Here is a 140365-nt window from a genome sequence, read left to right as displayed (position 1 = left end):
ATGTTGGGAATAGGTATAGGAGTTCTTTACTAGGGATATAAAAAAGTACAAATGTTGTAGTACAAAAGAATAAGCAAACAACAAACAAGAAATCCTAGAAAACCCTGAAAGAGTCAGAAATACAACCCGACACCCTGTTGGTCAGGGTGTTGGAAGCAGTCCATGGTCAGCCCTCCTGGAGTGGCAGATGTGGTCCTGTTGGAAGCAGAGATGGTCCTGTGGAAAAAAGGGTCCAGAGATGGGTCCAATCTTCCTTTGGGAGTCCTGTGGGAACACTGGATGTCTGGTGACACTTGTGGCTCCTTTTTATCTAGGTGGAAATGGTTTGGCTCCTCCTCCCTGGGTAGAGCATCTCACAGTGGGATGATGTGATGTGTCATGTCATTGGTGAGCTTTAATGGCCCATTAACAGAAGATATCCCCACGGGGTTGTGGAACAATGAACAGAGATAAGAAACAATGCCCCACCCGGTTTCAACAGCTGGCTTGTTATCAGAAAGGCAGTTACCCCCTCCCTCCTGGAGGTATAACAGATAAAGAAAAAAACCCCTCCCCAACTGGGTTTCAACAGATGGAATAGAATGAACTTTTTTTTTTTTTTGATTATATAACGCAAGACAGTGATCTACTCAGGGAGTTTCTGAGACCTTAGCTCTGCTTTTCCAACTTCCTGGGTGGTCCCACCTGGACAGATGTGGGTGGGAAGTTACCTGATCCTCCTTAGACGTGCCAGGTGTGTGCTCTGTCAGCAGGGAGCAGGACACACTATGTGACAGCTGTGCTGAGGACGGCACCTTCCGTCAGTACGTGCACGAGGCCTCCTCCCCTCGGGTCTGTGATTCCTCCGGCTACTGGACCCCAGAAGAAGCAGAAGGTAAATGTCTCCTCTCTTTTCCTCTCTGTGAGTCCCCGGACAGAATCTTTCTGATACAAGAAAAAGAAAAATTTTTTTTTTCTTTTAGAGGATCACTTGTCTTTTCTTTGCAAGGGTTCTGTAGTGCAGGGAGGACTTTTTGGTGCCCAGGAAAAACCTGGTAGTGGCCAGATGGCTTTGGACAAACTGGCTGGCACCCCAGTATGAACCCAAATTGTTGTTCAGACAAGTGTTGAGAGATACTGACCAAAAGGAGAAGCATTTAACTGAAATCAGCCTTAAAATATAGATCTTGCGACCTCATTCAAAACCTCAGGGACATGCACAGACTTTAATGTAGTCTTGTCAAAGAGAGCAAGAGGAGCTCTGTGCGGAGTCCCACTGGGTCTATGCCAAGCCCTGGGCAGTCCATTCCTCCCTAGCCTGGGAGTTACAATTTCTCATGTGCAGAGACCCAGATGTTGGTTTGGAGACCCACCTTGTGGGCACAGTGGTGACTTTCAGGGTCACGCAGTTGCCATAGGAGCTGTTAGGATTTTCTTGCTGCCTCAGCTCCTCCAGGAGCAGGGTAGAGGAGGCAGGAGACCAGGGGAGCTGGTCCTGGGAGCTGTGTGAGGTTCATGTGCTGCTGCTGAATCATGCAGAGTCAGAGGATGTGGTTCTGTGTGTCTGTAGTTGTCACAACTGCCTGTTTGCTCTGAATAAAAGAGAGAGTTTGTAGGTTTCAGAAACTTTTAGACTTGTCTTAAATGGGTGAAGGCTTTGAATTGCTGCTGGACCCTAAGAAATGCTTCCAGTGGCTAATGAAGACAAGGGTATTTTTACTACAGAATGATAAATTCCAGTGATCCTTTCTGGGTCTGAAGGGCCAGCACTCCATTTCTCTTGCTGAGTGCTAATCCACCATCAGGGGAAGCAGACTGGGGCACTGAGGTTAGCCTGGGCACTCTCCTGGATGTTCTTCTGGAAAAACAGCCTTCCAGCCCTGCTTCCCTGCTTTGGACCTGGTCCCTCCTGGGCTATGACCTGTCCCAGCATGTGCTTGTGCAAAGCTTCAGGCTCTGCTCTGCTTGGAGCATTCAGGTGCCTTTGGCAAAGTTTCTGCACCTGTGAGGCTACAGAGGAAGCTTCACCTTCCTCAGCTGTGTCTAGGCTGTCCCTCGATCTTTGCAGCTGCAGTGTGGATACCAGTGTTCCCATTTGAGAGGACTGTGAGACACCAGGTCTGCTGAGCCTTGTGTATATATCCAAGTACCCAGGAGCTGGGAGACCAGTGGGGTTTATTGCTTTCCAGGATGTCAGGGCATGTGCCACCAGGTCTAGGACATGCCTAGTAGTGGATGCAAACCCACACAGGTGTGCAGTTATACCCCGGAGATGTGTAAGCACCTACAGGGAAGATCACCCCGTGGGTCTCCTGTGAAGCCAGCTGTCCCCTGGTTCTCACCAGCTTCCTCCTTGTCCCAGGTCCTCCAGATGTGGATCAGCCCTGTGAGCCCAGCCTGCAGGCCTGGAGCCCAGAGCTCCACCTGTATGACATGAACATGACTGTGCCGTGCCCCCAGCCAGACGGCTGCATCCTGGAGCTGCGCTTCCTGCACCCCGTCTACCCTGATTCCCTCACCCTCTGGACCACGTACCTCTCCACAGGCTCTCCCAAGGCACTGTCTGACATTGAAATCCTGACAGAGCAGGGGGAGTCCATTCACCTTGGCCCCTTGGACACCTTCTGTGATGTCCCCTTTACTGTGAAGCTGAATATCCCTAAAAAGATGTCTGGAGTTAAAATCCACACCTTTGACGAGAGGATGGAGATAGACACAGCCCTGCTGACCTCCAGGCCCCACAGCTCCCTGTGCTCAGCCTGCAGACTGATCCAGTACCGGGTGCTCCGTGAGCCCCCGTTTGCAGACGGGTCCCCTGCCACCCCCCTGCAGGCGCATCGCCAGTTCACCGACACGTGAGTCACAGAGCTGCTCTGTCTTGGGCTGAAGGGGTGGCTGAGCCAGGTTTGATGACCTCCCTGTGTCTTCTGTCTTTGAACCCCTGGATGGTTTTGCTTCTGTTTTGTTTTTCCTCCTGTCCCCACCGCTCTGGGAATTACTGCATCCAGTGCCATTAAGCAAGTGTGTGGCAGACCCACCATGCCAGCACGACCCTTGTCCACGAGCCCAGGTTAACTAGAAGGAGCTTACTAATCCCAGAAACGTTTTCCCCATCAGTACAACCCACAGAATTACATTTCCCCATCAATGCAACAAGTTAAATGATTACTCAAGCTAATGCCACTTCTCCCCAACTCAGACCTTTGGGAAATAAGCACTGTGACCTAAAAGAGATTCTCTTCCCACGGGCTCTGCCTCTGATGTGTCTGTGTCTTAGGAAAACACATCAGATTGTGGTACTACATGGATATATACACGATGTCTATAGTTGTGGTGAGCAAACCTCAATGCAGATGTTGCTGCTCCCTCAAGCTCTCTCTGTTCCTGCAGGGAAGTCACACCTGGGCAGGTGTACCACTACCAGGTGCAGGTAGTCTCTGGGACAACCTCAGGAGAAGCCTCCCCACCACTCGTCCATGTGCATGGAACACCCTACTGTGGGGATGGGAAGGTGACCACGTAAGTTGAAAAACTCAAGCTCTCAGACGAGGTTCTTTAATCTGTCAGGTCATCCTGCCCCAAAGGGAAGCAGCAGGTGGGTCCTCCATGCACGGGTACATGGCTGAAGATGCTGCACAAAGTCCCTCCAGCAGACTGAGCTGCAGAGCTTGTGTTTTGTAAACTGACATGTGCACAGGAGATGGACATGGGCTTTTTGAGAGGCATGGTCCGCATGAGGGGTCCATCCTGAACAACCTCTCTTCTTGACTTCAGTGCTTGGATTCTGGCCCATCTCAGTGGGCTGTTGCAGGGTCCAACCCAAAGGATCTGCCTTTGGAAGTGGGCTGTGTAACTTTTTGCACAAGGCCCTGCAGGAGTAGGTTCTGCAACAAACACAGTCCCACACGGTGCAGTGTCTTTAGAGAGCTGTCCAGTCTCTGCTCAGAGACTCCAAATAATGAGGGTTGCACCAGCTCTACACTGAGAGATCCCAATGCTTCATCTGCTCTGCCTGGGAGATAACTATTTCAGATCTCCATATTTGAGCTTTTTCAGACTTCAAATTCCAGGATACTCAGGATCACTTTCATTTCAAACCAGTTTTCTTAGCAGGGTGGGGAAAGGGAGAGGAACCTTCTGTCTCTCCCTTCTCCTTCCTCCTCTCCAGCTCCCACTGAAACCCCAGCCCCATCTCAGAATCTCCTGCCTTCTCCAATACTTTCTTCAGAGACAGGTCTTCGCCATACTTAGTTCTCTACTTCTTCCATTCTCCCATAGTTCTTGCCTCAGGTCTTATAGCAAAGTCACAGTACAATAATGTCTGCTCCCAAATGCTGTGACTTTAACCTCTTTTATTGCCTGGCAAGGTGTTTTCTCTTCTCTATCTATTTCCATGGGCAGCTCTTCCTTTTGAACTGCTTCTGTGGAAATAGAACCAAGATAAAGGGTCCTCACTGGGACTGGGCAGGAGCACAGGGGTGTTGAGTCAAAGGTGGTAATACTACATCTGGCTGTTGCCCTTTTAGGAGCCTGGAGGAGGAATGTGATGATGGGGACTTGCTGGATGGAGATGGTTGTTCCAGGAAGTGTAAAAAGGAAAAAGGCTTCAACTGTTTTGGTGAGTCCAGCTGGATTGAGAAGGGCTCAAATGGATTGACTCCTTTTGAGGCAGGAGTCAAAACTGTACACTGCTCCTTAGAGTAGAGGGTCAGGCACCTCATCACAATAGCTGGAGTGATCCATGGATCTTGTCAGGCCCATGTGGTGGGGAAAACCCCAGGCTAATGAGACATCAAACCTCTTATAATGGGAGGAGGTGTGTGTGTGCCTGGAGCCTGGTTTGTAAGCAGCTCATCCCTGTTCTCCCTGCAGGGGAGCCAAGCCTGTGCTATGTGCATGATGGGGATGGTGTGTGTGAGCCCTTTGAGAAGACAAGCAGCATGCTGGACTGTGGTCCACACACTCCTGAGGGATACGTGGATCTGTGGGCAGTGAAAGCCTACGCCTCCCAACAGGATGCAAAGTCCTGCCCTGCTTCCTTAGTCACTGGAGAGCCTGTTGTGAAGGTGAGTGAAGGCATGGGCAAAAAAAAAAAAAAACCAACCAAAAAACCAATCAAACAAACCAAAAAAACAACAAACCCAACCCCCCCCCCCAAAACCCCAACAAAGCAAAACAAAAACAAACAAACAAAACAACAGCAACAAAAAAAAAACACCAAAAAAACCTTTTCTAGCAAAGTCTGTTCTGGGGAAGGCACAAAGAAAATCAGCTCTGGAGGCATTCATCAATTACTACCTTTCCAACCAGGGGCTGAGTGGAAGACCTGGGCATTTCTCACACTCCTCTTGTATCAGTCCCTGAGTTCAGGAACTGCAGTTCATGGAGAGGTGCCTCATCCTGGCAGGGAGCACCTCCCCCAGCCATGCATTTCACTGAACAGAGACCACCCCATCCCACCAGCCAAATGTTCAACTTGGATGGAGCATGTGACTTGTCCCACTGTTGGCTTAAAAAAATCCTGTCAGTCTAATACCTTATAAGGTCAGGGCCTGAAAGGATGAAATCACGCACACACCAGCATCTGTACTGCTCCCAAGCCCTCTGATCTGAAGCCAAGGAAAAATCAATGGGAGAATTCCCATCTTTCGTATGGGCTTTGGAGCAGAGCCTGGAGGGGATTTTGCCTGATTGGTGTTAACGTGGTGTGTATGTTCTTTCCTAGCAAGCTGAAGAAAGGCAAGAAATATGGAAAGAGATCGTATTTAGCCCTTTTACACGTGTGTTTCTACTGACTTGATACGAGGAACAATTTTCCTGAGACCTGCAGCATGGTTAAACTGCCCAGATATACGTGTCTAATGAGGTGCCTTGGGCTCAGGTGTCTGTTCCTTTACAATGACATCTGTACCTCCCAGGTTTTGTCTGCCAGGCCTGTGGAGATGCCACAGGGCATGGAATGGAACAGAAGAGTGTTTTTCAGGCAAATGAATCACACCTTTGTATCTCATGAGCCCAGCCAAAATCAGGATGCTGTGGTCTCACCTACCAGCTCACAGCTTGGCTCATTTGTTACTCAGCCCCACAGACACCACGAGATGCTTAAACAACACATTTACAGCATTCCAAAATAGCAAAAGTCTTCTGTACACATGTGCGGGCAGTGAGATGTCACTTAGGAAGCCACATCCAAACTGTCTTCATGCTAGAAGCCACCTTGGGGTCCTTCTCAACATTTGTTGAATCTTCTTTGAAGTTTTGTAGGTGCTGTTTTTCTCTCCTTTCCTTGCAACCTTCTGGGTTGAAATAAATCTCTCTTTTCAGGTATGTAAATCCCACCTTCCTGAGGTGCCAAAGGACCTTCTGCAGGCTGCTTGGTTTCCCTGTGCTCCCAGCCAAGAGAATGCTCAGGACCCAAATGAGAAGATGCTCTTGGGTGATGAGGGAGTTTGGCTCAAGGTAAGTGAGGGCGTGTGGTCGGGCACAAAGGATTTTGTTTGTCTTTATCCAGCTCTGGTGACAAAACCCTTCCTTTTCTGTCATGTAGGAGCTTACAGCAACCTTTAAAACTACTCATGTAGTACTCCGTATGGTGCTGCACTCTTTGTAAATCCCCAAATACCTGTGTCTGGATCTTAAATAGTTGCCCCATTCCCACTGTGGACAGCAAACCCATCTGGGGCAGATTGCTGGGAGGAGGACTTGTGCATGAAACCAAAATACCACAGAAATGCCTCGAGGCTGAGAAACAACTCGCTCCTGACTCTCCCCTGCAGGCAAGCTGTGCTTTAACACCCCCAAAGGCTAGGTACAGGCTGTGTTTAAAGTCCTAGTTTCCTTTGTTCCCCATGGCTGGGAAGAGCAGCAGAGGGCAGCTGGATATCTTCTGCCAAACTGAGGGGTCCTGAGCACCCCAGGGAGCTGCTGAGCACCACAAGCCCATGGCGACCAGCTGTGGCTGGTCCTTCTGATGACTGCAGAGGTGACACTTCTGTGCCCCAGGATGCTGGTCCTGCAGCCCAACAGGGGCTCAGGGGCTGCCCCTGGAGGATCAAACGCCTCGGTCCCAGCAGGGAGAGGAGAGGGACAGAGGAGGGCTGAGGGTCAGGCCACTGGGATTTTTACAGCGTTGGGTTCCTGACCACAGGCACAGTTTAGAGGTTTTGTGGCTGCTGCCTGGTGTTGCTGGAAAGCCGGGCTCTGGCATGCTGCTCCCTCTGCACTCTGAGGGGCAGCTTGCCCTGTTTTGTTCAAGGTTCTCCAGAGAGGGCCTCTTTCCTCAGATGCTCAGAGAACTGGGTGAATCATCAAACCTCAGTCAATAAACATGGGTGTACTGCTCTGAGGTCCTCTGTCTCTCCAAAACAACTTCCTTCAACCCCCTTCTAATTTTCCCTCTCTTCCTTGTCTATGTGCTCACAACCCACTTTGTGGCCTCAGTCTCTGGCCATGGCAAACCTTTCCTCCTGTGCTGAAGGGAAAGCAGTAATCCTCCCCCTCGGCCTTACCTAGATGAAAGCTTGCTTTCCACTTCTCCGCAGGGGTTAAAACATGTTTCAGTTTTATTGGAGCTTGTGGTCACCTCTCTTCCTCCATGGATGTTTATACTGAAGAGACTTTCATTACTGGTTCTCCATGCTCTCTCTAGGAGTGCTATTATTTTCCGCCCATAAAATTATTTATGGACTAGTAATAAATATGCTTTTTTTTTTTTTAAACAGTTGGCCTGATTGGTAACATATTGGGTTAGGAAAGATGGCTTTTTGTTGACAATTTGCCTAGCACAGCTGCCTGCCCAGACAGGAATGGTGCTGTTGATGCACATATGTACCCATGTGCACGAGGTGTTTGGTGTCCACCAGCTCCCAGGGCCATTTTAAAGCTGTTACACATGCGTCTCCCAGGTTAGAGCTGCACCACAAAGCTCATCAGATGGGTAGGAATCACTTCCTACAGCATTTCTGAAGAGGTTGCACCAATGAACAAGGGGAATGGCTGGGTCAAAGAATCATGGAATGGTTAGGGTCGGAAAGGAGCTTAAATGCCCTCTAGTTCAAACCCCACTGCCATGAGTAGAGACGCCTTCCACTAGACCAAGTTGTTCAGAGCCTCAGCAGATCTTAAATGTCTCCAGGGAGCCACAACTGCTCTGGAAAAGCAGTGCCAGTGTTTTGCCATGCTCACTGTCGTGCCATAATTAGGCTGGGGGCAAGAGGTATGTGTGTGCGCCACTGAATGGAGCACCCGCCAGGCTCCTTGGGTCTGTCTGTACATGAGAATTGTTACAATTTGCAGATCTCCAGCCATGCTTTGTTCTCAGTTTTTAATACACCTGATGAGGAAAGACATCAAAATCACTCGTAAGTGAGTCAGGATGTGTAATGCAGGAAATTAAATAAGAAAGGGGGAGAGGGAGGGAGAAAAATTAAGAAGATAGCCTGCTGTGGGCGAGCACATAATATGTATTGAAAAATGATTGGGAGGTTAATCAAGGCAGCTGCTTGGGGCCCGTGCCTTTCATCCTCACAAAGATGCACTGTAGGAAGGGAAAGACAGCTCTCCACCTCAAGATGTGTAGTTGAGGGAAAGCCTCACCTGACTTTTCCAACTACCTCTGCTCCCCTGAGGAACCACACTTGGAGGCTGGGTAACAATCATCCAGGTCCTTGGGACTTCACAGCTGTGGCTCTTTCTTGGGAGGCTCCTTGTCTGTGAGCACTGCTGATTCTTCTCTCATTCTTTTCCTCCCTTCTTGCTTTCCTGTTTCTTTTCCTTCTTCCTCCACTTATCTCACCAAGGGACAGAGTGGGGATATACCAAATGAAAGCATCTGAGCCCTCTGGTCCACTCCTTGCAGCTAGGCAGCCCTGTAAGCGAGCAAGCCCTGGCTAAGGGAGCAGGGAGACAGCAGTGGGGCCTTGCTCATGGGGCTTTTGCTGATGAGCACCTCCCTGCAGGGTGGGACCCCTGGGCTGAAGCCCAAGGTTTTCTCCTGTTCCCGTGTGTGAACAATGCCTGACGCGGCAAAAACCACCCTGAGGCTAGGCTGCCATCACAGATTGCATGGTTGTCCCCTCCATTCCCACAGCCTGCTCCTTGGGCTGTGCCTGGCCAGCCAGGACTTGTCTTCTTTCCAAATACACCTTTGCCTCGAATTTTTGAGCTTCCACCACACCAGCATTCCACAAAAACACCGTATCGGGCGGATCTTGATCAAAACACATCTCGGCACTGGGGGGAAGGGGGGGTACCAGGGTGGGGGAGAAAAACATTTCTGTCTTCTTACTTCCAAAGAACATCTGCTCTGCCATGACTGATGCCATGAGTTTCCCAGCTACTTCCAGCTGCCTTCAGGGTTGTAGACAAGTAGCAAGTTGCTGACTCTCCTAACAGGCAGGGGTTCTTCCCACAAATCTTTCCATGTGTTGCCTGGTGGACAGCGTGCTGTTGCAGTGGGTACTGGGGACATTCTTTGGGCTTGTTTTCTTTTTCTGTCTTTTTTGAGGGTTTTTTTTAATTGGAAATATTGGGTGGCAAGGCTGGTTGCTGCTTTCTCTGGGTGCCTTGCTTGCCCGGATGGCTCTGTGTGGGATGGGAATCCAAGCCCGGTGAAGGGGGAGCAGGAAAGAGGTTATCCAGGTCTTGCCCAATTTAAAGAGTAGCAAATCTGAGCGCTGTGACGATGCCCCAAATTTATGTCAAAGTGGGATTGAATATGTGAGAAGAAGGCTTGTAAAAGGAAGAAGGGAAATCCAGAGGGAAAGGACTGTTTTGGCTGCCTTCTTTCCTCCTCCCCACCTCTGCAACCCTTTGCAACCCTACAAGGTCTCTGACCCCTTATGCCTGCTCCTGCTGTCCTGCTGCTCCCTCTTTCTTGCCTACATGGGCTCTGAGAAGCTGTATTTGGTGTACCTGCTTCCGAGTGTCTTCTTCCCTCTTTCCTAGGTTTGCTTTGAGAGACCAGCGGTGCCCACCTCTCTCCTGCTCTTCCTGGCCTCCTCTGGCACTGTCCCAAGCCGGCGGCACAAGTCGGTGGTCACCATCCAGCTGACTGACACGGATGGACAGAACCACTCTTTGGGTGAGCAACCTGTGGGCTGTGACACCAAAGGGGACACCCAGAGCCACAGCTCTGATCCCTCACTGCTGTCCCTTGCCCCACCTTGCAGGATCTTCTGCATTCCAGGCTGGTCTGTTGGCATGTGGGGGGAGCAGATGTGAACCAAAAGCAAATCCGTGGAGCTGGGCTGGTCACTTCTTTCTTTGCCTTGTCTCACAGGGATGCACGAGCTGTTGTGTCAGCACAACCCCCTCGTCATCAATGTGACCCACAGCCAGGAGGACCCGTCCCCCCAGGTTGCTTCGGTGCTTCTCAACTTCTCCTCTCCCCTTGTGGGCATTGCAGCCGTGGCCCTGCGCACCCTGGCTCAGCCTGGCTCCTCTGGCCCCCTCGCCACCTGCCTCCTGCAGCACCAGGAGGGATGTGGCCATCAGTGCTATAGGTATGGATGGTCTCCTTAGGGCATGTGGCCACCCAGGGTTACTGCTGTCCTCTGGGAATTTGTGTTTGAATTCTGGGGTTTTTATCTTCTTGTTGAGTGCCTTGTGACTATCCTCAGGTGACTTTTGAGGTGTTGTTGGAAGATCTGATGTAATGAGTCTTGGTTTGCTTATCTTGCTGGAGGGAGTGGGAAGGCAGAAACCAGATTTTGTGCATGGCCTCTGCATCTATACAGAACTGCGCTAAAGGACTGATTCCTGGTGGGAAAACCAAGAGAAGTTTGAAAGTGTCTGAGAAGTTATCACTGGGAGTTTTTGCTAAAGATGAAGTGCTTCTTCAGCACTTTACAAGCTCCATCTCCATCCATTCTGGTCATTCCCATGCTGAGGAAGGTGGGGATGAAGCTCTCCTCTTCCTCTCTGTTCTCACTCCTGGTCTATCCAGGCCCATCACCGAGTCTCACACTGCCCTGTTGAACGTGGTGATAATGCCAACAGCAGGCTCAGAACTTTAAATCTGCCAGGTCTGGCTTTGCTTTTGGATCCCAGGCTCCCTGATGTAACATGCATGTGCTGATCCAGGGCTCCAGTTCAGCCAGCTACTCAAATCACACCACTGGGAATTCTGATTTTTGAGTTGAGTTTTGGGGTTCTTAAGCACAGAAGGGTTTTGTCTAGGGTCATCTCATCGCAGTTCTTGTCATGTTCCTTCTGTTGATGGCCTGGATGGGTGAACCTCCCTGATAACAAATGAGTGTGCGTGTGTGTTTGTCTTAAAGCCTGTGGGATTGTAGTACAATTGATTTATGTAGAGTTCTGGAAGCCATGAATATCCTGAAGTTGCTTTTTACTTTTTTTTTTTTTTTTAAGTGCATGTGTGATTTATAAAGAAACATAAATCTTAGTGAGTCAGTATATAAATATTATTCTCAACCTTACATTAAAAGATCAGTGTTCACCTGAAATGCAGCGTGTTTCCTCCTGGTAAGCTGTTACAGCAATGTACTCACATGCTTCTGAGACCCCGGCCAACTGATGTGGTTTTTCAATTACATTTTCTCATCCCTTAAAATAATCTTGCATTCTCATTGCTTGAGAGCTTCCCCCTTCCCCTGAGAAGTGACTGCAAGGAGGAAAAGACTCACTGGACACAGCTGAGCATTGACTGGGGTTGAGGAGATGCCCATATAGGGGCAAATAGAGAGGAAAATAGATGTTTTCCTCATAAAAGTCTCATTATAGCTGAAGTACAAGCCAGTTCCCTTCTTGCCAGGGCACATCAAGCTGTGTGCCTTTTCCAGGGGCACAGCAGGGTCCTTGTGTCTCCTCTTCCTCTTGTTGCCCTCCCATGGTCTCCCCATGGCCTTGACTTCACAGCAATATGCTGAATTGCAGGATATGTGTGTGCCCTTAGCAAATACTCAAAGTGAATCGGATTCCCAGAGCTTTCAGAGTAGAAAATTCTATTTAGAGTACTGATCTTTGGAACTGGAGTCTTGAATATTTGGGGCGGGGGAGGTTAGGCTTACAGCCTCGAGTAGCCACGCTAATAATAAAGGATCCTACTCTGTTAAGTCATGCAACATTCAAGTATGCCCCCTTAATTATATTTTAAAAACCTGTTCTATCTCCAGAAGTAATGCGTGGCAGGATTTTTAAAGATTAACAATTCATTTCATATAAGGTAGGTGGACTCTGGTGGTGGGCAGGGGGGGAAATCCCCTATTAAAATCCAGGAATAGAAAATCTTCAGAGGCTGAGAGGCATTTGACTGTAAAAGATCACAGAACATCCATGTTCTTCCTGTAGAGAGTTGAACCGACCGTTTGCACGCACCCAGCCTCATGTACACAGTACGTGCGTGCGAGGGCATTCCTAAAATAACCTGAGAAAGGACAGTAACAAAAGCAACAAAGAAATGAGGTTTCCTGCCTTCAGCCTAGAAATGCTCATTGCCAAAATAATAAATATATGACAGGTTGGTATTTCTGTAGCATCTTTCATCTTGAAGGGTCTCGCAGTGCTTTGCAGGCTGGGGAAAACACAGAGATCATGTTTATGAAACATGATGAGCTGCTGATGAAGTGCAGCTTTCTCCAGGTCAGGATGCAACAGGTGTTTGACTCTAGAAAAGTATGGACTTGTTTTGAAGAAAGTGTCGCCTTTTGCTTTTCGACCCACTCAAGGTGCTGAAGGTTGGCAGAGCACTTGCAGACCAAAGCAGTGCAGTGTCCTCACTGCCATCACCAGGAACCCCTCTCTGCTGTCTCTGCCAGTAGATCAGGGGTTTCAGGTGTTGTCTGTGCGTTCTGGTCCCAATCACAACCTTATGAGGCCATGCAGAAATCAGACTTTTAACACATTTCCACCCAGGAGACCCAAAAGTGTCCCGGCTTTCATCCTTTTCTTTGCATTTTTAAACTGGGCTACAGTCCCTCCTGTTTAACTTGGTACAGGCTATACACTGAACCAGGGGAACATTTTTCATTTCCTCTGTTATGTTTATTTTTAGCTTGCTTTTATTTTTAGTGTGTTTTATTTTATGTTCACATATGCTAGGAAATGCCTGGGTGGGTTCACAGGAAAGGTGCTACAAAAGGCGATCTGCTTTATGTTTGTATTCCCTCCTCTGCTTCCCCAAGAGCGGGTGTAAGGCATCAAGGGGAGTCTGGTTTAGATTCCTTTAGTGTGGAAAATGGATGTGAGGGAGAGAAAATGAGATGGGGGGAGGGAGTTATTTACATATTTTCAATTGATAAACTTATTCAGCAAAAAGGGCTGTTTCCCAAACAGGTTTTGTTTGGTTTGTTTTCTTTCTTCCAGGCACCAAATTTGTGCAGGGTCAATTTATGAGCTGCATGTGTGATGGCATAAAGATTTATGGGCACCCTGGGTAGACATTCTGGTGTCTTATTTCACAGAGATGTAGAATAGTTTGGGTTGGAAGGGACTGTAAAATTCTCATTCTTTGCCTCTGGCGTAGGGTGCCCCATGGACGAAGTCCCCATCTCTGCAGGGATTTAAAACAGATGTAAACATGGCACTTGGGGACATGGGTTAGTGGTGGCTTTGGCACTGCTCAGTTAATGGCTAGACTTAATTTTACAGGGCTTCTCCGGCCTAAATGATTCTGTGTTTCCAGGTTCCTGTTGACCACCTTTCCTGGGGAATAGGCTCACCTCTGCCTTTGAGACCTCTAGAGGTGCTTCTCCTCCAGCATCAAAGCCTGCAGACCTCTGGCACTTCTCTCATGGGTCCCTGACTGGCTGATGGGACGCGGTGGCCAAAAATGTGTTATTAATGTTAATGGAAATTAAAATTTAAATTAATGTCTAGCTGGAAGGTGTCACAGGTAACCCTAGGAAGGCCAGACACCATTTCATGGACTGCCCCATCCCATTTGCTCTCTGCAGCCTAATAAGCTTCCTGAGAGTAATGCTCTATATATGGGCTTTTTTTGGGGGATGCTCAAGATGTCTCCTGTCTTTCCCTGAGACCAACCAGCCTTGCCTAGGGAAAAAAAATATCTCCCAGCACAAGTTTTTCACCAGTTTGGTGAAAATTGACTCAAACACAGTAACAGAACAGCTTTCAAACAGGGTGCTTGGTGTTACCTCCTGGTCTGATGCACTTGTTCCAAGCAGAGCTGACCCCTGATGCATCAAGGGAATGTGGGCTACAACACAGATCAGTTTTGTGAGTTCCTGTGTCCAGTGAAAAAGGGAGCAAGCGCTGGGAGACCACAGGTTTGGCAGCAGAGCCCTCAGTTTTCTGCTACAGCCAGTCTCCCCCATTCTGCCCTGCCCTTCCTGCTGTCATACACAGGCACAGGGATATTTTACAGGGACTGGATTTAATGCATCCTTCAGAAGGTTCTCTTATCTCCTGTCACAAGCTGCAGGAGGTGATGAGTCCACCATCTCCCCTGCTGTGCTATTCTAATATCCAGTAACCCTCTCTGCTGAGAAGGTGCCTCTGATTTCAAGATGAAAGTTGTTGCTTTTGCTCCATCCTTGTCAGAAAGGTCTGAATGCCTCCTGCCAGCAGACAACTTTTCTATGTCTATGTGTCTGTACAGAGCTGTCAGATCATCTCACTATCTTCTCTCTGTCATGATAAATATTTTTTCCTCTTTAAATCTGTCTTACAGCATAAGTCTTGCAGCCCAGCTATGGCTTCTGCTTGCAGCTCTCTTTTGAAATCCCTCTGCTATCTTTATGTCTTTCATGGTGATGGATGTGGCTCAGAAATTAATTCCTCTGGACAAGATGAGAAAATGAGGTAGAGCATGTTCCTGTGGAGATCGGATATGGATAAAGATGTTCTTTGGGTACGGTCTGTCCTGGCTTAGGCTGGGAAGGTGACTAGACCAAACCTGACATCCCATTCAACCTCATTTTCTGTACCTCTACACAACTATTTTGGTGTAGTGAACAACAACAAGAAAAAAAAAAATCCAAAAATGGAACAACAAAAAAATGGAAAGGAACTGTCTGGAAATACATTATCTACTCTTGCTTCTTTTTTCCCCTTTGCCACTACAGCCATGGAGGGGTCAACAGGTCACTTGATGTCTTACTGCTGCTTTTTCTCTGTCTCTGAGGCAGATGACAACAGATGACTCACAGGGATGTTATTTTTTGCCAAGTTTCTTTTGGAGTCACGTACAGAAGCAAACACCTTTTCTGGAGATGGCAACCTCAGTGCAGATCGTAATCAAGAAGCATCACCACCGTTGGGTCTGTACACGCAGCCTGCTCCCACAAGGATGGTTGCCATCAGATTTACTGGAAAAGTGAGACCTTTCACCTTCACGGGAAACATGCCTGAAGGGAGACATTCCCAAGTATTTCCAAAACACCTTTTCTCATTTCCTAGCTATTCTCTTTTGCTAGACCGCATTGGGGTAAACACCTTTTATCTCAGTGATGTTGAGTGTTAGAACCCAGACTCCACCAGAGTATGTGCAGTGATGACTTTTAACTTCAGATTTGGCCAAAGCCTTTACTTTCCTGTCAACATCTATAACCCCCTCTCCCAAAAAATTTGCACCATGAGAAGAACTCGTAAGTTTCCACTGTTAAGAGCTGGAGCTTGATGATAAGGGATGTCTCAGCAGCAATCTTGGGGTTGAAAGCTCGAGTAGACACTACAGCAGTATATAGGTGATTTATTATACTTTAGGCAGCTGCACTGCATTTCACTTGGCTTAGTCTGATGTGGGTAAATCCATCAGTATTTTCTGTGTTGCATTAAGTAATTGCTGTAAAACATGAAAATTCGGCTTTTCAGAATTTGGGATTTGTCACAACAAAGTAGTGTTACCATATTAGCTCTGTTGCTGGTTGTGACTGCCTGCTTTTATTATAGAAGGATGAAGGATCCCAAGGGGAAATTTTCCTCTAGTTTATAGAATTGTTTCCATTTCAGAACAAAGCTCTTACCGTTCTGGAGCAGTTAGGGCCATCACTAGGCAGAATTTCACAGATTTCCAGACCTGAAACTTTCTTTGATGTATAAGTTATGGGACTCGGTGAGCCCAGAGCATCGTGCAGGCTTGTGCTGACACGAAATAAGTTAGGAGAAAAACCTCGGTATTTTGTAAAAATGTTGTTGACAAATCATTAGTTTGAGCTTCAAAAGATGCTGGGATTGAAGTGGAAATTTTTTTTTTTGATGTCTCGGGCAGAAAAAAAAAGTAAAAAAATATTGGCTTGTCCCACATCTTATATGGCCTGAATCAGAAATGGGCAGAAGTCAGGAGTTTGCAGCTGTGATACAGGAATTTCATTTATCATCAAAAGCAGAAAGAGCTCCTTCATGCTGAGATCAGAACTGGGCTAACTGCACCATTTCCTTGTCCAGCCTTTGTTAGGGTGTTCCAGGGTCTGGGAGCTGTGATTTATTCCATCACTTTACCCGAGCCCTGGCATAGCATGTGGATCATGATGGGGCCAGGTCACAGGGTTTTTTCTCTTCTGACCTGCACTTGTTCACCGTCAGGCTCAAAAGTATCCTGGCCCCAAGTACAGCAGTGATGATGCTGATAAAGGAAGCAACCAAGGCAGCGTTTATTGGTAGATTTGATGTATATTTTTTAAGATTCTTTATATTTTTGAGAAAATCAGACAACTTTCAGTGATGTGAGCTCGTCTTCAGGTCTGGAATAGCAACACCAGACTTCAAAGCACGATGTAGGATGAGCACAGCTTCTCAGAACTTGAGCTGATCGGTCTCAGATCATTTCCAAAATAAAATCTAGTTGGTATTTGTGGGATTAGGGGTGTTGTTAGTCACAGAGAAAACAGTGCTAAGTTAGTCATCTTTGGGGACTAAGAGGAAGGTAATTATTCTAACCCAAACTTTTCTATTATTTTTAAAATATATCTCCATGCACATACAGAACATGTGCATGAGTATTTATATGTGATGTACATAAAAATATTTTGTTCTTACAACCTGTAATTATCAATCTCTTATGCATAACTACCCTGTATAACATTTTGTATTTATAATGCATAAGAATCTTGCTGATATCTTCATCTACTTTCTACCACATTGCTGGTTACGTTTCTGAGCTGGTGGAAAACCAAAATGGTAGCGCTCAAAAGGATTAGCGCCTCATTTAATTGTTATTTAATAACAGCATTGTCCCAACTGCCAAGGCTGCCCCAGACAAGGTAGCCATGACTGGTGAGGAAGGGGATGAATGGAGAAGCAAGGCTGGAAAAAGGACATGAGTGTCCAGAGGCAAACACACCAGGAAGTTTAGGACAGCAGCTCCATCACCGGGCGGTGGAACTAGGGACGGGAGCAAGAATGAGCCAGGGGCACAGGCAGGGAGCAGAGCGACTGCCCAGAGAAGGTGACTGCGGGAGGGGAGGGGAGAGGGCTACAATTGGGAACAGATGCCCTCAGAAGCTAATGACCTGACAAATGCTGCACTCGTAAAACAAATTCTTTAAAAAGGAAGCAAATGGAAATATAAGCTAGTGAAAGAATTTGCAGCAGCTGCCCTGAAACCATTTCTCACTTCATAAACAGGTCTGCATTGAAAAAACAGCCCCTTTCTTCTCGTTCTCCTTTGTGGTCCCCTCCTGTGCCCACCGGCTCTTTCAGGGCTGTGGCCTGCAGGTTTCCACCATGCCTTTGGCTCCGTGGACTTGTCCAGAGTCAACAGCACATTGCGTTCCCTCAACATCTGCGCCGGCACCAATTTGGGTTTTTTTGGGGTTTGTTGTTTTTTTGTTTTTTTGTTGGGTTTTTTGTGTGTGTGTGTCTTTTGTGGTATTTCTAGCTCTGTGCATCCTTGGCTGGAAACATTGAGTAAAGGCAAAAGGCAGAGGCCTCTGCCTTGCTGGGAGAAAAGCAGTGCCTGAAAACGGCCGGCAGCCCTGTGCCAGGCAGGGAGCAGAGAAGAGCAAGGCCTTCGGGTACAGCTCTTGCCCTTCTCCTTTTGCCCTGGGTCGCCAAAAACTGATGCCTTGGGAAGGCTGACCTGAAACAGAGACTGGACAGAGCTAGAGAATAAAGTAGGGATTTATTGAAAGGCCTCTAGGATCCACCTTGGGCAGGACAAGAGCCTGACCAGGGCTTACACCCAAGGTGGACTAAGAATGGTCACAGAATGGATGACAGGTTATGAGGTCTTACACCTTTATAAATTTTGGTCCATTTGCATGCTCGGGTTTAATTGTCCAGTTACAGCTCCGGGTTGTGTAGTCCCATCCTTCTTGTTCTTCCCTTCAGTCCACCCTTGTTTGTTCTTTTGGGCCTGAAAGTTGTCCTTGGTGTTCAGCAGGAGAAGGATTTGTTTTGTCTCCCTGCTCTGTGAAGAGAGCTGAGTGACACTTAATATGAGGCTCAGAACTGCACCCCTAGGCAGCACAGAATCCGAAAAACTTAACTGAAAGCTAAAACTTAAGGCACCATCCCCACTTATTGCCTGAAGCTGCAGCACCTCTGTCCCTGACTGAGGAGGACTGAGATCAGGTGCTGCACCTATTTCACTTGGTAACAGATAAAGCCAGGCTGATGGCTAACCAGTGTGGGAGCTGTTGTATTGCCCTTTGTATGTTTTGTCCCAATTCCGTCCCAGGTAATTAATTGACTGACTGCATTTCACTGATGGAGACCATAACCCTTTGACCAACACTGGTTCTAATTATGGAGTTGTGATGCCTAAATACTCAGTACCTAATGACTGCTCCTCAGTGGGAAGCTGCTGCAGTGAGGGGGAGGAGGAGGAGATATGGGTGATGCATTGCAAACTTCCCTGGGACCTCTCGTAACTTGCAGTGGTACTGAGGGGAAGGTTATTCCTCCCTTTATCTACATCTCACCTTGGTGGCCACAGTTGAGGCTGTAGAGCTGGACAGGTGTGTGTTGAGATGGTCTTGGTCCTAAAGAGATCAACATGAGCAGGCTTGGAGTGCTGTGTTGGGCTGGGGGAAGAGCAGAGGTGCTGAAGACCATCAGGGCAGAGGGGGAAGGTGACGGGAGTGGGGTTGAGGAGCCAGCTTGTCCCTTCCACCACAGTCTGTGGTGTAGCTGTATGGATATGAAGGGGGACTACACAGGGTCTGAAGAACATCTCAGGGATGATTCCCTAATATTTGCAGAGGTTTTCTCTTAGCTGAACCTTTCCTTGCAGTCAGAGAATCATCTGCGGATTCGCCAGTGTTCTATACAGAGTTTGACATTTCTGATTCAAAAGTTGTACAAAGATAAACCTTCCTCCTCCCCTCTCCTTGTCACCTCCCTCCTTTTATTCTCTTGGTCTACCTGCAATGAGCCCCTTTGGTGCTGGGCTGTGTGTATACTCTGGGCCTGTGTGCAAGCAGCACAAATTTTGGAATATTGTTGAGCTGTGCCTCCTTTCATCAGCTTGAAAGCGCATGGTGGTGGTTGGTGGGAAGATGTGGGGTTGGTATGAAGTCCAGCTAATACAGAGCTAGGATAATGTACTCTCCTGGCATCATTGTCAGGAGGCATCAAGCCTGGAAGAAACTGGAAGGTGTGATCTCCAGGCATCTGTGACCTGCCGAGCATTCATTCCACACAAGTGCCATCCAGAGAGAGCCTTTCCTTGCTGAAGTAGTCCTGGGACCCACTGGTTGATCCCTTCTCTGTTCTCCTCCACAGCTGTGTCCACGGTGCCTGCGTGGGATCAGGAGCCTGCACGCAGCCACTGCTTGCTCATGCTGCCACCCTCAACTGCAGCTCCAATGGCCCAGGGCACATGGCCTGTGCTGTCTCCTGTGAAAAGGGCTTTGTCCTCCACTCCAGTGGTGGGAAGAGGCTGGGCTCCACAGAGGTGAGTGGGCCTCAGGATGGCCAGTGGGACCAAGATGTAGATAAAAAACATTTAACCACCCTCAGGTGGTTGGAAAGAGCACGGACTACTTTGTTCCTCCAGCCCCAGCCTTCTTGCTGCTTTCCCATCACATCCCAGCTCAATGAAGCCCCCATGCTGGACCCCTGTGCTCATGGCTGGTGTTTCTGCTCTGGAGATCCCTCTCTTTCCCTTGCTGCAGTCCTAGTTCTACCAGTCCAGTGCTGTCTGCAGAGCACAGCTCTGTCAGGCTGAAAGCTGCTGCAGGTCATGTCCCAAGTCAAGGTGATACACTCCAGCAGAGGGAGAGGTAGATATTTCTGCTCTCCAGATGGGCTTTGCTTGGAGGGTTAAACATCCCTGGGATGTTTTCTCTCTTAAAGCTGAAGTTAGTGGCTCAGGAAAAAGTGAAGTCATTGCAGAGCAGCTATATTTAGAGGGAGCTGAGAGCATGGAGAGCTTTTCTTCCTTTGTGTTGCGTTGCAATAATGGCACAGAGGTCACCGTGAAAGAGTTTGTCCCACTTTCCAGAGGGTTGGGGGTTACCTCATAAAAGCCAGGAGCCAGCACAGCTCGCAGCTATTGACTGAGGAGACCTGGGATGATGTGTCCTTGGGAACTGAGCTGCCTTGGTCCAGGCAGTCACCTTGGCAGGGGTGTAGGCACACAGTGTCCTGTCCCTAGGCTGTTTCTAGAGGGCAGAACAGGAGTCCCTGGAGCTGAGCTGGTCTACATGGCAGACTGAGTGAGGGTCTGAGCTTGCTTGGGGCAGACAGAGGAAAGTGACTTGGGCCATGTCAGCAGGATGACATTTCCTCTCTTTGGAGGTCTGCTTGTGGCACCTGGCAGGCAGGTTTCCTGTGCTGCAGTGTTGGCCAGAAGAGAGGCGGGCACTGGGAAGTGCAGTAGGGCAGCTGGAGATGCGCTGCTCATCACTGGGAGGTTGTTAGTTACATGACCATGGGTCTGCAGGCCAAGGCCTACCCAGGGAAAACAAAATGTTCCAATTCTCTGAAATGAAACCACACAAAATAAGTCTGTCTCGGGTGACAGTTTTCCTGTGTTTGGCAGTGAGATGGGAAACTTCTGAGCAGAGCTTTACCAAGGGGCTGTCACAGCAGAGGGCAGCCTGCAAGTGCCCTGCCCTGAGCCCTCGCAGTGATATTACAGTGATGTCTGGCTTGTAACCCTATTCAGGAGAATGCACACAGCTCTTCTTCTGAGCATCCTTTCCACCTACTTCAGCTACACTAAGAGCCTGCTGCACACTTGGGAGTGCCAGACTCCGATTTAGCAATGTCCTTCAGAGCCACCACCTCCAGGTTCAATCAAAACCTGCTGGTTGGGAGGATAGGTCACACATGTTCAGCTGTACCAGCAGTGTGACTGTCCTCAGACAGTGAAGGGACATCAGGAATATTGGTCTGCAGCCCCTGGCTGAGGGCTGCTGGGCTGGAGTTAGCAGGGAATGGAAATCAAAGAACAGTTGGAGTTGGAAGGGACCTTTAAAAGATCACTTAGTCCAACCCCCCCCGTTGTGGCTAGGAACACCTTCCACTCAACCAGGTTGCTCCTAGCAAACCATCATCCACCACTCAATTTTGGTAGAGTCTGTAGCATATGTCGACCATACTCAGTGGTGGGACCATGGTGGTTTTTGATGTCAGGCAGCTCCCCAGCTGAGTAAGAGGGGCTGTATTATTAGGATTTGTAAATGACGTTGTAAGATTTCAATGGGGTCTGTGGGCTGAGGCATGAGGGAATTGGTACATTTATGGAAAAACAATCAATAGAAGAGCTTTCTGACAACAGCTGAAGACTTGATTTTTAGGGGAGGAAATTGCAGCACACAGAGCTGGGAATAGCTTACCTCAAGAGGTTTCAGTGTATCTTGAAGGGATTTTCCTTTTTTCCCTAATGTGGACTGGCACCATCCGGACAATGTAACATGCACAGATTGTTAACCCAAGGCACGTTAGCTGCTCTCACACCCCACACATCTTCCTGTGAACAGGTCAGGGCTTTGTGATTCGTTGTCCAGAGTGGGGAGAAAGGGCACACTGGGGAAGGAAAAAATGTTGGAGACCTCTCCTCATCCCTAAACTAAAGGTCAGACCTTTCTGCTGTGGTGGCACACCTGTAAATCAAAGCTCTCTTCAGGAGTCTGATGGAGCTTTGCTTTTTCTGCAGCAGGAGGTGGTGCTGACGTGCAGTTCAGGACAGTGGGACAGATCTGTGACCTGTGACCCTGTTGACTGCCGTGTCCCTGACCAGACCCATGTGTACAATGCCAAGTTCTCCTGCCCTGTGGGAACCACCTACCTGCAGAGATGCTCCTTCTCCTGCATCCCCCCAGCCAAGCTTCAAGGTATGGTCTGGAGTGTCAAGACATTTAACCACCCTTTTTGATGCCACCGTTCCATGCCTGTCCCAAGCAGTTCAAACAGAACATCGGTACTTGGAATTTCTCACTTATCCTGGATTTGCCAGCTGCATGGGCTCTTGAGAGACTTCTCAAAATGATGGGTATCCCTCCCCCTGGAGCAGAGACATCCTAGTGTGGGGATAATTCCCTCTGACTCCCATCTCCTGGCAGGCAGCCCTTCTCCATCCACCTCAGGGTGTAGCAATGTCCTCTCCTGATAACTGGTCCAGCCTCCAGTATTACAGTGATGGAGACAAGAAACATGCAGGCAGACAGAGAGGACTTCAGAGAGCCAGAAGTGGCTCTGTGCCTGGTGGCTGTGGGAAAGCCTGTGGTTCAGGGGGCCTGGGGCTGTATAAAGCCATAGAGACTGATGCCCACAGCTGTAGAGCAGTCTGGGAGATGTTCACCACCCAGACACACCATGGCCTGGCTTTCATTCTGCCGACTCCATCAGTAGCCGCAGGAATTTTTCAAGCCAAGTCAGAGAAAGAGAGCTACTGTTCTGTCTATGCAAGGGCTGATCTGGATGGGATTTCAGGGGTAATTGCCTTGAGAGCTTCTAGCATTGGGACTTTGTGAGTTTCCATCAGTGCCTTTGCTCTCAAAAGTCACATACAACAAATCATTTTAATGGGTGCCCTATTTTATGGAGACATTTATAGCTGAAATGTATGAGAATTGCTTACTTTTTTTTTTTTTAAGTTAAATCTAAGGAGCAAAAACTGCAGAGAATTAAGGTCTCATTTCATGACAGGGAGGATGGTGGCTGATCCCCAGAGTGAGCTGATCAATGGGTAGCATGCAAATGTCATCTCGACAACACAAATTCTGCATGAATTGATGCCCATTGCCTTGGGTTGGTCAACTGAGGGCAGGGCTTTAATCTGATCTTTCACTCCCAGCTGCCTCTTGGTCCTGCTGCAGTCACTGGGAGGTTTGCCATGGGCTCCCTCAGTGGGAAGGCATCCCCTCCATGGGCCCCTGGGTGACTTCCAGCATGATGGCTGGAGGTGCTTGGCCAAAACTGCCAAGCCATGTGGGTACAACCTAAGTGTCCAGCTGACACAACCGAGCCACTGAGGCAGGGACGTGCTCTATGCTTGTCCCCCCCAAACACTTGCATCCTTACAAGCAAGCTGTTGATGCTAATAAACGTGAAGAATAGGCAAGGAAAGAATGACATGGCTGTGTGACACTTGGAGTGGGAGCCTTGACCCATCAAGGAGCTTAGTAGAGATGTGATCTTCTCCCTGCCCCAAAAGTGTGAAAAGAAAGTGATGTTTGAAGGAACTGTAGAGCAGCAGGAACTGCACCACAAACATGCTGATCCAAACCTCTCACTAGGAAGAGTCCCATTCACTCCGGTCCAGCTTTTTTTCTTGCTCATCCATTCCCAATGAACTATCCATTATCCACGCCCTGTGGCACTTCCTGCAGGCACCCAAGCTGTGCAGTTTTGGCCACCCATTTAGCTGGGTCTGTCAGGGACAACAAAGAGCTGGACTGCAATACTCAACCCAAACCTCTAATGATGGGTGGTTTGAATCCTCAGCCACACCAGCAAAGCCTTCCACATCTGTCCTTGTGGCATTTTCCATCCTCCTGACTCTCAGGTTGCCCAGAGAGGTGGTGGGTTCCCCATCCCTGGCAATACTGAAAGCCAGGTAGGGCAGGCCTCTGAGCTGCCTGACCTGGTGGATGATGTCCCTGCCCATGGCAGAGGGAGGTTGGATTAGGTGGCCTTTAAAGGTCCTTTCCAGCCCAAACCATCCCATGATTCTATGATCTTGCAGTGCATCTGTAGTAGGGTATGACAGCTTGATCAGAGTAGGTAAGGACAAGCTGCAAAAAGCCGTTGGGGAGAATGAAGGTGGGCTGAAGTGAATATGACAGAGAGCTGTCTTACACAAAGGCCCCTGGCTACCCTGAGGCACCACAAAAGAGGGCAAGTTTAAGGGAAAGATTTGGGGAGATTGGCAGAACCAAGATCCGTTCTCCAGCCTCTAGAAGCTGACCCTGCCATACTTTCATCTACATTCAAGTATTTTCTGCTACAGCCTGACCAAGCAGGCGATGGCGTCCATGGTCTTCGTGTTTGTTGCCCCCTTTGGTATCAGTATACCAAACATACTCTAACGAGAGGACTTGTGCTGGTTGCTCTGAGCTCCCCTCAGCAGGGCTCCATTCCTGCCTCAGCTGTAACCCCACACACTGCTTCTCTTTCGGACTCAGGAACAAACCAGTGGCTCACCTGCCTGGAGGACGGTCTCTGGTCGCTGCCCGAGGCGTACTGCAAGCTGGAGTGCGACGCGCCTCCCGCCGTGGCCAACGCCAAGCTGCTGGTGCCTCAGTGCCTGCAGGGGAACCACGACGTGGGCTCAGTCTGTCGATACAAGTGCAAGCCTGGGTACCACGTGGCCGAGAGCACAGCAGACAAGCCTAAGAAGTAAGTCTGTGGCAGGTCTGTTATCACCATTTCTTCCCTCCTCCCGGTGTGCGCAAGGAGCAGAGGTGATAGGACAAGGGCAGTCTCGAAGACCTGGCTTGATTAGGTAGAAGGCAGAGCAGCTTGCTCTGATCACACAGATTTCTTGAAATACAAGAGGCATTCCCTGGTCCAGGTGAACCTGGTGGGAACAAGGTGCTGTTGCACACACAAGTGTATTAAGTACTTTAACGTGAAACTAACAGATCTTCCAGTGCACCTCAACGTATTTGTCACTCTGTGAAAGTTAAGCACCTAATCAAGTGTTTGCAGACTCCCAGCTAATTAGACGTTTACAAGATGCTGGCAGATTCCTGGAGCTTCTGTCTTTCCTAAAAGCGATAAAACATAGAGGTACTGTAAGAATGAATGGCTGCCTTCTGTCAGGGTTAACATCTCACCCACTGTGCCTCTTGGCTATATTTAATCTCTAGTATTGGCATTTCAATGGGAGAAGATTTTTCCTGATGCTTCGGGGAAAAATTCCTGGTGGTTCACTAGCCCTGCTCTCAGCCAATATCTGGATAGTGGGGGGTAAAGCAGAGTTTTGCGTGTGACACCTCCAGCTAAAGTCCCCATTTGGTTTGGTCACTAAAGATTCTCTGGCACTGCCTGCGTCCTCCCCAGAGTCTTGATTCTAGCCCAAATCAGGTAATTATGTGTTAATTGTTTAATGCTCCCTTCCAGTTTTAATTGGATGCAGACTTCATCTCTTCTTTGCTCTGGGGTAGAGTTGTTGTGCAGTGGGAAGCAGTTGCCAAATTTCTTGCCTTGTAATGAAGGAAGTGGTTTCTGTAAACAGCTTTTCACAGTGTTAGGACCATTTCTTGGGCCAAAGGGAGCTGAGCAAATTATGATTATGACAGTGATCACATGGACTGCTTTGAAAACTCTAGAGCAGCTTTTGTGCCTGTGGTGCTTCAGGCACTGGGCATTCAAAGAGATCCACTCAGCTTGCAAAGTTCGGCCCCCTCGGTCCTGCTGCAGCAAACTGCTGTAAAAATGATGACCCCTGGGAGATCCTGAGGCTCCTCTGATGTGTGAGTAAATTCCATATGGGTCTGAACAGCCTGTGAGACAAGTCAATGGAAATCATGCAAAGCGGAGAACGTTTTCATAGCAATGCACGTTGACATTGCATTTTCCCCTTTGCAATTGTTATTGCTGGTATTTCATCGGACATCTCTGATGGTGGAAGACAAAAACCACCTTAACAAAACCACAAAAAGCATTGCTTTCCTATCATGCAGATTAACTCCTATGTGAGTGGCCCAGCCCAAGCAAAAACCTTTCCTTGGACTTGCAGATGTTATTGTATTGTCTCATCAGGAGCTCTTAGTGTACACTCAGCATGAGTACAAACCCCTTGGTGTGGTGTAGCAGCTCTTAGACATTAAGACAGTTTCTGGATTGCTGGAAATCCTTCTGGTGTCTCAGCCCTGGCAAGGAGAGAGCGGGAGATGCCAGAGTGAGAGGTTGATCTCTTGGATCATGCCAGTTTTGGAGGAAGTGAGGTGGTGGGGAGTTCTGGAAGCAACCAACACTGATGTGGTCCAGGTTCCTCATGTGCAAGTAGAGTCTGAGCTGGTGATTTGACATCAGGTTTTTGGGGTCTTCTGAGGTCTCTCTGGGTTCAGAAAACTGAGTTCTTGATCTATTGTCTCCCTGTTGTCCACTGACCCAGCAAGCACAAGCCTTACTAAAGGATTTAGTGTCATACAGGTGTTGATGTAGGTAAAGAAGCAAGACCCTCTATGTGTACTTTATACTGGACAAAGTCAAGCATAATCTGTGGCTGACAACAAAGATTCCTCATGCCCACTAACTAGCTCACCCTTGGAAATACAGTCAGGCTTCTTTTGAATTATTCTTCTAGCTCTATTTTTGCTCCTCACGTGGAGTTGCCCACCTTATGCAGGTGTAAACCATGTTTGGGATCCAGCTGTCTCTGTGACTGAAGATAATCTTGGACACAGATGTTCATGCAATTACCTCACTTCTATTTTTTAGTTGATTTTTACTGCAGGAGCTGTAAGGATGCTTAGAAGGGGCTGAGGTCATAGTTGAAATTCATTTCCCATAGTTTAAGTGGAAGAGAAAGGGAATGAAGAAATCAATTGGTTTGGAGATGCTTTTGTCTATTAACCTGGATGAGGAAAGGCCCCTGGGGAATCACTGCTTGTCAACGAGGGATTCTTCAGGAAATACTGATGGTGTAATCAAGGTCCTGCCAGAAAGTTGCTGCCTTCCTGCTGGCAGGTTCATCTGACTGACAATGCTGACATGAAGGGTAAAGCTTCTTTGACTCTTCCTAAAGAAGATCTGTTATCAGCCTGGAGAGGCCACATAACAGCCCGGCTTCCAGCTGCCAAGCTACTTCACTTCTAGTTCCAAAATAGAGGGAACAAGGGGAACTTAACATGTGCATTTGTGGTTTGTGATGGGAGCTTTCTGGATTTAGGCAGAACCTGTTCCATGGCAGTGCTAACCCACCACCTGGATCACACAAAGATGTGGACTCTCAAGGAGAAATGTTCAGCATCACCCAGAGCTGTAGCATTGAAAAGTGCTGGCCTGTAAGTCAGGGGTCAGATACGCTGGGGGAAAGGGCATCACCCCCACAGTGTTTCTTGCTGTTGCTTCCAGCATGAAGTGCCACCTGAAGCAGATCTCTGAGAGGAATAGACAAGATCCGGTTGGATGAGGCTTGGAGAAACTTGGTCTAGTAGAAGATGTCCCTGTCGACGGCAAGATGATCTTTAAGGTCCCTTCCAATCCAAAGCAATTCCATGATTGTGTGATAATAGCTAGGAGATCCTTTAGAGGAGCACTCTAGTGTTGAGAGGATGCTCTCATTCTGGGGACCTAAAACGTCAGCCCCTTCAGGGGACTTTTATTTACCCACTGCGGGATGATTCCTTGGAGGGAAGACATTTGAGGATCTCAAAGCTGCCTTTGTGAGCTCCTGCTAGCTTGAAGGAATGAAGCAAAGAACCACGTTGGTATTTTCAGGCAGATGTGAATGTCTCAGCCTGCATTTTGAGATCAATGGAGCCCAGCAGAGTCCTCAGGGAGCTTCCATGGAGATGTCGACCCCTCTTCCTTCTCTCCTTGTTCAAAAATAGCAGAGACCATGGAAAAAGGAGAGGAAGTGGGAGAATGTAGAGGAGAAAATGAGGACTGGAAGGAGTTAGCAGACTGGGGACTGGAAACAAAACCAAGTTCACAGTGGGGCAAGCAAGGCAGCCTAATCCAGGAGCACTGCAGTGTGTGGTGGGCACAAAAGCACTCAGTGCCCCTGCCTGTATCTTTCCCCTTCCAGATAAAAGGCAAACACAGCTAACAACCACAACACAGCTAGCAGCTTTAGGTGCATTTGTCACCATTCCTACACAGCAAACCCACTCCCCCTGCCAAGCTGGCTGCCGCAGAAGATGGCTGGATCCCTTCCAGGCTTTACATGTTCACCTCCTGGAGCCGGGCAAGTGCTCATGCCTTTACCTCAGATACAGCCCTTGCTGGCCTCAGACATCTCCCTCTCCTCCTCTGTCCATTAGGCTTGCCTGGTTGGTTGGAGGGTTGACTCCAATTTTCCTGGCTTCCTTGTTAATTCTCAAGGAGTGCCACTAACCCAGATCAGAAGAAGTTTGGGGGGTGGGAGGAGGTCCAGAAATTTCAAGCTCTTATGAAGTTGTGTATATTTCTGTATATACTTTTTTTTTAAGCCTCTCCCTTCCCTTCTCCATGCTTCCACATGAACTGCTTATTTCATATATGTGGGACTGGTCCTCTCCCCACCCTCTGCCCCGGGGTCAGCCTGGGCTATAACTGTGTTTGAAGTCCCTAGATGGATGCTGGCAGTGGGTTAAGCCTCAGAGCAAGGTGGTCTGGGGGAGAGGAGTGAGAGGCCATGCACGGTGCTGGGTCTGACTGGGGTCACTCCAGCACCACATCAAAACAAGGAGCCCCTGTGAGAATGATGGGGCTGCAAACCACAGAGCCTGCACCTGAGCAAACTGCAGCTGCCACAGCGTGTCCTCTCCATGCCTGACCCCTCTCCCCAAGCCTTCCTGGGCACAGGGCCTCTGCCATGCTTTGGAGAGCAACAGGGAGGTGGAGTGGCCAGTGAAAAGACACATGTGGCTGGGATGCTCCTGGTCTTTTAAGGAGTTTGCTCAGTGCTTGAGGTATTGCTGTTGCAGTGACTTCACACTACCAGTTTGTTTCTGCCTCCATAACCCCCAGTGCTTTACCCCTACCAAGTCCTCCAGCTGGATCCACACCCTCTGAGCCAGGAAGTTCAAGAAGGGGAAAATGCTACTTGCAGAACTGGATATCCAACATGGATTAGTACTTCTTGGCATGTGCCTTTGCTTACCTTTAAACTTGGGCAGAGCAAAGCATTCAGTCAAATTTGGGAGAAGGCAAAGTCTGATGGGGACATCTTTGCAAGACAGTGACTATCATTCTCATGGAAAGGGCAGGCAAACAAGAAAGTTAAATGAGGAATGGACTGAAACCACAAATGCCTACAATGGAATTCAGAGTCCCTTCACCTCGCCAGCTTTCTGAAAGACTTCATAGCTGCAGTTCCCTCTGTTAATTCAAGGCTGCTGCTGTAGGGGGGATACAGCAGCAACCATCACTGCTCACACCACAGCCATCCTCACTTTTCAGCTGAACTGGAGGGAAGATTTGTGCAAAGCTCTGTGCCAGTGGACTTGCTGTGTCCCATTCCCTACCCCTGTGTTACCTGCTGGAGCCCACGTTCACCTTCGCAGGAACCCACTGCCCCTTTGTACAGTATTGAGAAAAAACAGATCCCTGGTTTCTGAAGGGAAAAGGGGTCTCTCCAAGAGCTGCAAGTATTTTAAAATATGAGAATGCTGCAAAAACCTCTAAAATGTCTCATCCAGGAGCTCCAACCAGAAATCTGATAGGGAACACCCCTGATCTGGCAGTGGGGTGGGTGCAAATGGGATCCCCCTGCTTCTCCAGGCTGTGTGACCCTGCCCCATGTGTGGAGGCACAGCTGGGTGGCCCCACAAAATGTCATGACCCTCCACCAGGTGTTGGGGGCACATGGGTGGCCCCACACTCTGTCTGCTGCCTCTCAGAACAAAGGGCAATTTAGTGCCTTCCCCCGGGGTTTCTCTAACCCCTGGCGGCCCCCTCCACATACCTGTGGCAGGCTATAAACACCCTAACGTGGTGCCTGGAGCCCTGCCTGCTGGCACCTGTGGTGGGAGAGGGCAGGGGCAGGCAGCTGCACTGTGCTGTCTAGTAAAGGAGGACAGGAGCTGGGGGAAAAGTCTCATTAAGGACGGAGGAATCAGCTCTGGCTCAGGTAAAGCCCATCAGGGCAGTGACATGGCCTCTGCTGGGAGTAGTCCTTGGCCAGCCTGATGCCTCACCAGCTTTGATGCCTCTGTGTAAAAGATGTGGTGTCTCTGTCACTGCCAGGGGCGGGTGATTGAAAAGTGGGTGGGCTCCACTCTTGGGCTTTTTCTTTCTTTCTTTTCTTGGCAAGTAGTTTGTGTCTGGGCTGTTTTAGCAGCATAGGGTGGTACTGGTCTGCTGCGGCACAGCAGCCCCTTGGCGAGAGCAAGATTGACAGATCTGGCTGGAGTACAAAGAGGAGCCTCAGGAGTAGCTGGGCACAGGCCAGAGGATTTACTGGTGGAGGCAAACTCCATCCAGCAAAATATGCAGCTACTGGCGGTGGGACAAAGCAGACCAGGACCTGCAGGGACTGTGGGAGGAATGGTTTGGGGGGCACCACAAGAGGTGGGGAGCAGTGGGATGGCGAGTGCAAAGGACATGCATCCAGTGCTCCTAGATCAGTGCAGATTCCCCAGGGAGGAGGAAAAAGGTCCTGTTTAAGCATGGGGTGTGCCTTTGGAAGGTGTGAGGATTTTGTGGGATTGATGGTGAAGAGATTGTATGGGAAAGTCCTACACATGGAGAGCGTGATTGTGCTCCAGGAGAGATGTCTTCAAGTCTGCTCCTGACATCTGTGGGATGCCTGGTGCAGCCAAGGTGCAGTGTTTGGGGTTCTGCAGGCCAGTCTGGTGTCTGTGTTTCCCCAGGAAGTTCCTGAAGGTCCAGTGCCTGGAGAGTGGGCAGTGGGAAGAGGGACACTGTGTCCCGGTCGTTTGCAAGCCCCCGCCCCCCGTCTTCGAGGGCATGTACAACTGCACCCAGGGCTTCGAGCTGGACAGCCAGTGTGTCCTCAACTGTGAGCAGCAGGGACAGCAGGTGGGTGTCTGGGGTGGAGCAGGCATTGACCACACCTTGTGTTTCAGAGCATCTGCAAAGTGCAGGGCTCCCTGTGCCCTGATGTGTAGAGGGGCCCTGCAGCAGTTTGACCTATCCCCAAGGCCAAATACCCTTTTACCACCAAAGAGCAGACCCTCTACAAGCCCAAAGCTGTTCTTGCTGGGCCCCATACACGGCACCAGGTGCACCACTGCCTGGGGATGCTCATCTGCTTCCTGGGGACCTTGTCTGGAAAGCAGTGGTCCTAAGTAAGCTGGCTTATTTTGGGTGAAAAGGGTCAGAAAGTGTAAGTAGAGGGTTTCCAGTAGGTTTTGGGATCTGCTGTGAAAGCATTCACTTGGGATGATGGCCAAGCTTGCTTAGGCAGTTGTGCTAACCGAGGGAGGGGCTTTCCCTGGACCTGGAGGCTGCTGCCTGCCAGCTCTTCCAGCCAGGTATCTTATCAACACCTGGAAAGGGTCTTGTCAAAAGAAGTGTGGCTGATTCCCTCTGATGGGATCCAGCAGCAGCTGGGAAGCAATTGGCTTTCTGCTCAGTGCACACAGGCTGGACCAGATGGCTGCAGCCCAGCTGCCTTGGGGAACTTTTCTCTGGATGTGGCTGGTGGGATGGATGTCCTTGCACCCGGGAGATGGGCAGTGGCCAAGCAGGGTGAGTAACAGCAGCTGCTCTCCCTCTGCTTTGCAGGTTCCCATCGTCTGCACCAAGGAGGGCTTGTGGACAGAGGAGTTCAAACTCTGTGAGAGCTTGAGGGGCACCTGCCCACCACCCCCGGAGCTGAACTTCGTGGAGTACAAGTGTGAGCAGGGCCATGGCATAGGTGAGGGCAGATGGAGACCAAACTTCGTGTTGACTCAATCATCCCAGAGGGCTGACAGTTACAGTGACTCTTCCTGTACAAATCCTTGCTAAATAGGAAAAAGACCCTCTGTTTTCTCTTCCATCATCTTTATAAACACAGAGCCAGGGGTGGCTTTAGCCCTGTGCTCACCCTGGTTGCGCTAAATCTAAAGCTCTCTCCAGCATTAAGCATCTCTCTTTTCAGAAGCAGCAGGGATTGTCTTTAGGGCAAACCCAGCTCCTCGCATTCATTTTCCTGATCTGTACCCCTCCATCTTTCCTGAGGTCTCTCCGCTTGCTACTACTGTTGCTGTTGCAGGGTTAATGTGACAAGTCCTAGATTAAAACCATAAAAGCTGCAGTGACAATTGAGTGTAACAGGGCACTTTCACCAGATGAGGGACCGCATCATCCATTTCTGTCTGCAGGACTTGATTGCCTTGTGCTTTCAGGAAAAGCTGCAACACTCAGCCATGGTTGTTGCATCTGGTCTAGCATCCCACTGGACAGGATGCTTGAGCACAGCCCATATTACTCTGAAGAAAACACACCAGTCATCCCAGCCTGGTTAAACCAGGCTGAGGACAGTCTAATTACAGGGACTACTGAGGTTAAGCTCAGGACAGACCTGATGTGAGGCAAAGATTAGAGCTGGGATCCCACATGTTTTTCCAAGGTGGTTTTTACAGCTTTCTTTTTCTTCATGGGTCATGGGAAGGCAGTGGGAATTCTCTGTGGTAGAAAAATTATGAAAGACGCTTCTTAACATGTCAGCAAATATCATATAACACCCAGGCCAGACTTATTTTTGTGCTGGGCCCCATGTCCTGCCATCAAGGTTGGAATATTTGTCTTAGGTTGTGTTCAGTTTTCCATTCATCTGGGAGAAGAGAACTGGGCACAACTCCTGTAGGCTTGTGGTTAAATCAGGATTTGGGGGAGGAATTGCTATCCCAGGCTGGGAGGAAAAGGGTCCCCTCCACATCTGTCTCTACCATCAGTGGTGGTATCCTACAAGACATTGATGCCTGGCTCCTGGTAAGGTCCTCAAGGCTCTCCCTCCTCCCACAGGTGCTGTGTGCATTCCTTCCTGTATCATTCCTCCCAGTGACCCCGTCATACTGCCCAAAAATGTCACTGCTGAGACCATGGATCACCGGCTGCAGCCCACCAGAGTCCAGGTAAAATTAGGGGAGATGAATTCTTCTAGCAGGGGGGTTTCTGGCAGGTTAGAGAGGGGAACCTCCTTCCCTCATCATCTGGTGTTCTAAACCAAAATCTCTACCTCAGGTGGAGAAGGGTAAGACTTGTAAAGACAAGCAGTGAATGCTACTATGCATCCTCCTGCTCTCCTATACCAAAGTTCAGCGTAGTTATCAGCTCCCAAGCCAGCTTTCAAGGAATTGCAGGATACCACAATGTATGAAGTTTAATGCAAGAATCCCACTGATTTTTCAGGATGCACTGTGTGCCTAAACCTGTTAAGCTGCTGTTTATTGTCAGCCAGTGTGCTGGGAGAGCAAAAGCCGTCTCTGGTACAGTGTAAGCCTGGGTCCCCAATTATCTGGCAGTGGAGATGCAATCCTAGGCAGACATTTCCCTGCCAAGGAAGAGGCAGGGCACTGTCAGCTGAAAGGTGTCTCCAGCTGCCAGGACCCGCTGGCCAGCCGGGTGCCTCTGCTGCTGGAACAGGGGTGCCTTTCCCTCCCCACCTCTTACTCATTTTGTAGGCAAAGCAGCTCAAATAGCTCAAATAGTTTCGATCCTCGTGGCACGACTTTACCAAGAAGCAGCTCTGCTGGGGTAATATTTCTTGAAATAAAAACGAGATGTATAAGGAAGGAGGTGGAACAAAGAAAAGCAAACAATCTTCCCAGGAGCCAGTGCTCCCATCCAAATGCTTTCCCCTCCTCCTGGGAAGCCGCAGGAGGCCCAGCATCATGCCTGTGGATACTACTGTGCGTTGCCTTGAATCAGACCCACGGCGGACGGACGGCTGCTGGGGGGGTGAGGATGCCTGGGGCGTGTGGGATGGTTAAGCACGAGCCTTGGAAGGAGTCCTTGCCTTTGAGGGATCAGATGGCTTGGCCCGTTGAGGCAGTGGCGTTCGGCTTCCCTTTCACCACCACTGCAGGCTTTCGTGCAAGGGAGGCATTTTGCAGAGGGGAGGAGGAGGGAGAGGAGACGCTATTTTAAGAAGGACGTCTGTCCTTTGCCAGGAGCTCTCTCCCTGGACCATCTTGTTTTCCTCTCTGTCCTGGCTTCTGTCTCTGCTCCCTGCTTGGCTCCCCCAAGCTTCCAACAGTTTGCTGTTCCCGGGAGCCGCCATGCTCCATGAGATGGAGAGGATGGGGCAAAACAACACCGGGGAACCGCAGAGGCCACTCAGAGAAGGCACAGTCCTGTTTTGCTTTCAGCTCTGATTCATTGCATCCCACAGCTGAGCAGGTTTGTCTCTCTGCCCTTATTCCCCAGCCTGGAATACGAGTATACTAATATGAGTATGCTAAAATGGCATCCGAGTTGCACAACAACCACATACAAAGCAGCTCCATGGGGTTGGGATGCACACATCCTCTTGGCTGAGCAGGAACTGGTGGGCTCTGGAATGCCCCAGTCTTTGCCCCGTTAGTCTGGCTCTCTCTGGGACTGCCGTCCCTGTGCTAGCCGAGGAGGGCCAGGACCTCATCCTGCTCCAGCCTCATCGCAGTCTTGACCAAAAATACTGCAGAAGGATCTGCAGCTGGTCTGTGTGGGCAGAGCTGGCCCATCCCTAGCTGCCGTGCCACCTGGGTATGCTGGAGCCGGTCTTCCTGCCACTGAACATATCAAACAAGAAGCTGGGAGAAAACACACCTACCCCTCTGTGCAATTCCCGTGCTGTGAAGGGCATCCTAGGACACTTTCACAGGCCAGACGCCGTTTTATGGGGCCTCAGATTTCAAAGCCTGCCTGAGCTTTACAAGGAGGAAATTGCATGTGCGGTGGGGCTTCTCTTCCCCCTGTGTAATCGTGAGTGTTCCCCACAAACCCCAGCTAAATGAGCAGGGCAGTGTGTTCCAGGGCCGGGAAACTGAGCCCTTCACATCTCGCTCTTGTGTCCATCTGGCTGCAACAGCTGAGTCTGTGCCTTGTAAATACCAGTGAGAACCTCAGAGTGACCGTGAGTCTGGTGTATCTCCTTCAAGTCAGGTCTGGGAAGATGAGCCCCCCCCAGGACACAGTTTTCAGAGCCTGAGCAGGGATCAGTGAGCCAACTGTTGTAGGCACTGAATGATGACCAGCTGAGAAGCTGGTGAATTCAGCATCACACAGAGGCATGATGGTAGACTTCAGCCTCTTGTGGCTTACCCCCAGCAGCAGCTCCTGGCCAAGTCAGACACTACAGTGGCACTGCCAGCCAAACCCACTTCTCAGGTAGTCCCTGTCCTTTCCCTTTGTCCTCTTCCAGTTTTGTATCAATATAGAAACACAGAATCACAGAGTGGAAAAGACTTTCAAGCTCAGCAAGTCCAACCAATATACATCCACATATATCCCGTATACGTGTCTGTGTATCTGGCCTCTGCCTTGAACAATGTACCCTGGTCTGTGGGTTCCTGTTGCAGGAGACCGTCTAGCTTCAGAAAGCACTGCTGGCTGTTTCCCTGCCCATCCACCTGGCCTAACTGCTGTTTTCTCTCCCCAGAACATCGTGTGCACGGGCAGGCTGCGGTGGCATCCGGACCCCTCTGTCATCCACTGCATCCAGTCATGTGAGGTAAGGCCTCCCTGCCTCCAGCACAAGCTGCCTGCTCCTTGCAGGAGAGCCCCTGGCAGTGAAGACTTGCTCCAGCACAAACCAGACTTCTTTGACCTTATGTTTGCTCCAAGCTGGGCCAGGGCTTGCTGGATGAGCAGAGGAAGCATCCTTGGGTAGAGTCCCCCCAGCCAGAATCATGCTGGGGAGCAGGAGCTGCACAGTAACCCATTTCCTTCCTTGCCTGCTTCTTTTTGGCCAGACCAGGCAGAATATTCTAGCAAAAGGATTTCACTGGCAAGGGGTATCCCCCAAAAGCCTGAGCTGACTCCAAGCTGGAATATTTCCCTAACCAGAACCGCAGTTCTAGAGTAACATGGGTCCAGAAAAGCCCTGTGTGACTCACCTGTCCAAATCAAACAATCAGGATTTCCAGCCTTGTGTATGCAAAACAAACTGCTACTGAAGAATCTGCAGACAAAGAATTTCTTGCAGAAATTGGTTAGCCACTCATTTAGCTTTGAATAATGACCAGGCAGGAGAAAATCATAGGCAGCCTGGAGTCAATTCACAAAGGAAATTAAAAATAGGCAGTCTTTGTCAAGCACTAGTTGTTATTATGATTGAGGATAAAAGGAAAAAGGGGGGAAATTTTGGAATGTTGTATGCTGAAAATTTGGGATTTTTACCAAAAAGGAAAATGTAAATGGAGTTTGCGCACCAAAAATAGCTTTGGGGTTTGCTGATTGTATTTTTTTTTCTTGTGCCCATTTCGATGCAAATGATTGCTTTTCCTCACTGGTTCTGCTGAGCTCAGCCCTTTGTCGACTGAAGTGTGGGGAAAAGGGCAATGTTACAGGGGGCACGTCCCCAGGAAGGAAACCTCATGGTCTACAGAAGGTGCAGCAGTTATTTCCCAAATTCAGTGTCTGTGTTGTGCTTGTCTGCTGCAAGACACAGGCAGAAAGAGTGGGGCAATGAGGTGCTGTGTGCTAGAGAGGTGTTGGGTGATTGAGTACCAGGAGTTAGTGATCCTCTGACATTTTGGGAGCTCTGTGTCTTCTAAACCACATATTTTAGCACAAATCTGGGGTAATGTGTTTGAAATGGGATGGCTTAAGTGGAAGAGCAGACCAGATGATTGAGTGATTGTCTCTGTGGTGGTTCTGCTAGCAAGAAAGAATTTCTTGAGCTCTCTGGGGCTAGGTCCTTTCAAAAAAGAAGCTGATGGAGTGTGAGGTGTTTCTTCTTCCCTTCCTGTGCAGCTCAGGTGGCAGAAACCTGACACAATTGTGAGGCTTCTCCCTTAGGCTCAGGTACACCAGACTGACCCTAGTTGTTTCCTCCTCTGTGGTTCCTGTGCTTCACCTTGGGTCTGTGGGTTCAGTGAGAGATCCCATAGGAAATTATGAAAAATGCCAGTTTATTTATTTGTGTGTGTGTGAGAGGGAGAGGCACTGAGTCCCTGAAGTCCCAGTGTAAGTCACTGTGCTCTCATTAACCACCCAAACATGCTCACAGTCAGCATGAGCTCTTTCTGTTCCTCGTTGCTTGTCACCCTCCTTTACTGTTAGAAATGAGCCCCAGGCAGGACTCTTGGCACACAGGAGGTTAACCAAGCCAAAATCTTGCAGTGTCCCACCAGAAAATGGAGAGATTCCATGTTCTTCATCACCCTTGTAGACTTTTTAATGCTTTTTCTGCTTTCAATTATTGTTTCATGAGGAATGACCAAGCAGTCAGTACATACTCTTCCATCCAAGGTCTCACCAAAGCCCTGCATAAAGCTTCCTCATGCTGGAAAAGTCGCTTTTGATGGGACACAGGACTATATCTGTTGTTTCTGCAGTTACATCAGTCTGGCAGTTCAGATATCCTGAGGTCAGCAAGAACACCCAGATCTTTCTCTTCCTCCTTTGTTTCCAACTGATGAGCACCAAGCTAACAACAGATGTTTTGCCATCAGTTCAAGAGCTTGTCCTTCAATTTTATAGAAGAGAATGTCGTCTTGTTTCTCTCTCTAGTCCTTCAGGTCATCTAACTCTCTGATCCTCCTCTGCCTTCTTCCTTGTTAGCAGTTTCATCAGGGCAGGCCTATTTCTAAGGTCACAGTCACTCACTGTAACACTAATGAAGATTCATCCTCAGATAGTTTCTTTCACCCTTATGCTCTCCTTTTTAATATAGCTTCCAGCTGCCTCCCCATCCCTGTTTTCCTTCTCCTCGCTTTTCACATACATGTCTTTGTTTATTCTTTTCCATGTGTTTCCCCCTATGTGCTGCAAGCTGTTAAGGTTGGACCAACAATCCAAATTTTCCCAGATAACGTTTTTTCCCCACATGAGTTTCATAGTAGTCATTGTCTTGCAATAAAGAGTAACTCCTACTGAAAGTGCCTCATTCAAAGTATTGCTCTGGGAGCTGCTGCTTGACACTGGCAAGAGGTGAGATGTCACCAGTCTCCCCATTTGACCACAAAATACTCTGAATGCTCTTTCTACCTCATCTGTGCTGACTCCTATCATCATTCCTATTCCTCTCTGCCCTCATCCTTGTGATGGAAAACACTGCAGTTCTCAGAGGCTGTTTCGCTTCCCCCAGCCCCTTGTGGATATGGAGGCATCACACAGCAGGAGCAGGGTAGAGAAAGAATACAACCTGTACTCTGTCCTCACTGCATGGTGGCCCCCTTCACACACGTGGTTCAGCTTCACTTGCCATGTCCATGGGTCATATTAGTCCCAGGTTCCGTCTCATTTCATAGGAGCCCCTCAATGGAAACACCTTTAGGAGCCCAGACTCTGCCATCATTGGGCAGTGAAATGCTGTTCCAGTGGACTGTCCATGTCGCCTCAGGTCTGAGTCATGCCCTGGAGATTCCGTTGTCTCTCCATTGACTGCCAAGTGTGTGTTGGATCAGGAAGCTTTCTCTTCTGGATGCCTCAGTGAGGGGAGCAACCCTACATAACAGAAATCCAGGCCACCTGGCAGCTTGTACTGTCTCTCTCTGGTGGAGTCACTTCAGGCCGGGCCATGGGAGCAGTAGCCAAGGCTCAACCTTCCCAGCTCTATCTGGAGCTCTGCCTCATATTGGAAAGTCCAGGTCACCATGCAATGGCATTAGAGGGTCTCTCTCTCATCTTTATCCCGCGCAGTCGGTGGATCAGCCTGCCTGCTCATCCCTCTCACTCCTCTCCCCACCTCCCCTCTCTTTCCGTTAATCTGGTCATCCATCTGCCTCCTGCTCTCTGGCTGTGCCTTGCCAAGTTCCCCAGTGCTGGAGCAGTGAGGCACGTACTTCAGGGAGGGAGGGAGGGATGCAAACCCTTCCAGGAGCCCGTCAGGAATACAAGTTAGCGCTGAGCGCACTTCGCCTTTCGAGGGCCAGCGGAACATCTCGTCCCCTGCCATCAGTAGAAAAACAGATGGCAGCACCAAGGGAGGGGGCTTGGGGCTGTCAGGAGAGGGGAGTGGAGGAGGAGGGAAACCCCTCCTCCCCACCATGGGCTGGGAGGAGGTGGTTTTGGTCCTGGTGGTGTGTTTGGCTGCCGTGAGGGAGGTGTTTGCAGCATCTGGGTCATGTTCTCCTAAGCCATCCCAAGGTGATCACCTCTGATGTGTCATCCTCCTGTGCTCAAAAGCAAGTGACTTCAGGGGAAGAGACAGCACATAAAGAGATCCAGGTTGCTCCCTTGGGCTATTCCAAAGTAGTCTGTGCAAGAGCGTGGCTGCTATAGAGCACCTCCTTGTCTGTGCAATGCCCTACATCTGCACCCCTCTGTCTCCCACCACAGGGACTCCTGTCCTTCACGTTGTAGATGTGGTTTAGGTGCAAAAGTTCACTTATTTTGTCATCATTGTGTTTATCCAATGTTATTCACAGGATGGGGTAACCACCACTGTCCTGCTCAAACGCACTCAGAGAAAGCTAGACTGCTCTTGCAGTGACCAGAGTGAATGTGGGCAGCTTTTTTTGGGCAGCCAACACATTGTGCAACATGCTGGCCTCACTCTCACCTCCAGCTTTGTGTTATTACGTGCAGGTAGCAAAGGGTTAATTGGAAGGGACTTTGACTTGAGGTCCCTGCCTCATGTCCTGGATGAAGATGGGCAGAGAAAAGAACACTTATGTGAGCATGAGCTGCTGGGGATTTCTCAGGTCTTCCCTTCATGAGGACAAGGTCTCGCTGCCCTCTCGTGCTGCTGGTCATGTTATCACAATCGTAAAACATTAACGTGTTCTCTGTTTTGTGGTTTTCCTGAGATATTACAATGGAAAAGATTAAATAGGGACTGAAGTGCTTGTGTGGTTGCATGTCGTTCCTGAGTCTCTTGATCCAACAGGTACTGAAGGACCCTGAAGGATCCTCAGTTCTACCCACCACCATGCACAAAACCCTCACTTGGCACATCTGTGGCTTGTGTCCAGCATTTCTCAGTCAGAATTAACCCTTTGGAAGGCATGTGCAATAAGGGTGGTGGGAAGTGTCACCTGAAATCTGCTGTTCTTTCATGTGATGGGAGACAGAGTCAGACTCGTTCCCTGGGACAGCACTGCAGCTGAGGTCCAGCTGCCTCTGCTCCTCAGTGGAGCTGGGGACCCTTGGTTCTCGCTCATTCCAGACTTGTGGGTCTGTGATTTTGTGCCATGGCAAAGCTCAGCACAGGAAACTGGTAAGAAATGTGATGCTGGTGCAATGCTCTGCTCCAGGAAAGATTCTCTTCTCTACTTCTGAGGCTTCAGGCAGTGACGACTACAAGGCACCCCAGCTGCACCAAGGAGGTAACTAGAGTAACTAGAGCAGCGTGGCCAGAATTTAGTCACCCTCTCATGATTCCCACATCTTTCTCTTCTCTTGGACCAGGCAGTGCTGTGCCTTCCACCCTGTTTCATGCAGCTTGTACAGATGCTGGGGGAGCATGAGGAGCCAGGACTGCAGGTAGTGGTCACTTCTGCATCACGCCTGACCTCTGACTGCTGAAGGCAAAGCCCTTCATGCTGGGGAGGTGGAAGGCAAGATGGGGACCTCTTTGCATACCTGCTGGGTACATTTTCATGCTGATTTTGGACAGTGTGGGCTGCTCAGCATGCGATATAGGCTTCCAGGGGATGATCCCAAAGAAATCTATTCCTCATCCAAAAATCTCAGCCGAGGCATGCTTTTCCTAAACAGTGAAAAGGTCTCTGTCCCCTGACACACATAGAGCGTGTGATTGTAGCAGCATCATTTTATCAAGAGACAAAGCAGAGGGAAATAAAATGATCACACAGCAGCACGGTGCAAGGATAAGGGATGGGTGCCCCTCCCCACCTGGAGGGACAGGCTCACAGGACCCCATAAGATGGGGGGTCTTCTGGCATGGGTAGGGCTCCAGCACCCAGACAGACCACCAGTAGTGGTGGAACCCCAAAGAGGTGGGAGCAGCCTCAGCTTCCCCAAGCCACATTGTGCCAGCAGCCCTGCACTTGGGATGTGCTGACCTGTGGCTGCTTCTTTGCCCTCTCCAGTCCAGGTGCCTTCCCCTCATCCCTGTCCACATCCCGCTATTCCCCCTCCCAGCAGTCACAGTCGTGCAGCCAGGGGTATAGACAGAGTGGAAAACCACTGAAAGCACCCGCTGAAATAAAAATCAATGAGTCGTTTCTGATAATAAACATCCCCAAGCGTGGCCCAGCCAACTGCTCTTCCAACACGAATATTCATTCCCCTTCAGCTCCTTCATGCCTTGTACATTGTTTTTCTTTCTGTTTAAGATCTGTAACAAGAACTTGGCAGAAACCAGATACAAGTGGGTCAGGAGGCCCTTGTGGTTTTCAAGGCTTGTTTTCCATAACCCGTTCTATCCTGTAACATATTTTGCACAAATGGCTTGGCAGGAGATCTAATCCGTGCAGCAGGCAAGCCGCTGAGGGCAGGATGGCAGGCTGGTGCTCATGGCACGGGAAGTCCTGCCTTCTCTTGTGTGTCCCAGCAGTATCCCTGTGAAGGGTGAAGCCACCATGCCTGCCAGGAGTGCTATTGACACACAGCAACTCCTTCTGTTCCTCTCTCCCTGTTCTTTTCTGCTTCTGTTTCTCTTCTCCTGTTAGCGCTGAGATCAGGATGTTAAAAGGACAAGGCTGAGGAACTCACCATGAATAGATCATAGACATGGATGTTTTGATGGAAGCAAAGATCTGCTCTGGTGTGGTGATCTACACAAGCTTTTCATCCCTTTGTTCCCTCTTGTCCCTTGGACTGTGCAAAGACCTTTCCAGATGGCTCTCTGCTAAGACATGAATGAGGCCTCTGAGCAGCACAGTCTAGAGGGATAAAGAAACACATCCCTATTCAGGGGTCCAAAGTGCCACGTGTTCATTTCTGCAGCAGAAGTGTGTCCAAGTCAAATCCTGGCCTGGGACAGAAGCATTTTCAGGCACAATGAAGGCAGGACCTGCTCTCCCAGGATGGCCATTGGTAGCAGCCTATGGAGCCTCTGCACACTCCATCCCCCTTACAGACACCAGTCCTGCACGACCCCAGCACAAGCTGGTTCAAATGGGCCCAGCTGTTTGCAGGAAACCTGTGTCCAAGGGACCCCATTGTCCTGGAGAACCCCTGGAGCTCCACACCACGACTGCTGGGAGGTGGTAAGGCAGTACCAGTGATGGTCCATGAGCTGAAACCAGATAGCAGAATGTCAAAACCCTCCAGCCCACAACCTCTTCCCTGAAGTGTTCATTCAGGTGTGTGGAGAATGTTCTCAAGCAGCAAGCCTCTGTTTCTGTAGTGAGACTTGGGGAGAAGACATTGGAGCTGGAGCAAATGTTTCTGGAGACCTGAGATGTGGTATAAATGATCCGCATGCTTAGCTGATGAGTGGCTCAGGGACACCAGCAGGCTCAGAACCAGTTGGGATTTCTCTGTTTTGCTTTCTGTGTGTGTCTGAGGTGATGGGGCAGGTCCACGATGTCTCCAACAAGCCACGCAGCAGGCATGTACGTCCAAGGGACAGCTGCCACTGTTCAAAAGCAGCAGAGGGATGGCTCAGGGGACAGAAACTGGAAGACATGAAAGTGGACAATGAAGCACTAAGTCTGTAGGATTTTGTTTCTCTTCTTCAGGTCACTTGGTCCCAGGTTCCTGCTTCCAAATTTCTAGAGGTCTCTTCGTTAGGGTGGTGCTCACCCTGGTTCCCTTTTTACAATGGGCCAGCTAGACCTTTTTCACTGCTCAGGGTGGCTCAGGGCACAAAAACATCCCAAAATCTTTCTGAGCATAAGCCAGACCTGTTCCCTCTCTGTCCCTCTCTGTTTTTCAGAGCCGATTTCCTCCCTGTGCCAGAGAGCCTCCAAAAAGAGAGAAGGAAAGTGAATGTGCTTGGGGTGTCAAGGGGCGGAGAAAAAATAAAATAAAAGACACTGCAACAGAGAGAGGGCCAAGAAAAATATTTAATCCAAACAATGAACATTGTCATTTCCTCCCACAGTCTGCATTCCCAGTCAACTTCCCTGGGCAAGCAGGGAGAGCCAAGAATGACCGGGCTCTCTGCCTCACCAGCGTTACTGTGTGTAAGGAATGGGATGTGTCCTGGGGACATGGTGCTATGGCATCACTTTAAGCAGCTTCTGTCACATCTCTGGCCTTAAGGGCTGACAGTTTTCTGCAGGGGAACAGTGGTTTGGAAGGATGTTGGAGGGATTGGGACAGGAATGGGAATTTTCAGGGACCCAAGCTGGGGTGGTGGATGTATTGGGGCTTTAGGGGAACCAGATGTTTAATAAGGCTTTGGGCACTATTCAAGTACTCCCAGGGACCTCCCAGAGCTTTTGGAAAAGTCTTGCTTGTGACTGAGGTGGGGAGGAAGGGAAGGCATCCGGCAGGGAGAAGCTGCCCTCTGCCTCCCCAAGGGCTACTGCAGCCTGTCTATACTTTTCTTTCCCCACACATCCGGCATTTTCCTCCCTGCCACAGGCAGCACCTTCACCTGGGACATGGCTTCTCTGGCTGCCTAAGGCCCCAGCAGCTGTAGCACTCTCCAGCTCTGGGGCAACTCAGGTTCATGTCCCATGGTTCTGTGAAGCCTGGTTTGGGCTGACATCCCCTTGCCACCAAAGGGATGGGGTTTCCAACTCATCTTCCCACCACTAGTGACTCATCCGTCCCAGGAGCAGAATTACCAGTGGTGAAGCTGATGCACAAGGCATGAGTCTGAGGGCAGCAGCAGCTTTTCCAGGGCTGGTCCCTGCCCAAATGGTGGTTCCCCTGTTTCTTGGGGGCTGCTGTCAAAGTGACAGCTGAGGAGGGTAAAAACACCTGCATCCTCTCAGCCACGTGGTTCCATTAGCATGCAGACGGTCTGAACTTGATGCCCAGAATACCAATTCCCAAAGGGAAAAATGAAAGGACAGCAAAATTCATGCTGACTTAGAAGCTCTATGAAAGCAAACCGGGCACCCTCCTTGGATGGATCAGCAGAGTCACAAAGCCCAGGACCAGTCTGGGAGAAAGTGTTTTGCTTCTTAACGCTGGACTTGACTCCCTGAGACTGAGATCTGGACTTTCAATGGCTGTGTGCAGATAGAAATGACAAGCACTTTCCATCTCAGTGGCAGATCAAGAGAGTCTTTCAGCTCCTCAATTACACAGTTGCCCAAGTGAATGCTGATTTTTTGTTTTCTTTTTTTCACCTTCCTCCAAAGCATCTGGAAGGGGGCATGGCCAAAAGCAAGGTGCCGGGCCTTCAGGTGTGCTCAACCAGAGCAAAACCTGCATTCCTGGAAAATGATGTTTATCAAACACCAGCAATGCAGCACTGAAATATGTCCAACGCTGATGTAATCTGTGATTGAGTGTTTATGATCCACCTTTCCCTCACCTGTTGCACCCTTTCGTGCTCTTTCACACTGGATCAACCTACGTGTAAGGTGGATTTGAAAAAAAATGCCTGGACCCTGCCCACCTCACTGATGGCACTGGGGGCTCCCTGCAGAGCAGAGCAGCCCCAGGGACGGAGCCAGCCTGGGGACTCTTCAAGAGTTGCGGAAGAATACTATGCACAGGCACTGCTCCCTGTGTGACATCTCCCTGCATCCTTGAGAGAAACTCCACCGCTGGGCACTTGGAGGTGCTTCTGGCTGGGATGCATTGGGATCTAACCAGCATTTCTCGCATCCTTCATTTGCCTCCAATATTTTTCCCTCTTTCATCCCCCCCCCCCCCCTTTCAATTTTTTTTCCCTTTTCATGTGTGCCTGCTCCCAGCTTTGAGAGCCCGTGTTTTTTTTAGCCTATTTAAATTGCCAAGCGCTTGATTTGCCGTTGCTATTTTTGCGGCGGCAGCGCGGGGCTCCGGCCGCGGCAGTGCCAGATGCGGCACCTCCACGTGCTGCCACACGCCCCGCCGAGGCTGCTGTCTGAACAAACAAGGGAAGATGGATGGCCGAGCGGGAGATCCGCTGACACAGCCCGTCTCCCTGGCTGCCTCGGGTGGCACGCCGCCTGGCCCGGCAGCTCCCCGCCACTCAACACGGCGTAGAGAGGCTGCTGCAATTACCTTGTTCATTTTTTCCCTCTTTGTAAGAGACATTTCAAGCGGCCCGCTGCCCCCTCCCCACCCTCCGCGCTGGAGGATGCGTATTCTGGCAGCTGAGACCCAGCTGACCGTTTCCCTGGATCGCATCACCTTCGTGTGGCACAGCTGGGCGTCGGTGTTTTCCTTTTTCTTCCCAGCATCTTAAAACATCATCAGGTGTTTTTGTGAGTCGCAGACGTGAGCAAGCCGCCTTCTCCCAGCACTGGCACTGCTTTCGGTGGAAGCACACATCTCAAGCACAGGCTGAACAGAGTCTGCATGGGTTCTGCTCTCTCACACCGCCTACCCTTAGTAGGTTGCATTGCCTGTGTCCGCCCTTGCCATGATTTCTGCAAGGCCAAAATGAGACTGATGCAAGTACAAGGGCTCCTGTGCCCTCGAGGGTAATCAGCGCCTTACATTTTTCTTTCTGCTTGTGAAGACAAAACCACGTGGAGATTCTTAGCAAGGCAAGGGCACAGGAGTTACCATGTTCTCCAAACACTAGGCAAGGAGCAGGGACAGAAATCCCCAAACCCTGTGCCTGGCTCTCCTGAGCCTCGAGTCCAATTAGTCATTTTTTATTTTCCCTTCATATGTTTTTCCAATGTAATTTGGAGCATGAGTTGTTAAGTTTCCCCAACAAGTGTTGCCATAGGAGCCTGTATTTGTTTAGGGTGGGGTACGGGTTCCGGCTGGGTGAGAGGAGGGGGTAGTTAGCCCTGATAGGTGTAGTGAGAGACTGGGAGCCTCTCCTTCCCCATCCTGTCCCTGCCTCTGTCCTCCCCCCACCTTGCACGCAAGATCTGGAAATCGTTTCAGACCTGTGCAGCCAGGATGGGCAAACCTCCCCATAATTGTATGGAAACTACCAAAGCGACGGGTGTTGTTTTGCCAGTGAGTCATGACATATGGAGCAAAGCTCAAGGAAAAACTCCACTGCGTGGAAGGCTGCAAAAGCAAATCACACCCAGAAGAGCCTTTCCCTGCCAGCGGCCCTGGCCAGTCCTGACTGCATCCTGGCACCTGCCAGCCCCAACATCCCTGCCCTGGCCCTCCCGGGGTTCAAAGCTGCTTGGAGACTAAGAAACCTCCTTTGATCACAATCATTTAAGACCCACCTGATGCTTTTTTAGTGGAAGAGGAGTGTTAACACTGTTGCCTTGAAGAAGCTGCACTCTGGTCTCCTCTAGACCCAGTTTGTGACAGCAATGATTGGAGTCAAATCCCTTCTTGTTTTTGAGGGAGCTACCTAACTCGGCTGTGCCTCAATTCCACAGCTGTAAGAGGAAGGTGTGTTCTTTCTTTCTCTTCCAAAATCTTCCAGGCTAATGCAGTCTCTCTGTGGCCGCCTGAATTTGGCCTGTGGCCTGTGCTACTGATAGTGGAGACCAGACTTGGTGGTTTGCCATAATCCCTGCTGCTACTTCCTAAAGTGTTATTAGCCTGTGTTGAGCCCATTTCTGTTGCCTGTGAGTCACAAGGACAAAAAGCCACATGGGTTCTCTGGTTTTGGCATGGTTTTTTCATGTGAATTACTGGTATTATCACCAGGCCCACATGTTGGCTTTCGCACAGTGGGTGCAGGGCTATTGCGGTACTGTGACATTTTTCAGCAGGCTCTCGTTCAGTTTAAGGGTGCTACATGTGAGTGTGCATCATCAAAGGCTGAGTCTGGGCATTTTTGGGAGTTCGGTTGTTGTTTGGGGCCAACCAGATCCAGTGAAATGGGTCAGTTGCTTCCATGAACAGCAGGATAGTCAGGTTTCCACCAAAGAGTCCTGTTTAGTCTGGAGAAGACTCTGTGGAAACCTTAGACCACCTCCCAGGACTGAAAGGAGCTACACAGGGGTCAGGGAGGGGCTTTTGGCAAGGGCATGGAGCGATAGGATAAGGGTTAGTGGTTTTAAACTGAAAGAGGGCGGGTTTAGACTAGATACTAGTTTAAATTTTTGACTGTGAGGGTGATGGGACACAGGCACAGGTTGTTCAGAGAAATTGTGGCTGCCCCATTCCTGGAAATGCTCAAGACCAGATTGGACAGGGCTTGGATACCTGGTCTAGTGGAATATGTCCCTGCCCGTGGCAGGGGTGTTGGAATGAGATGGTCTTTAAGGCCTCTTCCAATCAAAACCATTCATTGATTCCATGATTCTGATGGAAAATGTCCTCCTGGAGGTCAGCCGTGGTTGCTGGGCCAGTAAGTGCCATCACAGAGCCCGAAGTGAAGGAAGCATTTCCTTACTAATCACTATGAACGAATGGCTTCTCCACCCTGTAGCTAGTGGCTAAAGTTCAGTGGCTGCTTGGCAGTGCTGGTGTAGATCTGTGATAAATAAACCTTGGCTGCCGACCGCTCCTGATGCCTCCTTGAGAGTGCTTCCCATGCGCATCGCAGCCACTGCATGGGACAGCTTTTCGGCCATCGCTGGCTGCTTCTCGGCCCCAGTTGCTTCTTCTCTGATCAGATGACTCATGTAACTAAACAATGGACTGTTTTTCTGAATGGCTGCTCATGCCATTTAACATTTCTGACACAATTCCACAGTCCTCTAGCTGCTGCCCTTGCAACTCTGACTGCTCCGTCCACACCAGCTGGGATATCTGGTGCCCTTTGGCTTTGAAGAGAGGGCTGTGTATGGTGGAAGTGGGAACAGGGGCCTTGCTGAGGACCTGGGACCTCTACTTTTGGGGGCAACCTTATGCTTTTGAACAACCTTTCACAAAGCCTTGTTCCTCTGCCTTAGCCTTTCCAAGCAGACGGCTGGTGTGACACCATCAACAACCGGGCATACTGCCAGTACGATGGCGGGGACTGCTGCTCCTCCACACTGTCCTCCAGGAAGGTAAGAGAGAACCTCCCGTGGCCTTGGCCAGGATCTATGGATTCAGGGGTGACTGCTATCTGTGTTCTTTGGCTTTGCTGGCTGTGGAACTGAGCCTGCAATGTAATTCTCCCATGAACGGAGAACAAACGCACGATTTTAAACCAAAGTCAGCTGAAGCTGATGGACATCATTGCCCTGATTAAGAGCAGGGTTTGGACTCAGGCCAGTGTGATTGAAACCTCAGCCCAGTTCCCACTGAGGTTCATGGGATTTCCTCGCGTTTTGGGAAACATGTCCCAAAGAAATGACTTCCATAGGAGATTGTGCTAGACATGGTGAGTCAGAAGTCACCTTGTGTAATTGAGCTGTCTCGGGGGATTTTTGGTATGGTCCACTGGCATCTGCTCGAAGTGATGTTTTCCTCCCTCTCTGGGGAGGAGGGAAGGAGGGGAGAATAGTGTAGAGGGAGCAACTTGGCATTGGGGTTGCACAGACCCTTCTTTGTCTCCCATCACAACCTTCCCTCCCACCTAACTTGCTATCCAGCACTCACAGCCCATTCTTCCTAATCGTATCCAACAGCAAAACAAATCACAGGGCATGAAATAATTTCTCACTGCGAAAATATGTGAATTTGGATCTTCTCATCTTTGTTGTGGAGCTTGAATCATTTCTCCTTTCATCACGCATACATACACAGAGAAAAGGAAAAATAAAATCCTGGGAAGATCCACTTGAGATAGGAAAGAAAAGGCTTTACACCCAAGTGATGAGTGAAATCCCCACAACAATATCATGACATCTCGGAGCAAGACATGGCCAAAATAAAGGATGGGTTCACAGTAGAAAGTGGGGGAGTTCAGTCCCAGGGCTCTCAGGAGACCCAGATCCAGCTTGCATCCCCCACAGGTTCCAGATCTTCCGCTCAACAAGCCTCCAGCACATCCCTGTTAAGGCAGGTGGAGAAATACAGGGTTTAAACATCAAAAAAATCCCCAAAGCGCTCCAGCCCTTTCTTCACTGATCCAGCCTGTGAAAAATCAAATGTGTTTTCACAGTAAGAAAAACTCCTGGCTCTGAGCCTGGTGTGTATAAAATCTCTGAAGGAAACTGTTTTCTCAGCTCCCATGGCTGATTACCAGGCCACTGTCAACCAGGAGTCAGATACTCAGTGTACGCCCTCCCTCCTTTCTCTGCTGTGACCAGCTAAGGGGACACAAGCTTGCTCGGTCACACGCAGTTGTTGTGGAGAAAGTAATGTGCAATGAGCCTCTCAGCGCACACAATGGGGTGTCTCAAAGCTGCACAGTTTTTACTGGCCCTAGATGAACCCACTGGCCACCCCAAGGAAGGTTATTCCTGCTCACAGAGCCTCCATTCTGCCTGGCTTTGCTTAATCCACGACGCACAAGGACAATGCACCTACCCCGGCTTTTATGCTGGGCAGTGTGGAGGTCAGCTTTGCGGCTGGGAGCCTGGTTGAGTTCCTCCACGAGCTGCAGAAGACGTGGCTATGTTATCTTCATGCTTTGCTGGAAGAGTCAGGAGTAGCTGACGGGTCCATAGGTTCAGACATGAATGAAGGGGGGTTTTCTAAAAGGGACCAAAGTAAAACTTAAATTTAGAGGTGCCTCACCACTGCCAGCCCTAGTCTGAATGTCTTACACCCACCAGGGGACACTTCTTCCCAGGGTTTGACATTTGGGGCACAAGATTCAGCCCGGCCTTTGGCTGCAAAATTTGAAACACCTTAACAAAAAAGGGAAAGGCTAAGAACAAAAACTCGGCTCGGGACAGGCTGTATGAGAGCCCATTCCTCAGCGAGCGCTGAGCCTGGAAGTGCCAACAACAGGGCACTGTTGGTCCATCCCAGGGCGGAGAGGCCTCGTGGGGGCACGGGGGTGTCCCAGGGCGGAGGCTGAGGTGTCCCTTTGTCCCCCCAGGTGATCCCGTTTGCTGCTGACTGCGACCAGGACGAGTGCACGTGCCGTGACCCTGCGGCCGAGGAGAACCAGTAGCAGCACCACGAGGGGCCTCTCTCGGTCAGGCCACGCCGCAGGAGTGAAGGGACAGCAGCTGCGGGGCCGTGGGGATGGCGGGGGCAAGGGGGCAGGAGCCTGAGGGAGAGCCGGGCAGGGGGATGGCCACTGCACACGGAGGGGTTGGGTCCAGGCCACCGAGGAGCCCAGGAGGGCAGGCATGTGGCCCCCTCCCCATCGCTGCTCCCTCCAGGAGGCACACAGCCAGGGGTCTGGTGCTGCCTCAGCCGCACGCTGGGCTAGCGCCCATCCACGCCCAGGATGCTGCCATGGATGTTTGTCCTGGTCCGGCTCCTGGGTGTCTGTCTTTGCTCTGGGTTTTGTCACTATTCACCCCTCTCTGCTGTACAGACTTCTTTTAGCAAGGTCGAGGTAGTTGTGATCTCTCTGCAAATATTTAAACTTAATTGTATCTATATACATATATATAATATATATATAAATATATATTATATTTTCTTTGCTCTTGATGAAGCTGAGAAAGGATATCCTTTATCACACACCCATGCTGCTGTGAAGTCCAAACCATTGGGAAAAGCGCAGGTCAGGGCAGGAGGAGCAGGCATTTTCTCTTTCCTTGCTGAGAGGGAGCTGGAAGGAGGACAGAGCGAGAAGCCAAACATCCAGGCCACGCTAGGAGAGAGTTCCCCAGGTGTGGAGGCTCCCACCTCAAGGTGATTTTGGCATCTTGCAAAACCAAGCTTTGCCCTTGGTATTTGCCAGTGCTTTGCCTCGTTCTGCTTAGGGTGTGGATCGGGATTCTGGGGTTGAGAAAAAATGTTATTGTGCCCTTGAATCATCCCAGTGAGCACAACAGATTCCAAAGGTACCACAGGCATCAGTCACACATTATTTTAGAGCCCTCTGGGCAGGGTTATGTGTCCATGGGGATCACTGCATGGTCAATAGGAGCAAGGACTCAGCATGCTGCCCCCCTGTCTCACTCCCCCAGCCACTGCACACCCAGCTGGACGTAGAGGCCAAACCAGCATAGCTGTGTGATGCTTGAATGAAGGATGCTGAGGTGGTCCTTCTTCTCTTTCCCCCACGTCTGAGCTCCAACTGAGTTGCGTTGTCAGCACCTCTCAGAGGAGACTAGACCCTGCAATGCTAAAGGGACCAAAAAAAACCTTGTGAGGAGACTTTAGGAATCCTTTTCTCTCACTGAGATTTTCCTTAGTATTAGTAGTATTATCATCTCTGTCCCAGCCCCTCACGCTGGATATACAGCTGCCGACTTCCAAGAGGCTCTTGCTCCTGTAGGCACTGAGTGAAAATCTGCAGATTCAATTCTGGCCTCAAAGAAGCCCAGCAAGAAACTCTGCCTGCCATAATTGATTCCCAGCAGCTCAGCTTGGACCCAGCCGCATAAAGGCAGCAATAGGAAAGGTGCCTGGCTCCAGCTGGCATTATCACTGATGGTTTTGTGCTGTAAAGAGGCAGAGAAAAGGGAGAGGAGAGCAGAGAAGGGACCACAGAGTAGGACACTTGCAGTGTCCCCGGGTGAGCTGCAGGCTGGGACCAAAGGACTCCAGGCGGTGTCTGGCCTGCATGGCCTGTGCTGTTGGATACAGGCTTCGAGCCAGTTTGTCTGCTGAAGGAGTGGTGGAGAGAGGGTGACACGGTGTGGAGAGACCAGGAATTTTCCAGGCATTTTCGTTTGGTTTCCACTAGCTCTACCCCATCCTATTTTGTCAGGAATTTCCTACAGTTGTGTTTTACTGGAGGACCCGAGTAGGGGCAGAGGTGCTCGGACATCCTACCAGCATCCAGGCAGGAGATGCCTTGTCCTTCTCCAAGCCCTTTCCTGTCCCCAGGTGTCCCCATCCACCTGGCCTAGGCAGAGATTTGAAGAGAGGTGAGGGACAATGAGCTCCATCTCCTCTTGGGATACTGACACTTTTGTTCTCACCATGCACAGGTGACACCACCCCAGAATTCACTGTCAGTTGGGCAGATGGCAACAACATTTTGTCAGTTATTCACTTTTCAATAAAAAAAACCCGACCCTCAAGCAACCCAAGGGAATTCAAATAATAGTTGGCCCAATACCCCCAGGATGTGCAGCTTGGGCAGCCTGTCCTGCTCCAACAGTGCAGGAAATGGGAGATCCAGGGGTTCCAACACAGCAGGAGTGGGGTTCTGACAGCCCCCACAGGTGGGGACAGTGGGGACATGGGACAAACATGACATGCAGAAGGAGAATTTCAAGTCCCAGCACATTACCATGACAAACCCTCCCCTGCCTGGTGTCAGCATTTCCTGGATGCCTGTGTGTTCACCTGCCAAATTTGTACCCTTTTGGCATGAGAATCCCGTTTGGGTTTTTTTTCTCTGCTCACCTGTGTGTGCAGGGAAGGGACTGTGCCCCATGGAGAGGGGAACTGGGGGGTTGGGACAGGAAGTGCTGGCTTGGCTGGTGGACATTTGTGCTTCTCATGACCAGACAGCTTCTACGTACTGAAATATTGTTCTTCTATAGCGACACTGAGCGGTTTTTGTCCCCTTTAGGATTTTATTCACAACGGAGGCTGCTGCTATTTTTATTTTTTTGTATTTGATAATTATTTTTTATAAAAATCTATGAAAAAATAAATAATCTCCTCATCCTCCATCTCTCTTGCCTCCTTGATTCACCCAAAAAGGGGCCAGGGAGGTGGTTTGCTTGTCCCAACACCTTAGGTCTGATGTATTCTCTCCTCTTGCCAAAACACAGACTCTCCCAGAACAGCCGCAGCCCAATTGGAGATTTACTTTGGATTTTGGGGTGTGGGGGGACACTCACTTCCAATGCCATGCCCTACTTCAAGGCTGCCACCCAGACAGCTTTTGCTGTCACCAGCTGCAAGAACACTTTTGCAGAAGATCTTCTCCTGGTTATGCTACAAACTGGTCCAAGGCTGGTGACTTTTTTGTAATTAATCCACTTAAAATGTAGGGAAATGTGTGTGTGTGTGTGTGTGTGTGTATGTTCACACCCCACCTCACTGGGGATGGGGAGCAAAAGGTGGCCCACACTAGAGTGAGAGGACCATGTGGTATCCTGGCAAGAAAGTAAAAACCCGAGACAATAAAGTTGCTTTAAGATTTGGGGATTTTTTTTTTCATTGTTTCTTTAAGTGACCCAGTAAATTTTGTACCTATAGACTGTGAAACACCAAAAAGCCCTTGCCCTGTGTTTAAACCCCGCTCTTCTTCCTCCAACCATCTCTGATGCTCCTCATCAGTCTTTTCTTCACATCTGGTCTTTGCACAGGCACTCAGTCCCAGAGGAGGAACAGCATCTCTTGGCAACATCAAATGTCCTCTCTAGGGCAAAGCTCCCCAAATCATGCACTACAGAGAGGAGCCAAGGGCAACCCTTCCATCACACACACATTACCAAACCCTTCCTAAAAACCTACCAATGTGCTGGTGACACATCCCTTGCAGTCCACTTCACCCTTTTTGGGGGTGGCTTTCTCCAAACCCCCAAGGACTGCAAGCCAGATGATCCCTGAGAAGATTTCATCAGATTTGAGCCAGCTGTGCTGAGATATTTACACAGCAGTTTAGGCTTGCAGCTGCACACCCTGCTGCCACACAGACCCTCTCCTCTTCCTCCTCCTCTTCCTCCTCCTCCTCCTCCATCTCACTCCATAGCCACGCTTATTGTGCAATGAGCTGGTGGTTAACTGCATGGAAAATAGCAGAAGGAAAGTATTGGGTGTATTTTTAGCTTATTTTCCTGCAATGTAGCACTGGGAAAAGAAAGAATCAAGTTGTTCCGTGAGACTTGATGAAGTCTGGTTTCCTATGGATTTGTGTGCTATAGTCCCTAAATCCCCCTGTGTCCTCCCAAGTGTCCTGTCTGTCTGTCTGTCTGTCTGCCCAGGCTCTCCCTGGGTCTTCCACCCATCTGGCAGGGCAGGTGGCAATACACACTGGACTTGGCCAAAGGACCTTCCCTTGTAAGCCCCGATGGCCTGACCATTAGACACAACAAGCTCAAAAGTAAGTGGCTTTTGGCATCTTTCACAGATCTCACCACTTTTCAGGCACTGGTTTTCACATCCTTTGTGGGACATTAATACTCATGTTGCTCCTGGTCCTCTGTCAGAAGCCTGCCAGATGGACCAGGACATTCTTCAGGGGTGGTTGACCACCAGACATCACCATCCCATCCACCTTACATACTAAAAGAATGGCTAAAAGGAGCTTTTTCAGACTCAGCTTCCAAGTTCCCAGCCTCTGTGGAGGTTTCCAAATCAAGGACTGAGAGACCCTTGCTGAAGATGTGTAAATGCAGTTTTCCCCCCAAAGGTGACTGGAGACATCTTTACCTTCCCACGTCCAGCAGAGCAGGTGGGCAAGACGAGGTGCAGGACACGGCTCCATCTGTGTGTGCTGAGTGGTTTGGGACTTGGCTAACCCAGTGGGCAGACAGGCTAATGCTAAACTTGTGTGAAGACTCACCCAAGTTCAAAGGCTGGGAGTGTTTCATCTGCAACCAAAGATGACATCAACTGGACCAAAACTATAAACAAACACTCCGGTTTGCCAGAGCCAGGGATTACTAACAGCTCCATTTAATAGTCAGTTAAATTATCATCTGGAGTTTTACATAGTGTTACAATGATTTTTGTTGCTGTTGTTTAAAACCTTTCTTTTTTATTCTTTTTCTTTTAAAGTAATCCAGTTTTGTATTTCTTGCCACATGGCTATCTCACCCTAAAGCACCCTACTTTCAATCTACAGTAGTAAAACGTCACATTAGAGTTTTAATAGAACATCAAGGAACATGAATTGTAGCCATCTTTGTAAAGAAAAGGACCAAACCTTCTTTATATGTTAAATAACTCCACAACAGGGCAAAGGTAGTAATGCTATTACTGGGGTACGGACGCAGCAAAGAAAAGTTAACGACCCAGAGGTTCATCTCAGGTGAATGATTGCTCATTAATTCAGGAATAAAACAAAAAGAAGGGGCAGGGGGGAGGAGGTGGTTGCAGAAATGGTTGGAAAACAGTCTTCGTGTTGCTGGCAGCTTGGGAAGAATCGGGAGGCCAAGAGAGAAAATATTGTGCAGGCCCAACAGTAGGACCCTGCAGGAGATGTGGATGGTGTCAGCTCTGCAGAGAACCGCAGAGACATAGACTGGATTAGGTTGGAAGGGACCTTAATGATCATCTGGTACCAGCCCTGCTGCCGTGGACAGGGACAGCTTCCACTAGACCAGGGCACACCTGTTCTGGGTGAGCAAGCCCCACACAACACATCTCACCAAGGCCAGGCCTACAGCCACGGTGCAGCCCCCATGGTGGATTGGTCTGCTCCCCCATGGTGGCTGCTGGCATTTGTCTGAGATGGACTCATGTGGTCGCTGAGAGACTCGGGCAAGAAAATCCAAGCTTGGACAAGGTTCTGCCTTGCAAAGCTGGAATGAGGAAACCAAGAGGGAAGCCCTGACAAAGCCAGGGTCACCGTGAAAATGGCCCCACAGATGTGCCACGCTGGCAGGCCCTGCCAGCACAGCAGCTGCAGGGGCACCATGGCAGGCAAATCAGCAGAGCACAGCCCTGCCAGCGGCGTGCACAGTCTGTCATGGGGTGAGGATGCTGAGCCCCATCCAGCCGCGCAAGGCTGCTGCCAAATGACTTTGGAGGGATGGCTTTCCCCTCACCCTCCAAATCCCAGCCCATGGGGAAGCCGGGGCCCAGGGAGCAGAGTCTGGCCCAGCTGGCTGATGATGCTGCAGGGCTTTGGTTGCCTGTGCAAGGGCTTTGAAGTGTCAGCACAGAAGCAGAACAGAAATATCTGCAGAGCCTCAGCATAAATCTCGGGGCCAGATGAAAAAGTAACCTAGGCAGGTGTGAATGCACGGGGTGTCCAGGGTTTTCCTGGCAGTGTCACAGCGAGTGGCTGGCAGACAGCACTGCTCCTGTCCTTACTGCTGCACCTAGTAAGCAATAAAAGAGAGGAGTCTGCTACCCAAAGGAAAACAGTCTGCATTTCACATAAAGGCCATGTACACGGTATTACTTGGCAAGAAACCAACTGGTGTCTGGGCCAGAGCAGCCTTCCTTCAAACATCCCTTTGAGGTGTTGAGCAGAGGTGCCCTTTGCCCATGGCTGGATGGCTGCCTGGCTGGAAGTTGAAAGTTGTCTCAGCATCTGCTGGGATAAGCAAAAGGATAAACAGAAGTGTCTTGGCCAAGAGTCTTGCCAGCTGAAAGGAAAAGGAGTGATGACTCAGTACAGATCACCTCCCCATATATACCTGTGCATGGAGGTGGCACTGGTCTCGCTCTGAGCCCTAAGCCCTTGGCAGCATCAGGCATATCAAAATATAAGGACAAACACATGAGAAAAAGCCAAAAGGATCCAGGAGACCTCCTTCTTGCACAGAGCAAACGTTTGTCTGATGACCCCTGCTAGACACACTCATCACAGCAATGACACGGGGAGGCCCAGGTCACACTGACTGCTGGTGGCTGCTCCCAGCAGCTCCCCCAGTCCAGGCCAGCTGCCCCTGGAGAGATGTCTGCCCATGAGCACTGTGTGGTCCTGCAGGAAGATACTGAACTGCTGCTGAGGAAATACAGCGATGCAGCCCTGTCGGCAGTGATGGGGTGCAGAGGACAGCCACCTCCCTCTCAGCACCATGCAAATATTCAAGCTGTGTCCTTGGCAGGTAGGAGGAGGAATGAGGCAGAAAATCATATGAGACAGGCTGAAGACATTTCCTGCCAAGACTGAAAAAAATGAAAAGGAAATTTCTCTCTGGAGGCATTGTAAAAATCCCACTTTAGGGATCCGGTCTTGTCCAGACCAAAGGTGCACAGCTGGCAAGTCCAGAGCCTCCTCCTTTGCAAATCAGGCAGGAAGTTGGAGCTAAAAGGAACCTGTTTTCTGCCTCCAATATCATCAGCAGTGACAGGGATTTGGAGACTCATTTGCTCAGACCAAACCCAGTGTCCCAGTACAACCCCAGCTATCTGGCTTTAAAAAAAAAGTTACCAGAGGAAGAGGCAAATATGAGCCTGAACACGTGCAAGCAACACCCCCAGAAGCCTGTTCTCCATGCCCCCTCTGGGACCAGAACCTTCAGGACTATCCTGCACCACGGCACTGGGGTACTTTGCATCCCTCTCCCCTCACCACACAGAGCCTGGGCTACACCACAGCTACAAGTGTCTGGTGCAGAACATCTTGTCTGTGCCACCTGGCTGCCGCTCTCCTAGCTGGGGTCTCCTCAGCAGCAGCTTGATGTTGCTTCTAAGTTTTTATTACAGTGGGTAAAAAGATAGTAGAAAGGACTTTAAAGTTGACTTCCTAGGAATGTGGTCCCTCAAGAGGAAAGCTCGTGATGTCCAGCTGACCATTGGTCCTGAGGCCAAGCTGCTTTTGTTCTGGAGGACTCTGCATCTTGGAGCACATGTGGGTTTTGGCCATGGCAGAAGAACCTGAGGAGATGGGGTCACAATGCCCCTCCTCTTCGCCCCAGCTGATGAAACCACGCCAGCTCTGCCCATCAACAGCACCATTGCTCGCTCAGGTCTCACCAGACTTCATGTTTTACAATTACAAAAAACCCCATCCCAACCCTGTTGGCCATCCAGTGGCTGATTAGCTCAGCCATAACCATAAGCATCTCAACCTGACCTGCATGCCCTGCCTCCATTTTTGCCTGCATCACCTGCTCTCCCATCCTGGCTGTGTCACCATGTTTCTCCCATGACTGGTGTCCCCCACCTTTGGAGAGAGTCCCCACAGCCAGGGCAGGGATGGGGCAGGAGAAGAGGGCTGTGCCCTCTCAACCTGCCCTCTCCACCAATGCTGAGGAACCTCTTGGCAAAATGAATAAAACAAAACCAAGAAAACTGGGTCCCACAAGACTTCTAACTAGAAAGGCTTTTGGCCAAGTTGAAGAAGAAACTAATACTGAGTCAGTCCTGCACAGAGCAGCCGGTTTTGCTCCCCAGTCCAAATTCTCGCCTCCAGAAACATCAGCGACACCCTCCCCCTCCACGGGTCCATGTGTAAAAGCCTCAGAAATGCCCATGGGAAGGCCAGCCTGAGAGCAGGTGCCCAGAACCCTCAGTAGTCCTTGTCACCATAGTCATTGTAAAGGACACTCAGCGTCTGCTCCTCGCACGTCTTCCTGAGGTCCCGGCTGAGCTCCGACCAGTCGAGCCCATAGGGCTTGATCTCACTGTAGCGGCAGGCCAGGTACTTGAGGGTTGAGCGCTGGAGGCTGATCTTGGGCTCCTGCAGGAGGCCATTGCACCAGCTGCTGAGGTCCCCCAGCTGCGAGAGGATGAGGCCAGCCTTCCTGCAGCGAGGGCAGGCAAGGGGAGATGCCAGGGGGGCGATGGACAGCGAGGGGTGGCGGGAGTGATGGAGACACCATGGAGAGGATGGCAGGAAGGGCAGGAGGAATGTATGAGGAGAGAAAAGTAAAGACAGTTAAGGACACCGTGGGAGCTCCCTGGAGGAGAAGAGATAACGCGTGGGCAGCTGTGCGCAGCCTGATGCTGCCAGGTCAAGGAGGGATGGTGGGGCTGTGGGGGCACACCACCCCAAGGTAGCACTGCATGCTAAATCCATGTGAGAACTGCCCCTACCCGGGGCAGACATGCCCATGTCACCATGGCAGTGCTGGACCTGCTGCACTGGTCTTGGGACTCACACTTCCCTATCCTGTCCCCTCTGCTTCTTCCACCCTGTATCACTCACACAACAAGGCCAGGTCTGCTGAGAGTTTATTAAGGAGACAGTCAGAGGCATAGCTGTGAAGCCCCCAGCAGCCCTTGGGGTGGACATCAGCAATGTCGCACCACTGTTGCAGCTACTGGCCCCCAAATATAACAGGATGGGAAACCAGGAGCCAATAGCACTGCAGGCAGTGGGGATAAATGCTAACAAGTGTCAGGCATGACATATATGGCCAGCCCAGAACAGTGTCACCATGTGTGCCCTCTCCATTTAGTGTATGTGCTGCATATTCAGGAAATATGCTGGTCACTCATGGCTTGAAGTAGGAATCATAGAATCATGGAATGGTTTGGTTGGAAGGGACCTTAAACATCCCTTTGTTCCACTCCCCTGTCCCACGACAAGGACACCTTCCACTTGACCAGGCTGTTCCAAGTCCCAGCCTGGGCTTGAACATTTCCAGGAATGGGGCATCCTCAACTTCTCCAGTGCCAAAATGCACAGTATTGGAGCAGCATGCCAGGATACCACTGAGGAGGAGGGAGATTTAAGGAAAAAAAAAATCCAAACCAGAATGTCATGCCTGGCTTGTGAGGGTCTGTATGGAAGGCTGAAGGTGAGATAAAAATTATGATCCACACAGGATGCAATATCACGAGACAGAAGTCCAGTGAATGACACTCCTGCTACGTGGCTCAATACAATATTTAGTAACAGCTTAGGAAACGTGTCCTACAGGACACTGTGCAAACCAGAAGGGATATACTGGGGCATACATCAAAACACAACTGAGAGAGCAGGGGATGTGGCAGAGCTCCCTGGTTCTTTGCATGTGCATTTTGCATCTTCCAGTTGTGGAGAACAAGGCAACAAAAGGCAATCCACTGCAGCAGCAGCTTGTAAAGAGCCTCAACCCAGCCAAGAAAGCCTTAAGAGAAGGTCAGGTGACAGAGGCAGAGGAGGTCCAGAATGAATCCATCTTCTGCAACAGACATACAGCACACCCAGGGCATCATAGCCTCAGTGCAGGCTTGTCCTGGTAGTGAGGAAATGCTAAATTACCAACATCTTGTATTGGATGACATATTGCAGGAGTGCAGATGATCATGGCCAAACATGATCTAAGTTGTGTTCTTTTCAAATTTGTCCTCATAAAATTGTGCCTCTCATGTTTTTACCAAGAAAATCAGTTTGTACAGATAAAACACATTGTGTTCATTTTAAATTTGTCTCACACTTTGGGTGATCTCCAGGAAATGTGGCCACTCTGGAGGCAATGGATTCAAATGAAGCATCTTGAAGGTATCTCATGTGCCTGGAAACTCAGACAAAAGTTTAAGCATCTGATGAGCTGGGATAAGTTTCCTACCCATCTGCAAGGTCAGTTGGTGGGTTAGAATAGTCAGGGAAAAGAAGATACATCCCCTCACTAGTTTTAACTCAGCATCTGCTCAGCCCAGAACAGGAGCAGTCACAAATCATGATTCTGAAGGAAAAAATCACATTCTTACTGGACATTCTTACTTAGGATAAGCAGTGTAGGCTGGTTTGACAGCTCCAGGATGTGTGTACCAACCCTGAAAGAACGTCCACTGCCTCTCCAAACCTCCCTCCAGGCCAGGCACACCACGGGAGAGCTGCTTGAAGAGGAATTAATTTACCGCAAGTCCAGTCAGAGCCAACCTTGGCTTTCCTGGAGAGAAAACCTTGGATGTGACTGCAGCTCCAAGCCCAGTCTGGAGCTGCTGAAAGGTTGTCCAGCTCTGCAGCCACATGACACCTGCCACCCCAGTGCATGCCAGAGAGGCAAAGGTGGTTAGCATGGTGTGGGCTCTGGAGACAGCCACCCAAGCTGGCCAGCCATGAGAAAACAGCCAAGCTCTCACTTGTCTTGGTCTCTACATCTGACACCTAAGCAAGGTGCCACGAGTGCCTCTCTTCCTTCAGCATTACAGGTTACCCTCACAGGAGTAACGATCCCATGGATTTTGGCTCAAAGTCCGTAGGCACCACCAGACTTCACTGGGCTTTGCATCAAATCCAACTTCCACTTATTGCTTGCTTTTTTCTCCATCTCCTTTCCTTATGCAAAGACCAGGACCCTCTGCATCCCTTCTTGGACCGTGAGGGAGTGACTTGCTTTTGTAGCCTCAGACAAGTTATCTGTGCTCTCACAACAAGTTATGCTTCTTCAGTCCAGCAGCCAGCACTGCCAAGAAGGGAGCTGACTGTACCACAAATGAGCAGAGTGGGAGGTGCCCTGGACGTGTGGAGGAGGAGGGACATGGTAGAGTCAGTCGCGTGGGTCCGCATCCACGACTTCAAAGGAGCATCAGTAACAGTCAAACAAATGCTGTCTGCTGGCTAAATAATGTCATCTGCAAGTGATTTGTCCTGTCACCACCAGTCTGGGTGCTTCGCCCTCGCAGACGATCAAACAGGAGGTCTGCTTTCCAAGATTTGTCATCACCAGAACCCGCTGCAGCTGCCTAAATGCCTCTTTCCAAGTAGTGCGAGCTGCAAACACTTCATCAGCAACTTGCGTCATCCTATCCTAAGCGCTCCAGCATTTCCAGAGGGTGCAATTAACCCTCTGGCTCGTAGGTTCACACAGAAAATGGTACCATTTGGGTAATTCAGTGGCATTTCTGGCTGCTTCATGGCAATGCACCTCTGCCTCAAGGGGCTCGAGGAGGCAGCTTCCACCCCGTGCTCTGGCTGGTCCTCGGTCTCCTCACTGGGGCAGAGAGCAGCAGTGGCACCACTCAGCCTCAGTGATGGCAGCGGCTCTGTGACGACTCCAGTCTGTCACGTAAGGAATTTTATGTGCTCCTCATGCAAATCTCCACAACAGATGTCAGACGGCCTGTGCAAACCAGGGCTGGATTTCACATCTGGAAATGGAGACAGAGCGGCATCACCACAGCTGGGATCGAGACAAAGGTGAGACTAAAGTCCAAGCCTGCTGATCCCACTCGGTGTCGGGAGGAATGTGGCAACCCTGGGCAGAGGAGCTGCTGGGAGCCTCCGCCCTAAAAAGACTCCATGTGCTGCAATGTTGCTACTGATCTTTAAGGTTGTGCCTCAAAGAGCTCACATTTCTTAGGACATAAATGGGAAAAGGGGAAAGAGAAGAGACCCCACCTCCACTCCAGGGCATGGAGGGCCTCCTCTGAGTTTCCCACCAAAGCGGTACCAGGAGACAAGTCCAAGGCACCAAGTGCAAGATGGGCACAAGCTATTTGCTGAGTCTTCCTGACTGCCTAGCAGAGGTTTGGAGGACAGACAATATACACAGAATCTCCTATCCTCTGCTAGAAGTACACAAGTGATCACCTGGAGAAGCAGAGCTGGAAGACAGACAGTGGTGAGACCAGCAAGAGGAGGTGTGGGGCACAGTGTAAGGTGGAGGCCATGAATTTCATACATAAGAGCTCTTGCTGAGGTACATTTAAAAGTGACCCTGATTTCTAGATGAGGACACGGATCTGGTTCTCTGGAGGCCAGATGCTATGAAACACCACTGCAGCTCACGCAATCCCTCAGCCCAGCTTGTTAAACTGACTGGAAGCATCTCTTTTACTGGGAAACCACGCAGACTAAAGCAGATGTTGAAGGACATAGGGAGAAGGGAACATCTGGCTATCTCCACAAGCCTGGGATATTCTGAGGCAGCTGGAGGGGCTTCAGTGACCTGGAGAAGCCTGAAGAGAAGACATGGTGCTTACTCAGGCACAAAGAGACTATTTTAGACAGGAAGAGCTCAGGACAACCTCCTCCAAAACCTGCTGTGGCAGTTCAGCACTGTCTGGGCACCAAAAACACTCGTGTCACCCCCACACAACCACAGATGTGGATCAAAAGTGAGGAAATGCACAATTCGGACCTGAAGTCAGTCCTCTGCCTGCTGGGCACCAGAAGCTGACAGAGTTCAGCACACAGAGGTGCATTCAACTCAAGCCAAAACCCAGGAAAAGGCAGAGAGCAGAATGCGATCTCCATCCCTCGACCACAGATGTGGATCAAAAGTGAGGAAATGCACAATTCGGACCTGAAGTCAGTCCTCTGCCTGCTGGGCACCAGAAGCTGACAGAGTTCAGCACACAGAGGTGCATTCAACTCAAGCCAAAACCCAGGAAAAGGCAGAGAGCAGAATGCAATCTCCATCCCTCGAAGATGCGTTATTTTTCCAAGACCTTCTGCCTTTTTGCCGGTGGCATCAGCAATAAAGGAAAAAAGAGAATCCCATCCCTTTGCCACTCTGCACAGCATGAACGTGTTAGACCAATCTCTAGAGACAGTACAGGGCTGATGAGATGGACAACAGCGTTGGGTTCACAACAGTCAACCACTTTCCACCCTGTCCTATGTTAATGGTCCTTGCACATGCACAACATCCAGCAAAACAGAAACCCCACTGTGACACTCTACCATCCATCATCATATCATGGGATTTGCTGAAGAGATGCCCTCCTGGTGACCACTATCCATGAGGGACAAGCCTGCTGGTGGGCAGGCCTGCCTGCTCAGCCAAGTCAGCTCCCGAGCCTACCTGGGCCCCAGCTCATCTTCACAGCGCCAGGTGAACTCCCCAAAGCTCTCGTAGTGCTGGTTGTAGTGGTAAAGGACTCGGTGGAGGCTGGGGGAGCCCAGGTCCAGCAGAGTGTTGTAGGCTGTCTGCTGCTCCTTGCCGCTCGTGTAGCCATTGAAGAGGTTGTAGATCTTGTCTGCTATTTCTGGGCAGAAGGACAGGGGGTGTTCAGTGGGGTGCAAGGAAAGGCATGAATTAAGTCCACCAGGGCTAAAGCTCAGTTCCAGGGAAACCAGGACCAGAATCAACATTTGTCCACCGAGTTATGATTTACATCGTGTCAGGACAAGGTCCCAACAGAGGAGCAACAGATTAGACGGCATTCCCTTGACTCAGTCCAGGTTAGCTTCCCACAGTTTGGTACAATTAAGAAAACAAATGGGTGGCGCCATCAGGTAGCATTAGTGAAACATCATTTATGCACTTTTTGTTTTCAGAGAGGACATGTGCCCCCTGCAGCCCCCCATCTCAGCCCTCCACACCATGTGGCAGCTCCTGGGCCCCTGTGGGTGAAGGAGGTGTTACAACCAGGACACAAGACATGTACAGGAGCATGCTGGAAGGGAGAACTCCCTCTTGTCCCAAGCATCACAGTCCAGCAGCTCCCTGCATCTCACCTTGAGCTTTCACATCATCTACCACAGGGCAGGGCGTCTTGACTGTCACATCGCTTGACCTGGAACGTCTTCCTGTGTTGTCAACTCCCCAGAGCGTGAACCTGGATGAGAAGGGGAAAAAAACAAAGCTCTGGCCTCCCAAGACCACACAGAAATACAGGCAGCATCCAACAGGACGACCACAGTCAGGACTGCCACAGGCACGGCACAGGGCACTCACATGTAGGTGGTGTCGGGCTCCAGGCAGCGGATGATGAGGGAGATGGTAGAGGAGAGTCTGTCAGGCACTTGGGCTGGCATGGCACAGGGTGACTTGGCACCAGAGATGATGTCATCCACGAAGCTCAGCACCGTCTCTAGGGAGAGAGGGGAGGATGTGCCCCTGGTGATGACACAGGTGTCCCTGGGGCTGTGGAGAGCCTGTGCCTGCTGCCACACTGCTTGGTGCAAAGGGGGACCAAAGCTAACGCATGAAGTTGGTGTAAAGTTGGACCCTTTGCTATTCCAGAAAAGTTCATCCCTACAGTCTGGAGCTGCCCCTTTCTGCAGCATGGTGGGCAGGAGAAGGGCTGCTCTCTCTTCCACAGGATAGTTGATTTGTTGCAGCATCCCCTTGCAAAGACAAAGACAGAGGCTCTCTTCTAACATCTCCATCCCACTCTCCTATGGAAGCAGGGGAGTCCCCACTCACCTGTCTCCACCTTGGAGTGGTCCATTCTGTCGGTGACTTTCTCTTGACGGAGGAGGTAGTCCACGATCTGCACCCCAATGGGGGGCTCCGAGTGGTCCCACTCCAGTACCACCAGTGTGCTGCTGGGCTCGTGTACAGTGGAGAGACGCAGGCTGCGGGACAATTTTTGCATTACTCTCACAACAAAAGGGATTCAAAGCCATTAACTCACAGGAGACAGCAACCTCAGGAGAGAAATGAGTCCCTCTCCCTTTCCCCTCCTGACTCTGGGCATGTTGGTCCAAAGGACTCATTCCCTAGTGCTGCTTTACCAGGGTGGATCCACAACCAGCTCCACAGTCCTCAGCTGAACTTAGAAAAGACACTGCAACTCTGTACTCCCTGCCCGATTTCCAGGTCACCCATCAGTTTGCAAACCTGTCCCATAAAGGAACACAGCCCCACCACACTGTTGGCCATCACCACCTCTCCACAGACCCATCACACCAAAAAGCCAGGCTGGGCACCTACATTGGGTGGGGGAGAGGTGCACAGGTGGGCAGCCCGTCAGCCCCGAAGGCACTCGAGTCACAGCGGCACCAGTCCTCAATGACATCCCCACTGCCCGAGCACCACAGCAAGCTCATGGTGGCCTCCTGCAGGAGCTGGGAGACAGGAGAAGGGGTTGAGAACCAGGCAGGTGAGCTCCCATCCTGCCACCACTTGTTCATCAATGCCCTGGTGGGTTCAACAGAGTGTCCATCCACCCCCTGGTGGGTTCGCACAGTCCCTCCACCCTTGAGAGCAGAGCTGGCCAATGGGCAAGGGCTGCCACGACTGGACACGATGCAATCTGGGCAAGTTGCCTCCAAAGACAGCCACAATGCTGTCCTGCCACCCCTGCTGCCCACTCCATCACCCCCAGCATGCAGCTCCTCACCCGCTGGGTCTGGTTGTTGGTGACCAGCTCGTAGAGGGGGGCTGCTTTGGTGACCTCCAGCAGGATGGGCTCTGCTGGCACGTCGGGGCTGGAGGGGACGTGGCAGAGCGGGCAGGAGGAGGGGCAGCGCCCACGGCTCTGGCACTCCATCCGCACGCCAGCTGCCACGCGCTTGGTGCCGGACTCGGAGAGGCTGGCGATGTACTCGGGGAACGTCAGCACCTTGGGGTCCCGCTCCCGCTCCTCTGACTCGTCTGAGGGAGAGTTGCCTGGAGAAGGGGGAGAAAAGTGGCACCAGGGTGGGCTCCAAGCCATAGGTAATGGAATATGAGGGGGCTAGAGCTCTGCCTTCCACCCAGGAGAGAGACAGTGCTTGCGAAGAGCCCCCTGTATCCTTAAGAGCTGTTTGCACTGTAGGGATAAAATACTTACTGGTCTTTCAGAGGAACTGAAAAGCCCACCCTGGCCTCAGTGGTTGCAGGTCCTCTGGTCTCCCAGTGCCTCAGTTTCCCCTGTCCCATCCCTACACCTGGACCGGGACAGACCACCCTTACAGCAGGTCCCCACGAGAGGGAGCCTCCTCCATGCAGGTGGAGACTCCTGAAGGGACCTGCCTGGGCACCTTCACATCACACCGACTCCCCACCAAAGACCCCTGCCAAACCACTCTCCTGCAAAAGCCCTCCTGGCCCTACAGAGCAGGAAATATTTTGGCACAAGAAGAACAGTCCTTGCACAGAAGTCAAAAAGGTAAAATCTGCCCATCACTGCTGTGCCCTCGGTAGCATCACCCTGCCATGGCAAGCCTTGCCATGAAGGGAAAACAGTGCTTTCCACACAGAATCCCTGCCACAGGATGTCCCTGGATTTATACAGAAGCAAGAGGGGCCTAGAGCAACCATTGAAGATGGATGATGGGGTTGGAGGAAGCTGAAGGACCACCAGGCAAAGCCTCACCCCCAGGGCAGGCTCAGGCCATCGTCAGTGGTGACTTGGTACAGGCTGGCTGCTGCGGGGAGCCACCATGGACCACATCCACGACTCAATAGGAAAATCTCCCTATATCAAGGATTTCTGGAGAAATGGGCCAGCACTAGCCCATCCTTGAGACTCCTGCAAAGAAAACAAAGCTGTTAAAACAAAACCTGGGATACAAAAGTGTTGCTCTGCTCCCCCAGGAAGCTGGAGATGGATCACTTTAGGCTGGCTGTGAATTGCAGCTTAGCAGGCACTGAGGAAAAGCAGAGGAGCCAGGGAATGATTTGTCTCTTGCAATTTCTCAATCGATATCCAGCCCCTGACGTTTGCAAACAAAAAGCAAAGGAAGGAAAGTGGCAGGTGCCAGAGTGAAACCTAAATGTGATACTGTGGGTGGAAAAAGGCTGCCAGACCTGAAAAGCCTCCAAGCACAAAAATCAAAGAGGAGGAAATTGCAGTAGAAAAAAAAGAAGTACTTGCAATCAAGAGGTGCTACATCTGGAGACAGCCTACAGCCAAACAGCACCGGGTCTGTACTTTTCCAGGTGTACTTGTGAAGAAGTCCAGGCTCCAGGAGACCTGAGCCCACAGGATCCAGACTCAGGCTTTGAAAGAAACCCTTCCCACACAAGAGCCCTGGGGAGATAATAAATGTCTGTGTGGCTGGGACATATCGTGAGCAGGACCATAGGCTGGTGCCAATACTGAGAATTAAGAAGCTTCAGGATGGAAATGATGTGTCTGTTATGGTGCCTGTGAGCTCCAAGCTCACACTGCCTGCACCTGGGAATTCCTGGGCAGGAGCAGCAAACCAAGGTCATCTATAAAGCAGCAGCTCTGCTCAGCATTCCCCATGCCCAAGCTTGGGAGCTGGCACTTGTTTGCTGCCCAAGCCTGGATGCTGCAACCCACCATCCTCAGCATAGGCAGGAGAACGCCTGCAGGCAGCTCTGCTGAGGCCAGCACAAGAGATCATGGAATCACAGAGTCTGAGAATAGTTTGGAACAGGAGGGACAATAAAGACCATTTCATTCCAGTCTCCTGCCACAGGCAAGGCCCCTTCCACTAGACCAAGCTGCCACAGTCCTGAGGACAGATGGAAGCAGGAAGGAGTTAGGCTGCCCCAGCTTTTGTAAAGCTGCCATTCAAAGCAGGCACCACCTCTCCCACCGGGATCCATCACAGCACACTGCAGCCAGGGCACTGGAGGGGATGCAGCAGTGCCAGATGCCCTCTGCACCATGATGAACCTCCCAGCTCCTAACTGGTTCCCAGGCATTAAAAGCACAGTGCTGGCAGTCCGGGAGAAGGAAATACACTGGAGGGAGAAAAGTCTGGCTGGGGGATGCAAGTGGAAGAGAGTAGATATGCAGAGACCAAAGGAAGGAAAGAATAAGATTAAAGACAACAGTTAAGTCCAGAATGAGGCAGGATGGCTTGGTGGGATTGGTGCACTTGTCTTTCCTCTCCCTGAGGCTGTGGGTATTGATCTTTCTTTCTGGCCTGGACCAATGCCTGCTGCAATCCATGGGAATCCTTTGGCTGGCTTCAAAGGGTGCGAGAGCAGGGTGTGAATCGGTGATGTGGGATGCAGCCCTGAGACAGGCTGGGCACCTTCCTTACTATGGCAAAAGCAAACCCCACTCCCATGGGGTGGGCATGAATACCCTTCCCAAGGATAAGCTCCTACCTTTGCTGATGTCCTCATACTCCAGCCACAGCTGCCGCTGGACCTGCCTGTTGGGATACCAGATGGAGCAGGACTCCTCAAAGCCGTACACTGCCTCTTGGATGTAGTGGTTGCCAAACTGGTCTAGCAGCGCCACAAAATCTCCACGGGACGTGGCTCCGTCCAGAGAGTGGAGTGCATTGCTGAAGGCTGGGAAGGAGATGGAGGAGATGCTCAGTTCCCAGAGCCCACCAAGCCCTTGCTACCTCCCTACGCACTCACGATGGGCAACCAGCCTTTGAGCCCTGCCAGCAGAAGGCTATGTCACGTCTTGACATCCTTTCTCCCCTCGTTCCCCCTGTCCCTGCACACTTACACTGGGAGATGGTCATCTGGTTGAGCCGGACATGGTACATGACAGACTGCACCTTCCAGTGCTGCAGGAGGGGGTACCCAGACACCTCGCTGAAGTTCACCATCCCTGCCAGAGAAAGGACACAGGGACTCAATGCCACTGCTGAGCAACACCTCACCATGGGGATGGCTGCAGCCCTTCCTGGCCTGGGCAACACAGCCAGCATGTGGGAAGAAACCAGGGAAAAGGGTTCTGTACACACCACATCCCCCCAGGGAGGCATTCAGAGCTGAGGGTCAGGTGGTGCCCAGCAATTAAAATTACGGCTTTGAAGGAAAACACATAGGCTCGTTTCATCCTGCCATCCGGGGCTGTGTGCTGGAAGATAATGAGCCTCCTCCTGCATCCCCTCCTGCCTCCTTCCCAGTGCCCACTCCCAAGGCATGCCCAGGTGTGCTAATTATGTCACTAATGAGAGCTGTGCTTTTTAATGAGCTGTTTGCAGGCCTGGGAACGGTCACCGTCACGCCACGCGTGCCCAGGTGCGACCGGCCAGGAGGCCTGGGTCCCCTTTGGCGGGGACTGAGCTGAGTGGGCAACAGATGGACGGGGAAATCGCTGGCCTGTTGATGCTAATGTTCCCTCAGGACATTATGGCAATGATGGGGCTGAACAGGACCCTGGGTTTGTCCTTCTCCTTCAAAGACATCCCTTTCTTCACCCATTTAGCTGTGAGTTACAGAAGCCATAAATTCATGGGCTGGGCACCCAAGGCACACGGCAGCTCAGCCTCCATGAGCAGAGGGACAGAGAGGCCATCGAGCCTCAGACAAAGCCCCAGCAAGGAAACTGAAGGGTGCTCCTGGCTCTGAATTTGGTGGCCAGAGCATCCCTAGAGTGTTACAGCAGGATGCTGGGCCAGGCCACCTCCTCCCTCGCAGCTCCAGCGCTGCACAGCCAGCACGTCACGCCTCCGCTCGGCAGCAGAGCAGCAAACTCTGCTGCTAACAGGCACCCAGCAGGAGTTCAGGAGGATAACAGTGGGCATCCCCCCCCTCTGTACCAAGACCTGAAGGCAGAGTATAAGCAGGATAAGATCCTTTGCCTTCCAGCGCCTCTCTCTTCAGTGCTGGCTGCTGCCGACAGCTTCAAAGCCTTGCTCTTCCCTGCAAAGTGTTTATGCAAAAACAGCCCTTCCTTACTCAGCAGCTCTGCCTCTCATGTATTCACAGCGATATCCAAGCTTCTGACAAGCAGAGAATATTTTACTTCTTTTCCTTTTTTTCCCCCCTTTTTTTTTTCCCCTTAATCAGCCACAAAGCCAGCAGAGCAGTGGGAAATGAATAGGATAATTTACTGGCTTTTACCTCCCCAGCATAATTGCCAGTGAAGTCCCAGTCCCACTGACACTGCTGTGATGCTGGGGCTGTGGTGGCAGTGCCTTCCTTACATCCATGTAACCATGTCACAGGCAGGAGAGCCCCATTGGGAGGCAGGTGTCCCTCCAGCACCTCCAGGTAGGCTTGAGCATCCCCAGGGAAGCAGGACCCACCCATCCAGCTCTCTTGGGGAAGCTCAGCCCCCCAAGACTCACCAGCACCCTCCTCCCTGCTGAATCTGCCTGCACACACACCTTCATTGCCATGCACCCTGTCAGGGCAACCAGCACCCACCAGACCCTGGATACAGTCCATGGGTGCTCCCCAAAATCCTCCTGAAAGCTCTGCCAGACAAAGGGAATGCACAAGGTCTCCTGTGAGACCAAAACACCTTAACAGCCACATCCTGTGCTTAGTAGCTCCTCAGTGTCTGGGTCATTTCAGCCAACAGCAACAAACACCAAGGCAACGAAAGCTATTTATGAGTATCGGCAACTTGGAAAGAAAGCAAATCCTTGAAGGTTGTCTAGGAACCCATGATAACCTGTCACTCATGGCCCATGATGCTCTGGCGTGGCAAATCAAAACATTTTGGTTTGGTAGCACTGGGTTTTGAATGCTTCATTATATCAGCAAAGAAATCAAAGGTAGTTGGAAAACATTTTCTGCCTTCAAAAAAAAAAAAAAAAGAAAAGAAAAATCCTTTTGCAGATGCCCCAAATATTTGATGGATGCTTGAGCTTTTACACTCCACAATTAATTTACAGCCTCTGCCTTTCCTTCATTTTTAATGCCTTCCCCTTACTGGGAAAAGGAACCAGCCCTCAGCTGCTGGTTCCTCTCTGTGCAGCTGAGCACAGAGTGCTAATGCCAGACCAGCTATTTCCCACAGTAGATAGATCCTGTGGGAGGTTAAGGCGCTGAAGCTGGACATGCTGGCAGCTGCTTCACTGGGAGAGACATGGATCCAGCTGGATTCACTCACCAGTGAGGAACTCAGGGTCAGGCGTGGGGTCAGAGAGCACCTCTTGGCACTGGTTCTCCAAGGGCATTGTGGCCACCACCAGCCCATCCGGCAGCTGCTGCTCCAGGCCCCGGGCAAAGTTGTTCTGCCTGGAAGTTAATAGCAGGGAGAAAAGCAAGGTTGGTGGACAGCAGAAATGACCGGGATCACCCCCACCAGCAAGTGACCCATCCCAAAAAAATACCTGGCACTTCTCCTTTCTTTCAGGCAGATTAAAAATATGCCTACTCTTGGTGGAAAGTGTCAGATGCACCCTCCCCACCAGCCCCTCCATCTTCTGCAAAACGAAGCCAGACATGGATGGACCAGGCAGTCCGCTACAGCCCAGCCCCAGGCTCCTTCCCACGCCTTCTCCTTGGAGCGGATGGTGAGGTCTGACCCTGCTGGGGTCCCCTCCCCACGTCTGCAACTCACCTGAAGGTCCCTTTGAGCACCTGCCCTGGTGCCACCTCCCTGGAGTGGTTGTTGTAGCCGTAGAAGATCTCTCCAAAGAGCGTCTGGTTCATGGGCAGCTCGCGGGGCTCGCCGCAGTCCCCGGCCTCGGGGCACGACTCCGAGATCAGCTGGCACGAGCGCCCGTCCGTGCCCAGCTTGTAGTCCTCAATGCACCTGGGATGCCAGCACGAGGGCCACTGTCAGCTGCAGCCCCCTCAGCACTGAGGACAGCCACAAGAACAGAGGAGACCCCCCATCCATCCCAACCCTACAAGCTCAGGGAGGCAGCAGCAGTGGGCAGCAGCACTCTGGGGGTGTCCAGGCAGCCAGGGAGGCGATGGGTCACTCACCCACAGAACATGAGGATGTTGTAAAGCAGGGGGTCTTCGGGCAGGGGGACCATCTGCTGCAGGCACAGCTGCTCACAGCCCCCATTAAAGCCATCAGAGCAGTCCACGCCGACGTGACGGTCATAGCAGCCCGTGCCGTCCTTCATGGGGCTCAGTCCCGTCGGGCACTGGGGGGGTGGGGGAAGTAAGAGCTGAAAACCCCTGGGAAGAAATCTCTCTCTGGGGCTGAGGTGGGAGGCAGGGCTCCAGCATCGCTCTCCACTGCAAACTGCAGCCTGAGCAGTGCTCAGGGGCTGCGGGAAGGACAGCAGCAGCACCATCCACAGCTGCAGATATTCCTCCTGCACCAAAGCCTCTCGGCAGCCCTCAGGAGTGTATCCCCTGAGGTGGGAGCCCTCCAAGCCATCCCCCACCAAGGCATTGTGCTGCTATCAACCCCACTCTCCAGCAGCCCAGCTCCAGTGACTGACAAAGCAGTGCTGCCCTTTCTGCCCCACACTCACAGCCTCTCCACCCCAATGCCCAGCCCTGGCAACATTGCACCCAGCCCCACAGACGCCCTGTTCTGGGGCAGAGCAGCTGTGGTGGTGACAGGGCACACACGTGAGGGATATGGAGCTTCCCACAGAGCCAACAGATGGATTCTTACTGCCTCGTGTGTGTGTGCGTGTGTGCGTGTGTGTGTGCAGCAACAGAGGAGATGCCAGCCAGAAAACATCATCCTGCTACAAAATCAACCTCAAAATATCCACCCCAAAGTGACAGTAAAGGAGGAAGGATTCCCTGCCTGGCCTCCCCTTCCTTGCTCACACCAGGGGAGCTTGGCAGCCCCCTGGGGTCACGCACCACGCAGCCCGTGGAGTCCAGCTTGCGGTCCGAGATGCAGCGGAAGTTCTTGCTGCAGCCCCCGTTGTCCCGGGAGCAGTCACGAACGGGGCCGAAGGAGTCCAGAAGGACCTCCAGGCTGTCGAAGGAGGATGAGGTCATCAGCTCTTCCCTGTGAGGAGGAGGAAGAGGAGACGTGTCACTGCTTCAATGAGAAGCTGTGGACGCGTGCATGACCGTGGCTGCTGCGTGGCTTTTTCCAGAGCTCAGGCTTTCCTCTGCCTCACAGTGAACTTGGATGGCAGCCAAGCTTTTAGAAGGATGCAGGAGCTACTGAGATGAGGAGGAATCCTGCCAAAGGCTCAGCTTTGCAGGACTAAAGAGGGGCAGGTTAATGGTTGCAGTAATCTCCACCTGCAAAGCGTGATGGGGATCCCAGCTCTGTTTGCTGAAAGCCTCCTGAACTCGCTCACCCCGCCGTGGCACCCACCTGACCTCCACTGCATCCTCCATCACCGTCATGTCAGTCTTGCACTTGGCTGAGGGGTTGATGGCCAGCTCGGCTGGTGGGATGACGAAGCTCTTGCTCAGGGGCAGCCACATGCCCTCCCCCAAGGTGTAGGTGAACCTGCCAGGGAGAGCAGCACAGGCTGGCACAGAGGGAAACGCTGAGCCTGGAAAGTTGTCTCTGCCCAAATCCAAGCCCTTGAGCCTCCCTGCTCATCCTGCAGGGATGCCAGCCCAAACAAAGGTGCGTGGGCAGAGTAAAGTGGGGTGGCTCCTCCAAATACGCCCAAAGATTCCCAAAAAATTGCATGTAACTTAAGTATTTTTTTTAAAAAGGCACTTTCATTTTCCATAGAAACTCTCCTTTAGAGCCTAAAACTCACCCTCCCCACGGACAGAGAGGAGGAACTGACTGCTGGGTATCCAGCACCCACATGACAGCTGCAGGGGGATCTTCCCAGCCATGCTCTCATGTCCCCAGGAGGTGGCACAGGACACCTGTGTTCAGCCCTGCCAGCTGGGCTACCTGCATGCCTATATGCCCTGGGTCGTATTTAAGCCCCAAAATGTGCTGAGCAGGTTGCCCTCACCACTCACCTAAAAATCTTGTCAGAGGGCTGCTCGCCCAGCACCAAGTCGAAGCCACGCTGGAAGATGGTGTATGGCCACGGCCTGCAAAAGAAACCCAGGAGCATCACATCAGCATTGTGTCCCCACTGCTGCTCACAGCCCGAAAGGCTTCCCCTGCTCAGCCCCCAACTCACAGGCAGAAGGGTCCTAGGGTAGGATGACTCCTAGGGTAGCCAAGACAATGATAAAACAGCCTCAGATCTGAGATCTTAATTTTGGGGTCCCTGCAACATCAGATTCTCGTCCCAGTCCCAACCTGCCAATAGGCCAGTGGTGTGTTGCATCTGATATTTTGGGTTTTGGTGCACTCCAGCCATTCCCACATCTCTTCATGCTCGGTACCACCTGCCTGGTCTTGGGATTTGCATCACAACTATTAAACTGCAAAAAGAAAACCAAACCACAGCTGGACCCTTTCTCTGCGAGGCTTTTGCCAGGGAGCACATCAAGTCTGGAACCCCAGTTTCACCACTTGCCCCATTACCCTTGTGTTTCACTGTTCCACAGGGAGCTTTGCAAAGTGGGCTGGAAGACAAGGTGAAAGCTTGGAGCCAAGCAGGAGACTGGAGAGCTGGTGGCCCCATCCCCTCCATCCCTGCTGCTGTAGACAGCACAGGGTGATGAGTGAGGAGCCACTGAGATTTGGAGGCCAGTGCTTTTCAGTGGGACACCCATGGCCATGACACCTTTGGGACATGAACCTCCAGCAGCACAGCTGGCAGACCATCACTTGCAGAGAGAGACAGACAAGAGACCCAGCCGTAGTGGGCTTTGACTCAGACACCATGAACCCTGCACCCAAACCCCAGAGCTCCAAATCCCCTTTGCAAGAGCTCACAGCTGGGGAGAGGAGATTTTCCATCCCATCACATCACTGCTGCTAAAATTCAGAGTCAAGAGTGTCAGGTGCCAGTGACAAGCCCAGGGATTTTCTCTCGAGGCAATTACAGCTCTCCTGCACAAGCAGTTTAATTTCTAATCTGAAGTGATTTCAGCAAGGACAAAAATAATAATAATAAAAAAATCCTGACTGCAGGATTACAGCATGCCTTCTCATTCCTCTGTTGGGATACAATGCCGTTTCCCTGTCCGGTCAGCTGCAAGCTGGGGATTACATTCAGCCCACAATCAGATTGCTTTGAATGAGGTCAGCTTCATCCAGAAAGAGATGTGCTCCTTGTGTCTCGCCAGCACCTTGAATGCTTCGCTCCCCCACCTTCCAGTGCTCCTGCAGATGGGTTTATTCTCACTTTTGAGGAGCACGGCAGGCCGGGAACAAAGGCAGAGGCTGTACAGAAGCGAGGTATTGTTCCCCAACAACTCGGGTGGAAAAGCGGTTGTGGAGAGCTGCTCTTGGCTTGCAGCAGAGCCCAGTGCTGGGGCAGGTGCTGCAGAAGCACAGGGACTGCCAGACCTCTGCCTGGTGGCACATCTGTGAGCCCATGGATGTCAACACACCCAGGATACGGAGCCAGCGTATTTGGACCCACTGGGGAGATTGAAATCAGCACCCAAGCCATGTTGTGTTCACCCAGGATGCAATTTCCAAATGTGGCTAAAATTCTTCTAATCACAGAATCCCAGAATGGCCAGGGCTGAAAAGGACTTTAAAGATCATCTCATTTTACCCCTCTTCCACTAGACCAGGTTGCTCCAAGCTCCATCCAGCCTGCCCTTGAACACTTCCAGGGATGGGGCAGCCACAGCTTCTCTGGGCAACCTGTGCCAGGACCTCACCGCCCTCATAGTGAAGAATTTCATCCTAATATGTAGTCAAACCTGCCCTCTGTCAGTTTGAACCCATTATTCCTGGTCCTAAAGCTATATGCCCTTGTAAGAAGTGATGACAGCTTTGATCCAGGGAAGAGGTTTCTGTGCTCCAGGAAGGGAGACGTGTGGCCACATTCTTTCTTACTTGGGGCAAAAAAAGCCCCTTAAATGCAATGTTCAGCTTTTAGCTACATCCCTACAGGGCAAGGGAGAGTCAGTGTTGCCAGGCACCACTGGGGACGTGGACCTTCTGCAGAAATGCCCTGAGCCTTGTCCTCCATACAAGAACTCCAGCTCAACGAGAGACACCTACCCATCCTCATCTCCAAGGAAGCTCTGCAGAAGCTCAGCACTGGTATTTCCACCCTTGCTGACTTGTGCCTTCTGTGCAGAGGACAGGGCAGCATCTCCTCCCCCAGGCACACCTTACCTCCCCCATTGCTGCCTTTTGTCACCATTTCACCTCCTCCTTCCTCTGTGTGTGTCCCCACATGGCTGCCTCTCTCCCTGCACGGATGTCTCACTCCCCTCCCTGCTTTCTGCCATCACTGGAGGCACCTTGCTGCTCTGCTTTGGGTTACTCTTGTTGGGTATTTTGGTTGCAATGGCCTTTAGAGCTCACAAAGAAATGTGGGACTGATCAGCAGCTCTGCAGCTGATCAGGGTGGGTTAAATGGGCCAGAAATGACAGCTCTCAGCTTCTTGCAAGCCTTGGCACTCAGGTAGGCATCTGAAATAGCAAAATGGGGGATTACCAGGGCACCTGAGAACTGGAAAATTCCCCACACTCAGCCAGCAAGTTCCCGAGGCCAAAGTGCTGCCAGTGGATCCCCAGGACAATCTTAAGCCTCTTGGCTTTTCTAGCTGGACCATTATCTGGATCCTTTGCTCCACATCTGGGCTTGAGTGGAAGCTCACAAAACACCTGCTAAGCCCTCCAAACCTGGAGCTGCTGGCAATGCTTTGAACCAGCTCAGCAGGGCCCTGGCCGTGCTTAAATTGCAGCTCCCAGGGGACGAGGCCAGACTGACTTGTAGCATCAGGAACTGTGCTCCAGCCTGTCTCCACTGCCTCCAAAACTCTTCTAGATGAGATGGGTGGGATGAGGGATAAACCCAGTACTGGCAGGATGCAACCACCACGAGCTAACCTGGAGCAGCTGGTTTGAGGGGAGCTGGCAGGAGGCCGGAGGGGCTGCAGGAGAGGGTCTTTGCAGAAGGCACAAGAAGTTGCTGCACAAGAGCGTGACTGAAATGTCACTGGAGGAGAAAGTTGTTACACGCTGGAATAGGTGACTTCACATCTGGTTCCCTGACCTTCTGTGCTTTTCAGGGTTTCCAACCAAGGACGGCCACGCCCAGGGTGAGCAGACCAGAACACCCCCACAGCACCTGCTGCACCCCAGGACCCCAAAGTGGGGACCCATGAAGACCCAGAACCACCCTGATGGCAGAAGAGCATCGAGGAATGCCCCATCGAGGCTCCTCCCCAGCTTCACTTTGCTTTGCAACAGCTTTGCTCGGGTTTCGGCTGCCGACGCCTCTCCCCTTCCCAGCCCACCCCCCTCCCACCCCTCTTCGCCCTGCCATCCCTTCCTTGCAAGCAGCTCTTTATTAAAAATGCTAATGCCGGCACTTTCTCCCTGGGCTGCCCGTAAATCTACGAGGAGAATGAGGCGGGGGGAGGAGGGGGACGGGTGGTTTGGTGAAAGGATCTGAAAGAACGAGGAGCTTTTTATCAGGCTGTCCTCCAGCTCGCAAAGCCGAGGCACACAGCAGGGGATGCAGAGAGGCAAGGGGGAAAAAAAGATATAAAAGGGGGGGGGGGGGGGGGGAGAGAGAGAAAAATAAAGACTTTAAGCAGGGAAAGTGCTGTCGTTGACACTTCAGTGTGTCCCTCGCTCTTCTGTGAGGTGGGGATGGGATAAGATGAGCAGGTGCACTGCCAGGATGGGGATATCTGTGTGTGGAAGAGGCGGGATGGGGAGGGGATGTGGGTGAGCAGAGCACAGGCTGATGCACTAATTCGGGTCCTGTGGAAAAACTGCTGGAAAAAAACATCTGCAAGGCTGCAGGTGGGGGAGCAGGACTGGGGTGGGACAGTTTCCCAACAGTTGTGAGCAGGATGAGAGCACCCAGCCTGGTATGTTCATCGTATCACCTTAAAGTGCCTTAAAACCTCCCCAGGCCAGGATAAAGCCCATTACAAATTAAAAGAGCACATTGATAAAGACTCCTTAAATGCACCTTAAATCTCAACGGGGGAGGCTGAAAAGTGCACCCAGGGAACTGCACGTGGGGAGGGGAAAGCCACGTGTGAGATGGATCTAAGGGCTGGGATGTACAAATGCAGGCAGGTAACAGTTTATTAACTAAAGACAGAATGAGCTGATTTGATTTTTGGCCAACTTACACCACAAAAAGAATGGCAGAAATTTGGTCTGGTGAGCAAAGATGAAGCGTGGTTGGTGGGATTGCTAGAAACTGCATCCTGCTCAGGGGATATTAGAGTAAGAGTCAAAAAGCAGCTAATTAACAATGCATATCAAAGTAGTGAGACAGACTGTGAGCACACAAACAGCACCAGACAGATTTGTTTAGAACAGGCAAAGAGCAGCACACACACACCAAAAAAAAAAAAAAAAAAAAAGAAAAAGAAAAAGAAAAAGAAAAGCAGGACTGATCAAATGTATCTGCTAGCCATGATCAAAAAGATCTGAGATTTTGAAAAACTGAAGATTTAGGGTCCGGACACATTGCAGTGCGGAGGCGTGGATCTCAGTCTGGTACCCAAAATACACACAACACAAAAAGCTTTTCGCTGCCATCACCAATAAAGTACAAAGATGAGCTCGCCTTCATGAGCAAAATTAGATGCTACTGAGGGAACAGACACCGAGTCAACTTGTCATCACTGTAAATAAAAACAAACCAGCGGCAAAACTATCTAAACCAAAGGGTTGAAATGAGTTTTCAGATAAAAAGGCCACCCGGGGAAAACAGAGGAGGTCATATCCAGAACACGTCATTGCCAAGGGATTTGGAAAATTCAAGTTTGTTGACCAAGCACCAGTGTGGTTTCTCTGGGGACTGACCTGTGGCAGCAGCACATCACTCCAGTATTGGAGGGCTCAGAGCGTATTAGACAAGCAGTAGTCAGAAATGTCTCAGGCACAGCTGATCTCACCTTGGGATGGGGGAAGAGAGCAGAAGATTTGCAGACATCATTTTCAGGTGAGCCTGCAGGCCACCTGGTTGGGCTGGAGCTGGGAGTGGGCTGGTGAGCCCAGCAAAAGACAGCATGGCAGCTCAACCTCTACCCCAAAAAACATAAATACCAGCTTACAGCTACAAGTTATTCAGTTAAACAGGCTCTGACAAGATGGTTCTCCTAGGCTAAAGAGACTTGATCACAGTCATGACCTCGTGGAGGCCAAAGGTTCATGCAAGAGACCTCTACCATCACAAGCCCTTCCAGGCAGAGCTGCACTAAGCAGCACCTGGACATCAGGAACAGAAAGGAGAAAAGGAAAAAAAACTCTCATTAAACACCAAGCTGCCCTCGGCATCACGAAGCTTAGTGTGAACGTGCTTTCAAGAGCCCCTAAAAATAGTGGAAGCTGCAGGTAGGGATGGCGAAATGTGGTTTCAGCTGCTACCATTTTATGAAACAAAAAATCTGCCAAGTTCAATGAAGAAACACACAAAATGACCCCAGTTTTAAGAGGCTTGAGAGAGTTTTTTAAGGACGGTGACACTGCAGCATTGGAGCCTTCTCGAGAGCCCAGAGAAGGGCAGAAGGACTTTGACAACCCCACCATGGTCTAGGGCTGTGTTGCACCTTGGGGGAAAAAGAGAAATGCCAGGTTTCTCTGCCCCAAACAGAAAAATATTTTGGAAATGCTGCATATAATTTGTCATAGCCAACCCTGGTATATAAGAAGAAACACAAGACAAGATGTACCCTGGCCAGGCATGAATCCTGTTGCAGGAGAAAAGGCAGAGAGAAGGCTCCTGTGGGAGCATCAGGCTGGAGATAGGTCTAAAAAAGCAGGTCCAAATCCCCCAGAGGAACAGAGGAGGTCCTGAGCACCTTTCAAGTGGGCACTGCAAGGACCAAAGCTGGGTCAGGAGATGCCAACAGGTCCAGGGGGCTTCAGGAATGTATTGGTCCTTCTTGCCCTTGGCTTCTCTCCTGCTTGTTACCATCTATATTTTTTCCCAATTTACCTGAAAGCAGCATCTTTTTCTCCACTTTTCCTTAAGAAAGTGAAGCAGCTAAATCAGGAAACAACTGGAGAAGAAGCGTGCATGGAAGAAAAGTGTGAAGCACTCCCAGACTCACGAGTGTGAGACTCAAAAGTGTGAAGCAGACCCACACTCAGGAGCAAAGGAAAAGCAGAGGGTCAGGAAGCAAATGTTTCTCCACAGTGCTTATCCATTTTTAATAGCCTTGATGGACCAAGTTATTTGCCAGTTTGCTTTTTGCAAGGTGGTGGGGCCCAACACACTGCTCTGATAGAGGCCAAGGCTGGTCTCCGTCACATGTGGCTGAGGGCTCTTTCCAGCCCACTGTGAGACACTCCTAAACAGAATATCTCCCAAAACAGGCAAATCCCTGGCAGGGGAATAACCCCTCACACACCCCAGCCCATCACTCAGTGCCTCTTATGAGACAGCACAGAGCAGCTGGGGACATTCTTCTTGGACACTGGCCCCTGGGGACAAACAGCACCAGGAGCTGTATTTCTGCCTGTATTTCCCTACCCCAGCAGTGGTACCTGGCAGAGGTTTGGCGACCATCACCACCCCACACATCACACCCCACCACGTCCCCAGCGTGGGGACACCTGTGCCACCATCATCCCCCTGGCTCAGGGCACCCAGAGCAACAACTTGTCTAACACAGCTGGTGCTCCACGCCGGGTTTAGTTGCTAAATTGCCTTTACAATTATCAAAACCAGAGAGGGGGCTGGGGATGGCGCAGCAGTGCTCTCCCCAGGGCCCCAGTTCAAAGGGAAACAGTGGGGCTGTACTGGCAGCCCCCCACTGCTGCCATCCCCCAGCACAGCAGCATAGCAGGAGAGATGCCAAGCCCAGCCTTTGATGAATTTTCTCTTCCCACTGTGAAGACTAATAACTTCAGAGAAGGCATCCTGACACGTGCAGGGCTACCACTGATCCAGCTGTGGCATAATGAGATAAGGGGGGTAAAAAAAAGGGTCTGGAGCTGCCGCTGCACGTGGGACATCTGATTTTGGGGGATGTCTTGGCTTTCTGCACACCACCTCCAGCTATTCGTGGGAGGGCCCAGCTGCACGTCACAAACCCATGAGTGTTGAGGGACAGATGGAGCACCCCCTTGAGGGTCACAGAGAGATGGGAACTTCTGGAACCCACCACCAAATTGCTGCTGAAACATCAGAAAAATTTCCTTTAGCGCCTCCAGGTGTGTAAAGCTTGGAACAGATGGTGACTCCTCTGTTCCCTCAGCCACAGCACCAAAGCATTTAATTTTCCCAGTTTTCAATGGGAACCTCAGCCCGACCTCAGCCCCCTTCTGATCCCTCACACACCCAAGCCACACAGAATGCAGGATGCCCAACACAGTGCACACAGTGCAGGGGGAACAACATCGATCTTCTCCAGGGGGTGTTTACTCTAAAATGTGACAATGGCCTCTTGTACATCATTCCTGATTATTTCAAAGAGTAGAAATCCTTGCCTCCCACAGACCTGCTGCAGAGCCCAGCCATGTGTAGACCTTATAATTCACCCAGATGCCTCTAACTCTGCCATCCAAGAAGTTACCAGAGCTGTGGTAAGGAGCTGTGGAAGCTTAGCAGCTCGTGTGAGGACCAGTGTGTCCACATGTGAGGACACCCCACGTGTGAGGACACCCCACGTTTGAGGACACCCCAAGCCTGGGCACTCACCCCTGGTTCGTTCCCCACTCGTTCCGGATGCAGAGGTGCTTATGCACAGGGTCCTTCATATAACCTTCATAGCAGAGACATTCCCCTGTGGAGACAGGGACATGAGGGACACAGGAATGTGAGAAGGTTCTCCATGTGCTCCCCTGCCGAGTGCAGCCTGCAGCCACCCCAGCACACCCGGCAGCTCCCAGCTGCACATGGAGAAGGTGAGGAAGCACCTTCCCACCACAGCTGGGTTGAGGAGGCAGAGGAGAGCTCACAAACCCACCCCAACCTCAGGAACACTTACCAGTCTCGGGGTCACATTGGTGCTCACAGGGGTCGAGGAGGCGCCGGGCACAGAGGTCCAGGGCCCAGGGCCCACTGGAGTTTTGCTGGGAGAAGAGGACGACCTGTGCAGGGTTCAGCCAGTCACTGGCATCCAGCTGGCTCCCCTCCAGTAGGATGAACCGGCTTCCTGCCACCGAGTCAAGGGGAGTCAGTGTCAGCAACCTCCATCTGCTGTACCTTCCATCCCATGATGGTCCCCTGTATCCCATCCATCCCATAATCTTTCCCCCCCATCCTGTGATGGATCCCTCCAGCCCCTGCCCATTCATTCCATCCTGAGAAAAGTCCCCTCTGTCCCACAAGGAATCCTCTGTCCTGTGCCCATCCTGTCTGCCCTATGACAGCTCCCTCCATCCCACACCTGTCTTCTCTATCCCATGACAGCTCCCTCCATCCTGTGCCTTTCCCCTCTGTCCCACAGCAGCCACCTCCATCCCACACCCCTCCCCTTGGTCCCACACCACACTGAGGTCTGATCCCTCTGTCCCACAATGTCCTTCATCCCATGATGGCCCATTTAATCCCATATCCATTCCCCTCCAACCGACAATAATCTCCTTGGCCCTGTGCCCATCCCCTCCATCCCGCAGCAAGCCCTGTGTCCCACAACAGCCATCTCCACCCGGTGTCTGTCTCCTCCATCCTGTGCCACCCCATCCCTTGCTCCCATCATGGTACCCTCTATCTCACACCAGTCCCCTCCGTCCCGGACCCACCTGCTCCATCCCCCTCTGTTTTCCACCCATCCCCTCTGTCCTGTGTCCATACCCTCCATCCCATGCCCATTCCCTGCATCCACACTGGTGCCCTCCATCCATGCCTGTCCCCTCTGTCCTGCACCCATCCTGTCCAGCATTCCCCCCTCTGCTCCATCAAACCTTACAGATTGGGGCAGGGAGAAATGGGCCAGACCACGGGGTGCTCACCATCGGCGATCAGGTGCTCAGGGACGTGGAGGGTGATCTTGACAACGAGGGGACAGTTCATGTGGGAAGAGCACACCAGGCTGATGACACAGCTTGTCACACTGATGAGGGTCAGCGTGGTCTTGTTCACAGGGCTTCGGGGAGACCCCACTGCAAAACACGGGGGCACAGTCAAACCTGACACCTGAGGGACCCAGGAAGATCTTTGGGTGCAGCCAGGGCACCTCAGGATGCAGAGACCCTGCCCAGCCCCCTAGAAATCCAGCATCAATCGAATCAAATGGAACCACTTTGGACTTTGAAGAACATGAAGCAGCCTTTGCCATGGGACTCTCCATCCCTCTCTCCTGCTGTGATCAAGATCTTCCTGATCCCCCAGAGCCCTGGCTCTCCCACACCCTCTGCTGCACCATGCTGAGAACTTTGCAGCAGCAGAGCTTTAAAGCAGAGCAGTGATATTAGTAAAAAAAAGGTAAATGCAGTATCCTGGTTTTCCCCACTCCTTGGCACTTCACTCGGGTTAATTTTCTCATGACAACAGGCTCATTGATGCTCTTGAAAAAGCAATAGAGAGCTCTAACTGCTCAGGGCATGCAGGTCTTTGACTTTTAATCTTTCAGCTGAAGAAGCTGAGTGGAAAACAAACTGGCTGGAGACAAAGCCTGAATCAGCCTTCCAGCATCAGCTGAAGGAGACGGCTCCCAGTCTTGCCCCTCCCAAAGAAACAAGGCATCACGCAGCAAACGAGGCTCAATGAGGGAAAACAGACACTACCTTTCCTCTTGGGAAGAGGAAACCTCCCCAAGGGACGGCGCAGGGCAGTGGGGCAAGACTCCTGCCTGGGGACCGGGGCTGTTCCCAGCCTCTGGTGCACGTACAGCTGGTGTGTGCACGGTGCTGCGCGGCGGCACAGGAGCGCACGGGCCAGCCTTTGAAGCGTGTTACTCATTAATATACACCAGTGCCCAGCAGAAGCCTCCAGCAAAACATCAGAATTTATTTCATCCTCTGCTGAGAAACTCCACCGGAGAGCAGCAGCAGCCTGCTGCGAAGCAGGGACTGGTGCCTGCCTGCGGCAGCTGGGATTGCAATTGGGTTTCCATCTTTTTTGCCAACGCAAAGTCTCCAAAGCCAGAGAAGTGATGGCAATTAAGGCAAGGGGGGCCGTGGCTCGTCACCCACCTCGGCTGCGCCTCCGGCTCCGTGAGGGGTCCGTGTAGAAGGTCAGCTGGGGATCGGTGTCTGCCTCTGTCCCTGAGTCCCCCTCGGGGTTGAGAAATGCTGAGCCAGCTGCAGGGGACACTGAGTGTAGTCATGGAGGGGTTGGCACCGTGCCACCCCAAACCTTGGCATCCTACACCACCCTTCAGGGAAAGCCTTGCACTAAAGACCAGAAGCCCCATCTGCCAGGTGCAGCAGGAACAGCACCTGCTCCCCTTCCCACCACACACAGCCACACCCCCCACCACGGGTAACCTTGCAACTTTCCCCCGTGGCTGTGCCAGCATCCTGTAGCATTTACTGGGGCAAACACCATCTGCATCTTTGTACCCAACCAGCCCAACACCATCTGCATCCTTGCAGGCACCACATTTTCTGTTTCTCCCCACCCAAACCCTCTTTTCCACGCTATCTCCCAGCTCTGGTCCTGTTTTCTCCATCCCAGGAGAGGGTGGGTTGCTGGAATGTGGGTGGGTGGAAGCCCCAGGCACGCCATGCACCCCGGGGCCCGCCCTACCTCGCGCTTTGTTGTTAATGCGCTTGCGCTGGCTGCTGGAGGTGTGGGACAGCAGCGTGGCCTGCTGGTGGTTTGAGTCCACGGGGCTGGTGGCAATGATGTTGTCCTTGTACTTGTTCATCAGGGACAGCTTGGCGTTATCGCTCCCTGAGCAGGAAGAATTGAAGGCAAAATATTTCAGGGATAAAGATTTTTAAAAGGGAGGGAGGTGGGAGAAAGGTTTCCTTGGATCCATCTCCAGATCATCCTGAGATGATCGATGTGCTGAGGCCAAGGAGCTGAGCTGCCCCCAATGCATACACATGAGCAGCCCAAATCCTGAAGAGGACTGGCACCTCCACCAAACTATCCAAAAGCTGAGATTTAACACTCAGCCTCTCAGGGCACTTCTTCATATGCAGGAGAGATTTAGGCACCACACCACAATCTTCCCAAACTATGTCTCAGTTGGGAAGGCTCTAGCTGGATGGCTCAGTGATATGACTAAAGGTTTGCTAGAAGCCTCAAAGAATCCCTGCTGGTGATCAGAAGGCAGCGCTAACTCTGAATCACACTGATGGCAAGCAGAAATTTGCTACTAAAAACCTCACGTGAAGAAGACACCAGAAATCTGGGGACAGAAGGGAAGTTAGGGGGTCACGATGGGATAGCATGGAGGGAAGCCCATTCTGGTTCTCAAGCACAAGGCTGCATTGTCCCAGCCGTGTCCCACTCAGCAGGGACTGCTCTCAACTGGCTGCAAGGTCTCCTGGCAATGGAAGTGCCTTCAGGGGACCACCAACATCTCACACCCTAGGAAAACCCAGAGAAACAGGGAAGCTGCTCCAGGGAAAACACATGTATGGAACCGTGGAGAGAAGAAATGTTGGAAAGTGCTGAAACCCTGGAAACTTAAATTTCAAGGTTTTAGTATATAGTATTATCTATGGGGGCAATACGGAGGATTTAAGGCATTGTCTAAGTCCTTCTTCTTCACCTTCTTCCTGGTTTCGGGTGTTTTTTTCTAATTGGGTGAAAAAGGTCTGCATCGCGGACCTTGGGTCGTCAATTATTGGGTTAAAAGTCTAAATAATATAGGTGTCATCTCGTTATTGGGTGATTAGCACTTAAATAACCTTGGAAAGAGTCAGAGGCACCTCCGTTTTCTATCTTGCTAGTTAGAGCTCATGTCTCGTGAGACTGTGCTATAGATAAGAATTAGTAAACTTTGAGTCCCGAACACAAAACTGCGACTCCCGTGTGTCGCAATAAGACACAAAATAAAGATGTTTGACTCCAGTCAGAAGGCAGTAGAAATCAGAAGGCTTTATTTACAATTCACTCAGCCCTTTTATAACGTGCTGCGTGGCACGTTATTGGTCCGTAGGACTGAGACTTCTCCCATTGGCTAAGTAACAGAAATAGCAAACAACACCTGCCGTTATGGGAAAGGAATATTGTTTACACAAGGTTGTTTTGGGAAAAACTGTTGAAAAGTTTCCCTTGAGAAGAGCTAGGTCTCCTCAAGCTCATAAAATATCGAGCTCACACCCCTGTATTAATCCCGTCTCTAACACGAAGAAAAGAAGACAAGAAAGCAAGAGGAAAGGACCCAGCTCACCTGGTGTGAGGTCCATGCTGGCCTTCTCGTTGCAGCCCTGCAGCGAGTCCAGGGTGCGGGTGACCTGGCTGGCGAAGTCCTCGCCGCCGTTCATGCACTCGCGCTGGAGGTGGTGCCGCAGGTCGGTGATGTCGTACTCGTAGCCGTCCAGGATGGGCGTCTCGCGGATGCTGAGCGTCCCGCTGGAGTTGTGGCCCTGCACGCGGGCGTTGCGCAGGCTCTCCCGCCCGTGGCCCCCGATCAGCACCGACGGGATGTAGTGGATCTCGTTGGCGGCCTCGGCGCTGGCGCTCTTCTGGGGCTGCGGCACCCGGCGCCGCTTGCACCAGCGCCGGCGGGTGTAGAGGATCATCACCAGGCAGAGGATGGAGAGCAGCAGGGCGATCATCCCTCCCTGCGGGCACAGGCGGGAGCGAGGATCAGCCAGGGGCTGGCATCAGCTGCCCCCCGGGACACAAACACCTCCAGGGTGGCCTAGAGTTGGAGCAGCAACGGAGCTGGAGGGGGAAGCCCGATCACCAAGAGCCTGCTGGCACCAGGAGCACCCAGCGCTGGCCAAGGGCACCCAGCTGGAGCCTGCCTTGGGCTGGACCAGTTCTGAAGTTGCCACCGAGGCATGAAAAGGCAGCATTTAAAGCAAAGCGTGTTTTGTTTCACTCTCCTGGCTTTGAAAACAGAGATCAGCTTTATTCCAGGCAAATAATGCTCCTACGGGCAACTTTTTCTGACCCATTTCCAACTGGTTTCAGTGCTGTCACTCTCAATCTTGGGAGATTTTCCCAGGGTACCCAGCAGAAATTGCAGCACAGATTAAAAGAGATCAAGGCTTGAGACAGGGCTGAAGTGTTGTTTGGGGAACATGCCTGGGGAAAGGGGATGAAAAAGCTCCTGTTCCACAGGGATGGACCCCAAAACTGCACCTGGCCCTGCCATCCTGCCACTGTCCCCAAGATCACCCTCCTGCAAGACACCACTGTACACAGATAGAGAGCGGTGAGATGAAAGCCCCAAACTGGCCCTTTATGCACAATCTGCCAAGAATAATAACAATAATAACAATAAAAAGCATGTGGAGCCAGCTAAGAGCTCAGAGTCCGTCCACAGCCCCAGCCTCCCTCCTCTTTTCTATGCAACAGGTGATCTTGAGAAAATAAAATAATAGTAATAATCTGCTCCATTAGGATAAAACATTAGGGGAATTATTGAATGAGAAGCAGGAGAGGCAGCTGGGAAAGGAAGTTTAATGGCTATTACAGTTTAACCCACTTCCATTTCCAGAATAATGGAGCTGTGATGCACTCTCCCAGCTTCCTTCCCAACTTTCTTTAAAAACAGAAAAAAAAAACCAACCAAAAAAGGAAGATGAAACAAACTCCAGTGATTCAGGAGACCAGCAGTCCTGCAGAAGTTGGGGGGCTGGCTGGCATCTTTCTGGCCAGGGAGCCAGAAAATCTTGCTGGGGCTGAAAACTGTCCCTGGATCATAGAAATCACAGAATCCTACAATGGTTTTGATTGGTAGGGACCTTAAAATTCACCTCATCCCAATGCCCTTGCCAAAAGCAGGGACAAGCCTTGTTCAACCTGGCCTTGAACACTTCCAGAGATGGGGAAGCCACAGCTTCTCCCAGCAACCTGTGCCAGGGCCTCACCACCCTCACAGGGAAGAATTTCTTCCCAATATCTAATCTCTGTATCAGTCTAATTCCATCACTACAGGCCTTTGTATACAGTGCCTGGCATAGTCATGCAGAATTTTTAGTGGCAAAGTGGGAGCCTAATTCTGTATCGTGCTCCAATCCCTACGAGTTCCTGTGATCCATAAATAAATGGGGATTATCCCCATCCCCACCAGAGATGGCCTCTTCCTCTGTCATGGCTCTCCATCCGCCTGGAAAAAGTCCACCTGCAGATGGCATGACAAGCAGGTAGGAGGAATTCCAGGGCATTCCTGGCTCTCCTCCTCCCTCTGTATGCACAATAAATCTCCCAAACACCAGTGAGCTCTGCCATACGCCCGTGCTGGTGAACAGGGGAGACCAAGCTGGAGCTCAAATCTGGTGGATGCTCATTCTTTTCAGGTAGTGGCTGTGGGTTCACAAAAGAGACCTGTTATTTCATTGAAACTGAATTTCTTCTGCCCCAATAGTCTGGGAGCTCAAATTATCCCTGAGAAAAGCAGCCTGTGGACTCTTGAGATTTCAAGAGGCTCTGAGAGGAGGAGGAAAGCCAGAATTGAAGTCTCCCCCACGCACTGCCTATTGGAGAGGGTCAGACCACCACCTCACACCCCCGTTTTCCCTCCACAGGAGCACAGAAATCCCATTACTGCCCCCAGTCCAGCATTCACGTGATGGCTGTGAGAGGAGCCCTGCACTGGAGGGGTGTGGGAGTGCTCCTCGTCCCGTCCATGAGTGGATCTTGGTCACGATGGAGACAATCCCTCCCTCACACTTCTTCCCTTGGCAACCACACAGCAAAGAAAGGAAATCAGCCTTGAAAACTCCACGTGATCCTGACTCCTGGCACAAAAGCCAACCTCTATTTGTCAGGGAGTAAGGATGCTGTCGGAGCGGAGCTGAGAGTGATGGGGAACTCAATCTGCATTTGCACATTTTGGTATGACAGCAATGAGTTGTAGACATCCTTTTCATCAGCTCGATAACAAGCCTTGATCCAGGCACTTCTGCCTTGATCTTGGGATACAGCAGTGCCCAAGAAGACTAAGACCACAGCAGGGTCAGCCTCTCCAGAGGTGATGCACCCTCTTAGGAGCAGCTGTGAATGGACAGTAAAATAGAGATAATGGTGCAAGATGTTTTTGGGAGGGGCTTTGCAAACAATTTTTTTTCCCCTCAGACCAATCAAGCACAAGTGATGGAGGAGAAACCTGGCCTTGGGCTGCAATCTGGAAGAGCAATTGAAGCTCTTATTAGGGTAGACACCACTGAACAGCCTGTTTGCAGCCTCGGCAACACATTGTCTCTGGCTAATTATCTTCCAGTGGCACAAAAATTGTAGGATTCTTCAAATTTTTTCCAACACAGCAAAACAAACAAACAAACAAAAAACCCCAATTAACACACCACAGATCTTCCCCCAACCTAGAGATCTCTCCTTTCTCTGCCTTTAAAACCTCGTCTCTGTGTAGCTGGGTGGAGTATTGCTCTGCAACCTCGACATATGAAACCGTGGCCACGGGGCAGCCACGCTGATAGAAGTGGTGGTGACATTCCCTGGTGGCACTGTGCCACACGCTGTGCATCAGGGCAGAGGGCAGCAGGCAGCATGCACTGGGCAAAGGGCTCCTGACGAGTCAATGTGAATTAACCCTGAGTTAACGTGCTTGAGACCTTCAGAGCACAGAACCCCCAGGGATGATGGCACCCCGCAAATGTATTTTCAAAGTGATGCAAACTGAGGGAGAGGTTTAAAGCAGCCTGGGAAGGCACTTGGCACTCACCACTCAGAGCGGTGATCAGGGCATCCTAAGCCCCCCAAAGGTGAGCACTGCTCCCCATCCTAGGGCAGCTGGAGCCAGATGGGGAAATAAAAGGCTTTTCAAAAGTCACTGTATTTTCCACAGGCTTCCACAGAGCTAAACAGGGGCTGCCTTCCCATCACATACCATGACAGAGATGTGGAGGATCCTCAGCTCCTCCTCTGCCGACTCAGTCTGGGGCTCCTCTGTGGGGTCGAAGCCGGGCAGGTTGGGGGCCCCATCCTGGTGGTGGATGTGGAAGAGCAAGGTGCCGTTCTCCAGCCACTGCTGCCGCCAGCGCACCAGCGGGATGTCATCCGTGTTCCCCGAGATCTCTGCAAGAGCAAAGCTGGTCAGGGGGGAAATGTGGAGCAGAGGATTCACGGGACGTGTTCAACTCTTCCCAAAAAAATGGGTGGAGGGACCAAAGGATGCACACCCTCCAGCCACCTCCTGCCACACTATGGCTGCCCCTACCTAAGTCACAACCTGAAGAGCTAAAGGGGAGTAAAACCATATTTCTGGGTATAACCCAAAGGTGGGCCTCTCCAAAAATCCAGTTGAGGTGCAGGGAGACAGCACTTGCTGACAGCAGTAACCCAGCAGTGTCCTTCCAGCTCTAATTTGGACAGGTTTCACCCCCACGCTCTGTGTGTTAAACACAGCTTCAGACATTGGGAACACAGGATACAGGACAACTGCTCAGCAGCATCATTGGGACCACACCACAAATTACTGCAGACAAAATATTTACCATCCTTTGTGAAGAGCAAAACGTGAACGTGGCCGCGATTTCAGAGGCTTTCAGTTTACAGCTCTCCGCCCAGGACTCAGCCCAGAGACCTGCAGAGGTACCTGCAGCTTCTGCCCAAGCAGCCCTAATTTCCCCAAGTACCTTTAATTCCAGAGTTTGGGACAGTGAGACAGATGGACAAAGCTGGGCTGTCATGGCAGTAGAGGACACCCAGGCAGGAAGAGCAGCTGAGGACAGGGACACGACCCATGCTCCAGGACACTAAATGCCAAATCAAACCTAATTCACCTGGCTGGCTCCAAAATTTCAGGGACATCCTACAGCTGGGTCTCAGCCAAAGACAGGGTAACACCAGTACCTCTCCCGAGGGGAGATGGGCACTGTTTTAATCACTATCTCCCCCTCAGACCAGATCAACTCGATCACCATCTCACACCACCTTGATCTCAGCCATCAGCTCAAGCCCGTTAGCTGTTTTTTGTGAAAATAGCAGATTTTGTTGGGACAACCAGAAAAAACACAACGAGCTTCCCACTGAGGCACATAGCTTTCCCTCCTGTATCTGCCCCATTGACGGCAACGGGAAATCGCCTGTCTCACTTTGCAAATTATCATCTTTATTTTGCTTGTTTCACGCTGCCTTCAGATGAAAACTGGAATTCAATTACAGTGCTGAAAAACAACATTTTAAATTTGCTGTTAATTAATTTCATTAGGCCGCCTTAAGTGAGCTAGCTGCCGGGGAAGGTGGGGGCAAAATCTGCACCGGGAACCAGGCTCATCGTCCCAAACTGATTTGATTAATCAAAAGGAACATTAGCCCCAGCGAGTGAGTCGGCAGACTGTTCGTGCTCGGCACGGGCCGTGTTTCTGGCGGTGCTCAGTGCACTCGGGGCGTCCCGAGCACAGGGATGCTGCTGAGCGCTCCGCGGCGCCGACGGGAAGCAAAGCCGAGAGTTAAGTCGCCAGGAAGCCAGAAGCACTTTTGAAATTCCCTCTAACTGCTGGGCTGCGCGTTTAGGGACACTGATCCCCTTTGAAATGCCGGTCCCGGCAGCCGGGAGGATTTGAAGCAGCACATCTCCTCCTCTCCCACATGGTCTTTATTCATGGACTGAGAGGGGAAAACAAGCTCGCCCGCTTTCCCAACTCCCCACGGCTTCTCAACTTCGTATGAACCAGCTCAAATGGAAGAAAACACTCTCCCTGCACCTGCCTGCTAACGTGAAATTAGAAGTAATTAAGGCGAGAGCTTTTATGCGCAGCAGGAACTCTACATACTGACATTTGGAAAAAATGTAAATACCAGCATTTGCTCCATTGTAAAGAGTGAAAATAATAGATACTAAGTATGTGACATTGTGACATTTAAAAAGCTAGAGTTAGAGATGTTTTCCCCCTGATTTGACATATCATTGTAAAAGCAGCACCCTCCAGCTCATTAATATTTGAGAAGAAATCCTTGATGGAAGTTATTTAAATGATTAATAGATTATAGTAAATTTAAGCCTTAAAATAGGTTGTCATAATTTCAAATTTATTTAAACAGGCTTATTTTTTAAAAGAAATATATATTTCAATAAAACATGAATTCTTGTTTTAGAAGAGCACCACCCAGCCACAGAGCCTGAGCACATTATCCTCTTTCACCAGACATCACAGCGTGACCCTGCAGCTGCATTGCACACAGGTCAGAAGTGCAAGACACAAAGGAAAACACCCCAAAAATCAATGGCCATCACCCCAAACTGGCAGGCTATGAGCCCTCCATCACACTGCAGGACAAGGATACTCCACCATCTCTGCTCCTGCCCTGGCAAAGGCTCTTGAGGCAGTGCCTGGATGAGAGAGCTTCAGCCTTGGACCTTCTCCTCCTTTCCTCGAGTGTATTAGTAACACGTCAGCTGCCTCTGTCCTACTCCATTTCTGCTCCAAAAATTTACACATAAAAATGCTCTCCTGCAACCGTGAAGCTCTCTTGGAGTTTGGTTTAAGCAAGACCAGGACAAGATCAAGACCAAGCTTCCTCCCTAACATAGCATCTCTTTACTCTCTCTTCTCCCAGTCCAACAGATTTCACTTTTCCCTTTGCCATGCCCTCCGAGCAGACATCTCACCACCTGGTGGGAGATGCCATGGTGACCCATGTAGAACAACCGGGATGATTTATCTGGATGTCATAGGGTGTCAGTTCTGCTGCGGAGCTGGCAAGTGCTAACCCTGCCGACCAGTTTGTACAGTGGGGTCAGGATGTCCTAAAGGAGGCAGAAAAGTGGGCAGAAAAACAAAAATTTAAAAAAAAAAATGTCAGGGGGAAAGGATAATTTCAAGTTCAAAGTTTGAAAGATATTGATGAAAAGCCTGGTCCCTGCATGGCTTTCATTAAGGCCTTGGATAGGAAGCCATTAGCAGTAGTATTAACTTCTTGCACCTCTGTTAAAAAATAGCCTGTCTGAGTCAGAGGTTAATAACAGTAGGAGGCCACTAATTAGGCTGTGCCACATTCACCTGGAATCAAACGTGGCCCAGGTCCTTCATATCTGCAGGAGCAGCAGCCTCCAAAGGCCCTGGCTGATGCTTTCAACATAAGGGCCGTGGCTGCTCCCCTCCCAGATCATCTGAGTGGGGAAATAAAAGGTTCTTCAGGAGCAATTTGAGGAGAGGACAAAAAAACAGATTAAAGGTGCTGGAGGTATATGGATTTACACCTGCTTCATTCTTGATTATCCCAAACAGTCTCATTTCCCTTGGGACAGCGGTCCCACACAAAGCAAACCCAGACCTGCTGGAGGCAATACCTCTGCGTGTCCTGATTATGGGAGGCAGCACCTCTGTCACAGCCCAGTTCTGCACCTGAGCTGGTAGAACATCAAAACCATGGCTCATGAGCTGACCTGGACTTATTCCCATGTCCTCATCCCCCCACTGAGACCTGGCATGGTGTGGCACACAAGGAGAACAACTCTCCTTAAAAACCTCACATCAGCATTTTGATGAAAAAAACACACCCAGCAAAACAATTTTCCTCTCCATTTGGAAGCATTTTGCACTAATAGATGCCTCCAATAAGTCAAATGAACTCTGCCATCATGCTGGTCTCCACAGACTCATTTCATACAGCCAAGCACAGATTTTGACTTGGACTTGTATTTCCTCGTTAACATTTAAATCTGCCTTATTTTCCACCCGGAACCTGACCGTGTTTTTATTTAAGTTCCCCATTAGCTAAGGCTTTTGCTCCATGCCTAAACCACACACATCTTTTAAAGGGCTCAAACACAGCTAAATCAAGCCTTGCTTTCCTCTGAGGGTCTCCAATGTCTGAAGTGACTCAGGAGACCTTCCCACCGTGAGTCACTCGCTCACTCTTTTGGGATCTCAGCCCTTGATTTCTACCAATTCAAATGTCAAAATGCTCATCTTGATACTTAACTCATTTATATTTCTAGGGTTTTACTGACAGATCATTCATGGGATAATATTCACGTTTTTATGGACCTGCTTAAAAAATTCACATTCATCACTGACTACCCATATTTCATTTGCATTTTTTCCTGCCTCCAGTCTCAGGTAGGAAAACCAGCTCATTCTGCAGGTCGTTCTGCCTTTTCGGGACAATCCAGCTTGTCCCATCCCAGCAAACATAAACCTCAGTGGATATATTAGGAACTTGCTTCATGGGAGAGGGCCCCTGGGGGGAAATCTCCGAAAGACTGGTAGATATGGGAGAACATAAAGGTTTGAGGGAAAGGCAGTGATGATCTCCCTGGAGCCCCTCTCAGGCTAGGTCAGAGAGGTCACCCCACCACAACTGCCCGCACGTGAGGCTGGTACACGTGAAGCCATGAGGTGCCACAGCATGGCTGACAGCTAACCAGGCTTCTCCTTGGAATGCAGGGCGCCTTTGCTTTCGGGAAGGTCACCGAGGAGTTACACTTCAAAGCTGCAGCCACGCTTTAGCCTTGAACTGGGATTTTTTGTCCCAAATATGCCAGAGCCCTAACCCCTCCCTTTCTTTAACAACAAGCCCTCCATCTCTCTGGGAGTGACGCTGAGCCGCACAACTGTTTTTGAGCAGAGGGCACTGATTCATCATTAGTGGGCCTGAGCTGACCGGGTTTGCTCTGCAGCTGCCGACTTAACAACGTGACACTGCCCTGCTCTTCCCCACAAGCCCAAGGACGTGCCCAATCACACCTGTGTGGTATCCCCTCCAAGGTTATTTTTCCATCACGTTTGTCAAATTTGACCTAAAGCCGGGGGAAAAATAACCAGCAGACTGGGACATTCGCTGGTGTTTGATTTTCAGTCCTGTCTTCTTGTTACTTTGCTCCCATTTGCTGTAACTGTGAACTACAGAGGAAATGTGGGAAGAGAGGCAAATCCACCTCCTGGTCCAACACTCGGGTGACACGGTCACGCTCAAAAGAACCCAAGTGCCCACCCACGACAGGGAGCAAAAACAAAATAAAGAGAATGTGTGAATACACTTCCAAGATGCCACGCTGATATAAAAACCCCAGAAAGGACCACATCTACAGTTGGTATCTCACCCTGCAATGCTGTCACGTCACCTCTCCCAGAGGGAAAATCAGGTCTCTGTGGAAAGAGTCCAAATGATGGAGAGGCTCCCAGTCAGGCATGGAAAATTACTGCCCTGGCTAAACTGTCTCCCAGCAAACCAGTGAGAAGGGGGGCACAAACCCCTCAGCTCAGATGGTACTCACCTACCAACTGCAGGACTCCACCAACACAACTACTATCGCTCCAAAAGGGTGAGCAACTCAAGAGGCAAAGTCTGCCAGAGGAAACCCCAATTTCTCATAAAAGCTCTTGCACATCAAGGAAATTAAAGACCAGGAAATTCTGCTTGTGCCCTGGACAACTTGTTAGAGAAACCAGCTGGTGCATTAGTAAATACGGGTCGCCCAACACTGTCAGCCAGTAGATAAGGGTGATCCAATTTGACAGACTCGCTTCAAAGAGTTCTTGTCAAAATCCATCCTCAAAGTTTCCCAAAGGACCAAAGTGGTGTTGGGATAAGAAGGAAAGTCGTCTTGAAGCCCACCAGGTGGGGGAGGAGTAAGGGTTCAGTTTTCACGAAGAAAAGAGGTTACCAAGAAGCCCCACGGAGATCTTTGTCAGGACCTTGGCTGCTCAGAAACACTCTGGAAGAGGAGGCGAATGACAAAGTTGGTCACCAAGGCTAAATTTAGTCTTCTCAAAGCTGAAGCTGAGAAGTGCAGGAGGAAAGCGGGCAAGGAAGTGGGCAGGTGAAACTCAACCTTGGTGAAAGCAAGCTGATCTGGAATCCTGCAAGTGATATTCAGGTCAACCATCTCGAAACGGAGGAGGCAAAGCTTGGGAGGTTTGGAGGAGGGGTACAAGAAAGATGAGAAGTTGCAAATGGCTTTGTGAAGAGGAGAAACTCACCGTGTTAGGAGTCCTCAGTAAAGGAACCAAACAACAGAGTGAGGACATGATAAAAGCCTATAAAACCATCGGGCCCGTGGAGCAGTGGGAAGGGCAATGGTTATTCACTCTTTCTCACTTTGCAAGGATTTATGTGTGTAAAAACCAACAAAAAGGTTCTTTTTCATCCACCATAAAGTATGAAAGCACAGCAAAAGGTACTGAATTCAGGGAAGACAGAGCCACCAGCAGCTGTTGAGTCAGAGAACCCAGAGGTACATCCTAGGTTGAGAAATCCCTGCAGCACAGACCTGGGCAGCAGGGAAAGGACCATGTATAGATACCCTGCAGTTTTTGGGGTTTTTTTTTCTCAATTATCAGTGCTGGCTGCAGATGCCAAGGGACAACAACCCACTACCCCCACACTGCCCACTCTCTTGGGGCTCGGGAGTGATTGCAAAGCCAGCTTTGTGCTACCCAGGCCACCATTTGAGGATGCATCCCACATCCACGTGTCCCTTTGGGAGTGGTTGAGACCCTCTGCTCCTCCAGGCACCGGAGGAGGGGGTACCCCAGGGCAGCTCCCTCTTAGTGCCAGAGCCTCTTAACACCCAGCCAGAAACTCCCCCTTTCCAAATCCCAGCCCTCCGTGCTGTCAGACCCTACAGACCCAAGACACTTGCCAAGATTCCCTTCAGCTTCACAAGCCAGCCAGCAATTTTCACGGGGAGGCAAAGGACTATTTATATCCATCACGGACTGGCAGGAAAGGAAATGGCGGGCCACTCCAGCCCATCTGCCAGGCACTTAGCAGGACATCAGAGCATGTCGTACAGGGGAGGTCAGGCAGTGGTGGTGGTACCAGAGGGGGACGTGGGGGGGATGCTCTACAGTGATGACATGGGCTGCACCTCAAGGGTGAGCTTCAGCTCACTCCTACACACTCATCTTTGTAGGTACTCATTGTGCCAAGGCAGAGAGGTCAGGAAAATCAGATGTTCTTTTGGCATTTCTGTCCTCAGCACAGGTAACAAGCACAGTTCCTCATCTCCCCGGGGGCAGAGCCACGACCTGTTGGTTTTCTGAGACATGGGGTGGCCCTCCCAGGGAGTGAAACAAGACCAAAATAACCTTGTCTGCTCTCCTATCCACAGCTAGACCAAGAGCTTTCCCAAGAGGTGATCCTCCTCTTCCTCTCACCCGCCCTAGAGAGAACAGTGCTGGTCTTGGGGAAACGGATGGAGATGGCAGGTATGGGCTGCTGCCAGCTGCAGCCTAACATCATAAACTCTTTGGTGCTTAGGAGCTCTTACATGATTTCAAGCTCTATTTTCAAGTTTGTGGGGAGGCTTTGAAAGATGGAAAAGGCAGAATGAAAAGAAAAAAAAAAAAAAAGGAAAAAAGATGTAGAAGGAGAAAAAGTTAACCGTGCATTTCGAATTTATCACTCTTGAAAGAAGAGCTTGTCAAGACAGCCAGAGACCAGCCAGTGCACAGTGATCAATGGGAAGACTTTTGGGTCTAGTCAAGCTTCTTTGAGATTTACAGGAACTGAACAGAGGCATAAATCTGTCGCCGCCTGATGAAAATGGAGGTAATTAAATTTGCAGGTGTATATAATTGTCATATTGATGATCTGTATAAATCAGTGGAGCCAGCAGAGGCACAAAGCACACACTGGGCACAGAGGAGCTGTTTGCCCACCTGCCTGGCCAGGAGACAGGGCTGGTGGGTGCAGGACACAGCCCTGGGGCACCCACCTCACCCACACAGCTCTGCCCATCACCACAACCTCCTCCTCCACAAGAGACTTTCTGCAATTGCCCCCACAGGCAACAAAAGCAGCAGGACCCTCCACCCCTTCCAGCTACCTGCAGCCTCATCCTGGCTACTACAAAATCTCCTGTGACTACAGGAGGGTGAAGACAGGACCACAAGCATTGAGAAGCCCAACCATGGACATCGTGGGGGGTTCTTTGCAGCCGCTTTGAAGCTCTGAGCCCAGGTGCAAGTGGGGCACTGACTTGATCTTTTAGCAACACTTTTTTTCTTCTTTTTTTTTTTTTTTTTTTTAAATTTATTTTAACCTTTGTTATTTTGGGAACTTTGAAGCATAAGCTGCTCCGAAGCAGCTGCCTTTGTAGGAAGGACAGAAAGTGCAGAGTGGGAATTTGAAAGAGGGAGAGGAACAGGGAGGGGAGGAAATGGTGCTCCACAGCGGAGGTCTGCAACAGCTCCTTCGCCCCTTCTCCCACATCCCAACAAACCCACCCGGCTGAGAGGCAGCTGGGGCTCTACAGGAAACCTGGATGAAAAATGACCGTGGAGGATTTTCTACTTTCACTTCTTCAACACTTTGAACCAGAGAAACCTCAAAGGCCTTTGGAGAGCTGCACACAAACCTTCTCCCCCTGTCCCAATGTCCAAGAGGGACATCCCAACAAACCCACCCAGCTGAGAGGCAGCTGGGGCTCTACGGGAAATCTGGATGCAAAATGACCATGGAGCCTTCCACTTCTCCAACACTGTGAACGAGAGAAACCTCAAAGGCCTTTGGAGAGCTGCACACAAACCTTCTCCCCCGTCCCAAAGTCCCAGCAGGACATCCCTGAGTCCCCAGGATGGGTGCAGAGCATCCTCTCCAGCCACCACTGCCCAGCCCAGCTCGGTGCCACGGGGATCCATTTCTTCCTGCCATGCCACCAGGGACAGGAACACGAGGGAAGGCTTTCCTGTCACCTTCCCCAGCCAAGGCCCTTCACACATGTGCACAGGCCGGCTTCGCATCCCGAGCTGAGTGCCACAAACGTGCGGCAACTGGATAATTAAAAATTAAGGAAGAGCTTCTGCATTGCAGTCCGAATTATGTAACACCGCTCTTGGGTTTCAGCACCCATCAGCTTTAGTGCCCTCACACGGCAGCAATCCAGCCCTGCCTGTATTCACCTGCCTGTCTTGTCAGGTAGGGCTCCCTTGGCAGTGGGAAGTGGGAATCCCAACGTCACAACCAGAGACAGAAAGTTCCCTTGCATTTGCATGGGAAAGAGAAGGAAGGAAAATGTACTCAATTCTCTTGGTCCAGTGCTGAAATCGGAGATGGCCAGAAAAAGGGGGATGGAGTCAAGGTGCTTCAGCCCAGCAAAGCACAAAAGAGTTGCCCTAGCCAGGACAGCACTCCCATCATCGTGACCAGGGAGTTTCTAAGCAAGGGGCTGCTGTCTCTTACTCCTGCATCGGAGAAGCAGGAGCCCATTTTAGCAAACAAACAACAAAGAAAATCAAATCAAGGTGAGGAGTCAGCTGTATTCTCAGTATCTCAAGAGCAAAAGAGCCCTGCTGGACTCTGAGCACCAGTAACTGCAAACTCCTGCATTTACAGCAAGATCTTTGCCTTAACCCTGCCAGTTCTGGCTGCTGCTGAGTCCAGGGCTCAACAGGCCAGCCTGCCACTTCCTCCTGCTGTTTCCTCCTGGCATCTCCTCCCTTTCTTGGCCAGAAACCCACTGACTACACAGACATGTCTCTTGCAGTGCTATTCCCAGGACCTGGATGCTGCCACCTGGTGTGAAACCAGCCATTGATTCCTGCTGGGATTCACTCCAAAGGCCACTTCACTGGGCTCTGTGTGCAATGGCTTCAAGAAGCCACCGAAGATGCTGTGGCTCACACCCACAGTGAGTGGCTCTGCCATCACTGCTCCTAATGCCCCTTGGCTTCTGTGTGGCTCCTGCAGTTATTTGCTACCTCCTGGCACTGTGCCTCTCCTCCCTCCTCATGTCCTTCCTTTCCTGCCCTCCCTGGTACTTCCCTATAGCTGGCACGGCGGTTTCACATCCACACTGCCTTTCATCCCCAACATGTGAAAGCCGGGAAAACCCAGCCCTTAGCTTTAATTACAAGGAGGTGCAGACCCATCCCAGGCTGCCCATGCCAGCCCCATCCCATGGGGAGATGAGCACCACTTCCCAGGAGCCTCCACATCCCCCACCAGCCCCCCAGTTCCTGCAGGACACCCCTTCCTCCCAGTTTGTGCCACGGCATGGATGGACTGTGGGGGCATGCTGGGGCTGAGGCTGAGTCCTCCAGGGCTAACCAGAGATGTGCCTTACTCTGAAAGCACAAAAAGGCAGAAACACGACAATAAAAGCCATGGAAGCCAGCCCAAGTCCAAGGCTGACTCCACTCCCGCCATCCATGGAGGGAGCTGAGCTATTTCTCCTGCCCACCAAGTCTGAGCACACCACGACCACAGCACAACCAGAAGAGAGCAGCTCCTGCCGAAAAGCTAATGAAATTTGTTTCCTTTTTCCCTGGAAGGATGTTTCAGGCACTGCCTTACTTGCAGATGCTTGGACACACATCTCAGACCACTGAAGCTGTACCTTGGCATGAGCTGGGATGAGATGCTTGCAGCTCATGGACCAGCAGAGACATTTATAATTCCCCCTAGATTGTCAGGCCATACGTGTCATGTCTGCAAAGACAAACTCCTGGCTTGTCCCCTTGGCCAGCAGGAAAGCCAGCAACTCCAAGGCAGCATGACAGCTCTCGAGTCCCCTCGCTGCTCCTCTCCAGAGCTCTCCCAAAGAGGCAAGAGACAGAGCCCAGCTATTTCTGGCTCAGCAATTTGGGAAAGGTTGGGAGGTGCAGCACTGGGATGGCAGAACAGCCCTGCACTGGCACAACCACTACTGGGAAAGCTGTGCCCAGGGGAGCTTGGGGCCAGCCCAAGGCAGTGGGAGGCATGGCAGCCTCTGCAGTCCAAACAGGAGATTTCCCAGAGGCTGCAGACACTGGGGACATCATTAGGGGAGCAAATGGGCCGAGAGCACAGCAGCCATTTACAGACCCTGCGGCCACTGCTGCACAGTAGAGGCTGGCAAGAAAATTTGGGAGTGGGATGTCTCCCCCGCCAAGCATCTCCCTTCCCAGCCAGCTCGCCTGATCCACACAGCAGCCTCCCTGCCATGCTGCAGCCCTTCCTGCAGGAGAAAGGCCACTGCCTCCTCCTGCCACCCTCGTAAGGACAAGCCCCCCCGACCCATGCTGAGCCACCCATCCCCATGCTGCAGCTGCCACCTGCGGTGCTTTTCCCAATCCTCACCCCTCCTGCAGCGCCCTGACCCCTCCACTCACCCCATCCCCTCCCAAACACTCCATGCACGCCTCTAGAAAGAGTCTTTTAACCCATTAAGCCACCTCTACTACAAAACTACCCTGTTTCTCCTTCTGTGTTGGAGGAACCCCACCAGAGGAGGGTGTTTGGTGGCTGCAGGGCAGCGGCACTGGGAAGCTCCCGGTGCCTGCCAGCCCGGGAATCTGGTTCCCAGCACCGTACCCTCGCTCTCTCACTCCCCTTGGGATGCCAAATTAATTGCCTTGTCTCCTGGAGCTTTTAGCTGGAACAAATAAAAGAAAAAGGCGGGGTTGCCAAAACCCATAGTAAGGTCTACAGTTCCTCTGAGCTACAAGGGCTGCTTTAAATTTCGGGGGTTTTTTTCTCTCTTTTTTTTTTTTTTAATTTGAAGAAGGTTTCCATGGTAACTGTCTCCCATCACACAAGAGCCTGTCCCGGGGATATTTCGGGGTTGCTAATATCTGCCTTCCCAGGCAGCCAGTGTGTTGTGACGGTGACGTGGCAGCTGGGATTTTTGGCAGGGGAGGAGGGCAGGGGCACAGGAGGGAGGAAAAGGAGGCGCCGCTCCTAAAAAACAAGGTCAAGATCCTGCCTGTAGACATCAGGCAGGCCTCCATCCCAAAGGGCTCTGGCAAACAGGCTATGGTTTTCCTTGGACCACTGACCTGACTTGGGAAGCACTCACAGGGTAATACAGCCCTCAGCGGGCCAAGCAGATGTGATGTGTCCAACTAAGAGCATTGGCACCTTCTGCCACCTCGTCCTGCCCTTCATCCAGCCCTTAGGAAGAAATCCTTCCCCATGAGGGTGGGGAGGCCCTGGCACAGGGTGCCCAGAGAAGTTGTCGCTAGCCCTGGATCCCTGGAAGTGTCCAAGGCCAGGCTGGATGGAGCTTGGAGCAGCCTGGGATAGTGGAAGGTGTCCCTGCCCATGGCAGGGGGTGGAACAAGATGAGCATTAAGGTCCCTTCCAACCCAAACCACTCTACAATTCTGGGATTCTCCAGTCTCTTTCCTCCACCAGGTTAGTTTTCAGCTGGATCAGCTCCCTGTAGGAGCAAAGCCAGCTCTCTGCATCTCCCAAGCTGCTTGCTCTGCTCTGCTCGTTAGTCATCCTAATTACTGAGATGCCTCAGAGCTGGCCAGAAAAGGGGCTGTGTCCCCTCTCACATCGGGGCTGCGGACCCCAAACTTCTGGGACCCATTAGCCACCACCAGCCAGAGGATCCCTCAAGGATCCCTTACTTCTCTTTGATTATGAATGTTTAAAGAAGTCCCTGCCCGCTTCCCAGTGGATCTCAGGCTCTGCAGGAGCCACGGAGGGAACAGGCTCAGAGCCCTTCCTCAGCCCATCACCAGCAAACAAAGACGCCAGAGCAAAGCAAAGTGTGGGGTCAGCTTAACCACATCCCACACCAGGCTCCAAAGAGCCCAGCACCAGGTGAGCATCCATCCCAAGGACCCCCTGCTGCAGGGCAGGAAAACAGGGTCAGAAGTTCCAACACAGCCCGCGGGAGCAGGGCATGCTCTCCTCTGGGTGATTTCTCAGCAAAAAGCTGTAGTGGGAAAGCCAGAACTTGGCAATCAAAAATCTTCCCTTATCTAGACAAATCTCCCAGCTGCTGTTTGGGGTGAGCCACCGGCCACAGCTGCAGAGATGCCAGAGCCCAGCAATTTGCAAGTAAAAGGACAACCAATCTTAAATGACAGAGCTGTCATCATCCAGGCACTGCCTTAATCCCACCAGGCAAAAATTCCTTCATTTGAAGGACTGCTCTGCAGCAAGGCTCCAAGAGATGATTTCAACCTCCGTTTAGCTGGCTGAGAGACCACGACAAAAATAAAACATAATAGAATATAAAATTAAACAGAATGAAACAAAATAGAATAGCATAGAAGACCACAGAAGAGAAGAGCATAAAAGAAAGTAAAATAAAATAAAATAAAATAAAATAAAATAAAATAAAATAAAATAAAATAAAATAAAATAAAATAAAATAAAATAAAATAAAATAAAATAAAATAAAATAAAATATGGGATGCAGCCCAGGAGCAAATGCCACTGGCACGTGGAGAGGTGGGCAGAGGTGAGACAGTGACATCAGGGCATCAGTATGGCTGCCCAAGGGTCCCCTCCAGCAGTGGAACCACAGCCAATTCCAGAGGTGTAAAACCTACCAGAAATCTTTGGGGGTGTTTGAGGAGTGCCCACATGAAGATCCCAGCCCCCCAAACTGGGACAGGTCTCAGGGCAGGAACAGGACCAAGCCTGAGCTTGTGGGTTGAGACATTCAGGAAGGGAGACAAACCCTGGGGCCAGGAGCCCTGCAGCCCCCTTGGCTGAGTGCTGGTTCCCTGCCCACCCCGCCAGACCCTGCCATCCCCCTGGAAAGGCCAAGCAGCCCCACATCCCAGTCCCCCCACTGCTTTCTGGGTCAGCAAGATCCCCTCCCAGCCCCGCTGCCGCTGGAGCCAGCTGGATGCGCCGTTGCTGTGGCAACGGGTTCCCAGAGACGAAATCCTTATTTCTTACTTTTTTTTTTCCCCTTGGTTAAGGAAAAAAAAAATATACAAGAGGCCCTGTATATCCTCCATGACACCGGAATGTCCGTGCCCAGCAAGAGAGGGAGTGTGCAATGGGCACAGCACGGGGACAAGGTGTCCCTGGGGATGGGGACGTGTACACTGTGCCTTCCTCCCAAGCCCCCATGGCTCCCAGTTTGGCCACAGGGGACTCCCTGCAGCTTTCCTGCAGCATTTCCCACCCCGCCACGAGGTTTTAAGGGCTGCCCCCTATTCACAGCTGAAGTTGGTGCTGGGCTCCTTTGCCTGGAAGAGGGAATGGTACCAGGCATGGCGTGTCCCCGGCGCTTCAGTGGCTCTGAGCAGGTCACCTCACTCCAGGCTCTGGACTCAGCTGGAATAGGGATGTGGTTACAATGTGTGGACAAGAGGAGGGGCTGGAATGGGGCCCCACCAGCAGTTTTCATCCAATGATTAGATGAGCTATTAGATATTGCTATTAGACAAGCATGTCCTGCTCCACCAGGTGCTCAAGGGCAGGGCCAGGGTAGGATGCATCCCCTTGATAGATCCTTCTCTGCTTTGCTGGAAACTCTGGAGGCCCCCAAGCCTTGGGGACAGACATCTGACACAGCAGACCAGACAGCCAGCAGCACTCTGGGTGCTACAACCATGTTCCACCACCAGCAGCAACCACTCCAGGAAGATGTAGCTAGAGTGTGGCACTCCTGGATTTTCAGTAGGCATACACTCCAAGCATCCATCTCAAATTCATGGAAACAGGGGCTCGGACCCCAGCCAGGTGGTCAGCTGCTGGCAGCAGGGAGGAATTCAGTGAACCCCCCCACCAGGATGGGGGTTGCTAAGGGGCAGGAGGGCAGCTGAGATGGGGTGTTTTGGGTTCTCTTCCCCACCACAGCACCTGGGACCTCCCCAGGCGAATCGCCCAGCTGCCCCCCAAGGCACCCAGCAGGAAGATGACAGCAGCTGTTCCCTGGCTGGGCCTGCCAGAGCACAGATCACACCAGCGGGTTTCAGAGCATGCGACAGTGTCCAGGATCAAAGCCAAGTTCAATTAATGGCTCACAATCTTATTAGAGAAATTATTTCAGGATCTCGAGTAAAAGTCCGATATTTCCACTCCATTCCATTAGTCAGGCTCATTTAGTAATTCAATCAATCTAAGCGAGGCAATTGAGCTCCCCTGGTATAATTTAACTTGGTTATTCTCTAGGTACTTTAGAATTTCTTAATATTTGCTTCATTATTTCACCATTACACCTAGTCCCAGGTGCAAGGTTGACGCTGTGGGCCCCATGGTGGAGTCAGCCCTGCTGCAGCCCTCTGCCATGCTCTGCTCTCATGGGATGGTGACAAATGATGGGGAGGGGGCCTCTGGGGGTGATGATCCTGGGAATTAAATCAAGCCAGGGAACGGCACCACAACCCAAGAACTGCTTCCCACTACGGAGAGCTGGGACCAAAGAGCCGCCCTGTGTGCCAACAGCTTTGGGACCCACTGCCAGCATCCAGATCCAGGCGAGAGGAACAAAGCTCAACAGGATGCTCTTCTCACTTGACATGGAACTGGAAAAAAGTACGGGATAATGCAACTCTGCAGCCCCTCGACTCCTGCTTCCCTCCTCCAGGGCCTTCTAGGAGCTGGGAGCAGAGGGCAGAGTGGGAGGACACCACCTCCGGCAGTCCACAGCAGCAGGGAGATGTGTGGGATGAGGACGAGAGCTGACGGGTGTCACATCTGGCCAGAGCCGGGGCAGGCGGGCGCTCCGGTGGCCGTCACCCCGATTAGCAGCAGCCACATCCCGCCCTGATCTGTCTCACATGCCTGCAAACCCCCCCTCTGCTATCCTGTTATTAACCCAGGGAAGTCAGGGCCAGAGCCCCCAGCAGTAGAGCCAAGAGCTTAGCTAGGATTTAGCAAAAAAAAAAAAAATTGATTAGATATTTCGGGGAGATATTCAAGAGCAGTTAAATATGCCCAGCTCATCGGTGCCTTTGAAAAATCTCACCCCTCTAAAAAATTAGAATTGATTTTGTATTTAAAAAGGAATCTATTTAATTTAAAAGTAAGATAATTTGAAATCATGACAGCTTGTATTAAGGCTGGAGTTTATGATAATCTATTAAAGTCATTGAAGTTAAGAACCGTCTCCCATCCTCGGCTGCTGAGGCTCCCGGGAGGGCAGTGGGGAGTGGGAAGTGGGGAGATGAGGGGCTGCACTGCCCTATTTCAGAGCACACCAACTGGGCTGGAAACCTAGAGAGGCAAAAGCAGCTCCTTCAGCTCCTCCACGCACAAAAAAAAAAAAACAACCAAAAAAACAGCATGCAAGAAACCATCCAGTATTTCAAGATCTTGAAATATCTGGCACCCAGAACGCACGAGTTCAACCCGTCAGCTCTGCTTTCTCATTTCTCAAGTCGATTTTATACTCAAAAAGGTATTTCGAGACTTTACTTTTCAAACATTTATTGCATTACAGAGAAGGCAAAGGAGTCAAAGACACCGTCTTTGGCGCGGCTTTTAATTGCATCACAAATCTCCGTCGAACCCAAGGGGCTGAGGGAAGCCAGGATGCTCATAAATACCCCTCGTGCTGCTTTATAACCTGCAAAGGATGGGGCCCAAAAAAATTAGCAGCCTGCAGGAGTGTGAATCCAGTTAATGACATATCAAATGTGGCTGGATGCTGCCGAGCCAAGCAGTGAGGGAGAAGGGGGTGTGAAGGCGAGCGGACAGGGAATATTGAGCTGCAAATTAGCATTCCTTAATGGCCACCAACCAGCAAAACGCTTCCTCCCTTCAGGAAAAAAATACAACTAACGCAACAAACACAAAACGAGATGAAAGGCCACCATTCCAAATGAAGGTTTGCTCGATTGAAAGCAGGATGAAAACAGGATGAAAGCAGGTGATACCAAATGCAAGCAGCCCAGTGCGCAGCAAGCGGCCCCATCCCGGCTCCCACACCCTCGGCACTTCCCAAAAATTCAGGAGGTGGGAGAAAACCCTACAGTAAAATGGGGAGATGGTGCTGGAGTCCCTTTGGGGATAAACATGTAAACCGCTGTGGGGTTTATTGGTGAGAGCCCTGAGCTGCTCCTGAGCAAATGCAGGCAGTGAGGCAGCACGTGCGCAAGAAGGCGGCCAGTGCAATTAAAACTTGCTCCACTCATTAGCAAAAAGATCTGCAAAGCAGGGCAAAGCCTTGTCCAAGCATCTCACCTCCTATCAGAGCAGAAGTCATAACCCCACAGACAGCCCATCTGCTTTTGGAGGAACAGAGGAACCAGGTCCCCATGTGTGGGAGACCCGAGCACCAAGGCACTCACAGCTGCCTCTGGCACTGGGATGGACACAGCAGGGAGGGTGAGACCCTGAAAAGGCGCATGGAAAGCAGGCAGCAAGCACTGCCTTACCCTCTTGTGTAAAGATAAATATAAAGCCCACCATTAATTTATGTCACTGGAGCTTCCCATTAGGGGTTATCAGGGATCAGGAGTCACAGTCATTTTTGGCATGCCCAGTTCAACACCTCCCCCCAGCACTTCAGCTTTAACGAGCACCATACGTGGCTCTCCAAAGACCCCAGCACATCCTCAGTTGGGAGAAAAATCCATGTGTCCATCAGTGGGATGCCACTGTGGCAGGGTGGTGTCACCAAGGCAGGGGAACCACAGTGTCCACAGAAACTAGCCAAGCTCAAAAGCCCTTGAATTACTTAGGAGGAATTTGAGGGAGACTGGAGGCGGATGATACCCCACCATCCTCGGGCTCCCTGATCCAGACCCTCTCCCAGCTGCTCCCCTCACTCATCCCCCTACTGTAGCCACCTCCCTGCATGCTCACACCCCCTTTGAGGGGAAACTGAGGCATGGGGAGACCCCGCCAAGGGAGCTGATCGAGAGCCCACATGGCAGAGCCAAGGTGCCACGGCCACGAGCCTCTGTGAAGTACTTCATGGTGCTTCCAGCCCAAACCCAGGCTCGTTCTGATCAGGGGCAGCACCTGGGTCTGGTCCAAGCCTGTCAGCCAGGGTGGTAGCTCACCTTCCCTTGGGAACCCCCTCCCTGTGCACAAGACCTGAAAACCACCAGAGCAGAGGAAGCAGCTGCCCAGCTCCCCCTGGTTCAGACACCGAACCAGACCAGGCTCAGCGGGTGTATGGGGATTATCCCCCACTCCAAAATATTATTTATTATAGATTCAAACTCAGCGAGGTGGGTGCAATTAATGGGTTTGGTGTTTGACAGGGATGGTGCAAGCAGCACTCTGTGAAGCCACATTTCTGGAAAGATGCTCAAATGCACCCTCCAGTCCCTGCACAAGGACTTGTGAAAACACAACAGCAACTCACACCAGTTCCAGGCATCAACCTGACAGAGCCATGTCCCCAGCAAGCATGCAGTGACAGCACTGATGCTCTTGGGTTTTTGGGCAGAGGAACCTCCAGATCCAGAGGTTGCAGCCTCTGAGTTGCCAAGTCTGGGTCCTGCAAGACTTCTGTGTATTTCAGAGCTTCTGCCATACAAAAGCAGTGTCCAGGCTAATAGTGGTGGTAGTAGTAGTAGAAACAATAATAACAATAACAATAAAAATATAATAATATAAACAACACCCCCACATGGTAAAACAGCACAGAACAGTAACACCCACAGATGGCAAACTGGCCATGCCAGCTTCAGGGCAAGCCCTAGTCTCACAGGAGAGAGGAAGATGTAACATGGCATTTCCCAGAAGTCACCAAGCCAAACCCCAGGCAAACAGGGGGCCCACAAGGTGCCCCCTCTTACCAGCCCAGCCCCAGCATTCCAGGCAGGAAGACCTGAACTGGGATCACCTCTGTGTCTCCACAGCCTAAAGCCCTGCACGCTGGGGGCTGGCACAGCACCATGCACGGTCATGTTTTTTGGGGGATCAATGTCCCAAGCAGCAATGCCCCAGAGAGCCTGGCCAGCACCAGGACATCAGGGTGCACTGGCACAGGGCTTGTCATTCCTGTATTTGCCTGGCAGCAGAGAGTAGAGGCAAAAACAAACCCCTGCCAGGCATCATGAGTGCAGTGGGATCTGCCAGGGCAGGCAGCTTCTTTCCTGTGCTGCCCAGCGTGTGGTACTTCATGGATTTGAAAATTCCCTGAGGAAAACCCTACAGTATGGGCTGGGGTCATGCCCGGGAACCTCCTCCCGATCCCCACCCCGCTGCTCCCTGCTGGCTGCACCCGAGGTCCCGGGGCCCATCGGGGTCTGGCTCCACGGGATCGGGTCCGAGGGGCCCAGGGGACAAGCACTTGGGTGGCCTTGGGGACATCAAGGTGGCGGGGGCTGGCGGCCATGCCCTCGTCCCCCGGCATCCGCAGCGCCGCTGCCTTGTTGCCACAGCAACGCTCTCCGGCCTCCGCTGCAGCATCCCGCAGCACGGGGCTTGGGCCGGGAGACAGGGACACACCACAGCCCGCTGCCACTCCCCGCACAGCCCCTGCACCCCGGATAAACACCCCTGGCTGTCCCCACATGCCCTCCCCACGGCATCGGCAGCCTCACGCCTGGCTCTGCCTTTCTCCCGGGAGAAGGGGGATGCCCACACAGCAGCCAGGGCTGCCCCAAGCCCACCCAGCAAGCAGAACTGGGGGGTTTTAGCACATGGAGGGGTCCATAGGCCGTGGAAGTGATGAACTGCTGGGAAAAAAACCCAGTCTGGGGTCACTGCTATACACAAGGGTGGTACAGTGGGGCAATGGCACATCCAGCAACACACCAGGACCTCATATTTGGGCCAACATCCAAACAAGGGTGGCATTTTGAGAACTTCACGGGACACCCAAGGCGCAGCCGGAGAAGCAACAGATGGACAAGGCTTGCAGGAGGTGACACAGCTGTTGTGGGGCTGCTAGGAAAGTGATGGTGGCATTTGCCCAGGGCAGGATGTTATGTGTGGGCAAAGAACTGACATTCTGCACCAATGTCACCAAAAATGAAACATCTCAGTGACTTGCTCCAGGTGGTGAGGAGGCAATCGGGGCCCTGCATACAAGAGGTGGAGGCCTCGCTTTGCATAAACAAAGGAGCAAATTGTTGGCTTTTTTTGGCGGAAGAAAACTTAAGGAGCCCATGAGACCAGGGCAGATAAGCCTCACCCAGGGGATGAAGAGCAGGTGGGAACCACCCAGACCATGTGAACAGGCCAAAGCCTGAAACCTGGGGGCAGAAACACTGGAGGCAGCACACACAGGCAGGATGGGATATACTGGGCAGCAGAGTATTTTTCCATCAGGCTGCAGGAAAGGTGACTCTGCTCAGGGGCAGACAAAGCAGAAACCCTCAACCTCCAGCCGGGCACGCTGGGAGCAGACTGCGGGCCTCCTGCCAGCACAAGCCGCCGGTGGCCATTGATCGAGCCGGGGACGAGCCCCGTGGGTGACAACCCGGGCACGCACGGAGCACGCCAGGCCTGCAGCACCTCCAGCCGTGATGCCGCAGCGGGTGAACCGGCCCCGGCGCCGAGATGCGGCAGCGGGCTGTAGCGGCCCCGGGGCCGAGCCGCCGCAGGGCGCCCGCCCGCCGGTGCGGCAGGGAGGAGCCCCCGCCGCCGGGGATGCTCGGGGCCACGCCGCGCTCCCGCAGGCTCACCCAGCACGAAGTAGGGCAGCTCCGTGTTCTCCAGGTCATCCACCACCACCATCTCGCCGGGGAAATCGTTGCGGACCGAGAAGAGCAGCTTGGGCTCGGCGGCCGAGGGGCCGTGCATGATGCTCAGGTCGTTCTCCCGCAGGAAGGGCAGCGCCGACACCGTGATGCTCTTCAGCTTGCACTCCAGCTCCTTGGCCGCCGCCTCCGCCGCCGCCTCGGCGGGGCCGCTGCCCGCGGCCAGGCAGCAGCCGGCCAGCAGCGAGCAGAGCCCGGCCAAAGCCATCTTGGAGCCCCGCGCCGCGCTCCCGGCGCCGGGCGGGAGGCGGCGGCGAGGGGCGGGGACCGCGGGCCGGCGCCTCCCCGTGCGGCGCGGCTCGGCACGGCTCGCCTTCTCCGGCCCCCCGCCTCTCCCTTCCTCCTCTTCCCCCGTTTTCCCCCCCATCCCCGGGAAACCCGGAGAACTGCGGAGCGATGCGGCGGCGGGAGGGATGCGGGACTGCCCGGCCTCCTTCTGCGCTGAGGATAGCGTGCAGGTACCACCTCCCCCCCTCCGCCCAGGATAAATTACACAACTCCCAAATCCCGCACCTCCGAAATCTCACACCTCCAAAATCCCACACCTCCAAAACCCCGGACTTCAAAAATCCCAGGCGAAATCCCACGAGATGTCATGGAACCCAAAGCCCCAGAAGTCACCGATCTCCAAAATCCCAGGTGAAGTCACAGAGGGAGCTCCAAAATAAGTCCCAGGAGGAGTCAAGGACCCCAAAGCCTCGAAGTCACCGATCTCCAAATCCCCCAAGCCCATATTAAATACATATCACTGTCTGTAGCACATGTATGTATTCATATTACATATATATATGTATGTATGTATGTGTGTATATATACACATACACATACACATACACATACACATTTATATATACATATACATATACATATACATATACATATACATATACATATACATATACATATACATATACACATCTGTACATCGATATGGAGTGCAAGGGCAATCCCAAATCTACTGGATTTGGATCTTTTTGCCGGATATGGATGCTTCTTATTTTCACCCTCTTTAAGTGAGCACAAAGCAGCACTGACAGCTTGTCTGACAGCCACATCTTCCTGCAGACACCTGTGGTCCCCACTGCAACCGAAATCTTCTGATGGAAGATGTTCTCTTCTTCCACTCTGGGGGAAATGCCCAGTCCTCATCCCAGCAGGAATACATGGTGATCTGCTGGTTTTCCCCCTGGAACTCTCCTGATGGCGGACAGCTCTGGAACAGGGTGTGGAGGCATCGCAGAGCTCCCACTCCACAGCTCCACACCATCTCCTCATGGGGACACAGCCCCATCCCACCTGGCACCTCCAAAGAAAACCACACACAGCAGATACTTGTGATTTATTATTATTATTATTATTATTATTATTATTATTATTATTATTATTATTATTTTGCAGAGCTCTCCACCTCCCCTTGTGAGGGTTTCCCTAAATTCCTCCTCCCTCATGTGTGCCAGCTGTGCAGCTTTACATGCCCCAGGGTCGGCATCGAGGGGAGACAGCACTGTGCCCCACTCACCCCAAGAACTGGGTGCTTTTCCCCAGACTGATCTGTATTTTTCCCCCCCTGTATTTTTAACTTCCATGACACTTTGGACAGGAAGAACTATGCTCACCAGAAATTACCCATTTTCAACAACCAGAGTGAAGCACTGAACTAAACCAACGGGGATGTAGTGAGGTGTGTTTCAGCAGTGCTGTCTCCCTCCGGCACCAACTGGCACAGGATCAGGAGAAATCACGAAAAATCAGAAAAAAAAAAGGGGGGGGGGGCACCTGGGGAAGGAAAATCAGGAAAAAATAAAAAGGAAAAATGAGCAGTGGTGTTTTGTGGGATGTGGCCCTCCTTTTGTGTTCCTTTTGGGGAGCACAGGGAAATCCCGTTGGATGACCTCCAAAAGGCCGTTTCACTGCTCTCCTTTCACCACAAACTCACAAAAAGGAGTTTTTTCATCCTGAAAAATAATTTTTAAAAAATAATTTTTTAAAATGTGCAGTTGCATTATTTAGAGGGTGTCTCACCCTCCCGTTTGGAAAGAGGATGCACCCCCAGGAGCAGCGCTCCTGGAATGCCTAACGACACGTGAGGAAGAGCAAGGAGGGGGTTTGGTGGGAGGTGTGAAGAACACAGACGGATAAATAGAACACGTATAAAAAAACCATCCGAGAACACGAAATCTGGTGCCACTAACGGCGTCCTCCTGCTGCTCACCGGGAATGACCGGCACACGAGGTTGGACCAGAGAACCTGTCAGTGTGGATCCCTGCAAGTGTTCCAGGTTGGCGGGGCTTGGAGCAACCTGGTCTAGCGGAAGGTGTCCCTGCCCATGACGGAAACGGGATAATCGCTATGGTCCCTTCCACACCCCCACACCCCCCCCCCCCCCGCCATTCCCGATCCCGGACATCCCGGGGCTCGGGATGATCTCTAGGGTCCCTTCCAAGCCCCCCATTCCCGATCCCGGACATCCCGGGGCTCGGGATGATCTCTAAGGTCCCTTCCAAGCCCCCCATTCCCGATCCCGGACACCCCGGGGCTCGGGATGATCTCTAGGGTCCCTTCCAAGCGCCCCATTCCCGATCCCGGACACCCCGGGGCTCGGGATGATCTCTAAGGTCCCTTCCAAGCCCCCCATTCCCGATCCCGGACACCCCGGCGCTCGCTAACCCCGGGGCGGGAGGCGGGACCAGAACCCCCACGCCCCGCCCCTCTCCTCCCCTTCCGACCAATAGGAACGCTCGGAGCTGCCGGCGGCGCCTCTGATTGGCTGCGACCGCTGCATATATTATCGCGCGGCGCGGCGGCCCCGCGGAGCGCGGAGGATCCCGCGGCAGCGGCGCGGCCGTGTCTGAGGGGAGCGCGGGATGGTGGCGGCGCCGCCGGGGCCCGCCCGCACATGGCGCGGCCCGGAGGCGGCGGCGGGGCAGCGCCCGGGGCCGCTGAGCCGGAGCGGATCGGAGCGGGACGCCAAGGAGAGGCGGCCGGTGCCCCGCCGGCGCTGATTTGGAGCCTGGGGTGAGTCTGCGGGGCCGCGGGGAGGAGCTGGGGGACGGGGTTGGAGCCGGCGTGGGGGTTCCCGCAGGTGTTGGAGGGTAGGGGAGGTGCGGGGCGAGCGGCGGCCCCGCAAGGGCGGAGATCCCGGGTACCGAGGCCGGCTGGCTCGGTGACCTTGGTCAAGTTGTGTCCCCGCTCCGGGCTCGCTTCGCAGCCTCTCCGGGAGTAGGGGAAGGCACCGAGTCCTTCCCGGGCGGGAGCCACCCCGGCGCGGGCTCGACAGGTGAGGGGCGGCTGCGACCGGCCCGGTGGGACTGGGTGCCGGCGGGCTACCGGGATAAAAGGGATGCCCGGGATGCTGGGACCTGCTGCTGTGTGCTGAGTGCGCTGCTCGGTGTGAAATGCCGGTGTGAGACATCCCGCGCGCGCCGGGACCGGGGGAGATGCCTCCGCAAATGTTAAAGCGCACATTTCTCCGATGGGCACCGATCAATCAATAGCCTGTGGGGAATCGCCCGTTCCCCGCACCGCAGGGCCCCGCTCCATCCCCCGGAGCATCGGGCCGAGCCGTGGGTGCGGGAGATTGCTCGCCTCGGGCGCCTACCCGGCACGGCAGCGGCAGCTCCGGGAGCCGGGGGGTCCTCGCTGCCAGGCTCCGTTCCCTTCCTTAAACACTCATTTTCCAGTAAGAAACAAAACTCTGTGTCCTTACAGCGCTGGAGAGCATCAGCTCTCGGCGCAGCGATGCTCGCCCTGCCCTGTCCCCTCCCCAGGGGACCCGCGTGTCGCTGCCCTGGGGCGGCGGTGGCGGGTCCCGGCGTGCCCCCGCCGTGGTCCCGGGGCCGGGCACTCTGAGCCTGGGCGCTGCGGGGCCGGGTGGGACCTGCCGGCAGATGTCAGTGTCCCCTCTCTGTCAGCAGCCAGGAGGGTCCCTGCCAGCCCCGGAGATGTTGCAAGGAGGCCCCTGCACTTTTCCCAAAGCGGAGCTGTTTTTGGTGGCCGTTCAGTGACAGTTTGGAGACCTTGGGGAGCAGCAGGGTGCTGGGAAGGGGAGTGGCCACACTCTGACACCCCAGAGGAGGGCTCCCTCTCTCTGCCCGACACCAGCCACCCGCCGCCTTATTTATCCTGTGCCGCTAACGCTGAGCTGCACTTGTGCATCACTGCCCGTCCGTGACACTTGTCACTGGTGTGAAGGCAAGGCAGGGGAGGGAAGCGGTGTTCCTCACCTTGCACTGCCCCCAGCCCCTGTATGAGGATGGTACTGGGCATGCAGGATCTGTTAGGGGGAGGGAGCCATCCTCCCTGGGGAGCAGGCTGCAGGGCTGCTCTCTTTCCCTGGCCCCTTGTGCACAGGGTTGCTCTTTTTCCGCATTCCCTCGTGTGCGGGGATGCTCTTCCCCAGTTCCCAAAGATCCTTCTGCAGGGATTCTTTGGTCTGAGTGAGAGCTCAGCGCAAGGTGGGGAAGCCGGAGCTGCTGTTGCCGTCACTGTGCTGGGGCGGGGGTGAAACTGTATTTTGCACATTGCTTTATTTAAGAGGCTTTTTGCCTGTAGGTGTGAAAGTCTCGGGTGTGCAAAGCCAGAGGGCAGAACACATGGCACTGGTGCGACTCGCTGTGCGCAGCTGCCACCTCCCCTGACAGCGGCCCAGGCTTCAACTCATTTGATGTCTTATGCAAATCCTGGGCTCCCTGAGTCCTGGGATTTTCTGCTATTTTCCTTTACTCTCATCTTCAAGTGTCTCGCTCTTGAGGATGTGAAGAAAAGCTAATAAAAGGAACCCAAGTCATTGAGTCCTACAGGTTTTCTAACTGGTCTCATGAGCTGAGAGGAAGGCAGTGTCTTAGAGTCCCTCGGCTGTGGCGACTGAACGGGCTACAGGGGGTGACTTGCGGGAGCCCAATGGGAATCTGTTCACAGCCACGGCTGTGATCTTTCAGCGCCGCGGCTCCGGCAGGGCGGGAGGCTCGGAGGTGGCTGTCCCCACGCCCGCCGCCTGGAGCCGTGTCTCCGAGGCCGGCTGCCAGGTGGCTGCCAGCACCCCGCCGTGCCCACTTTGCCAGCGATTACCGCGCTGCTGTCGCTCCGGCGGTGCCTGCTTCGCTCTCTTAATTACCCCGGCAGATCAATGAGGCCCTGGCGCTTCCTTGGGAGCGTGCGGATACGAGCCCGGCCATGCAGCTCCGTGCAAGCCACAATCGAGCCGGGGCAGGGGGCGGAGGGGACAGCACAGGCAGGGAGAGGCAGGGCTGGCTGTAGGGAAGGTGGGTTCCACGAAGCCCCAGGCGAGACTGGTGGCTCTGGAACAATGGGAGCACCCCGCAAAAATCGAGCCCTTTGGAATTGTCTGTCCCGAGGTGTGCAAGCGGCAGAGCAAGTGGTGGCCTGGGCGCCTGGGTGAATTCATAGATAGACATGGCTCAGCTGAGTCAATCCACTTCAGACGCTAAACTGCACTTAGCCTTTGCCCAGGCTCTTTTAAGTGGCCTTAATTTGATAAAGGTTTTCCATGTTTAATGAGAAGGTGACTCAGTCACTAGGTCTGATGTTCGTTCCCACTAACAGGCATCTCCAGGGAGCTCGAGACCCCTCCCCATAGCTCCTGCACAGATGCACCTTTGCTCCCACTGTGCCCCAGGGACCAGGCACATCCCAGCTCTGCCACCCACTGCTATCCTGTGCCTGCCAGAGACAGCTTTGCTTTGGCTCTGGGCTTCAGCTCAGCATGGACAGAGAGGTAGTTCCAGAGTCCATCTGGAATCTTCCTGTGCTTCCCAACGGCACCTGCCAAATACCACTGGCCCCCTCCCCGGAGCATGCTTCCCAGTTTCTGTATCTCGAGATCTGCTCCTTCAGCATTAAAGGGCACAAATCAATGTTAATGTCCCTAACAATTAGCTAACGTCTTAATTATCGAACTCAGCCTGATTAGTGGTGGAGCGCGTGGCTCTGGAGATGCCGTCGGCATGGAAGCAAGCGGGACCTCGGCATAACTCCGATGTTATGCTGAGGATGTTGCTGCTGTCACTGTCAGCTCCAAGGGCAGTCGAGGGAGGCTTCTGCAGCTCACCTGAGCACCCCCATCCCCATCTCACATCCCTCCTTTGGCCTCTCAAGCCAGTTTGGGTGAGGACACCACTGCAGAAGCGACCCCACTGCCATCCCCAGGGTAGGGGTTGCCTCTGGAAATTGCCACAAGCTCTTTTTGAGATGTAGCTCGTGACAAGTGACAGTGTGGGCCATGCATCAGCCATGACTGGAGGAACACCCGGGTGTTCTGCTGCAGGCAGTGGGGACACAGTGCGCTGCAAGACGCTCAGGACGACTTCACCCTGAAAGAGGTTGTGGTCCTAGGAAAATTTGCCAAGAATACTTTCTTTGGCACCCTTCTTCCTTTGCTTCAGGGTTTTTATAGAAGGGGGAAGAGGAGAAAAAAAAATTAACAAGCTGGAAGTTTTCCAACTTTTGTGATGCAAAACCCTAAATCAAAAGGAAGAAGAAAAAAAGAGTCGTCAGATGCTTTTCATCAAATCTTCATTTTTTTGGATCAAGGAAAAGTGATTAGAAAGTTATTTCCAGCTCGAGTAGTAAGGTCAAGGGGGTTACTTGTTTCTAAAGAGGTTTACTCTCCCCAGCATCCCAGGAGGATCCCGGTGTGAGCATGTGGAGGTGCACCCCAAAAAGCATTGCACCAAGCGCACAGAGCAGCAGTGCAGCCCCCCACTCCCCTCAAATCAGAGCCAGTTTGCCCCAGCTGTAGAGATTGAGGACTGTACAGAGCTATGGCAATATCTGCACATATTTATTTTCTATAAATCCTGATCGATAGGAGGAAATAAATTATCCCAGCTGACAGTGGTGCAGGAAAGCTGCTCTGTGGGGGATAAGCTGCTGCATAGCTCAGCACAGCCCCCACACAGGCCTTCCTTGCCCATTCCTGCCTGACTTGGGACTTCCAGTTCCTGTTGGCAAGGATGCTGGTGTGCGTCAGTACCCGTCCCCAAGCAGGAGCTCCCTCGGAGGTGCCGGCACACACGGTGTAAATAGGAGGGATGTGTGAATAAAAGCTCACTTAGCAAGGCTGGAAACTTTGCTTCATACCAGGAGGGAATCTTCACTGGTTTTGTACCAGTTTGCCCCCGCCAAGTGCTGGAAATACCAAATCCTATTTTTATTGCTCTGTAGTAAAACATGAAGTAGCCACAGGGAAACATCCCATGCTCTGTCTCGAATCTCAGAACGAGCTCCCCAGGGAAGGCATCAGAGCAGGCTGGAATGGTTTCTAGCTGGTCTAGGGACCACAGCCTATGGGAAAAAGTGGCCCAAAGTGGGTCTATCCATAGCTGTGGTGGGAGAGGAGAATTGGAGGGAGAGGACAGCATGGGATAGCCCTCTTGGTGAAGGCACATGGAGATGCCTCCCAGGGTGGTAATGGCAAGGGGGTGGTTAGTGCTGGTGGGAAGCATTTAACGTCCAGGATGATTTGATGGAAAAGACAGTGCTCTGCCTGGTGTGTCCCAACCCTCTGTGCTTTAAATTAAAGGAAGGACACTCCCGTGTCCTTCTGCTTTACACCCGGAAAGCCTCAGGGAGGGTGATGAAGCGACTGGTGCAAAACTGTCCCTTACCAGTCTGTGGTGGTGTGAAGTGGTGATGGATGAGGCCAGTGTCCCATGGCATTTGTGGAAAAGCATCTCCTTTAACTGCTTAAAATCCCCTTTAACATCCCCTGTAAGACCCAGGCTGTTACAGACCTGTGTGGAAGGAGGGAGAAGAGGGACACAGCCAGGGAGCAGCCCTTGCCCAGCCCCACCTCAACTGGAGGTGGGTCAGGAGCCACTTAAAACCCATGGATGATGGCAGGGGATGAGGAGATGGGGTGTGCCAAGCCTCTTTGTGAGGCAACAGGCAGAGTCCCAGTGCACCAGATATTTAAACAAGGTGTTTTGCTGTCACAGCCATATTTAATGCTACGAGCAGTGTGTTTCCACGGGCAGGGTTTAGAATGATGCCGTTCAAGGATGCTTTACCCTCCCCTGGCTTCTCAGCTGAGATCCAGAGTGCTGCTTTCCTCGTTGCTGTATGGGAAAGGGATCAAATCACTGAGGGTTTAGCCTACAGTCAGTATCTTACCATCCATGAGGTTTACTGCCAGACCCTGGCTCCCACCATTCTCTCCTGGACACGGCAGCTGGTCCTGGGTCAGCACAGCAGCAGGACCCATGGCTGCAGGCAGCGTGGACCTGGGGGGGGGGGTTTTAATCTTGAGCTTTGAGGATCTCTTTGGTCCTCAGGCCACATCAATTTTTAATTGTACCAGCAGATATTCCTGGGGAGGGGAGCAAGGTGCAGGTCTGCTTCAGGCAGACTCTGCATCCCATCTGCCTGCTTCCCCTCGGCCTAGCTTTGGTTGCAGGCAGGGAAGCGGGCAGGAAGAGTTAGGGGGCAGGCAAAGTGCCTCGGCTGCTGAGCCATCACCCACACCTGGCAGCGCACAAGCAGCTCCGTGAGCCTCTGGCATTGGGTCCTGCCGCATTTTGGGGGTGACAGATGCCCCCTCCAACACTGGAGGCACAGAGTGAGGAAACCAGCCTGGCATTGCCTGCCCCCTACTCCAGCATGGGACAGGTTGGGGCCAGGATTTGGCCACATCATGGCCATGGGACTTCACATGCCAAGCAGTGACTGGGCTGTTATGTGGCTACCTGCCAGGCTGGGAGAAACCAGGGTGACACGTGAAAAAAGAGTGTGGGGGAACAGAATAAGCCCTGCCTGCTGCTCCTGCCCTGGCACCCCAGCATGGTGATGCGAAAGTCTCAGCTTTCGTTTAAAATTCACAGGGCCCCAGCCTCGAGGGCTGAGCAAGAAGCTGAGAAAGTGTAATCAAAGGGCGCCCTTAAGGGTTTAAAAATAGAAGAGAGGGAGAAAAAAAAATTGAAAAAACATATTATTACATGTTAAAGCATGATGATTCATCCAGCAAAGTCCTGTTTGGGAGAACACAGGGTTGGTGTGCGCTCAGCAGGGATGGGTATTTGGGCTCCAGCCGCCTTCCTGGAATAAAAACCATCTTCCCTGGCAGTACTGCAGCAATGGGGTCCCTGTTTTGAGGCAAACACCCGTTGTTGCCTCACAGCACATCTGGTCTTGGCCAGACCTTGCAGCTCCCCATCTCCCATTTCCACTGGCAAGTTCAGGCTCTGGCCTTGTGGTTGCTGCTGCCAGAAAAGCTCCATCTTTACTTTGCACTCAAAACACTACTTCCATCAGCCTAGCCAGCCTTGGAGCAGACATCCATCCATCCATCCATCCATCCATCCATCCAGCCACTAGCAGGACACAAAGAAAAGTCTAACATCAACCACACATGATCCAGTCCATACTTGGAGCAGCTCATTTTCCCAGTTCCCCATGATTATTATTTTTAGCCCCATCTGAAGTGAGTTGCACATGCTCGTGACATGTGTCCCCACAGTGCAGGGTGCAGAGGCAGCCCATCATCCCCACCACACGGGGCATCCCACAGCAGCAAGCTCAGCTTGACAGGCTTATGTACAGCAGAGAAAAACATGAAGAAAAACCCCGAAATTCCTCCAACAGCCATCAGCTAGGATTTCATTTAACTTCAGCAGCATTCAGCACCCCCAACCCTATAAACTCTTATTTCCTGTGGCATGACAGTCCATGCCTGACGCGTGGCTCTCCCTGGAGCGCAGCTTTCCCTCTGTCAGCGTCCCAGCAAGCATTCCAAAGCATGCAATTGCTCCTGGTTTACATCCATGGCGCTGTCCTCACGGGCTTCCCGCTCTTGGCGTTGCAGGACGGGGCAGTCCCGGAGGATCGCGGCGGGGTGAGAGAATGAAGAAGCCGGCCGGGCAGCAGCAGGATGGGGCGGCAGGACCTCCCACGTGCTGACGGGCCGCCGCCGATGCTCCCGTGGCCGCTGGCCCTGCTGGCCCTGAGCGCCTGCTGCGGCTGGGGAGTGGCGGGCGGGGCGGGCAGCGCCGTGCCCCAGGGCCATGCAGCCCCCGCGACCCCCTCCTCTTCCTCCTCATCCTCCCCTCCCTCCGTCCGGGCACCCCTCGACTGGCTCCTCACCGACCGGGGACCCTTCTACCGAGCGCAGGAGTACGTGGACTTCATGGAGCGCTACCGGCAGGGTTTCACCACCAGGTACAGGATCTACAGGTGAGAGGGGGCTGTGGGGTGGGGGGCTGTGGGGGCACGGCACAGTGGAGGCAGACCCTCTCTAATTCACATGAGCAGACCCCCATATGCGGGAGGAGGCTGTCCATTGGGACAGACAGCGGGTGGGTGGATGTGAGATGCTGCTTTTCCAGGGAATACAACAGCAGCACCCCCCAGGATGCTCATGGTGTGGCCAGGCTGGGCTCCAGGCAGGATTTGCCCTAAGCTGGGAGGGATTTGGTGCACAGGTTCAGATGGAATCAGCCCTTCTGGCAGGAGGCACAGAGCCCCCTGGGCTGCATGGGTCTCGTGTTCTCCAGTCCCTTTGGACATCCTCCACCTACCGATCTCCTGCCTCGAGGTGGAAACTGGAGACAGCAGAAGGGGCAATGTCCATGAGGTGTCCACCTCCCAGGCCCTTTGGACAAAGATGCTCTTTTGTCCTTTTTCCGTGCACAAAGATGTCTCTGTGCCAAATTACTGAACCTGCCTAGATTGGCAGTCCTCTGGGGCTGAGATGGGGCTGGGCTGCTGTTGGGGCTTGAGAAAAGGCACCCTGACTGACCCCCTGGCATGTCCCCAGTGCCAGCAGCCCATGGACTGCTGCAGTGGGATGCCATATGCATGGAGGCTGAGGCTGGAGGGGGTTTTGCCAGCAGAAAACCAGGTTTGGCAGCAGCGGGGTCCACTCACCACAGCAAAGGCCCCCCTGCGACCGCCTCTGTGGGAAACCCACTCCACTCTACATCCTCCTAATTGGAGCAGTCACATCTGGCTAATGAGCCCTTTTCTTTTCTGCTCCCCACCGGTGCTGAGCCCTGGGGGCTTCCAGCAGCAGAGCAAAGCTTGACCAGGGCCTCTCGGGAATGCTGACGTGGGTGCCGGGATTGCAGCCTTGTTATGCAGCCCGGAACCCCCAGGGAGCTCCTCTCCTCTTTCCTGTGTGCTGACGCTGCCATGCCGAGGGACCTGCGTCCTCCAGGGATGCTGCTGGTGACGGTGGTGGGACAGGAAGGAGCAGCCAGAGGGACAGCAGCTGGCTCACACCTCCCCGGAGGCAGAGAACCTGCTGCCAGCCTTCGGGGCTTGCTTTGCCTCTGGGATGGAAGGGGGGAAATTGGCACCCCAGCCCCGAGGGAGTGTGTGTGCAAAGGGAGAGGCAGCATTCCCCCTGCCTCATCCTCAGCTCTGCTACTGGCCCCTACGTCCCATCTTCTGAGCCCAAAAGTCATGGTGGGAGGCAACCTGTCACCTGCCAAGCCCAGCAGCTGCTGCTTTGCACCCATCCACCCCTCCCTCTCCCTCTTTTCCCATCCAGCCCCGGCAAAACTGTCTGAAAGGCACCGCCTGGTTTTAATTAGAGCAAAATGCCAAAGATTAGGCTGGAATTTGCTGCCGGTTGTTTAGGAGGCCATGGGGTTTTGGAGGCAGTGACAGGCTGGTGACAGGCAGTGGCAGCTGCTCCCTAGGGCTGGGCAAGGCTGGGGGGGGGCACATTCACAGCATCTGGGGCTCTGAGGAGGCCCACCACCACCCCCACCACATCCCAACACCTCCAGCTTCCCACAAAATGCTGCTGATATTTAAAACTGTGATAGTCCCTTGGATTTTCACTTGGATCTGTAGGCATAGGGCTGGAGGGAGGATGAGATCCAACCAGGCCAGTGGGCTGGAAAAGGGTCTACCCCTGCCCTGGGCTGTGATTAATGCCTTCCGGAGGTGCTGGATTAATCAATATCAGGCATGTCCGCTGCTTGTAGCTCTTTATCACCATCAACGGCTTAGGGAGGGATGGTGCTTTTGTCCTGGCTGGATCCATAGCTGGCAAGTGCATGCAGCAGGTCCTTCGCTTCTGATGGGGAGGTCGGGATGATTCTAACCAGAGTTTTCCACCTGTCCTGAGCTGGAAACTGGGGACAGAAGGAAGGAGAGCATGCATGTGCCACGGCCAGACTCACTTCACACCCTCTGCCCACTGCTGCTCTCCTCCCTCCCACAGAGAGTTTGCTCGTTGGAAGGTGAATAATTTGGCCTTGGAGAGGAAAGATTTCTTCAGCCTTCCACTTCCCCTGGCCCCCGAATTCATCCGCAACATCCGGCTGCTGGGGCGTCGGCCCAGCCCCCAGCAGATCACCGACAGCCTCATCAAAAAGTATGGGACACACTTCTTGCTGGCTGCCACGCTGGGAGGTGAGTGCTGGGTGTGCTCAGTGCTGCTCATCCCCCTTGCACAAGGACTGTGCAAAGGAGGGAGAGTGGGGAAAGAGGCACTGCAGGAGAAATAGGGCTAAGAAAGGGAGCGGGGGGAGCCCAGCAGCCTTCCAAAAGTATTGCGTGTATCCCCCAGGAGAGGAGTCCCTGACCATTTTTGTGGACAAGCGCAAGCTGAGCCGGAGGGCAGAGCCTGCGGGGGGCGCTGGGAACAGCTCGGGGGTCTCGCTGGAGACCCTGCACCAGCTGGCAGCCTCCTACTTCATCGACCGGGAGAGCACCCTGCGCCGGCTGCACCACATCCAGATCGCCACGGCCGCCATCAAGGTAGGCGAGCGGGCGAGCGAGGGGCCAGTGCCGGGACACGGCAGCCCCGAGCCTCCCCGGCGGCCCCTCGCCGCTGGCCAGACCTGAAACAGCATCACCCGGAGAGGAGAGAGCGGGGAAAGTTAACACGTTCCCATTATTTATGGGAAATTGGGCACGCTAATAAAGGCACATTTTTCAGCGGGCTGCAGGCAGGGCTGCCGCCTGTCAACTAGCTAATTAGGAGATAATTAGTTCTCCTCTCCGGCATTGCCCTGCTATGAGGAGTAGGGCTTGGCCAGCAGGGTCAGGGATTATCTGCAGCACTCTCAGCGGGGTAGCGCATCCCTGTGTCCCCTCCTGTATCCCTGACCACCTGCCTGTCCCTGCCTTAGGTGACAGAAACACGGACAGGGCCACTTGGCTGCAGCAACTATGACAACCTGGACTCTGTGAGCTCTGTCCTGGTGCAGAGCCCTGAGAACAAAGTGCAGCTCCAAGGTAGGACTGGGCTGGTGGGGATGTGGGGGCGGACAAGTGCTACCATGGGATGCTTGTGGGTGTACAGGGGGTTGCAGGGGAGGATGCTGGCATGAGATGCTGCTTCTAATTTCAGGGCTGGGGAGGAGAGGGGATGAAAATAATGAAAGCTGGGCAGGATGAGGTTGTTGCTTGTCTGCCAAGAGGAGCCAAGATCGATGCGGAGCCCAGACAAGCGGCTCCACAGCAAATTGATATGATAATCGTGCGAGGGTGGGAGCCCGGGGAGGGGGGAGGCTCGTGCCCTCCTCGCCCAGGGGATGTTTGAAGGGCTCCGTGCGGGCCCTCATGCTCTCGGGGCTGCCCCCTCTGGCAGGGCTGCAGACGGTGCTCCCCTCCTACCTGCGGGAGAGGTTCGTGGCGGCCGCTCTCAGCTACATCGCCTGTGGCTCTGCCGGGGAGCTGCTGTGCCGCCGGAGCGACTGCCGCTGCCAGTGCCAGCCCGCCTTCCCCCGCTGCAACTGCCCCGAGGCCGACATCCAGGCGCTGGAGAGCAGCCTGGCCCAGCTTGGGCGAGCCTGGGAGAGCCACCACAGCCAGTTCGAGGAGTCAGGTGAGGCTGGGGAGACCCCACCAAACATCTCCTTGCCCTTGGGAGCAGCCCAGGCTGCGTGCTGGGTTTCCAGGGTGGTCTTCTCACCATGAAGACTTCAGAGCTCAGGTGGAGGGGACGTTGATTTCAGCTCCACTTTCACTGCCTGGTCTCTGGCGTCTGCTGACACCGTCTCCTTCTCCCCACAGAGGAGTTTCAGGCACTGGTGAAAAGGCTGCCCACGGACCGTTTCCTGAACAGGACAGCCATCTCCCACTTCTGGGCCATGGATCTGGATGTCCAGCATCGCTACCAACAGCTGGGCACCAGCCTGAAGCTGCTCTCCAGGAAAACTTACCGACTCATCCGGCGGCTCTTCAACCTCAGCAAACGCTGCCACCGCCAGCCTCGCTTCAAGCTGCCAAAGGAAAGGTAGGGTGCCATGGCATCCGTTGCTGGGGACACTGCCCCGTGCCCCGAGGGTGGCTCAGAGCCAGGGGGCTACCTCCCTGTGGATGCAACTGGAGAAGCTCCCACCTAGGAGGGACACCCAGGGGTGAGCAGGCAGCAGGAGTGTACCAGCTTGGGATGTAGCCCTGAGAGATCAGGTACAAACCTGAAGGTGAAAAATGGGGCTTGGTTCATGGGGGGGGCCACCAGCAGAGTAGAAAACAAATGCAAGGTGGGCAGCTCTTCCATCCTTAGGGAAAGTCAGTCGCATCCCAAAAGATGCCATCTAAGCCTCTCTTCTGTGCTTCCTCTGCACCAGGTCCCTCCCTTTCTGGTGGAGCCGCGCACAGTCGCTCCTGTACTGCAGCGAGACCACCGTGCCTGGGACCTTCCTGGAAGAAAGCCACAGCTGTACCTGTCCCTCCGAGCAGCCCTCCTGCCAGGGGTCCATACCGTGTGCCTTGGGCGAGGGGCCAGCCTGTGCCAGCTGTGACCAGGACAACAGCACCCGCTGCGGGACCTGCAACCACGGCTACGTGCTCACCCAGGGCTTCTGCCGCCCCGAGGTGGCCGACTCGCTGGAGCACTACCTGGGGCTGGAGACAGACCTGCAGGACCTGGAGCTCAAGTACCTCCTGCAGAAACGGGACAGCCGCATCGAGGTGCACTCCATCTTCATCAGCAACGACATGCGCCTGGGGAGCTGGTTCGACCCCTCCTGGAGGAAGCGCATGCTCCTGACCCTGAAGAGCAACAAGTACAAGCCCGGGCTGGTTCACGTCATGTTGGCCCTTTCTCTGCAGATCTGCCTCACCAAGAACAGCACCCTGGAGCCCGTCATGGCCATCTATGTCAACCCCTTCGGGGGAAGCCACTCAGAGAGCTGGTTCATGCCTGTCAATGAGGGCAGCTTCCCAGACTGGGAAAGGACTACCGTAGATGCCTCTGCCCAGTGCCAAAACTGGACGATCACCTTGGGCAACAAGTGGAAGACCTTCTTTGAAACGGTCCACGTCTACTTGCGGAGCCGCATCAAGTCTCTGGATGACAGCTCCAATGAGACAATCTACTATGAACCCTTGGAGATGTCAGATCCCTCCAAGAACCTGGGGTACATGAAAATCAACAGCTTGCAAGTCTTTGGCTACAGCCTGCCCTTTGAGCCGGACGCTATCCGTGACCTGATCCTCCAGCTGGACTACCCCTACACCCAGGGCTCCCAGGACTCAGCCATGCTCCAGCTGCTGGAGATCAGGGACAGGGTGAACAGGCTCTCACCCCCTGGCAAAATCCGCCTCGACCTCTTCACTTGCTTGCTGCGGCACCGGCTCAAGCTGGCCAACAACGAGGTGGCGAGGATCCAGTCCTCCCTGAGAGCCTTCAACTCCAAGCTGCCCAACACGCTGGAGCAGGAGACGGGCAAGCTGTGCAGCTAACGGCCGGGAGCACTCAGACCTCGGTGCCAGGGGGCTGGGAGGAGAGACTTCCTGGGGAGGAGGGAGATAAAACCACCCTAAAAATTTAAATCAAGGCCTTACCTTAGTGCCAACTGCGTGCTTCCATGGTACACCCAGCAACTGGCCAAAGAGACACAGGGCTCAAGCAGATGGAGGATGCCAGTGGGACTAAGGAGGAGGGATGGCTCATACAGTGCAGACTGGCTCCGGGTGCGGGGACAATGCCACTGTGGCCACCACGGAGGGGGCTGTGGAGGTGTGCCAATGGCCCAGGGGGGTGTGGCTTGGCCAGGGGCAGCTGCTGGTCCTGCCCAGAGCAGGTGCTTAACCCACAGTAAGGATCCCCCAGTGGCAGCCTCCTTGCCACCCCAACTTTTGTAGTCTTTTTAATAGGTTTCTACTGGCACCTTTGCCTTTGCATCCCCCATGATCCATCCTGCAGCCGTACCCTCGCACACGGTGCTGGTGGGGGTGCACAGCACAGGCCCTGGAGACCGGGCAGGTCTCCCCTGGGGCCTCACCACGAGCACCTCGTGTCTGCTGCAGTGCTGAGGCACTGTCTCACCCCTTGCCCGGGAAAGACCTGGCACCTGCTCCAGGGACACCACCATCACAGAGACCTCTGGGCCACAATTCCCTATAAAACAAAAAACCAACAGCAACAACAACAAAAACTAATGCAAAAGAAAGAAAAGGAAAATGGTTTATTTATGTATTTATTTATTTGGTTTGTTTGGGACAGGTTTTTTTAAGCCTATTCATTTGGGGAGTGTCATTTCTTGTCGGTGGCTCCAGCCAAGAGACATCTTAGTAAAATGTATCTGTTTAATATATTTTTTAAAAAATGCCTTTTTTGAGCAAAAGAGCAACCAAAACCAACTGAGATTAAAAAAAAAAAAAAAGAAAGAAAAAGAAAGAAAATAACAGAACAGTTACTGTCATCCCTAGCCCTGGCTTTTCCCGTGCTGTGTGGCTCCCCTCCCTCCCTTCTTCCCGGTGCTGCTGCCGCTGCTGTACTCGGTGCCTGACCGGAATATCAAGCAGTGGAGCTGCCCGGCTGTCAGATGGGAACGCCGGGTACCCAGACAAGCAGAGCTCACTGCTCCGCTGGCTGCCCTCATTCCTTGGCTGAGGATGAGCCAGAGAGAGGAAGGGACCGACCCTCAAACTGCAGCATCCCCGAGGCAGGGTGTGAGGAGAGAGGGGATGGTGCAGGGGAAAGGAGAGGGGAGGGAAAAGTGTATTCAGTGTGCAGATCTGAGGCTGCTTTCTAATCCACAGCTGGCAAAACTTGTCTGCTTGGATGCTGCAAAGGCGGTGGAAAGCCGAACTCATCCATCCTGCTTCTGTCACCCACCTCTCCTCCATCCTCAGGCTGGGCAGATAAAGAGATAAGCGGGAGGAAAATAACACCAGGAGAGATAAAGAGACAAGAGGAAAATAAAATGGGAATAGATAAACTATACTTGCTATTTATATTCCCTGTCTAATCTATCAATCAGGTTGGCTATTGTGGTTATAGCAGCCCTCAATCTGTCACCTAGACTTCTGTTTTCCACACATCTGTCTTCCTTTGCCCAACTCTCCTCTCTTTCTCCCAGTCCTAAAGGGGGGAAAAAAAAAAACCAGGCAGTTAAACAAACCTGGAGGAAATGAGAAGTCAAAGCCATCCTCTGGGCTCCCCAGGCAAAGCTGGCAGACATCAGCCTGGCGATGGGGAGGGCGTAGGCATGAGGGCCAGCAGCGCTTCTGAGCAGGCAGGGCTGCTGGGAGGGTTCCCAGCTAGTGAAATTATTTTGGCTTCTGCTGTACATCTTCCATCTCATCACTTCATGGCTGTCCAGAGAAGCTGTGGCTGCCCCAATCCTGGAAGTGTCTGAAGCCAGGTTGGATAAGGCTTGGAGGAATTTGGTCTACTGGAAGGTGTCCCTCCCTGTGGAAGGTTACAACAAGATGAGCTTTAAGGTGTCTTCTAACCCAAGCCGTGCTAGGGTTCTCCCCATCATCATGTGGGCCGTGTGTCAGGCTATCATTCCTCAACTCCATCCCATCTCCTCTAGACAGAGCATTTCCTGCCATGTTTTTTGGTGTCCTGAACCAGTCCCACATCCTAAACCCACCTGAACATGAATGCAAGAGCTGTTGGGATGACTGGCAGCACCTCAAGGAACCCATCAAGGGATGGATCCTGGACTTCTCTGGCTTTGTGTAGGCTCCAGATGGAGGCTGGTGATGCCCTAACAGCCCCGTGTGTGAGCAGAGAGGTGGCTGGAAGCCATTTACTTTTAATTTGATGCAAAAAATAAAAAGCAGGGAGTAGGGGGAGGCAGGCAGCTGGAAGGACAAGCCATCAGATCTTTGCATCCTCACCAGTTGCCCCTGGGGCTGCACTCTCCTCTCTCCACAGCCCCCAGCAAGATCCATAATCTATTGCCCAAAAGCACCAAGTGTGGCCCAAATTGCCAGTTCCCATTAGGAATGAGGCTGTGCATGGCATTGCAAGGCTGGCAGCTGGCACGGCCCTGTCTCAGCAAAAAGCATCCCATTGGGAAGCACAGGGACAGGCAAACAAGGCCTTGGTCATCCATCCCCAACCCCATGGGGCTGCACCCTCTCTTTAACTCAGTGACAGAGAAACAGAGTTGGTTCCTTGAATTTGGCTGCTAAATTGCTGTATTTTGGGAGAGAACCGCTGCCACCTTTTTTGGGGATGTGTGTGAGTTGAAGAAAGAGCAGCAGCAGCAGCAGCATGCCCTAGGAGGGGACTGCCAGGCTGCGTGGGAATCTCAGGTGGAAGCAGCCAGGTCCTCCCATCCCTGCTCAGCAATTAAGGCGCTCAGTGGAGGTGATTAAAAGGACGAGGTTAATAACTGGAGGTCAGCATTTGATTACCTTGCAATGCTTTCCCCTGCACAGAACAGTGCTGATGGCAGCGGGGCTGGCTGGAGAGCTGCTGCTGCACAGCACCAGCAGGATCTGGCCCCAGGATGGAAATAGCCAGTGTGCCACCCTGAACCAGGGGTTCAGCATCAAACCCATTAGGTTTTAACAACTGGTGTGTTTGGGGTTGTCCTTTCCTAGGCTCTGTGTTTATATGAGATTCTCTGCAGTATAAAAGCCAGAAAATGGCCTTTAAATAACAAGCTGAGCTCCTCACTCACTCGACTGCAGACACTCTGGTTCCCTCCAGATGCATTTGTTTAGCAGCTCTGCCTGGGAAAAGGAGGCCAGGGAAAGGCCAGGATGTTTCTCCCCAGCCCAGGCAGCAGGATGGGGTTCCCTGCACAGCTCTCACAGGGCAGAGAGAGCTTATGGCCCCCAGGTTGGGGCTGGTCCTAACTCCATCTCCCAACCTGAGACAGCCAGTGATGGGCTGCACCTGAGCAAACAGCCCACAGCTCCACCTATGTAACCCACACCCTTTTCCCCCTCCTGTCTTCACCCTTTTTCCACAGCACTGGCTGAGCCTCCAGCCCTGTGTGCCATGAAGTGGTGCCTTCAGCCTCCTGGCCCAGGGGCATCTCTACATCAGGCTGGGCCCAAACACCAAGGACAGTTTTTCCATGGAGAGAGGCTGTGAGGCCAAGTCTGCATTCCTGCCTCAGTTTACCCCTTGTGGCTTCCAGCTAACGCTGTGCCAGCCTGGGAGAAGAACGAGGATGCATAGGAATTACAACATCCCAGAGGAAGAGGGAGGGCTGGGAGGGTTCCAGGTAACACGCTTCCCTGGCAGAAACTCTTTTGCTTTGCTACAAACAGCACACTGGTGCAGATGTTGCTTTTAATCCATCCCCATGGTCTCTGGGTTTCGGCTGCGGGATGGGCGAGACACGGGAATCAGACGTTTGGCTTGGCAGGAGGCTTCACGCTGAGCATTTTGCCCAGGGCTCCTCTGGCTCCGTTAGCCACACAGAACCACCAGGCAGCTGCCAGCAGATCTGCTGTGTGTTTGACAGTGTTTCTGGGGGAGGCAGGAGATGCCAAGCTGCCTGTGGCCCTCTCTGCCCCAGCACAGGGCTGTTCTGGCTCCTTCTTTATCACTCACATTTCATCATGGGCACCAGAGATCCTCCTGGGCACACATGGGATCACCTCTCACTCTCCCAGCTGACCCAGCAGATGGTGGGATGTGATCCCTGGGAAACTGGCATCCCTGAGTCGGGCAGCACCGTGGCCTAGAACTGCTCTGCCAACACAAGCCCATGGAAGCTGGTCACCATTCTCATCACATGCCAGGCTTGTGGATTGGTGGGGTTTGCCACCACAGCCCCCCTTGCTTCCCCTGCCTCTCGGAAGCCCAGCAACATCTGCATAGCCAAGAGGCAAACCAAAGCCTTGCCGGCTCTTTTTTAGCCTCATCTTTTTGTTTTTCCTCCCTCTTCTCCTGACAAGCTCAGAAGTGCAGTCAAGGTGGCAAATTAGCATCAGAGCCTAGTTAATTGGCAGGCAGGAGCCTTCTCCTGCTGTTTGGGCTGTCATCAGCTGCTTCAGCACATTTTCAGCTCCTCTCTCTTTCAGTCTGTTTTCCCCCTTTGCCCGTGGTGGGCTGGTTTTTTTTCCTCCCTGCCATCTCTTTCAAAGCCATCCAGGGCTCTCACCCCTCCATGCCATGCTCCCGGGTGTTTTCTCTCCAGGGAGGATTTACAGGGCCTGTGGTAAATGGCCACTTCTCAAGGAGAATGAGGGGAAAACTGCAACCTCCTGGAATGGTGGTGACCTCAGCTTCTTCGTCCCTCTTCCTCCTCTTCCTCCTCAGCCTCCTGCCACAGTCTCTGAAGGAGACAGGAGAATCAGGACAGAGCAGGCAAGAGGGAGGTTTCTGCAAGCCCAGGCGTGTAGGAGATGTCCCAGCCACCCTTCTGTGTCCCCACCAGGAGCTCAGTGAGAACCTGGGATGACTCAAGCTGGTGGGGACCTCAGGAAGCCCCAGTCCCAGTTCCTCAGCTCCCTTCTTCCCTCCCCACCAACTCCTCCTTAAGCAAAGATCAAAAAGTATAACCTCAGCCACCCAACCCAGCCTGCACCAGCCCTTGGCCTCCTTGAGTGCCCTCAGCTGCTCCCAGCTCTTCAGGAGAAGCTGGAGACCTCTTTAGACACCATCAAATGAAGTCCCTTCACTGCATTCCATTCTGCAAGTGGAAAAATTTGCAGAGGACCAGGGATGACGATGGCAAATGGCTTTCTCCTCCCTGAGCTCACGGCTGGGAGCTGCTGCTGCCAGCAGCGGTATCCCCATCCATTAAATATGGGTGTCCTGCCCTGGGGTGTCACCACAGCTGGTGTAAATCAGCAGTGCTGGAGCCAGGGACGCAGCTGATCCACAGCCAGGAGCCTAGCTGGAGGATTTACCTCATTCACTGGACCCTGACCCCTGCCTGGGATAGAGCTCCCCTGGGACCCTCAGAGTTGTGACAGTGCTCCCACAGGACCTCTGGGCTGTGCTCCTGGGATGGTCAAATTTTGGTGGGATGATGGGATGAAATTTGGAGGAATTTTCCTGTAGGGTGGAATAAAATCCCCAAAAAATCTGCAAGACACACCTTTTGCTCCTACTGCATATGCCAGGAGTGGAGACTGACTGGATGGGAAAAAAAAAAAAAAAAAAGAAGGAGAAAAATCAGTCAAATTATTTTAAAAAGTGCTCTCCCAGCCTACAGGCGTCCTCTTCCCAGTACATAAACCCTCCCGGGATATGCAAACCCTCCCAGCCCATCTGCTTCAAAAATCAGCAGTGGTTGCTACATCAGTTACCACCTTGCAACTTTTCCCTTAAAGTAATTCCCTGCAATGGTTCCTCACCCTTTCCTTGCCCCTGGTGGTATTGATCCACTCAGGAAGATGGGAATTGAAGGAAATAAAGGGTTTATTTCTCCACCTGTAGCTCATTTCATTGCTGGGAGAGCCCACACCACGAGGATTTATCTTGCACCTTGTTTTCCCAGGCTAGGTTCTATGGTTGTTTCACCAACATAACAGTAAAAAAATTGTGGCACATAAACCACCCCAAATAGTGTCCAAGGATGTGAAATCCCATAAATCCCAGGAGGCGGCTGGGAGAAGAGTGTTGTTTGGATCGGGCCTGCTCTCTTCATGTCATCTCCTCATTGGCCATAGATCAGGGGGCTTTCCCAAAGCCCACGAAACTCTGCTGAAAAGAGATTCCTTCTCTCCTGAGACTTGGCAGTGGTGTTGGGAGCAATGCTCTCAGAAAGGCTCCTGGGGGAACAGAATCAGTGATTACCCAAATTAGTTTCTAATAGCTTTTATCTCCTAATTTCTACTTTGTCAAGTGCTAAAATCCATTAATAATCAAGAGACCATGTGGAAAAACATTTAACATCCCAGCTGCCAAGAGCTCCCACCCTGTCACTCTCCAACACAGTTACAGAAGAGGAGGAAAAAAAAATAAAGTATTATTTTTTAATCTTAAATCCAACTCTCCAGTTAAACTGTCTCTCTCTTGCTTTTGCTGATCAGCAGGATAATGGGACAAATGTACGTATGGAGCAGTAGATCCCGTACCTCCCATCTCACTCCTCTCCTGCCCTTGCTGGACAAATGTTCCCCACATGCCTCGTCCCTGTGTTGGCTCCTTCCTAGAGGGACCCAAAGGTTGGTGGCCAAGGTTTGTAACATCCTTGATCCAGCCTGTACCTGGTGCTTCCCATCCAAATGCAGGAGGGGTGCTGCCTTCCATGGGACAGGCATGTCCACACAGTCCTCCACAGGTTGAAGTTGGGGTGGACCATTTCCACCCCAGGGCTGGTCCCTTCCACTCTCCAGAAGCTCTGCCAAAATACTGCAGCCCTTCATTCCGTCCCCACCCCCTTCAAATCTCTCAGCTTTATCCATTCCTTATCTTGGCCTCGCAGAGCCGACCCCAGCCCTGCAGCCACGGGTCTCGCTGCTCAGGTGGAAGTCCACCCCACAGCTCTCCTTACCCAGGTGGAAGTCCACCCCTGCCTTGTTTCAATTTGCATCATCACCGCACTCCTAACCACCTGTTTGAACAGTTTAATGGGCTTCTAATAAAATATTGCATTTCTGAAGCTCCCTGTGATGGAATAATTCCCGCAGGCATCCCCAGAGGGATGCACACAACTGCTGTGTGTGCATCCCACGGCATCGCCCGTGGCTTTCCCTCTGTGTCTGGGCTGCTTCCCCAGCAGCAGCACCCTGGAAAGAGGAGGGAAATGCAACCCTGCATTCAATCCAACCCAGAGGTTGTTGCCTGAGCAACAGCAGAGGTGAGCACAGGGATCCAGGAGGCACAGCCAGAGGTGAGCTTTGGTCGTGACTGCCAGAGGGTTCCAGGCACCCTGTGGGAAAAAAATTGGGAGCGAGGAAGGAATTGGGATGTTGCTGCATGAACAGATGGCTGTGGGACCTGCTGGGAGCAGGGAGGATAGGGGAGGTATGGGAAGGCTGAGCAGGTCGGTTCCTGCAGCATCCCACATGCCAACTGTGTGGCTGTGGGGTGGTGTTGGGGGCACAATCCCAGTACCAGGGTGGATGTGGGACAGCCTGGTTTAAAGAGCGCTGTTTTCCAATGTCCCCTCACCACATTTCTCCTCCCTCTCTTGCCAAGAGGATGGTGACCTGCAGAAGGAGATTAAGATGCTTTTCTTTGCAGCTTAACCATTGCTCAGAGGCAGAATCAAGAGTGATTGACCCAGTACAGCAAACCCAGTATCCCCACAGAACCAGTAAGTCCTCATTTCCACCTGGCTGGACATCCACTGGCCTGCCCAAGGCCTGATGGGCACATGCAGACCCTGTCCTGAGCCCGTGCACCTCAAACAGCGCCGGTTCAGGAGCTGGCCTCGCAGAGGTGAGCAGATTGCAGCGGCACCGTGACCACCTCAGGGCTGGACCCCTGCCAGCCAGGATCTGGACTTCGTTAGGACATCAGTCCCTCAGTGACCCTCCTGGTAAAGGCTGGGACATCACTTCCACCATGCACATTCCCCCCCCCCCCCTCCCCCCCCGCTTCCTTCCCCGGCTCTCAGCAAGGCTCGGTGTCTGGTTATGGATTTATTTGTGTTTTGCTGTTGGCTCACACATCATTAAAGAACCGCTGTGATGTTGGCTCAGGCCCTGCGGGCTCTGGGCGCTCCTGGGCCACCCATTGACAGCTGCTCTGTGGTCACAGCCATACGTGGACTTAATGGATATGGGCTCCACCATGGAAATACCTCTGGGGCATCCCTAGGGATGTGCAGCATCACCCAGGAGCAAACCCCTGCGCAGGCTTTTGTGCAAAGTGGTGAATTCCACATAATCTAATCACGAGGTGATGGGACCCCAATGCTTTCCAAGGTTTTGCCCCTAACCAAGAGAGATTTAGTTGCTGAGGGTGGGGTGTAGTAAGGTCACAAACTGAAATATATCCAGACACATACAGTACATAAAACTACAGTCTGTTTCCCCTCTAATTGGTAATAAATGTAAATGTTTAGTTATGCCTGGTTTGGGAGCTATGAAAAACACATCTGGCTGGCTGGTTTTCCTGCCTGCCATCTGTAGCTGAAAGGAAAAGCGAGAGGTGCATGTGTGAGCACCTGAGGAAGGCAGCAGCAGCAAAGAGGGAGTGGGAGCAGGAAAGAGGAGGAGGAGGATTGTTGGAGCAGGTTGGCATCATGGGGTGGTCTCTGGCCAGAGCTTTTCCCTGCTCATGGGACCTCCAGGTTTTGTATCCCTGCTCGGGTCTTGCTCCTCTCCCAGGTAATGCAACCCACAAAGCAACGGCCCAGGCCTTCCAGAGTCACTGACACAGAATTCCCTGGCACTGATGGGGGAAACAAAGCCAGAGCCCAGGAGGTCTCCTCCTGGCCATTAGTTACCAGTAACCAGAAGCTCTGATCTGATCAGACCTTGAGCAGTGCTTTATGCACCCCTTCATGCCACACAAAACCCTAACCCTGGCCATGCTGGCAAGGAAGGGATGCTCTGTTGCCCTGCTCCTGTCCCAGAACCATCCTTAGCTCCATAACACCTGACCTGCAGCACCATCCCCACCAGTTAAAGACTGGGAGGAAACCACTGACCCAAAGAAGAAAATGCATTCCCTTTTCAGCTCTAAAAACTTTCTCAGTGCTATGTCCCCAGGGCTGGGGAAGTTTGGAGAGCTGGAAAAGCTAATGAGTACAGAAAAACAGGTCTGGTACAGAATTAAGCACAGGGGGAAGTGTAGATTCCCCCCCTCCACTGCACCTGGTTTCCTGCCCTCTCCCAGAAGCTGCTCCAGCCTCACAGCAATGCCATCATCACCATTCCTTGCTGGACCCACACCTGTCCCATCCCAGCTGGAGTTCTGGCACCCAGCAGCCTTCCTCCTCCTCCTCCTCTGCCCGCCTGGTTCACTCTTATTCTGGCAGCACCGCCTCTTACTTTGAAGCAGGCTTTTCTTGGAGAAGCAGCTCTGCTTCCCAGACCGTCCCCAAAGAGCCTGCAAGTACTCGCTCTCCCCCGTCCCTCCTCCTGCCTTGATCAAGGCTGAAGGCTGAAATCCAAGTGCATTGATCAAAGCAGCTTCTTCGGGCAAGATTCGCTGGCGAGGAAAAGCAACAGTTGAGGAGCTGCTCCAAGGGGCCAGAGGATCCTTGTCGGAAGAAGATGGTAGTGGCGGGATGGGGGTGAGAAGGGCTTCACAGCACCCAGGTTTTCAGTGCCCAGTGAGATTGCAGGCTGTCACAGGAGAGAGGGGTGCTGCCTGCCCCCAAGGCATTTGGGATTGAGCAGCAGCCAGATATCCCACTTCTGAGCTCTCCTAGGGAAAGATGCAACTTCACATAGGGCTGGGACAGAGATGGATAACGCCTGAGCACATTGTGCTCTGTCCAAGGTCCTTCGCCTTGAGACAAAAGCCCCCCATTCCTCGGGGCCAGCCCTAAAGCAGCTCAGACTCCACAATGCGCCTTGAAGAGCAGTGGGCCGGCAGGCCCAGCCAGCAGCCCCTGGTTCGGTGCCAAGCCGTGGGGCTGCGTGCCAGGTGCTCATGCCAAGGAGAAAGCAGAGAGATCAGGCAGCCAGATGGCATCCTCCCACAAAAACAGCCACGGGACACAGAGCAGATCATCTGCCATCGAGGGCTAAAGCCGGCCTGATGTGGCCGGTGGCTGCCCTGGGGAGGGTGTCCCAGGAGGGGAGGGGGCAGCAGGAGCAGGGCTAAAGCCCTGTGTAACTCAGCCAAAACCATCTGCAGACCCCCAGGAAAACACACACCCTTCAAAACTCTGGGACAGGCCCTCCTGAGAGGTCACACCGGCCCCCATTTACTGGGAACACCCACCTTTGTCACTGCCGCCAGGCTGGCAGACAGCTGGGGCCACACTACCTCACTCCCTGGTGGAGTCAATCCCCACTAGCTCCAGCGCTCAGAGCTCCAGGTCTCCAAGGTCAGGCCATCAGCAGGTGCAACTCCAGGAGATTGACACCAGCCACGAGGCCCATCCATCTGTGGGAAAGGGTCAGATGTGGCTGGTGCAGGAGGGAAGGCCAGCAGGGACATTGGCACGCTGCTCCTGGCAGCCTCCAAGCTGCTGCAGCAGCTGCCTTTGAGCACTTTTCATCTAATTCAATGAAAATGAGATGTTCAAGTGAATGAAGATAATTTAATAATGAATAGCTCCAACTTATCGGAGAAGCTCTCCATCCCTGCCTGACAGTCGCTGCCTCTAAGTGCAGTTTAATAAGGGAATCACCATCACTCAGCCCTGTGGTAGCAAATCAACATTTTTGTTACTCAGGGAAAAGGCTCTGCGCTTTCCTAAAGGGTGAAGCTATTTCTCAGGGAGCCTAAAGTCTGTTGGGCTTTAAAAGAAAAATGAGGGAGAAAAAAAAGGAAAAAAAAAAAAAAAAAGGCAGAAGAAAATAATGAACCAGCAAAGCAGACCATCTTCAGAGGCAAAATGTAATTAAAAATAAAAGCCAGCTTGAAGAAGGCTGTAAGTCATTACAAGCAGCAGCCAGCACTGCAAGTGAAAGCAACGCTGGCAGAGCCTGTGAGCGGGGACACAGGGGGTCCTGAGGCTGCACTGAGCCAGAGCAGCATCACAGGAGGACATTTTAATCCGTCAGGGTGCTGCTTTTTCCAGCCAGGACTCAGATGTCCCTGCTCCTTGACACCCTCCCCAGCTGCCTCCGTGGCTGGGACAGGGCTGCATCACCCAGCTGTTGCAGCCCAGCCACCCTGCTCTGGGGTTATGCTCCCAGCCTCCAACACTGCGGAGGAGTGCTGCCAGTCATCTCCACCCAAAATCACTCTGTCTGTAGAACAAAATCAGAAAATGCCCACGGAACGTCTGAAGGGAGGACGGATTGCACTGGGAAGCATCCCTGCAATGATAACGGGACTACACACTGATCTCACCAGCCGGGCAGGCAGCCTTGAGTCCTCATCCCGCTGCCCCACAGCAGGCAGCCTTCATCCATGCTGGGGAAATTCCAGCAGCGGGTTATTTCCTCAAGGCACGGATCTGCATCCTCCCCAGTATCGATCCAGGCAGCCAGGGGCCGCATCCCGCCCGGCTCTGCCTGCTCCCGCGCGGGCAGAGGGAGGTGTTGAGGCGGGGGATGCCAGGCCCTGCGGATTCCTGCTGACACCTGCCAGCGCTGAGTGCTTAATTATTAATTGCATTTCCAGTAGCAATTGTTGCTCGTGCCGATGGAGTTGGACTAGACATCACAAGCAATTAGCAGACCCTGCGCTGGCGTTGGGCCGGTACCTGCTTAGCGCTCCGCTCACGTCCTCCGCGGGCTGCGGCGCCGGGAAGGAGGAACCATTTCCATCTCTTCTCAGAGCCTCCACATGCCCAGTGTGTGCATGGTGGGCACTGCCACCAGACAGGGGCCGGCCCTGCCATTGTCCCCTCCTGCAGCCGCGTGGAGGAGGACACGTGGGACATTGGCTGCTGCGCATCCGTGTGAGGAACCAGACCTCCTGGGCAAGCAAAGCCATGAGCAGGAGAGCTGGGAGCCATGGCAGAGCAGCCAGCCCCGAACACAGTCCAAGCAGAGAGATCTCGGGGCCAACCTCACCTCTGCCATGGCTCAGGTGTTCAATCAAATTAATTTTTATCATAACCAAAGCGACTGGTCAGTGGAGTCCAAGCGGGCTTCCCCAACTCAATGAAACCATTTCATAGCTCAATTTTGGGAGCTTATTTTCCACTTCATTGAGTGCCATGTTACTGCAAATGAATATATTCCTTGGTTGGTGTGATGGAAAATACAGCTGTAAATGCTTTCTGCTTCATTTGGGTAAAGAGCTCCAGATAGGACTAAGTATAAAGAGAATTTAAATGCTCGACTTCATTAAAAAAGTTGTTTCCCATTCTCTTTCTTCCTGAAAATACAAGGTTGCTAGCGAAGAGAGCAAAAGAAGGCTTTAAATTTACATCACTGTCATGCTAACCCAGATCACTCCCCAGTTGTGACTGATGGCACACGTCTGCCAGGAGCTCCAGTTCCGGAGGTTCAGAGTGGGGAGATGAAGGCAGAGGATGGGATGCCCAGTCCTGAAGCCCAGGGTCATGCCATGCCCATCTGTTTACCTCTACGGCCACCTCTGTGATTCCTTTCAGGCAATTGTAGAGAGCAATATGGTGCCTGCTGAGCCGCCTTTTCTCCAGGATAACCACACCCAGCTCCCTCAGCCACAAGGATTGTGCTCCAAGCCCTTGTCCAGCTCTGTTGCCCTCCTCTGAACACATTCCAGCACCCCTCAAAATCTTTCCTGTAGCAGGAGGCCCGAAACTGAACACAGGATTTGAGGTGCCTCAGCAGTGCCAAGTACAGGAATGAAGAGCTACCTCTTCCCACAGCCATAAGCCCTCCTGGCTCGTTGTCCTCCCTGGGTCTCTCTCCAAGCTACCCAGCAGCCTGGCAGACTCTGTGGTATCTCCCTAGGCCAAAGCAGGGAGAGGATCCTCCTGCTCCAGCTGGGACGGGCAAAGTCACTGAAAGCAATCCCATGTCATGCAAAATCTGAACAGATTTCTCTCCTGGAAGGGCCCCTACAGCCCAGGGAGACACCTCAACCGGTCTTGGGAATCTTGAGCCCTCCAAATCCCACTGGGCCAGGATGTCAGGCTGTGCTCTGCTCTTACTCAAGACCAGCAAAGTGAAGGGAGACTTTCATCTCTGCTAAATCCAATTTTAACTCAGGAGGAAATATGCCCTAGGTTCCCAGGGTTTACCCAGAAGCAGGTCATCTCAGCAGGGCTGTGGCAGAGCAGGTGGGATGAGTGACAGGCAGCAAGATTACAGCTGACTGCAGGATGAACAGAGTTCACTTAAATCACAACCACCAAACAACCACCTATTGCACGTTTGCTAAATTTCAAACTGCAACTTCTTACCCCCCAGGTATCTATGTGGAGTTGGTGGCAATGTGTTCCACGTAAGATTCATAGAAATAACTGAAGTTAATCCAACCTTCCATTTGAGTGGAAAAGCCGGGAGCAAAGTGACATCTGTGGCTCTCTTACCTCTAACAAATTGCTTCTCATAGACTGGTCAAACCAAATGGAGCCAGGTCCAACAACACCATGGAGAGTAAGAAGGAGCCACAACAGCCTCGTGTCAGACTTCTCTTCCATTTCTCCTCCTATGATCATGGAGTTCATCACTCTGTTTTCCAGCAGAACTTCAGGCACTTTATGAAGGTATTAAATGGCACCAGTTCCATCTCCAAGGCATGGGGACAACCCTGATGTGCAAGGGCAGGACAGGGAACCTCCCACCTATCATCCAACCCCAGAGAGTGGCTGTCTTGGTCACTCCAAGACATTGGCACTGCATCCCATGTGGCCTGGAGAGTCCCTGATCAGCCTTGGCACCCTCACATTATCCAGCTGGAATTATCCCACCACCCACTGTGCCACAACCTTGCCTTGCATCTACCACCTCTTCAATAGCTGGCAGCAGGTGTGAACAAGTACCCAAAATCTGAGTGAAGCACAACGTGATATAATTATCACCTTAATGGCATTTCAAGACTATCACCACCAACTGAAAGTAAAACTTCAGCTGAGTGAGTTTAATAAGCATATCTAATGTAATATTTGCAGGGAAGGGCAGGCTGGCTTTAGGAAGGATTACGGTAGCTTTGCAGCTTTGTGTAGCTTTACACGGGATATTTCACATGCAACAGATAAAGCAGGATGAGCCCATGATAGCTGCAAACCCCGATGGCAGCAGCCGCCTGTAATGCTCCCTCCCATCTCCTGTTAAGTAGGAGATTACATGCTCAGGGACCAGGCAGCACTGGGTTCTTGCTCCGGTTGCCTCCACGATGGTGGCAGCCAGCAGGGTCCCCATCCTCTTGGTCACGGCCAGACTCTGTGTCATCCCCCAGGCAGATAGCTGGAACCTGCTGAAGGCATTGCATCGTTCTCCAGCAGTCCACAGCAGCTCCAGATCTGCAGATCCAGCCTCCTTGAAGGTGCTCCCTCATCTTTGCCCACTCCCTGGATGGGAACAAATCCCAGAGGAACCTGGGACTGGCTTAACTGGGCTCGCAGGAGCCCAGCTCTGGGTGCACCAGCTGCACACAGTGTGGTGAATCCACATGCCCTCCCCACTTGATGCCTTCTCCAGCCCAGGAGCCCTCACCAGCTCTGACTCTGTGGCTGTGCCCCCAGAAGCAACCAGGCACCTCAAGCCTTGTGCTTCCCT

General features: G+C 52.1%; 3 protein-coding genes across 3 annotated transcripts in view; 2 read left to right on the top strand and 1 right to left on the bottom strand.

Annotated features, from left to right (window-relative positions):
* The window catches only part of PAPPA2 (pappalysin 2), an 88255-nt gene extending 38221 nt beyond the window's left edge, over positions 1-50034 (top strand). The window contains exons 6-22 of the mRNA XM_066192161.1: positions 753-874; positions 2342-2834; positions 3370-3498; positions 4506-4597; positions 4852-5045; positions 6304-6438; positions 9925-10060; positions 10259-10481; positions 19624-19795; positions 22004-22181; positions 24474-24687; positions 30816-30984; positions 31693-31825; positions 32917-33026; positions 35534-35605; positions 47886-47984; positions 49910-50034. Of these exons, the coding sequence (XP_066048258.1) occupies positions 753-874; positions 2342-2834; positions 3370-3498; positions 4506-4597; positions 4852-5045; positions 6304-6438; positions 9925-10060; positions 10259-10481; positions 19624-19795; positions 22004-22181; positions 24474-24687; positions 30816-30984; positions 31693-31825; positions 32917-33026; positions 35534-35605; positions 47886-47984; positions 49910-49984 (2746 nt within the window). The 3' untranslated portion in view covers positions 49985-50034. The remainder of the gene's footprint in view (positions 1-752; positions 875-2341; positions 2835-3369; positions 3499-4505; positions 4598-4851; positions 5046-6303; positions 6439-9924; positions 10061-10258; positions 10482-19623; positions 19796-22003; positions 22182-24473; positions 24688-30815; positions 30985-31692; positions 31826-32916; positions 33027-35533; positions 35606-47885; positions 47985-49909) is intronic.
* Positions 50035-55852: 5818 nt separating this feature from the next.
* On the bottom strand, positions 55853-110212 carry ASTN1 (astrotactin 1). The gene is made up of 23 exons (XM_066192162.1): positions 109930-110212; positions 89601-89788; positions 85974-86367; positions 84374-84520; positions 83818-83925; positions 82636-82785; positions 81669-81836; positions 81380-81464; positions 73641-73715; positions 73027-73164; positions 72558-72708; positions 71712-71878; positions 71341-71535; positions 70888-71015; positions 68545-68649; positions 68190-68378; positions 65521-65789; positions 65112-65245; positions 64602-64753; positions 64131-64266; positions 63911-64011; positions 63255-63438; positions 55853-58319 (listed from the first exon to the last, which is right to left on the bottom strand). Exons 1-23 carry the CDS (start codon positions 110210-110212, stop codon positions 58085-58087), a joined length of 3882 nt encoding a protein of 1293 aa, XP_066048259.1. The 3' UTR covers positions 55853-58084.
* A 2714-nt stretch (positions 110213-112926) lies between these two features.
* On the top strand, positions 112927-128598 carry BRINP2 (BMP/retinoic acid inducible neural specific 2). The gene is made up of 8 exons (XM_066192160.1): positions 112927-113020; positions 119823-120190; positions 122190-122380; positions 122538-122728; positions 123103-123208; positions 123564-123800; positions 123989-124211; positions 124549-128598. Exons 2-8 carry the CDS (start codon positions 119889-119891, stop codon positions 125663-125665), a joined length of 2367 nt encoding a protein of 788 aa, XP_066048257.1. The 5' UTR covers positions 112927-113020; positions 119823-119888; the 3' UTR covers positions 125666-128598.
* Positions 128599-140365: the final 11767 nt, after the last annotated feature.

The sequence above is a fragment of the Chamaea fasciata genome, unplaced genomic scaffold (genome assembly GCF_029207755.1).
Source record: "Chamaea fasciata isolate MVZ Bird 193981 ecotype frontalis unplaced genomic scaffold, bChaFas1.0.hap1 SCAF_10, whole genome shotgun sequence".
Taxonomy (NCBI): Eukaryota; Metazoa; Chordata; class Aves; order Passeriformes; family Sylviidae; genus Chamaea; species Chamaea fasciata.
The sequence above is the reverse complement of the archived record's forward strand: the minus strand, read 5'-3'. Positions and strand labels throughout refer to the sequence as shown.

What these genes read in the sequence shown, in the direction of transcription:
- ASTN1 (XM_066192162.1), bottom strand. Translation starts at nt 110,212, where the DNA reads ATGGCTTTGGCCGGGCTCTGCTCGCTGCTGGCCGGCTGCTGCCTGGCC. An exon ending in CCCTCTGACAAGATTTTTAG is followed by an intron (nt 73,165 to 73,640) that starts GTGAGTGGTGAG and finishes TCTCCCTGGCAG; the next exon opens with GTTCACCTACACCTTGGGGG. An exon ending in AGATGATGTGAAAGCTCAAG is followed by an intron (nt 63,439 to 63,910) that starts GTGAGATGCAGG and finishes CCTTCTGCCCAG; the next exon opens with AAATAGCAGACAAGATCTAC.
- BRINP2 (XM_066192160.1), top strand. Translation starts at nt 119,889, where the DNA reads ATGGGGCGGCAGGACCTCCCACGTGCTGACGGGCCGCCGCCGATGCTC. An exon ending in TCGCCACGGCCGCCATCAAG is followed by an intron (nt 122,729 to 123,102) that starts GTAGGCGAGCGG and finishes TCCCTGCCTTAG; the next exon opens with GTGACAGAAACACGGACAGG. An exon ending in GAACAAAGTGCAGCTCCAAG is followed by an intron (nt 123,209 to 123,563) that starts GTAGGACTGGGC and finishes CCCCTCTGGCAG; the next exon opens with GGCTGCAGACGGTGCTCCCC.